Raw genomic sequence first — 144,179 nt, 5'->3', positions numbered from 1 at the left:
TGGGGTAAAAGCAGGCATTTTCCGAGATGCAGAGGTCTGGTAGGGACCCAGGTTCATTGCATAGGTTGGTGACAGACCAGGCAACTCACCTGGCCTCTAACACCCTGAGCTGTAAATCTCTCTACCTCTCTGCAAACCCCCAACCCTTTGTTCACCCCCTATTTGCCCTTTGTCTGCAGATGGATGCTGGGGAGGGCTCGGGCCTGGAAGGGAGCCCCCACCATCCCAGCCACCTGTGAGAACACAAATGAGGAGGAGGAGCAAGGAGGGAGGTAGAGTTTCTCAAAGACTCTCCCTCCCCGAGCCTGGTAGCCAGAGCTTGGACAGAGACATTATTAACACAAAATTTGCAAACATGACTTCTAAAAATAGCTCCAGCTGGCAAGGCTCACCTGGCACTGGCTGCACCTTTGCGGCTGCTGGTCTGCTCCCCTCAGAGGGCCGCCTCAGTCTGTCAGCAAGTGTGTCACTCTGCGCTCCCCCTGACCATCGTGAGTGCAGCCACAGCCCTGGGTCCAACCCAGGGGAGAGACCCGTGAGAAGATGAGGTTTGCCCCAATCCGATGGTGAGGGGAAAAGGAGGTCCAGGGGGAGGGGGAGACACTGCTACTCATAAGGCGCTCCCCACATGGGTGGGGGGGAAAAAGCCTGTATTTACAAAAAGACCAAGACAGTTTTTAAACTTTTACAAATTAAAATAGCCCAATCAGAGTTAAAAAAAAAAAAAAAAAAACCAAGATGATAACGTGAACACAAATTAAGGAATGCAGGAAGGTAGGAGGGTGTTCCCACTGTCACACTGACCCAGATGGGGGTGGGCACACAGTCACCCTCCAGAAAAGCCTCGGGGCGACAGAGCCAGGAGGCAACCTGAGAGCTCATCTCATCCACTTCTTTCTTTGAACAAGTGAGAAACTGAGGCTTAGACTGAGGTGACTTGCCCCAGGTCCCTCAGCAAGCCAGTGATGGGGTCTCCAGGCCCAGCGCCCTCTCTGCTGGCTGACGGAATGGCCATCATTAATAGTGAGTCTCAAAGTGCTTCATACCCATTGTTGGTTTCTTTAGAAAGGATATACTAAATATCTATTGTGTGCCAGGCACTGGGTTGACAGGGGTAAACTAAACAGTCAGGTTCCTGATTTCTGGTAAGTTCCATGAGACTAATGGCTGGAACTGCTCAGATGTGCTTTCACCAGACAGAAAACATACTGTGTTTCCCAGGTTATCGTGGAAGAAACTGGGGCTTGGAGAAGTTAAGAACTTGTCTTAGGTCATCCAGTAAAACTGGGACTGGAATATCACTGTGTTGCCTCAGGGGGTCTTGGGTTCCTTGGAATTCAGTGCAGATATAGATTTGCCACTTCTGGAAGCCTCCTGTTTGGGATGGCCCCATGGATGAGAGCTAAGAGGCACTGGGGGCCCTATGATCAGTAACCCCAGAGTTCCCTGCATGGCCTTGCTTTGGGTTGGACTCAGTGACATCCCTGGACAAACTGTTAGTGTATGCAACCAAGGGGCACCCAGGGGTCCCCAAGCTTGCATGCTCTAGGGGGATCCAGCCATCCCTGTATACACAAGCAAAGGAGACTCTTAGCGTGAAAAGATCTGTAATAGCATTAATGTGCATAGAGATGAGAGCGTATTTTTACTAAAAGTTTCCCAATAAAGCACCCAAAATTACCCATCTCCTCGTGCGCAAATGCCCAGTCAAAAACGGTCACCTTGAAGCAGGGCTACTGAGGCCCAAAACCTTGCCACGGGTCTAAGGCACTTAGGCCAGGGAATCACAGGAAAGAGTTTCTGAAGCAGATCCCAGAAAGCTGGACAAAAGGAAATACCATATCAAGACAACAGCTGCCACTCCCATGCATCTCTCCAAGTGTCTTTTTTAAAGATTTTTTTATTTATGCATACAAGAGCTAGGGTACAGGCCAGAGGTGCAAGGGTGAGAGGATTTACCAGAGACAGCGTGGGGAGCTGAACAGGAGGATCTTACCGAAATACCCTGCTGAGGGGAGCAGCGGACGAGACAGGAGAGGTCTGCTGCGCCATGTGGGTCGCCTTCCTGGCTGGGGATTGAACTCATGCTGTAGTAGCTGCAGATTGCTTCATAGTGTTGATGTTTAACCATTTGCACCACCAGGGAGGCCCCTCTCCAGGTATCTTTCCGTGTCTGTCCTCCACATGTCTCCTTCCCAGCAGTATCACTGGCCCAGATGGGGGTGGAGGAACAAGAGTCAGGAACAAGGTGCTCCCTTTTCCCCAGAGCCCTCCTGCTTTACTTGTTATACAGCTTCACCTGCTCAACTCTGCCCTTAGTTCCCAGTAGCTGGTCCTAGGCGACTGCATCTAACCGGGGCCGGAAAAGTGGTGCTTCCCCCTTTATGGGGATGTCTCTGTAACAGTATTACATTGGCAGATCCCACCCTTCAGAGCTCGCGGGAAGCCTTGCTGCTCAGCGTCTACCCTGCTGGCCCTGGCTCTCCTGTGGATCCACCCAAGCAAATGCGAATGTCCTTTCTTGGAATAGGAAAGTAAAACCAGCACTGTAATCTTCTCACTGGCCTTCACACGGGCCCCACTCAGCTTCTAGAGAGGAAGGAGTAGAAGAGGTCAGTAGGTGTGAGGACATATGACCTCCCCAGAGGGGGGCCTGGCTGTTCTGGACCCCTCACAATAACCCCTGAGCATCACCCCCTGAAGTCTAAAGGTCCCAAGCTCACACTGGGGACCTGTGTGCCATTGCTTCCTCTTGAGGCCACAGTGAATGCTGCTCTGCAGTGGGCTCATTCTAGGTGAGCTTCTCTGGGGCCTATGCATTTATCCCAACCATTGCCCCTTACCTGTAGGGAATTGTCACCATGTCTGCAGCTCTCTATTGCTGCCTAGAACTCTCTAGACTCCATGATATAACGCTTGCCTTGAGTCTGCCCATCACTCACACATCTTGTGGTCTGAGAGGGATCTGATCTTAGGCCCACGGAGTCACTTGGCTTCTGCTCTGCTTGGACTCTGGAGACCTGAGTCTATCTGCAGAAGAGAGGCCTCGGAAAGACTGCTACCTCTACCTTCTGAAGGAAATGGCCATCCTAGATACATAAATGGCCAGTTTTGAGTTCTGTGCCCCTTCACCATAGGCATACCTAAGGCAAAGTCACCCCCATTTCTAGGCTGGACCTAAGAGAGACAACTTATGCTCTATGAGGTGTGAGGTGACCTGGCTCAGGAATACTGCCCCCTGTGGGCACTCCAGGGTAAGTAAAACCAATCAGGGCCCTGAGGATGTTGGAAGCCCTGACTTCCTTTTCGACATTGAACTCTGGAGAAACAGCTATGCCACCTCCTTCCAAGGAAACCATGCTGGACATATGTTTGCCCAGGGAAGGCGACTGAAGGACCAGAGGTGGAGAGGGCACCAGCTCAGAGGTTCCCTGCCCCCCTAGGTGGCCTCTGGGAAGAGCGGGTCTGTGAGGAGATGAGCTCACCAGTGGTGAAGAGTGCAGCCTGTCTGCACGCTCCCTCCAGGGCTCTGGGCTGAGGCCATCTGAGCAACTGGCAGGTGAGTGTGGAGGAGGAGGAGGATGGAGCATGTGGAGGGCCTTGGTGTCTGCGTCCTTCCAAGGTCTAGGTCAAGTGTCTCCCCCACCCCCAGAGAAGGATTCCCGAGATGACCTGAGACAGCCTGTGCTGCTTGCAACCAAAACGTGTGTCTAGATAATAGATTCTGTCTCTCAGGGGGGTTAAATGGGAGGTCCAGAGAGTGGGCAAAAAAGAGAAGCGGAGCCCCCAGGAGGTTGTCGCGGGGCCAGGAGCAGTTGAGATTGGAGCTGACGATGGGTTTCTGGAGGACACTGAGGAGCAGCTAGACCAGCACAGCTCACCTTGGCTACTGTATCAGGAAGGCTGCACTGCTGGGCAAGTCCTTCTGTGCTCGGTCCTCCTCCGCACCTGTCCCCGTAATATCCCTGTGGTCTCTGATCCATGCAAAACAGGCAACCCAAACTTACTGATAGATTCCTGCAGAAACATTTGGACTGGAAGCGAGAAGCCGCAGCCATGGCAGTAAGTGTGAGGTGACCCAGATAAATTACTCCGTCTCGCCTAAGCTCAATTTTCCCATCTGGAAATTGGGGAGACCAATCCCAGTTTCTCCATATCCTCCCACAAGACATGATATTGGCAGGGTGCGGGGGTTGTGAATAAAATGAGATCACAAATTGGAAAACACACGGACACTCAGCATCCAATTACACGTGATTCATCATGGATGACCTCACCCGCGTGAGAACACCACATGGCAAATCCTCGCCTTCCTCCCTCCCTCAGGTTAGCAGATTTTTCAGCCATTTGGTTCATGAATACAGAAAAAGCCCCACTTGGGTGCCTGGCACGATTTAGGTCTGGAGGTCACAAGAGAAAAAGACCCCAGTAGAGCCTGCCAAGGGCTAACTGTCTGGAAAGATGAGATTCACATGAAATATGATTATAATCATTTTTTGGAGTTCCCAGCCTGAGCCAGCACAGCGCGGTCAGTAGGCCCTTTGTGATGTCTTATTGAGTAGGGGAACCTTATCCGGTGGGTGGTGGCATCTTGTCTACAGGGGAGGAAACAGATTTAGGGGAGCTGCTGGGGGGGTGGGGGCTTGTTCACAGTTGGTGGCAATGAAGCTGGGCTGGAGGCCTGGAGGAGTGCCTCTGAGGTCTGGGGTCTTTGCAGCACCCCTGGCCGCCTGTGAATACTGTTGAGAGGGATGTGGATGGCCCGGGAGGCCTGCCTACTCCATGAAGACTGCTCCAACTTGACCCATCAGACCCCTCACCGGTGAGAACTGCAGCTCCTGTCTGAAGAGCTAGCTCCCAAGAAAGAATGTGAGCTCAATGTTTGACCAAGTAGAGAGAGTGAAACCCCTCACCTTTCACCCTCCAGAGGGTAAAACCCTCAGTGGGGGGCTTAGCAAGATCTAAAGATTGGGTGCAGTTCAGGGTCTTAGCAACAGCACCCGGTGTGAGCCCAGCAGGCTGCAGGGGTGGCGTGACTGCCGTATACCACGGCTCTTGCACCAGGCTCTGTGCGAGGTAGTCTCCCTGCATCATCTTATTTAATCTGCACAATAACTGGCATTGTCATCCAGCCTTCTAGATGAAAAGGTGGAGGCTCACAGAAGTTTAATGACTTGCCCAAGGTCACACCAGTATGGGGTGGTGTTGGACCATTTGCCAGTCTTTCTCCTGACATCTTACAGCAGCCTTTGGGAAAGATGACGTTCTTCAGCTAGCATTCAAGACGCTGCAGGATGACCTCAAAACCATCAGTGGGACCGTTCTCCCTCCTCTCTGTCCTCCCGTACCCGAAAGGTTTGCCCTTTGCACCAGTACCTGTTCTCACCCTTGGTCACCTGGCGCTCCCTCCCCATTGCTCCACATCCCCAGGAACTCTAGCACAGAGAGAACTGGGCTGGGGTGGGTGGGGACCAGAAGGAGGGGGTGAGGCAGGGAAGAGGAGGAGTGAGAGATCTCAGAAACAAGGGAGGTCACAGGAAAATAGGAACAGAGACCAGCGTTTCTCGGGTCCGTGGGTTTCTTTCTCCCCCACTGCACCCTGAGTCTGTGGACTGAAGCCACAGACTGTGCTGCCCCCAGGTGGGGCACAGTCCTCTAACTCTGGCTTCCATACTCCTGGAGGGAGTGAGCTTTGGATGATCTCTGAGACTTCCCAGCTCTCATGCTTGTCCCCTGAACAAACACAGCTGCTAGCCCTTTGCCCACCTGCTGACACCCTAACTGCAGGTCCTCCCTACTCCAGAAGGGACGGGGACAGTGCCCATCATCCACCCGCCCAACACAGGACACACTAGTCTCTAGAAGCAAGATTCAGGGTGGGTGGCTCAGCCCTCCTGGGCACTACCCAGCAGAAGGGGTCTCACTTGAATGCAAGAGCCATCGGTTCTACTTGGCCACCCACTCTGCCCAGGGACGTCAAACAGACTAGTTCTCTCTCAGCCTATTTTCCCAGCTGGAAAGTTGGGAGGACATGGGGGGCATGCTTCCAGTTGTGATAATCAAGAAGCTAGCTCCTAAGTGAAATAGGGGAATTCCAGATCAGTGGGGAAGGTGAGGGTGGGGGGAACTTTAGAAGCTGGGGCAGCAGGGCTTTGGCAGGAAGTAGGGCCGTTCTCTCCACCCAGGGCAGCTGCATGATGTAACTGAGGCCTCTCCAGGGCCAGGGGCCGGCGCTTAGGTGAAGGCAGGGCAGGAGAGAGGAGGTTGGGTCGACAAGGAAGGGGTTGCTGGGAGAGGGCCATGAGGCTGAGGAGGGAGAACAGGGAGAAGGTGATCCAGAGAGGGAGGAGGGAGAGGCCAGAGGTTGGGAGGCTCAGCTGGGAACCAAGTCTGTAGCTCACGTCTCATGCTGGAACCTTGGGGGAGAGACATCCCGGACCACCTACAGCCTGATGTGTGAAGGCGGAGTCAGTCCAAAGCTGCTTTCTCTTTTTCAAAAGAAAAATTTGGAACTGACTATGGAGAATTAGAGGCCCTCTGAAGTCTCTTCTGAACTCTTTGGGTACAAAATTGTAAAATTACTGTGACATCAACTAAGCAAAAGCAACATGTACAGAGAACAGCCTAAAAGGACCTCTTGTCAGGGAGGGAGGGAAGGCAGAGGAAACAGGTACACCAGACCTCAATTCTGTGTGTCACAGCTCATTTCTTCAGCTGGAGAGTGAGTCCACGGGTGTTGATACTCTTTATACTTTGTTGAAAATTATTTTTTAAAAATCCGTGTAATTTGCCAAAACTGCGGTTCTTTGGGAGTACAGAATTATCGTCACTGTTCTTTTTTTTTTTTTTTTTTAGTTTCTGTATTTTTCAAATGGCTACATTGGACAGATATGGAAAAAATAACCTTCAGAAATAAATAAACTCCTGCTGGGACCATAACTTAAATTTTCAGTGGAAATTCAACGCAATTATTTGAACCTTGTCATCTTCACACCATTTTTTTTTTCGTGGATTTAGTCTCTCACTAGTCCCTGGCATTACTGCCCAACTCTACCCTAAAGGGGATGCTTCTCCAAAGCTTCCAGTCCTCTTAGTGCCCTGAGCCAGTCACCCTCTCAGACATTAGGCTTATAAGAAGAAGGATATGGGTTTGAGACTTAGCTTTAGTACCTACTGGTTGGTCACTTAACCGCTCTAAATCTCAGTTTCCCTATTTGTAAAATGACCCTGGATAATTTAGCATTAATTAACAGTGCCCCAACATAGGAAGTATTTGGTAAATCCTCACCCATTATCACCTTCCTCATCCTCATTATCATCATCACGGATCACTGTTACCACTTCCACCAGGAAGCCTTCTCCACTTGATGGAAGACATAGTTCGGTCTGAATTGGGCACTGCAGGGTAAGGAAAAATGTCAGGCTTTTCTGCCCTCCCACCATCAGGATAGATGATGGATCCTTGCGGTCCTGAATGCATGCCTGATGGTGGGCACCTGGCATAGGGTGTGGGCAGAGGTAGATGGGATTCACCTGGGTTGAGACTGGGCTTTTAAGGGCAGCGTCACAGGGACGCCAGCAGAAGCCGAAAGAGAAGCAAGAAAGGGCCTCTCTGCTGGTGCAGGGGGTTGAGCACCACACTGTGAGGCGGTCCGCAGCCTCTGCAGGCGAGTTCGATCCCCGGCCGGCCAGGAAGAAACCCATATGGCGTAGCGGACCTTTCCTGTCTCGCCCGCTGCTCCCTTCAGCAGTGTATGTCATCTGTCTGCCTGTTCTGTTCCCCACTCTGTCTCTGGTGGGTCCTCTCACCCCCCACATCTCTGGCCTATACCCCAGCTCTTATATGCATAAATAAATCTTTAAAAAAAAAAAAAGAGAGAGAAGCCAAGTGTAGGGTAAAGAAAATATCAGGCTTTTCTGCCCTTCCGCCATCAGGATAGATGATGGATCCTTGTCCTGAATGCATGCCTGATGGCGGGCACCTGGAATAGGGTGTGGGCATAGGTAGATGGGATTCAGCTGAGTTAAGACTGTGCTTTTAAGGGCGGCGTCACGGGGACGCCAGCAGTAGCAGCAGCAGCAGCAGCAGCAGCAGCAGCAGCAGCAGCAGCAGCAGCAGCAGCAGCAGCAGCAGCAGCAGCAGCAGAAGCCGAAGCAGAAGCAGAAGCCGAAAGAGAAGCTGAGAAGCAGCAGAACGAACGCTAGAGAGCCCAGATAGAGTGAAGACTTGCTGGGGGCTGGGAGGCCTGCCAGCCTCCCAGCCCCCCAGCCAGCACCCCTGCCTGCCATATGCCTGGTGAACCCCAAATAAAAAACCTGCAAAACTACTGAGGACTCTGACTCCTCCTTTACCCGGTCTGCATGGGATCAGAGAACCTGCACTATGGCCAGTCCGGCCCTTACACCAAGAAAGAAGCCAAAAGAGAAGCACAAGCTGAGAGAAGGCCGGAGAGCCCACAGTGAAGACCTGCTGGGGGTTAGGAGGCTAGCAGGCCTCTCAGCCCCCCAGCACCCCTGCCTGCCATGTACCTGGTAAATGTAAATAAAAAGACCTGCAAAAAGCCACTGAGGACTCTGACTCCTCCTTTACCCAGTCTGCTAGGTCAGAGAAAACCTGCTCAGTGGCCATTCCTGCTGCTACAGGCACCAAATTGGCTTTCTCCTCCTGGCAAAAGATCTGGATTCTAGTCTCAAGTCTGTCATCAGTTGTGTCCTATTGGGCAAGTTCCTAGCCCTCTTCGTGTCTCAGTTTTCTCATCTGAAAAATGGAAGGCATGGTTTCCTGCGCTACTAGTTGGTGAGAGACTAACTATACAATTTATCCTTCAAACCAGAATGTTTGTGAGAGTGGAAGAAAGTACTCTCAAGGATTACCTTAGGATGGTAGTAAGTTTAAACCAGAAAGATTTTGGACATAGTAGGAAGTCTGGTCACCTCACCTTCAACAGATCCATTACCTCTTGTCCACCAGTGGGGAAAGGAGAAGTCTCCCCCTACCCACATGAAAAAAAAAAAAAATGGCTATGGCCTAATCCCTGAAATGTAAGGATATGTTTGATCACATTGCTAAGGAAATGAAGATTTCAGATCAGCTGACCTTGAGATGGGGAGAGTAGCCTGCACTATCCAGGTGTGCTCAATGTAATCACAAGAATTCCAATAATTTAAAAAAGGAAGCAGAGCAGGGAATATCACCATGAGGCTCTGCAAGGAAGACTCCATTACTGCTGGCTTTGAAGATGGAAGGAGCCATGAGCTGGCAGCCTCTAAAGCCTGGAAAAAGTAAGAAGATGGGTCCTTCCCTAATGCTTCCAGAAAGGAATGTAGACCTGTTGCTGCCTTGGTTTTAGCCCAGCGAGAGCCATTTTGAACTTCTGATCTCCAGGAATGTAAAATAAGAAATGTATTGCTTTAAGTCACTAAATTTGTGGGGATTTGTTGTAGCAGCCATTAGAAACTAATATGCTGAGGATAGTTAGTGGTTCATTTGGTCTGGTTACTCCAGGAATGCTGTCCTTGGAGCATAAGAAAACTAGTGTAAGCTCCAGGAGAGTGGATTCTAGTCTGTGCTCTGATGCGAACACACTATGGGACCTTGAACAATTTGGACCTCAATTTTCTTTGTGTAAAATGGGGGATGACAGTCCCTGCTTCATTTATCTTGATGGGAGGTGGAGAGGTGAGGTTGTCCAACATTCAAAGACTCATTTGATGCTCAGCTCTGCTGGAGCTGAGACACAAGGTAAACCAGACCTAGTCCCAACCCCAGCTCTGCCCATAAGAAATTCCCATTTGGAATAGGGAAACAGACTGATATGTAAGTAGGTAATTCAAATACAATGTGATAAGCACAAAGATGGATTATTATGAGCATTCGGGGAGAAATATTTAGGTCCACGTGCTGCGGAGATGATCTGAGAAAGTTTCCTGGAAAAGGTGATATAAAAGGATAATTAGGACTTAGGCAGGCAAAGCAGACAAGAAGGGTAGAGAAGGAAGGAAAACAATCCAGAGAAGACAGCAGAAGCAACACCCCAGAGATATGACTCAGGAGACGGACAGAACAAGCAGCTCGGTGGTGTTGACCTGGAAAACCTAGTGTAAAGGGGGTGCCATGGGGATTAAGTGGGATGATGGGCAAAGACATGACGTAAGCATCAGTTGCGCAGCAGTCTGTGTCCCCAGAACAGTGCTGGATCAGGAGATGGCTCATAACGTAAAATTCCTCTTGACCTCCTTTGATGTGATCGCTTTGGTTGTCTCATTCTCGCATTCCCCCAGACATGTGCCAGAGGTGGAGCAGCTTCCCCAGCCCTCTGGTGGGGGACAGGCCATGTGAAATTATAGCCACTGCAAAGAGGCCAGCGTGACCTCGGGAGCTGGGTTTCATCATTCTGAACTCATGCCCCTGGTCTTAGAGCCAGGGAGGTGGGGAGGAGGGGGTGAGAAAGCAGAGTGGGTGGCAACAGATTTGGGCAAGGTGCCAGGGTTGAAGGAGAAAGCAGCTGGGATGCACCGAGGCTGAGACTCAGTTTAAATGCCATCCACCATGCTGTGTGACCTCGGACCAGGTGCTTACCCATTCTGGATCTCTCTAGGCAGCAAAGTCTTTGATGCTATTCCTAAGACCTGTTCTCAGTGAAGCCTCCTTGTGGATGGCAAGAACCTCAGGCTCTTCTGATCATCCTTGTGGATGTGGCTTTTTGCATTTGAATAGGAGCCTGCGACAGGCTCATCAGGGCTGAGGGCAGGGCTGAGGGCAGGGCTCCAGTAGCGGGCAGTTCAGCAGCACCCACCTTCTGGTGCAGGCATGCCTTCGTGAGCCATGTGCTGCTAACTGGCTTCTGCCAGGGTCAGACCTACAGAGATGTGGCTAAGCTCAGGGTTGCCTAGCTCACACTACTCAGAAGGCCTCCCAGTGCATTCTGCATCCTCAGCCAGGTTATTTTAAGAACTAGTTTTTGGGTGAAGCTGGATGTATTAGTTTGTTAGGGTTTCCATTACTAAGTACCACAAACTAGGTGACTTAAATAACAGGATTGCATTTTCTCACAATTCTGGAGGCTAGAAGTTCAAGATCAAGGTGTTGACAAGGTGTTGAATAAGAGCCTGTGCCAGACTTGTCAGGGCTGAGGGCAGGCCTCCAGTAGCATCTCTCTTGGGCTACCTTCTCTTCGTGTCTTCACATGGTCTTTCTCTGCCTGTGTCCTAGTCACCTCTTCTTATAAGGACACCAGTCCTATCGGATTACCTACCTGAGGAGTTCATCTACTTAATTACTTAGTGAAAGACCCTATGTCCAAATACAGCCACAGTCTAAAGTAAAGAGGGGAAAGTTTTCAACTTAGGGATTTTGAGGGAACACTATTCAGCCTACAACACTGGGCTTTGGAATCACCAGTGGAACTTTTCTAAATACAGATGTCTGAACCCCTTTCCAGAGAGTCTGAGTGTGAGCTCCATGAGGGCCGGGGCTCTGCATGTGACACGTCCATCACGTGACATGTGCTCAGTAAACATTTGTGGCATGAAGGACTGATATAATAAACTTGGGGTGGACTCCATGTGCTTGTCATTTGGAAAATTCCATGACTGACTTCGATTTGTATAGGGTTGAAATCCCCCCAAGATGTGATTAGATTTCATCCTTCCTGCCTTGTGGGAAGCCTAAGGCCCAGTAAGCTCCAGCACTCCACAAAAAAAAGTGGGCTCATTGGACCTGCCTCAGAACTTCTCCAGGAGACCCAGAATATAAGGATACTTCCAGACTCCTCAATCTCGGGCTGCTGACCTTCGGCTTTTCCCTATAAACTAGAAAGGTGTTTCTAGAATGTATATTTGATCCTTCTCAAAATTCTTCAGTGGTTTTCCCATCACTAAAAGGGTCAAGTCTAAGCAAACCCCTGCTGTGATGGTGTGATTTATAATACTAAATATATATATAGTCTTTGTCCCCTTTTCTGGCATAGAGCTCCCGAAATCAGTGATGAAGCTGACTTTTGTTATTCTTAACAAGTCGCTTCAAACTGCACCTGAGGTTATTGCCGGAACTTTCAGTCCCATCCATGACCTGTGCGGGGTGGGGGTTGGGGGGCTGCAGGTTTAATCAATCCTGCCCACATCATGAAGCTTCCATAAAAACCCCTGTACTATGCAGTTTAGAGAACTTCTGGGTCAGTGAATGGAATGTATCCACGTGCGGAGTGGGCAAAGCACCCCAGTTCCATGGAGGCAAAGGGAATAGTGCTAAAGATGCTTCTGGATCCTGCTCTTTCTAACTTTTTATTCTGGCTGTTCATCTGTATCCTTTATAATAGACTGGTAAACATAAATATTTTGCTAAGTTCCGTGAGCCATTCTAGCAAATTAATTGAACCTGAGCTCACTTTATAGACCATCAATGAGAAGCACAGGTGGAGGCAATCTTACAGGATTGTGCCCTTAGCTGTGGGATGTGCTGCTGTCTCCAGACAGTCAAGTGGAGCTCCCGGCCTTCTCTGACGCTAGGCTGGGGACACCCTCTGGGCCTCTAGAGCCCCCAGCATTTCCATGCTGACCATACTCCAATGTCTCCTCCACCAGACTGAGAGCCCCTGAAGGCACGGCTAAGCTGGTAAGTGGTATCTGTGCACAGGGCGTGACATGCAAGCATGGTTCTGGGGAATGACAAATGAATGCTGAGGGGAGAACACATGCTTGGGGGTGAGAGGTAGTGTAAGGAGGGAAAGGAGGAACTCCACCACAGAGTCTCAATGGCCAGGAAGATTTGAGAAGAGTGTGGCTACTTTAGAGGTACTGTTTGAAAGGACTGTGTTCAGGCTGGCGCACAATTACAGGGGCCCTCATCAAGCCAGGCAGTGGTGGGGGACATGTCTCTGGGTCTGGAAAGAACTGGAAGCAGTTTCTCCAAGCTTCTTGTGCTGGACCTTGTCCTGCTGTTCTGGCAGGTCCAGTGTGGCCTTCAACTCTAATGAGGCTGGCCACCTGGGGAGCCATAGAAACCTAGCTTGGCCGATTTCATGGTATGGGCATGAACACTCTGCTGCCTAACCCTGAGGTGAGACTCCTGAACATGGCCGGGGGGCTGGGCAGCACCCTTCATGGGCCGCCTGGGACTCTAAGGAGTACATCTGGCTGGGCAGGGCCTCAAGGATGCTCCAAGCTGCAGAGCCCCAGGGACCAGGTCTCTGGCCATGTGGACAACCTCTCTGTTGGCCCTGCACTCCCTGGTCCTGGCCGGCCAGGGCAGGGCCTGCTGTCCTGGGCCTGTGCCTGCTGCTATTCCCTGGGCTGTGATTTCAGATTCAATTGGTAAAGACAGGCCTCCTGGGATGAGCCAGTTGGCCCCACTCTGTTATTTGCTTCTCAAAGTTGGAAAAACTATGCTGTGCACCTGGCAGTACTCGATGCTGCTTTTTTTTCCTCCCTTTTTTTTTTTTTAAAGAAACAGAAAGTAACCCCTGTGCTTACTGCAACCAAATCCATTTTATTGGCCTTCTGCATCTCCCACTGCAATAATAATAACCCCGTACATTTGATGAGTCTCTTATGGTTTACAAAGCATTTTCTCATGCCTTCTCCCTTTGGGTTCATGCTACAGTGTCGGGAGGGGGAGGGGCGGGCATTACTGACCCTGATGGCAGGTGAGGAAGCGGAGCCTCAGTAGGTTGAGCTGCTCAAGATCACACAGCTGGAAGGGGGGGTAACAACTGAGAAACTGGGGTCCTCTGGCTCGAATCATCGGTTCCTTCCCCAGCACCATACCCCCCAGGCCCCTTGAATGCTCAGGGTCTCAGGCACGAAGTTACCAAAACCAAGAACAGACAGAAGGCTCTGCTGTCTACCTTCTGTTTTTTCTGTTTCTGAATTTTTCCCTTCGTAAAATGAACCGTCACCTCAACTTGACTGTCACCACCAGCCAACGACTCTTCTTCATAGCTGTGCTGCCCCGTGGGAGCTGAAACCTTCACATCCTACCCAGCCCCTCCAACTGCTGGCTGGGCATTTCCACTTTGTGCTCCCACGGGTCTGGTGAATGGGACTGAAAGTTTGCCTAGTGGTTTAAAAACAACATGAAAACAAAAAGCCAACCTATGCTCTTCGACCCCCCACTGACTCCAAGCCCCGTTCTCCCTCTGCTGTTCCCACCTGTCCCTTCCCCACTCAGCTTAAAAAGCTCAGCGTTACCATAGTCTCAACTCTCTTTTACCTTCAAAATTCAACTGGCCAGGTCCTGGGCCAGTTATTTAACATTTATTTAACAATCAGCAAGTGCTGATTGTAAGCCTCCTGTTACATAATAAGTAGTCTTGTGTGCTTCTAAGATTCATGCAGGTGGTAGCATGCAGCAGTACTTCATCTTTTTTATGGTTGAATAATAGTCCACTGTATGGATATACCACTGATTACTCATCAGTTGATGGACATTTGAGTTATTGATACTTTTTGGCTATTTTGAGTAATGCTGCTATGAACACTTGGGTACAAGTTTTTGTGTGGACATGTTTTCTTTCTTTGGGAGAATTTTTTGCCATATGGTACTTACATATTCAACATGAAAAACTGCCAGTTTTCTAAAACGCCACCTTTTACATCCCCATCAGCAAGGTATGAGGGTGCCAACCAATCTATAGCCCCACTAATACTTGTTATTGTCTGTCTGTTTTATGACTATGGATGTAAAATGGTTTTTCATTGGAATTTTGATTTGTATTTTCTTGATGACTAATGATGTTGAACGTTTTTTCATGTGCTATTGGCCATTTGTATGTATTTGAAATATATGCAAATATATTCTTTGTTCTGATCCTCTGCCCATTTTTCAGTTGTCTTTATAATTGAGTTGTAATAGTTCTTTATATATTTCAGATAGAATTCCCTTATCAGGGAATTCCCTTATCAGATAAATAATTTGCAAAAATTACCTAATTTTGTGGAGTCTTCTCATTTTTCTGAGAGGACCCTATGAAGTCTAATTTAGCTTTCTTTTTTCACTTAGAATTTTAGAGTTTATGATGACTTTGTCTAATGTAAGGTCATAAAGAATTACCCCTGTTCTTTTCCTATGAGTTTTATTCTTCTAGTTCTTACATTTAGGTCTGTGACCCATACAAGCTAAGTAATTTTATTTTTGAAATTTTAAATTGTGATAAAATATCTACAGCTAAATGCACTATCTTAATTCCTTAAAGCATACTGTTGAGTAGTGTCAACTACATTTATATGTCAGGCAACCAATTTCTAGACCATCTCATCTTGCAGAACTAAAACTTTATACTCATTAAACTCACCATTCTCCCTTCCTGTGGAACCATGAATGTGTATAATGTAAGAAAAGGGCTCTACTTTATTCCTTTGCATGTGGATATTCCATTGTTCCAGTACCACTGTCAGTTCTGTTAGCGAATCCACACAGCTACTGTTATGCCCGTGTCGGACCATCCTGATTACTGTATCTTTTCTTATTTCAGTGCTCAAAATTTTATTTTAATAAAATATATTTAATCAAAATTTTATTTTAATAAAATATAGAAATATATTTTCTATATTTAGGAATGAACCCAAGTTTCTGAAAAAGTCTTTGAAAGTAGATGTCTAAAAAACTTTAAAAGATGGAAAAACAATTATTGTATCTTTGCAATAAGTTTTGAAATCAAGACATGAGTTCTCCAGCTCTGTTCTTCCTTCTCAAGAATTTATTTTGACAATTTTTGGCCCCTTGCTTTTCTCTACGAATTTCAGGATGAACTTGTCAATTTTGGCAAAAGAAAAATCAGTTGAGGTTTTGATAGAACTTGTGTTGAATATGCAGATCAATTTAGGGAGTATTATCGTAATAATATTTCAGTTCATGAATATGGGAAGTCTTTCCATTTATTAGGTTTTCTTTAATTTCTTTCAACAATATTTTATGGGTTTCAGAATATAAGTTTTGTATTTTGTTAAATTCATTCCCGAGTATTTCTGTTCTTTTTTATATAATCGTAAATGGAATTGTTGGCTTTCAGATTGTTCACTGCAAGTTTGCAGAAATATAATTGGCTTTTATAAATTGATTTTATATCCTGAAATCTTACTGAACTTGTTTATTAGGTCTAATAGTTTTTTATCGAATTCCTTAGGATTGTTTACATAAAAGATTATGTCATCTGAATCAAGATTGTTTTGGTTATTCAGGGTCTCTTTTGTGGTGTTTTATACATGTATATTTTTAAAATTTATTTGTATTTGCCTAGAAGAACTGGCATGTAGGCTAGAGGTGCGGGGGGTAAAGGGTTCACTGGAGACAGAGTGGGGAGCAGACCAGATGGATTTACTGAAATACACTGCTAAGGGGAGCAGCAGGCAAGACAGGAGAGGTCTGCTGTGCCTTATGTGGGTTAGCTTCCTGGCCAGGGATCAAACTCAAGCAGTAGTGATGATAGTGCTGAAATTTAACCCCTAGGCTGCCAGGGAGGCCCTATTTTTGTTTTTGAAAAGGCAGATTTATTGAAGCACACTACTAAGAGAAGCAGTGGGTGAGATAGGAGAGGACTGCTACTCCGTGGTTCCATACATTTTTATAATTGTTTTATTTCCTTGAAAAATTGGGGTGATGATAGGTGTTGTGTTCTGTAAATTGTTTTAGGTAATATGGCTCTTTTCAAAATGTTTATTCCAATTTGTGAACATGGGATAACTTCCCACTTCTTTGTATCTTTTTTATTTCCTTTGATAGTGTTTCATTTTATTATATATATATTTTAAGATTTATTTATGCATACAAGAGCTGGGGTACAGGCCAGAGATGCAAGGGGTGAGGATTCACCAGAGACAGAGTGGGAGACAGAACAGGCAGACTGACTGAAAAACACTGCTGAGGGGAGCAGCAAGTGAGACAGGAGAGGGCTGCTGCACCATGTGGGTTGCTCCCTGGCCGACTGGGGATCGAACTCTTGCTGCAGAGGCTGCGGATTGCTTCATAGTGTGGTACTTAACCCCTTGCACCACCAGGAAGGCCCCCTTTGATAGTGTTTTATAATTTTCACTGTTATAGGTCCTTTGCCTCCTTTAAGTTTACTCCTTTTTGGTGTGATTGTAAATGGGATTTTTTTTAAATTTTCTTTCTAATTCTTTGTTTGCATAGAGAAATGCAACAGATTTTCATGTATTTTTGTATCCTGCCATTTTTATTCATTTATTATTTCTCATAGTTTTTTTGTTAGAGTTTTGGATTTTCTATGTATACTAGCATGTCACCTGCAAATAGTGATAGTTTCCTGTCTTCTGTTCCAATTTATCAATAGATTCCTTTCATGTCTTTTCATTTCTAAAGCTCTGTTGCTATAATAGCTCAAAACTATGTTGAACAGTAGGGTGTAAATTGGCATCTTTGTCTTGTTCCTGATCTTAGGGAAAATACGCTCAGCTTTCCACCATTAAGTATGATGTGACCTGTGGTTTGTCATAAATGACCTTTATTATGTACAGATATGTTCTTTTATTCCCATTTTATTAAGTTCATTATAAATGGGTGTTGAATCAAATGCCTTTTTGGAATCTATTGAAATGAACACGTGATTTTTATCTTTATTTTTGTCGTGGTAGTAAACGACATTGATTTGCATATGTTGAACCAATCTTGCACCACTGGAATGACCCCCTCTTGGTCATGGAGGATGATTTCCTTAATATTTTGCTGGATTTGATTTCCCAAGATTTTGTTGAGGATTTTTTGCATCTATGTTCATCAAAGATATCTATCTTTGATAGTTTGAAAAGGATAGGAATTAGATTTTCAGAATTCACTAGCAAAACCATCTGGTACTAGGCTTTTAATCCTAAGAGACTTTTGATTACTCTTGATTTCTGTGTTTGTGATTGGTTTATTCAGGTGTCTATTTCATCCTGTTTTAGTCTCGAAGGTTGTATGATTCTAAAAATTTATCCATTTCTTCTAGGTTGTCCAGTTTCTTTGCATATAGATATTTATAGTAGTCTCTTAGAATCCTCTGTATTTCTGTGGCATTTGTTGTAATTTTGTCTCTTTCATTTCTGATTCTTTTTATTCAGATTTTCTCTCTTGGGAGCCTAGCTCCGGTTTTATCAATTTTGTTTATCCTTTCAAAGATTAACTCTTGCCTTTGTTGATTTTTTTTATCATCTTTTCCATTTCTATTTTGTTTACTTCTACTCTAATTTTTATTATTTCCTTCCTTTTACTGCTTTTTGGTTTCCCTTGTCCTCTTTCTAGTTCCTTCAGTGGTGAAGCTAGATTGTTCATTTGAGATTTTTCTTATGTATTGGTGTGTGTCTGCATTGCTATCTGCTTCACCTTTATGATGAACAGGCAGTATGATGTTTGTCATAAATAACCTTTATTATGTTGAGCTGTTCCTTTTATTCCCACTTTATTGAATTTATCATGAGTGGGTTTATGGCGAATATCACACTTTAGCACCACTTCTAGTGCATCTTACAGCATCTGGTAACTTCTGTCTGCATAATTTTGGTCTCCAATAATTTTTTATTTCTCCTTTGATTTCTCCAGCAGTCCCAGCACCCATGTGCATGTAAGTCTGCATACTCCCTGAATTGGAAAGATTCCCCACATGTTCCATGTGTTTGTACCACCTATGCCCCGCTGCCAGTTTGTTTGGTCAAATGATCTGGTCACCAGCCTGGCCCCAACTCTTTTCTCCCTATTCCATCCCACAATGAACCACCAGTCTCAGAGCAAGATATCCTTGGGTCAGTCCTCATTGCCAGTGATTACCTGGTGAATTTTCCTGTGAGCAAAATTTAGTTTTTTGGTTGTTTTTTTTTTAAGATTTATTTATTTATTTATACAAGCACTGGGTACAGTCAGAAGTGCAGGAGAGTGAGAGAATTCACCAGAGCCAGACTGGGGAACAGAACAGGCAGACCGAGGGGAGCAGAGGGCTCGGCATGAGAGGTCTGTGCACCATGTGGGACCCTTGCCTGGGGCCAGCAATCCAACAGGCGCTGCAGAGGCTGCGGGCAGATTCACAGCCCAGCGCTCAACCGCTGCACCACCAGGGGAGCCCCCCAAATTTAGTTTTCTTAGCTCTACTTAGGGGAGAGTTTTCTTAGACCTTCCCTACTCCACCATGTTATAGTTTTTCTTTTCGTGTTTTTTGCTTCGGTTGTTTTTTTTCTTTAAATCTTGCTTTATATTTAAGCATAGTGTTAGCAATTCTAAATAGTCAGCCAGTGAATAGTCAGAGGTTGTGCTTATATTGTCAGAAATATTTCCACCATCTTCAGTGACTCTGGGATGAATCTAATATATTGGTTAATGTATTCAAATGTGGGCAGTTTATAAGTCTTCCCAAGCTTTAGCTTCCTATTGGGCACTCATGTTCCTGCTACCATGTTTGTTGTCCCTCAAGTTCTACCAGAAATATGTGACTAGCGAGGGCACTCGTTGGTCTCTTGTATAACTGTGCTTTGCCAGAGATTTGTGGGAGGTTTTCAAGGTCCTTGATGGCTGTCTATGTCCCTCCATATCCCTGTTAAATTTCTGGTCCCTTGCTTGCTCTGGCCAGATGCTCAGTCTCAGGCTAACTGATTTGCTAGCTGTTTTTCCTCACCAGAGATTGCTACTGTTTCTTTCAATGCTCCTGGGTGTGGGTTTTCCAAGTGACGCTTCCCAAAGCAAAGCTGCAGGTTTTTCACAAGGACTTACTTCTCTCTGCAGAACAATTACCATGATGACTGGCCTAGGGGTGGTGGTGGAAGAAAAAGGGTCAGGAGCAGCCCAGGTTCAAATGCCAGACAGTCACTTATTATTCCAGGTTCAGTAGTTTTCCCAAAAAAACACATCTCGTTTCGTTGTAAGCCTCTGATCACTTTTGGACTAGAATAAGTAGATCAGAAAATAAATGAATGAATATCAATTGTTTAGTATTAGAAGTGTTTTGGGTCTTTACTTGCAAGTTTCTGTGACAAGAAATATAATGCAGGAACTTAGTTCTTATTTATATCAATTAACCTATGATAAAAATTGTTATCTATGCTTCATTTCACTAAAAGTTGCAGTTTCCAAGATCCTATTGATGACATTGAGAACTTACTGCATATATAGGTATATACACACATATGTATGTATATATCCCAATCTCCCTCTCCTCCCCGTCTGCAATTCCTACTTCAGCTTGTCCCAGTGGACACTGAGGCTTTGCCATTTTTTAGACTTTTTTTCTTGATTATGTCCATTTCTATGTCTTCAAATTCACCAGTATTTTATTTAACAGTATCTGATCTGCTATTAATTATACCAAGTAAAATTTTAAGTCCTTCATTTTTTTAGAGCAGTCTTGGGGTGACAGCAAAGTTGGTTCAGGAATTTCCCATATACTCCAGCCTCCACATCACAAGGATCCTCCACTATCAAAATCTCAGACCAGAAGGAAATTTGTTATTGTCAGCGAGCCTACATTGACACATCAACATCACCCAAGGTCATAATTTACATTAAGATTCATCACTGGCGGTGTACATTCTGTTGCTTTTGAGAAAAATATTATGACATATATTCACCATTTATAGTTACTCTGCCTGACCAGAAGCAGCTCTCTCTGATGCTTTAACTGTGTGATATTGGGCAAGTCACTTAACCTCTCTTCGCCTCATTTGTTTCATGTCAAGATTTAGACTAATACTAACACTTCAAAATATTATTAGGATGAAAAGAGAATATATACATGTGTATATTCCTGATAGTACTTGGAGCATTTGCAGAAGCTCCACAACTGACTGTAGCTTATTGCTGTGATTGTTACACTGTGTTGAAATCTATATCGAGCAGATGTCACTGAAGAGGCTAACAGAGGATGAATAGTCAGGTGAAGAATCATATCTGCGGTCAAACTCTCCTGTCTCGCACGACAAAAATTCAGCAGTAACAGCACCACCTATATGCTTTGGGTTATCCTAACCACTTGCTGGCACGCCTGGCTAAAGAGGGGGTTCTTATAGCCGAGGATCAGGTAAAGGCCATTGTCCATTGCAAGAAGTTAAAAAAGAGCATGAAGCGCAATGGAGGCAGTGGAAAATATTGGAAAGAATACACAAGTTTTGGAGTCAGACAAGCCTGGATGTCAAGCCTAGTTGTGTTACTTAATGTTAGGTAAACCACTTAATCTCATGTATAAAATAGGGGATAACATATGCTTCCTAAAAAAATAACAGAGGTTATATGTAAAGTCTCTGGCATATAACTGACACTCAAAAACCACTATTACTATCCTTGTCATTTGAATATATTGCTTCCTTGCTTAATAACTTCCCTTGGTTTCTTGCATTGCTAAAGATAAAAATCCAAACTCATTCTGTTTTCTAAACCCTCCATAATCTGGCCTCTCTTTACCTGTTCAGCCTTGAATCTTGCCACATTGAGCTTTCTTCACACTGAACTATTTTCTTAATCTATCCAGGACTTTTTACTGTCTTTCTCTCTATATGGAACATTATTCCTACCCACTTGGTTTACAAGTTTAGACACCACTTTAGGCATTCCTTTGTTCATTTACTCTTCAAGTACTTATGGAGGACTGTCATGTACACAGCAGTGAAGGAGGCATATACAGTCTGTCCTCACAGGATTTGATGCTGCTGCCTTACCATGCCTGCCCAGCCTGGACTAGGGTGCTTCTGATAGCCCTTCTCTGTGTTATAATTGCTTATTTACCTATTGCTGAACCTCACTAGATCATAAAATCTGTGGGGGCATCGGCCATATTCATGTTCTAATCCTTTACTGCCAGGCACATTAAATCTTTCTTGAATTACCAGCAAATTACAGCAAACTCAGCTCAGTTCTGAAACATACCCAGAGCCACCACTCTGTGCAGAGCATCAGAAAGATATGTCCATCACCTATCTTTGGGGGACAAGCCAAGATCTCTGGAGGGAAATGCAACCAGTAGGACCTCTGACATGTGGGCCTGTGTCCCCACTTGTTCAGCTAAGAAACCCACAAGGACACTGTCGACTCTGCTGGCAGTGATAACTCACGGCTCTGCTCCCCACCAACTCAGCTTCTGCTGGACATGAGTTTTCTTCCTTCTCAGTACTTTTAAGATCTCCATCATCCTTGCCTATGTCTCCAGGAATAGCACCAAGTCTGAGCGGCAACAGTTGCAGCCACATGAGTACACTTTGTCATAAGCAGCACATCAAAACCCAAGTGTGCCAAAGTGAGGACTGAGCACTAATAGGCCTGATGTTCAGTGAGTTTCCTTGTGAGTCTGCTCAGCTGTCCAGCTGGTGACCCACTCCTCTCAATAGCTGACACCCCACACTAGGTTTGTGCCTTTTGGTTTCCTCCTAGGCCTCTGGGGGTGGAGGCACTGCCTCTTTTGGGCATGATCTCTAAATTTGTCTCCTTTCCTCAAAGTCTGATTGTATCTCCTGACTCTAAATGAACAAAATATGTATGAATAGAAACTCTTGGCTTTATTCATCTCTGCTTGAGTTAGGATAGCCTGTTACTTGAAGCTGTAAAGTCAGAGAAAGTCATTCTCATGTGCTGACGATGAGCATTAAATTTGGTACAACCTTGGTGGGGGGCAATTTAGTAACAGGTACCAAGAGTTTCTTAAAAATCTACATCCTTGACACATTCATTCTATTCCTAGGAATCTATTCTAAGGATGATTGAAAATCCATGAAAGATTTGGTTGTAGTTACCCCAAATGCAAGCATAACATTCAGGAGGAATTTGCTTCTATCAGACTAGTTTAAAAGTTACTTATTTTCAGATGAGTTATTACAAGATATTTATGTCCCAAATTTAGCCACTTGGAGGATTTGGAGAGGGAAAAAACCTCTCAACTCTGTAATGTGATAGAGCATGCAAGCGGCAAACTACAATTTCACAGATTAAGCTCCATCACTGACGAGGGTGGTGGGCTGAGTAATTCCCTAACCTCCTTGGGCCTGTTTCATCATCTACAAAAGGGGGTAACATCTGCCCTACCTACTGTAGACAGACATGAAAGGAGGGCCCAGTTTCTCCCCCTTTGTAGTAATGAATTCTATGTACGAGGCTTCCCTTTGCCTGCAGATGATAAAATGCTTTCCACAGCCATGGATTTCCAATGGTCTGGCCCAGTCTCTCTGCCTTAGTTTGGGCACAACCTCCTTGTTGGTCCCACCCTCCCTCTTGGGCCTGTGCTCTGGCCACACTTCCACCACATCCTTCACATATGTTCTTTTGCCTGAGATCCTGTACCCCTTTTGCCTGACCACACCCTACTTATCTGAAAAGTCTGAGCTTCAATGTCTCTTTCACCAGGATATCTTCCTGGACAACCTCAACGACCCTAACCTACAACCCTTCATAGTGTCATCTACAGAGATTTGTAATTGTCTTATCACAGTGGTCATTCAATACCCATGTCTGCTATTATTCGGTTGCCTCTTCTTTCAAAACTCCTCTTCCTTTCAAAATTCCATGAGGGCAGTTTCTGTTTCTAACTTGTTCATGTACTTTTGGGATAAGCACAGTCCCAGACAGAGACACAAAGTGATGTGCTAAATGAATGAATTCTTATCACCTTAGAACATCAAGGATAGGAGACCTACAGTCTTCATCTTACAGGTGGCAAAACTGAGGCCTAGAGGAGGTGAATAATTTTCCCAAGACACATGGACAGTGAGTAGGAAAGGCAGTTTTAGAATTCATCCATTTATTCAACATTTTCTAAGAACTTAGGATGTTCCAGGTACTATCTTAGAAGGTGGAGATAGAATGACGTCCAAGAGAGCCCCTGAGCTCCCGGATCTTAGTGATGAAGGAGAAAGTCAGTACGCAGATGAGCAGGCAGATGCGCTAATACCTGAGATAGTGGTCAGTGCTGTGATAGAGGCCCTCTAACGACAGAGTCACATAACCAGTGAGAACTCAAATCCCTGTTTTCTGCCTCCAAGTGCCCGACTCTTTTCCACTACACCACACTGCCTGCCCTAAGTAAACAAACAAAACCATAATTTATGAGGCTCCCTCAGCTGCCCATGTGCACGCTTGGTGGGGTGAAACCCTCATGCTGTCCATGAAAAAGGGCCAACATCATCAGAAGCAGCAGCTGACTGGCTTGCCGGCTAAAGCAGGTGTCACAGAGTTAGCCAGTCTGGCTTCCTCTGCCTTGAAACTTTGCATCTGGCGCCCAGAGAGAGAGAGGGAGTGTGTTTAAATAAGACAGCTATTGTCCAAGGGGATTGAGGAGGATTGCGTTGGCTGGTCTCTGGGAATGATGCAAACCACAAGGGGACAGTACTCGGGAGGTGAACAGAGAAAACAGATGGGCTCCAAATGCAGGCGTGACTGCTGCCTGAACACCCCAAACATGATTGGGGGAAGCCATGTTGCTGCAGGAGATCTGTTGTTTATGTTTTCATTTATCAAGTTGCCCTCTGATGTCCATCCCTGGGGAAACAGAATGTATACTCAGAACACTGGCTTTTCCTCGAAACTGTGTCAAGTAGAAATGTGGTTGAAACAGGAATACAGACACACACAGGATGACACGGCATTCTGAAAGGCAGGGGTGCTGGTGGATCAGAGGTGAGTCTAGGACAGGACAAGAGGGTGGAATTCCAAGGATGCCCCTGAGACACTTTGGCATAACATCAGTTTTGACAGCACAGTGTGTTATCCGTAACAGAGTGGACACTCTGATAAAGGTTAATTGGAGAAAATTAGACAAAGGAGGGCAACTTGTGTTTCTCACATGGCAGCTCAAAGCATTGATCTGAAAGAAAGAGTTATCATATACTGACCATCCATTGGGAACTGGGCACTTTCTACTTATTATCTCGAATCTTCACAATAATCTTGAGGTAGACATTATCTTCATTAACAGATGAGCAAACTGTGGTTCAGAGAAATTAAGTGGCTTTCTAGAGGTTACACGGGTAGTAAATGGGCACCAAGCCACTAACGTCCAAGTATTTTCTACAAAACCAAGAAGTGGCACTGACTCATCTGACAGCAGAAAGTGAGTCTCTAGTTGTTCTGCTGCTTCTGATGTGTTACAGGCCAGGCTGCCACATACATGGTGTGAAATCTGCACAATCCTCAGTCAGCTAGGGGCTTCACATAGGAGCTTCAGGGTGGTTCATATTTTAGGGCAAACATTGGGGTTTGTAGGAAAAAAGGAGAAATTTATCGCTGTACAGACCAAGCATAATGGCTATTCAGCGATGCCTGATAGGACCCCTAGTCACAATCTGGGGGATTTCACTGCACTCCACTGGAAAAGAGCTTGTGTGAAGAATAGATGCTCGGTCTGCCCCTCAAACTTCAGTATTGCCATGACTTCCTGGGGAGCTTCTCCATTGTTCGATTTCCAAATTCACAATGCTGGGCTGTGCCTCATAAAAACGTTAGGATTAAGTGACACAAGGTATAAGAAAGCACTTGGCATGGACTAGGTATATAATAAATATGACTTAGGATGAATTTAGTGGACCACTCTGGGTCTATGGGTCATTCTGGCCTAAAGAATTCCAGGGAGATGCAGTCAGTTCCAGGCCTAAATCAGAGTAAGCTCGTGCGTCAGAGAACGTCCTACATGGATCCTTGGTGGAGCCGTGGAACCAATCCCATCTCCATGGTTTAACTAGCCCATGGCTTAGGCAAGAGCCAGAGGATTTCCGAGCATGAGATGACCCATCGAAAGGCTAATCCTGTCCTCTAATCCTCTCCCGTCCTGAGTTTCCAAGGCAATCAAAGGAGTATTTGCCTGCAATTGAACTAAACCCAACTTCAAGTTATTTCCCTCTGCTTGTTCTAGCTCAAGAGGCAGGTACAGATTGGTTCTTACTTATGATCTACTCTGTGGATGACTCTTCAAGCTTCAAAGGGTGATTTTCCTGATGGGCAAATCTGACATGGTAAATTCTTCAGTGAGTTCCTACTACCCAGAGCGTGAAGGCTATACTCCGTAGCAAAATCTTCTGTGATCTGGCCCTGCCTACTTATTTGGCTTCTTAACCCACTATTCTGCCTCCCGTTAAACTACTACAAGTCTCTAAGCACACCATGCTTTCTCTTGTGTTTGATTCTTCTAACCCAGTCCTATTCCTTTTGCTTGGAATGCCCGTCACTTTTCCTTTTGGCAAACTCCCATTCCCAAGGTCTCAGTTTAAGTGCTTCTCCTTTGTGAATACTTACGCCCCAAGGCAGTCACAGACAACCATCCCTGGGCCCACAGCGACTTGTGGGCCTATTCCTCTTTTACAGAGGAGGCAGGACTTGGGATAGCAGAAAAATACAGGCTTCAAGTCAGAAAACCAGAGTTTAAGTTCTGGCCCCCTCTCCAGCCCAGCTGGAACATCCATCGGTGGTGAGAAAGCTTTAGTCTCTAGCCTAATGTATAATCCAGTGGTGTGGCTTTCCTTAAACAAAGATGGATTCAAATGATTGTAGCCAAAAGATTTAGTGGCCTGAATCATTGGTGAGCTCACTCCTATTGGGGATCCATGACTTAAAAGTTATCACCATTTTCTTCCTTTTGTTCCAACTTTCACTTCATCACACGCCCATCCGACAGGGAGTCTGCTTGCTCTACAGGCTTCCTAGTCAGAACCGTTCAAGTATTGCGTTTGTCCAATTATTCTTTATAAATTTATTATTAAAAATAAATACCTCTCACCTTTGTCTCTCATTTACCAGGGAAATTAGTTAAACTCTGAGCTTCCCTATCTTCATTTGTAAGGAAAAGTGTCATGAGGATTAAAGAATGTGTATTTAAACATCTAGTGCAAATTTTGACCCCTGGTGCATACTCTTAGAGATGTAACAACACATAATTATTTGTCTATGTCTCCTTCCACTAAAAAGTAAATTCCTCAAGATCAGGAAATTCATCTTTGCATTTCCAGCACCGAGCACAGCAATGCTGGGCACACAGCGAATCTTTTTTAAAAAAAGTCTGAAATGCACCAATATGTGTTTTGCCTTTGCAATGGCTGTCAGTCTGGAAGGACAGAAGACCTGTCGTGGCTGCTCTTGTAGGTCACAGCAGCAAATCAGTAAGCATCCTTCCGAGGCACAAGGGATGGACCAACACCTTCTTGCCAGGGGCTGCACTACATGTAATGGAAAAGTCACACCATGTGAAGTCTGAAGTCCGAGGTTCTGGCCCTGGTTCGCTCCTGAGATGTTGGGCTTATTAGTTTTAGACAACCTGGGCTTGTTTCCTGCAAAATGAAGGAGAGGAAACTCTTATGGGTTATCACAAGGATGAAATAAGACAATGTAAGGTACCTTAGAAATGCAGACTCTACGCAAGAAGGACAAGGGAAACATACCAGTGTTTATGGTTTGCAGGAAAATGATTTTGCTTCCTGCACCTCCAGGAGAGACTAGAAAAGCAGACTGTGATTGTTCTGTGTTCACGTCATCTTAACACAGGTTTTAGCAAAATTTGGTTTTGATATTTGAAATGGAGAATGCGGCCTTGGCCTAACGCAGGGCAATCACTGGGCAACATATGCATGGGGCCACTTTTCTGCTTGTGAACCTGCGCATGGCTTAAACAGGGCAAAATACGCCAACTTTCCTCTTGATTTTCTTACAAAGGTTAGAGGCAAAGCCAAGAACTGGATAATCTTTTTTTAAGGAAAAACTGTTCTTAGTTTAAACTGAAACCAATTAAATGGATTGTTTAGGGAAATATGCTGTACTTAGAAGTTTCCTGGTGACCTAAAAATTAGGAAACTTAAAATTTTATTCTAGCCTCTTTAAATTCTTCTTAACATTAGTCTGCTTATCTAACTTTGTAATTTAGTAAGAATGGTATCCTGAATGTGAATCTTTGTTTATAGATGTAAGATCTCTTGGCAGGGACGCTACAGAGAGTTCACCAGATGGGTCAATGAGTTAGATAAGCATTAAGATCGCTTTCCTATATGACAATCTGTAATCTGAAATACTAGCTGTACTTCACTTATAAAAACAATCATTATCAGGCAGTAGGGAAGTGTGAACTAACAACACAGACACGAGCAGGACAGTAAGTAAGATTACAGTAGTAAAATTGCAGACGCTGAAGCCAAATTGTGAGATTTACATCCTGGTTCTGCCATTTGCTAACTGTGACCTTGAACAAGTTGCTTTTCTACCTTAATTCTCTCATATGTAAAATGGAAATAAAAGTAACTATCACATAGGGATGCTGTGAGAATTAAGAACCAGTACAGCTGGACCTTCAATAAAGGTGGGAGTGAGGGCTGCCACGACCCTGCAGTCAAAAACCCATGTACTTTTGACTCCCTAAAACTAAGCCTGCTGTTGACCAGACGCCTTACAGATAGGATAGAAGATTAATAGATTTTGTATGTTACATATATTCTACATAGTATATTCTTATGATAAAGTTAGAGGAAAAATCACAAAATACATTTGTAGTACTGTAATGAAAATGTTGGCAAATAAGTGGGCCAGTGTAGTTCACAGCTGTCTTATTCAAGGGTCAACTATACACCTAACATACTTGGCACAGTGCCTAGCACATAGTAGGTGCTCAAAAAAAATCTGAGTTATTCTGCTTTGTATTAGCATATGTAAAGACACTGGGGGCTGCCCAGGCAGTATTTCCTTAAAACCTTAAAACAATCCTTTACAGTAGGTAGTAGCTCTCTGTAAACTGAATGAGGAAAGAGACATTCTCAGAGGATAAGGACATTCCTAGGGCCAGTGCCTTTCTTACAGCTATTGAAACCAGAACACTCTGCTGTTCCTGTCACAGCACCCAGCTTGCACATTATTGAGTTGAATCTGTGCTGACCCAATATTTATCCTATAAGCAACTTTTTAAAATCCCTTGTGGTACCTGCTTGCTTTCCTGACAATATTCTTAAGGGAAGGTAGGACATTCTTAAGGGAAGGTAAGACAGAAGTAACTATTAAGGGCTCACTTAATCATGGTTTATTTACACTATGATTGTATACATCATAAAGTTCAGTTAAATAAAACCCACTAAAATGATGACCCTTTGCCTGTTTCTTGTCTTAAATCCTTTGTTGTCCTGTTCTTTGTACAATTTTGCCCATTAGGATCATCCCAGTTCTTTTCTGAATTAAGTCACTTGTTACCACTATTTTAAGTATTGTCCCAACTGCTATATAATGTGAAGACTTAGCATCTGTGACCTGCCACTCCAAAACGGTAACCTCCGAGCTTGTGCAAGCCCTAGGTGCTAGGACTAAAGTAACTAGCACCCATCAACTTCTTGATGCTTTGCATTTGAATGATCCAAAGCAGATACTAAACAGTGTGATTTTTCCATTCTTCAACAGCAGTCTGGTAAAAGAGATGACATAAGAACCTTGAGAAAGCAAGCCTGACTACCCAAAGAAAGAAGTTAAAGAAGTCTTAGCCATGACGAACTTACAACATTAAAAAAAAAAAAAAAAAAAAAGAGGAGGTGAAGCCAAAGGGAAAGCTTCGAGAAACAAGGAATCTGGCAAGAACAAAGAGGTGAGTGAGTGGGAGCCAGACAATATTTAGAGTTTAAAATAGGAGAATTCTAGAGTTAAGGTGGGTTTGGATCAGAAGCCTTACCAAGTTTGTCTGGCTAAAGTGCCTGGGTGGCAATCTGTGGGTGGCCCACACTAAAGAACACACAAAAAAACTGGACACAGATACAAGTGGTGGGAAGTGTCATGTGGCAGGGAGTGGCGAGCGTCAGTCCTAAATGCAGTCATTTGGGTACAATGTGCCCTTCAGTGAGGGCATGGTGACAGCATGGGCTAATTTACAGAGCCGCCAGAGCAATAACTCAGAAAGCAATACTGCCTTCTCACAACAAAACGAGGCAGCCCCAGAGTGTTTCATGGTGGTAAAAAGCTGCATTACAGCATGCTGAGATCCCGGAACCAATGAAAGAAGACAAGTTTACCAAAACGAGTCTTGACACAGAGTGCGTTTCTGGCAAATACATTATTATGCACTTATTCTACTCATGTCCTGGACAAACTATTTAGTTTCCTTATATGGATCTTCTCTTCAGCGCTCTCCTGTGTAATGAGAAACAAAGATAGAAAAGGAATAGAACTGTTCCTCTTGTTCCCCCACCCCCTCGGCTTTGCTTCAGGAGGTGGCTAGAGGCTCCTATCACTTGGGTGTCAGAGAACTATCAGCTTTTGAAATCATTTTTAAAAACTGAAATCATGTCTGCTGGAGAAATCTGAGTAGATGGGGGAAGACAAGGGGAATACTGCAATTGTCTCCGAGGACTGCCAGAATTAAGCACCCTTGTTTAAACCATGACATTTTTCTTTAATGCCATTAGAGCTCGAGCTGACTGCACCAGAACTGAGAGACAGAAGTGTGCACATGGGCAGAAATACTGTGGCGTACAAAACCAAAGACTGCCAGCTGTCATTCCTGAATTTAGAATTTACTCCTTAAAATTCTCCAACTGACCCTTAGTCTTCAAAGAAAATCAGGACCCCAAGTTCTTTTCTCATTATCTTCCTCCCTAGCCTCCAATTCTACACTCATTTCCTGGCCAAAGCGCGCTCCTGCCTGGAAAATCTCTCCCTTCTTGCTTGGTGAAATCTTACTCATCCCCAAGCTGGTCGGTTTCCTTTCCTCCAAGTTTTCCTCCTCTCTTCCCACCCTCCTTATTTGCTGCTATACTCAGATGATGTTAGAATTTCATTTTAGTGGCTTGTCTCTTTCACCAGACCCTCAGGACAACCTCTAGGATTCTACTGGATCCTCTAGCACCCAGGTCAGAGGTCTGACATGCAGTAGCTACATGACAAAGGTTTTAATGACTAAAAAATTGAGCCTTCCATGGGGAATATCTACTTTCTCCAAACCCCCTCATAAAACAGGACAGTCCTCCCCTCTGGATCACTACAGCCAGGACCATGACTTTGAAAGACATGCGGGTCATGTCCTTAACCTTTCAGGAAGCTGGTAGCTGACTGTATCATGTGACCTCAGGAAGGAAGCCATTTGTGGGACACCCCCCATATGCTGTTGTCACACTGAATCTCCACTGCCATAGCACTTCAGTCGTGACAACCATCGTAACTTGTTTTAGCTGTTTTGATAAAGAACCTAAGGCTTAGGAATCTGCCCCAGGTCACCTGGCTGGCAAGAGATGAAGTCAAACTAATACAATGTGTAAGATCAGGACTAGCACCGCTAAATGAACAGAAAAGGTGAGGTTGGCGAGAACTGAGAACCCGTGAGGAAGCGAAGGGAGCAGATGACGTGTTTTCTCAGCCCAAGGGTGTACAGTCTGAATGGTGTGAACGGAAAGCCAGCCCTGTTCCCGTCCGGAGTTTAGATGACTGTACACACTGCTGCCGGCCTGTCAAATAACAGACTCATCAAGCGTTCAGCTGGAAGCACTGTTTTAAAACAATGTCTCAGATTTATTGAGCTCATGTGGAGAACATGGTGGAGTTTTATATAAAATTTAGTCCTGCAGACAGCTCGGAGTAGACGCAGCGTATTGGGCAAACTGATCACAGGATTTGTATTATCCTTTCAAAGATGAAAATACAACCAACACCACATTTTCCCAATTCAAAATTTGGTTTTATTACAGATTCCAGCATCATAATTTAAAAAAGACTGGACTGCTGTTTCTCTTTAATTTAGGAAAATGACTAGAGGCAATGAAAAAATAACCATTTAACAGAGATCCCACTCCAGGAGTTTTTGGTAAAGGTTAACGTCCAGGATTTCCATCCTCCTACATTCTGCAAAGAAAGGGGTTTGGAGTATGTCAGCCTTGACTGAGCTTGCTGCACAAAGTCTCCGTCTTCTCAAGACCTAGATGTGATGCCAGGACTCATCTCCCAAACCTCAGGGCACCTGGCTGAAGAGCCCCGGGGGATGGCTGCTAAAACACCTCCCGCTCAAGGTCAGGCACGGTCCTAACCCATGGCAGGCAGGGCCGCCGGCTGTGTCACTGGCGACACACACTGGGCTCAGGAGGAAGGCACGAGCCAGACATCCCGGGCTGTCAGCCGTGAGTCACCAGCAGTGGAGCCTGTGTTCCCGTCCCCGGAGCTCGCTGTGCAGCTTAAGGAAGACACGTAAAAGTCATCACTGGAATAGACGATTTTCCACAAGTAAACGAAAATGTTTTATTTGTGGTTAAATCTCCCAACCACTCAGTCTCTCCATCTCTTCTGGGGAGCAAATGCAAGAGTTAACACCACAGAGGAGCAGCATCTGGGTGCTTTCTCTTTCCTTATTACCTTCCCGGAAAACTTGTTTCTTGACATTCGGCTTTCCTGAGGAGAGACTTTACCTCCCCGCCGTGCGCTGTGTGTAGGAAGGGATTTCTCTTTGTAGCCTTTATTTCATTGTATGGGTTTTTCTCTCTACGTACTGAGAGCGGGGAGGAGCCCAAAGTCACCACGGGGAGCACAAAGCACCCCTGTGTCGGCGACGCAAGTCCTCTAACATCATCAGTGCCGACTCGAAGTAATTCTGGGGGGCTTGAATACATCATTGCATTTCTATGTGTGCTCCGCCTGAGGCTTTTCCCTAACCACTAATTGTGAGTGAAGGTCTACAGAGCTTTTGTGAAAGTGGCAGAACGCAAATAATACGCTGGTCTGTGGCCAGGTGTCCGTGCACTTTCTAACGGAGGAAAGAGGATTACAGGGAGATTTGTGTTTCGGCCGCTAGTCCAACCAAGACTTAGAAGACTTACAGAGAACCGCTTCACACAGAAGCGGGAAGGGTAGCGTCAGGAAGGGATCACAGGGGAGTGGTGAACACCACCTGTAAAATTCAGGGACGAGAGGATACCCACACACGTCTGCAGAATACCAGGGAACAAGGAGAAATGCTTTCTGAGCCGTGAGTGGTGGTGTGAGGTGCTGTGGATTAGCCACTAAACCACTTCAGTGATAATTTGGAAACCTGTTCCAATTAATTTCTGGAGTAAATTCCTCTCCTGGACAGGTCAAAGATTGTGCTTAAAAATGTCATCAGACGGTAACAACTTTTAAACATTCTTCTGGTTAAAAGCCAGAAGCAGTATAAACCTTACAAGATGGAAGAACAGGCTTTTGATACAGGCGAGGTGAGGCGCTGGATGAACTTACACAGTAAGTGAGAGTCAGTATTTCTTGGTCTTCTCCCTTGACCACTCCACACTCTGACCTAACAGTTCACTTCTTCTGGAAGAAGCCAGTAATGGATGCTTGTCTGTTGGCTTTGCTCAGAGCAGCAGTGCCTTTTCTGGCACCTTTTCGTTCCTCTTTGGATTCTTTTTTCAGAGTAACGGCGGGGGGTCTGTGTGTGGAGGAAGTCTTCATCTTAAGTTCTTCTTCACTATCTGTGCAGGATTCACTCTCATAGACTTTTTCAGTTACTGGTAGAATAAGGAAAAAACAGGACACAGGTGGGTTGTGGCATTTAGAACACTATTCCATTTAGAACACAAGGCCTCTTGTTCACCCCACTTCCTTCCGACTGATGAAAAGAGGCGTGCTTGCCTCCTCCTGAAGCACTCCTCCGCTGGGAGGTCAGACCCAGCACTAGGGAGTGTGTATTTTGAGCCTTAAGATAGAGCTCAGGATCAACACTCACCTTACCCCGTCACTGCTGTGCCCCACACCTCTAAAAGGGCCCTGGGTATTCGAGGGCCTGAGCCCCGCACTGCACTAGCTTCCCAAAGCTCTTTATCAGAGACGTTTGATCTCAGACATCTCAACCTCTCTGCTTTGACCTCTTCAGTCTTACCTCCCTGACCTACAGTACCTGCCTATTTCCACTGTGGTTTTCCTGGTCTTGATCTCTGCTCTACTTACATCCCCATCCTGCTGGGCCAGGCTCGCTGCCTTGAATCCTCCCGGCTAGCTCTACCCTGATGTTACCCACTCCCTGTGAGACCCAAGGACACAGAATTGGGTTAGTTTCTCATTTGCTCAGTTCAGAATTCCTACTTAGCCCAAGCATTAGTAGTCATGCACATCGTGAAGGGAACTATCCCAAACAAATTCTATCAGGCGACCAACTTGATTGTTCCTTGACTTATCACTGCCATTCCTCAAAACTAAGTCACCGCTCTCTCCTATCAACCCAAGGTGCAGCTGGCCTCTTCTCCTGCTAACTGAACCCTCCCCAGTGGAAACTGTGAAAAGAGTTATACCAGTGAGCAGTCAAAAGGAAGTACCAAAAGGCAATGTTACAGAACTGATGAGAATCCATTCACTAGTACAACAATCACCAACCACAACAGCATAATGCCACCTTCCTGTGACTTTGGAGAGCTGCAGTAGCTGAATGACCAATGTCATCTAAATTCTTTCTCACCTTCCTAATTGCAATGGAGACAGTAAAGGAAAACATCTTTTCTTTGTTAACAGAGTAACCAAATAGGCACAGTAATGCTAAAATAACTAAAGTGAAAGGTATTTTTTCCATTAAACAACAACAATTATTGATCATTTCTAATAAAACATTAGTCTGATTGTTCTAGAGATATAGACTTTGTAATCACATATATCCATATCCTAATAGCTAGCTTGCTACTAATAAAATCTTACTTTCCAGTGGAATCCTGGGAATATTGCTGGGCTCTATTCCCAGAGTTTCAGAGTCATATTTTTCTAACATTCCCCAGGCAATGTGCTGATGCTGCTCGTCTGGAGACCACACCTTGAGGATCATTCTTTTCCCCTCCCCTGGAAAATGGGGATAACAATGCTTGATGTAATGTATGGACGCACCTGATAACATTTGCCAAGTACCTGCAATACTATCTTTCCGCTCACAATGATCCAAGCTGGAGGTCAACTGGCTATTGCCAGAGGAATATTCCTTCACCTTATCCATCTAATCCCATTAAAGCTGAATGATTAACAGGGCCCTCCCTAAGTTCCTAGTTTCTCCCATTACTTTCAAGACTCTAAGATTTACTTTGCTTACTCCTGACATTCAGAGGCTAACAAAAATTGAAAAACTATAAATATATATATTAGGTGCTCTGTTCCCCGCTCTGTCAGACTGACTGAAATACACTGCTGAGGGGAGCAGCAGGTATGACAGGAGAGGTCTGCTGTGCCATGTGGGCATCTCCCTGGCCGGCCGGGAATCAAACCTGCACTGCAGAGGCTGTGGACAGACTCACGGCGCAGCACTCAACCACCTGCGCCACCGGGGAGGCCCGGAGTTCTTTTCCATTCAACTGTTTCGCTCTTAGAAATTCACCTTGTCTAGAAGTCCACTCAAAACTTCTCATAGGCCCAACTCCCCAGCCCTTACAGTAAACTCACACGTTAGCTTTTTAAGCTGACAGACCAACTCCGACCCAGTATGGGCCAGGGCACGCACGCGTGCTGGCACACTGGGAACAGGCTGAGCTGAAAGAGGAACGCAGAGCTCTTTGTTGGTAATAGGAGCCAAGATGCATTAGGCTGAATTTGGACTGAAAACCTTAAAAAAGTACTGTGAGAGCAGTTTGCATTGTTGTGTCCAAGGCTCTTAATAGTCCTGTCTGGAGACACGAGTACAGAAATGTCCACATCCCACACCTGGCCAAGACTTGAAAACTGTATTGTGAACAAAGTACAGGTAATTAGCCAAAAATTTCCAATGAACTCTCACAAAGATATAGTTGACATTATTCTTTTGGGACAGAAGGAAGAAAAAAAACTGGCACTCATATTTTTGTCATCTTAAATTTAAAAGTAAGAAATTCAACAGCAAATGCATATATTACCACTAACAGTCAAACCGAGAGACCTGAAACGCATTATTAGAAAACTCAAAACAAGGAAGACCACTCAAAGCCCAGAATTCACATTTATAAGAAAATTGGCACTCAGAAGACAGAATTTCCCTATTAAGGAATTTTATTCCCCAATCATATGCTACCATTAAAAAGGGAGAGCCCATTTTAGAGGCCTGGGAAGTGGAGAATGATGGAATGGGGCACACAGCGATGAGATGCCTTCACTAGTTTTAACCACCCCATTGCCAAGGAAAGGCTGATTCTTTAGAGTCACTTTTTAAGACATAGAAAATCAAGAAAGGGAAATGATACTCTAGGAGAGTTGAGCTGTGGCAAGTGCCACAGGGATGGAAAAATGATGATTCTGAGCTATCCAACCAATATGAAGCTTAAGAGCTTAAACCTGCAACTCTGCAAACACCAAAACACAATACCAGGATCTGAGCATCCTATTGGGCCCCAAGTGCGAAATCCTAAAAGCCTCACAAAACTCTGGTTCAATTATGCAAAGGGTAGAACAAGTTAAATCGTGACTAAAGAATCAACAACGCAAGGTTTGAATTCTAATTTCCCTCTAGATTCCCATAAACAGCACCTGTTTTTTACCTAACATGGCTTACAAGTAGGAAACCTAAGTCTTCTGGAGAAGACACACCCCTCTGAAGAAAAAATGGGACAAATGACAAAGCAGACTCCTGACCTCTCCTCAGAGCCTAATCATAGAAGCTTCTTTTCCATTGTTTAGTTGAATCTTCGCATACGGGCAAAATGAACATTACTCCATTCCACTGACCCAGAAATCCCCTACTAAAGGTGACATGATTTTTACCCAAGATCTCAAAGTTTATTCTTACAGTGCATGGCTCAAACAAGAACCGAGGTATTCTGACTTTAGCCTCCACTCACAGAGTGTGGGTCACAGACGAGCAGCATGGTGTCACCCGTGGTGAATGGCGCACAGTAATGTCTGGGGCACACTGATTTATGGGGGTTACGGTACCTCTATACACCATCCCTAACTCTGAATTTAGAGCCAAACTTTTCTTACCCATGCAGCCTTCATCATCCGTAAAGGTTTTGGATTTCAGCACGCGCTTTCGTCTTCTTTTGTTTGCCCCACTTGAGCTCTAAAAGATCAGAGGATGTAACGTTAAGCTGACCAGTGTTGCTATAGAGAAAAGTAGCAGAAGCTGTTTAATCTGCAACCACTACTCTCCAAGATTCCATAGTAACAAGCTGAACAAGGAACTCTATACATGTCCTAGGGATCTGATCCCACTACACAGACAAGCTATGCTCATATGTGCGTATTTCACTGTGTATAAAAAGCAACATGTTGAGCAAAGAACTGTGTTCAGTCACACATTTTTGTTGGGTGTTACAGGCCATGGTTTAAAAGACAAATAGCGTAAGGACCTTAGTGGAGGGGAGAGACAAGGAAAACAGACCATCATGGTCCACTGCAGTAAGGGCTTTAAAAGGAAGGGCCAAGCAGGTATTAGGGGAGCACTCAGGGAAGGTGCCTACACCAGACTGGAAGTTGCGATGGCACACGTCCTGCTGTAGATACTTGCTATTTTAGCCTCAATTCTTCCACATTACAACCATTTAGTGTCAAATAGTATTATAATGAATACCAATTTTCATTTTATCTCTAATGAGAAAATTAGTGGAAAATTTAAAGGAAAATCTTAAGGGGAAAAAAAGTTGGTCAGCTTCTTAATTCTTCATTATCTATGCTAATAGAAGTAAAAAAGATGTAGTTGGCGATTGCTGGAAACTACATTTTCCCATTTGTTGCTAATCTTTCACAGGTAGCCCTTTCTTTTCCAGAACAGCTCTGAAGAGCGACAATCATGCAAATTGCTCATTCTACCCGACTATCACACTTTGCTCTGATGCAGGTAGAACCTTATTCTACACAATTCCAAGACTGACCTCTCCAACCTTTCTGAGACTTGCCCTGAAGCAAAATCTCATTTCCAGTAAGGGAGGAAATGTTCATTCTGTACTACCCACAGGAGAGCAGAATGAGACAAGAGCCATCTACTGGCCCTGGTGAAGTATACAGCAAGCGTTCAAACTGATTTAGCACAGCAGTTTTAGGTCCATGGGCAATAAAGGATGCATGGAGGGTGACCATGGCATAAAGCTGTACCTTGACTGAAGGAGCCTCTGGCTCAGTCTTCGGCACTGGTTCAGGAGGTGGAGAAGCAGGAGGTGGGGATGGTGACTCAGCTTCACAAGCCCCAGGAGAGTCTGGTATGACTGAAATAATGAAGCAAGCTTAGATAAGAGAACTACAGAACTCTATCTGGTACAACACCTTCTCCACTGGCTCTCTAAACATCCATGCCCAGCAAGACACTTTGCAATTATTAATTCATGACAAATAACACCACAGTTGTATCTGTACATAGTTACATATACATACATATATACACACCTGCGCGTATATATCTTTAAAATAAGTATTTTATTAACTTACACAGAAAATCAGAGTCAAGAACCATTAGATTTGCGATGTACCTTAGAGATCATCTTATTTTACAGATAAATGGGGCAACGAAGTTGTAATATAAAGTGTCTACCTACCAACTGCCTCGTGTGGTATATTCTGCTTACACTGCTTCACTTTATCCTCACAACAACTGTGAGAGACATATTATTATTCATCCTTTAGAACTGAGAAAAAGGAGGCTCAGACAGGTTAACTGACTTGGCAAGGTCACAGAATTTGCTGTTGAGGCAGGAGGTTTTAAACCCAAGTCAGCCTGATTCCTCAGCCTTACTATCTCAACTGCCCGGTGCTGCTTATTACTCAGGACCACAAATTTTCTCTTAAGACCAAGTGAAGTAGAGATAATCCTCAAATTACAACAAATGTTCTATGCCAGTCTTTGTGACTATGATCTGATTATCTGCAATCACCTGAGATATTGGTTAGACTGGAATATTCTAGCTGCATACATTTTGGGGGGAAATCACCTTTGAAATGGTAACAACTATAGCTTTAAGACTTGCTTAACACATTGCCTGGGAACTATTTTTTTATGACTGCCCCATTGACAAGCCTATTTTGCTACACTGAGATTTGCAGAAAAGAACACTTTTAGGAAAGATCTATTACGATGGAAGTGGTTATCATCTGAGAGCACCACCAGACAGATCCCATCATTTCTGAAGAGTTCCAGGAATAGTGATCTTAGTGTAAAGCCCATGAGAAGGGAAGTGAAAATCCTCAACTGACCTATTGCCTAATCCTCACAAGGAAAATGCTGGACAAGGGACTGAGTACTGCTTAGCCTCACCTGCTCCCTGAATCTCCTGGCTGTATTCAAATTCTTAGCACACGTCTTGGATCTGAAATTCTCCCAACTGATTAGGTCAGTGTTAAAAATTATGACAGTGGAGGGTTCAGGGCCAAATGACCTAAAGAGGTGAAGCAGAACAAGAGCCAGAAGGAACACAATAAAGCAATAAATTAAATTAGACACTTCAAGAATGAAATGGGCCCCCGAACTTTATAAGTTTGGGAAACAAGAGACAGAAACATAAAAAGAAAGTGGTCCAGCTATTAGCCCAGCTCTGGGAGGCTAAAACATGATGGAGTGTAAGCAAGAGAAAAGTCAAACCACAGAACCAAGCACCCATTTTTCTCAAGGTTTGGCTAGTAAGAAAGCTGTGTCACGATGTGGTACAGTGGTAGGAGGAAAGTTTATGCAGTGAAGAAGCCAAAGAAAAGGACTTTTGAGTACTCCCAGCAATAAATTTAGGAGTTCTTATTCTATTTCCAGTTCTGTAACCACTTGACTTAACCAAGGAAAACACTTCATCCCAGGGGAACCTTCTGAGACCCCTTTTACCCCACTATATGGGACAGTTTGTTTACCTTGATTCTCCCTCCTGACTTTGAGCGCCACAGAAGCAGAGGCACCACAATTTCCCTTGTACTGAACACACAGTATTTTTTGGAAATAAAGGAAAATAATCACTTTCTAAACTAAATTTGGGGTCAAGGACGATTCAGCATATCTATCTATCCACCCCCCCCCCCAAAAGAAACATAAGGAGTGAAATGCTGTAGCCCCCAAACCCCCGTAAAAAGAAGAGAACAGAACAGGAGCCAAAAGCTTTTGATGAATAAGTAACTTCAACAAATCCCTGGAAGAGGGAAGGTAGACGGGAGCAAGCTGATGAGAGAAACATCAGTCAGATGAGTCACATATAAGTTATTACTATAAAATTTCTATTTTATCTGGTTTTGGAAACTGTGTAGATGTATTAGTTTGCTTAAAACTTGTTATTTTAAGAAAGAATTGGAAAGAAAATTCAAATTCTGGGCTTTATAAACAATCACTCATTCTTATAATAACCCCATAAAATCACTATTACTATATTTTATACAACTGAGGTTCAAGTAGCCTTAAAATAAAAAAGTTGCCCACATACATATGCAAGAATCTATGTCTGTCTTAGTGTTTATTACTAAGCCAAGCACACCCCCTCCATTTAGCTTAATGATATAAGCACAAGAAATGTTGGCTACGTTGGTACATTTTAAATATATTTGTAATGAATTTGCAGTTCTTCAGATGAAAGGTACTTTAGTGGTGAAACATCAATTATCCCAGGAAAGCAACCTTTATTGGGGCAGAATAAGAACTGTGTAAAATTAATTTAGGGATCCAACAATATAACCACTGTTTATCAGAGACTTTTCTGGCAGAGATGAGTAATCTGAATTCCTGGAAATCATTCACAGCTTCCTAAGAAATTTTTTTTAAAAACTAATATACAATTTACAAGAACTGAAAATGTTAGCAGAGCCTTCCACGTATTGGTTAAAATTACTTCTTCCTCACAATGGAGATCTTACTTACTGTTATTTCTGGGTCTGGCCTTTTCTTGACTTACAAAGTACAGTACACAGACTGCTAAAGGTGCTGGTGACATAGCCAGGGAGAAAGAAAGGAACAGACCTCTCAGTAGAGTTAAAGACATGAAGTTGAAGGGATTTTCTGAGAGAAAGTACTTGCAAATAAGTGCACTTACTACACACTTATCGAATACCGCAATAGGAAAATTGGGGTGAATAAGAAAACCTATGTATCGGGCACTGCCCTGGCACTTTTGACACATCTTATTTGAGGTTATTAAAAGCCTCCAGTTTGTGATTACACCCCCATTTTAGAGCTGAGGAAACAAGGAATTAAAGAAGTAATTAGCTAAAATCACACACAGTGAGAGGTAGAGGTAAGACTGAAACTCAGGTCTGGCTTGTTTCCAAAGCCCCTGCCATTTCCTCCACTCCTGCTGCTCATCTGCAGACTTCTGGCTAAGAACACTGTACAAACAGCACATATTCAGCGTAACAGAAATAAAACAATAATAGGTTAGAGACTATGTGAAGGTTTAAAATAAAATTCCACTGGCTTTGAGACAAAGAAGAAATTTAGGAATAAAATGGCAAAGGTTTATAAATTTCGTCAGATGCCAAAATTTATCTTTGCCAGAGGAAAAACATCTGAGCGCTTCTGCTCTATGTCATCTGTTATTATAGGCTGTCCACCTCTATCATATATCTTCTCGTTTCCAAACGAAATAATCCCTATTTCTAATCATCCATGAGTATTAATTTTGTGGGTTAAGGATCAGACTACAGAGAAGATTTCAAAAGCAAGCAATGAGCACTCAATCAAGCACAGTAATTCCTCAACTTAGATTCTCTACTCAGTGAAGGATGCAGCTCTTTAACACATTAGGCAGATGGCTTCAAAGAGCTTTCCAGAATCTTCCCCAAGTTGGAAGTATGGGAGATTATTCCTATTAGCACATATTCCTATTATTTCCTAATTTTCCCATGTGTCTGAATGTTCCTTGATGGTTCTTGTCTCATACATACAGTTGGGTATCTTTCTTTTGGCAGCCCTGGTCAAAGCATTTTGGCAACTGATTTACAGCAAATGCCTCTCAGGGATGCTCACAATACCATGCTCCTACCCTAGGAGACTCTTCTAAAAAGTTATTAAAAACTACAGCTCTGATGGGCTATATACCTTTCATAGGAAAGCACAGGTGACAAACTTTTACACATGAACGTGACTCTAGGTAGAATGGAAACCCATAGAGTCAAAGATGCACCTCTGTCATATAACTTCCTTACACAATTTCTTAGGTCTGTTCATTTCTTTTGCATTACGGTCATCCGTGTATACAATTTGTTTTGCACTCACTGGTACAGCTGAACCAATACTCCTTTTTTGGAGAACCTGTTACCGTGCTCAGTTATTCTTAGAGCAATTGCTTTAAGAGTCTAACAAGCTTAGTCATGTCCTTCATTTTTTGTTTTTGTTTTTGTCTTTGTATCTTTATGTGATGAATTCCTCTGGACTAGTCTCTCCCCCATCCCATTACCTAAGGTTTTATATTCATTATGGCATGAATTCGTGGAGAACTGATTGCAGCAATTCAAGTTATTTACCACTGGTACTCAAAACAGGCTCTCCAGGGAAAAGTCATCTGGCATCAATCTAACCCAGGTGGTCTTACTCTTTTCTTTCTATATATGCTCACTTAAGAAGTTTGGGAAGAGATATTGGCTCTTAGAATATTTGTTATTCTTTTGAAAGGTACATTCTTCCCAGGTAAGATTCTTCCCCTTATTTGATTTGCTTATCTTACATCAGCACCCCAAACCTAAAACCAGATGAGTCCCTGGTGTCATTCCCTTTCAATAATGATACTTTAGAGTTTACAATTCAGCACAGCTTCATTTGTATGGTATGGAAGACCACCAACACTCGATGCCTACAATATTACCCATTTTAAAAGACTCACATGAAAGTAGTGAAAGGAATTTTAATTTTTTACAAAACAAAACGTCTTTGCTAATACACAGTTGACCCAAGGACAACACAGGTTTGAACAAAATGGGTCCACTTCTATGTGGATTTTCCTATAAACAAGATATTGATAAATACAGTATAGTAATATCAACCAATCAATAAATATAGTACTGTAAAAGTATTTTCTCAATAAAAATTTTTTCTTTACCTCACTTTATTGTAAGACTACAAGATATGTAACATACAAAACGTGTTAATCAATTACTTGTGTTATTCATAAAGTTAGATCAACAATAGTCTATTAGCAGGTAAGTTTTGGGGGAATCAAAAGTGCAAATTTTTGACTATGTGGGCAATTGGTACCCCCATCCCTGCATTGTTCAAGGATCAACTGTATATAATAAAAATATTTAATTCTCTTTCCCTTCGTGTTCATTATTTTGGCAAATGGTTCTGGTTAAAGGCTAAAGCAGATTTTAAGCAGAAATAGGTGCTATATGTTTCTCAATGCTAGGAAGATTTGTGTTGTTGTGACCCATAATAATAACATTTTTAGCTTCTTGAGTATCCTAATAAAAATGCAACCCTGCTGTGCATCAAATGTTTGGACTCCCTCAAAATCATACATTGAAGTCCTGATGTGGATGGTATTTGGAGGTGGGGTCTTTGGGAGGTATAATTAAGTCACGAGCATTGAACACTCATGAATGAGATTAGTGCCATTGTAAGAGACAGGAGAGAAATGATTCTTGTTGCCATAAAGACTGTATCCTTCTTTAAAGGAAGAGAACTGAATCAGATGATGGCTTGATTTTGGATTTCTCACCTTCAGAATTGTGAAAAATACATCCCTATTGTTCAATCCACCCAGTCCGCAGTATTTTTGTTAGAGCAGCCCAAACTGACTAAGATAATCACATCAAAATGAATAGCAACGCCCACCTTCATCTTCACTGCTATCAGACTCAGGAAATTTGATTCTTCTTCTCTTTTTCTTCATATTTTCAGTTTCTTTTGTCTCATCATCAGATAGCTCCACTCGCTTCCCCCTGTTGCCAATCAGGAATCATTTCAGCATGTTATACAAAATAAAAAATATAAATATTCAGATGCTACTATGGGCTTTGCTACTCATGGTCTTAATTACAGAGGATAGAAAAGATGTCTATCAATCAACAAGGATATTTTCCCAAGGACAGTCTGCTAATTGACCACCACTAGGTCACTTGAAAGGGAATAAAAAATTTCTTACACTCTCTGTAGTCTACTGGAAGATACTACCATTTTATCAAGAATTTTTTCTAAATTCCTGCTTACTTTCCCACACCGGCCTTTCAACCAATCAACTACCATTAAATAAACAACTACTATCTACACACAAGACTCTCTGCCAAACACTGAGGGATGATCAAGATCAAGAAAAGATCAAAATCAAGAAAATACTGTTCTCAAGAAACTCTGGCAGGAAAAAATAGATATAAACACCCCTAGACAAAAAATAAAAAGTTATGGAACATGAATCTTACTTGAAACTTTAAAAGCTAAGTAGACATTCATCAGACACATTTTAAAGAGAAAGAACAATATGAGCAAAGGCAAAGACACAAGATCTTAAGGTGATTCTAACAACATAATAAAAACTTGGGACCCCACACCTTGACATTACCTAGCTCTTCTGGATATTCCATCACTACTCATTCAATCAACAAATAACTGAACAAGACACAAATACGTAGAAGACATTTTATCCTCAAGTATCTTATTTCTTACATAGACTTAAATATCAACTTATTTTTCTACCTTAAGCTAGAAAAAGATAAACCCAAAATAAGTAGAAGAAAATAATAAAGAACAGAAATCAGTGAAATATAAAAAGAAAATTATCAAAGCTAAAAGTTGTTATTTTTTGGAAGATTAGTAAAATTAATAAACTCATTATGGGCCTCCCCAGTGGCGCAGTGGTAGAGTGCTGGGCTGCGAAGCTGCCCACAGCCTCTGCAGCGCCAGTTCGATCCCCGGCCACCGGCAAGGGCCCCACATGGCGCGCAGACCTCTCCTACAGCCCACTGCTCCCCTCAGCAGTGTTCTTCGTCAGTCTGTCTGTTCTGCTCCCCACTCTGCTCTGGTGAATTCTCTCACCCTCCCGTGCTTCGGACTGTACACAGTGCTTGTATAAATAAATCAATCTTTGGGGAAAAAAAATAAACTCATTTTAAGACCAATTAAAAAGCAAGACAAAAGAATGTATTGACCAATAAAAGGAATGAAGGAATCTACACTGACAACAGATTCTACAGATACAAAAAGAATAAGGCTACATTATGAAGAACTTTATGCCAATAAACTCAACAAGTAAGATGAAATACATTTAAAAACAAAAAACAAAAATGGCCCCAAAAGTACAAGAAAATGTGCATGCCTCTATTTAAAGAAATCAAATTCATAATAAAGAGGAAATCTTCCCAGAAAGGGAACTCTGGGTCTAGAGTCACTAGTGAATTTTATCAAACTTTTAAGAAACAAATACATTACAAAAACAATTTTAAAATCATCAAAAAAGTGACAGAAAAACAATTCTTACACAAACTCAGAAAACAAAAGGAAATTAATTTTAAGAAGTTAGCACAATTTTAATACTGAAACCTGATGAAGAAAATAACTGATCTATAGCCCTCATAAATGCAGAAGCAAAAATTCTTTATAATATTAACAAATAGAATCCATCAACATATAAAAAAAGTAATACATCACAAGTGGGGTTTGTCCCAAACATGTAAGATTAGTTTAACATTTGAAAACCAATCAGCATAATTCACCACAATTACAGAAAGACTATGATCATCATCTCAATAAATGCGGCAAAAGCAACTGCCAAAATTCAACACCCATTTCTAATAAAACCTCTTAGTAAACTACAAATAGAAAAGAACTGCATCTGGTAAAGGGCCTCTACTAAAAACATACTTCGTGGTGAAATACTGAATGTTCTCTTGGCAATCAGCATCAACAATGAATGCTATACTTATGGCTCAGGACTTTTTAAAGAATCCATTTTACAGGTTCCTAGGAGGTGAAGTCCACTGGACAGTCTTGACCTTTCAAAACTTCAATATTTTGTTGATGTTTTCTACTAGAGTAGCCCAAGCTTGCCACAAAAGTCAAGTATTTCTGGGCCTATCAGTGCTGACAGTGTCCTTTAGAATTTCTTTCAACAGAGTAATTCCTACCAACTATGAGGTAGTGTCTCAAATTCCTGGATCCATTTTTAACAGCTTGTGTGCTTTTTATTTTCTTTTCTAATTACATTTTACCACTTGAAAAATAAACTCATTGATATAAAAAGAAAACAAAGAACTTTTTCTCCTAAATTTGACTGGAAACAGTAACCTCTCATTTGGCGATCTGAAGTGGAAAATAGACACATGATTAGGCACACTATATCATGTCCACAAATTTAAAATGAAGTAAAGGAAAAAAGACAATCAATTTAGATGATTAGGGCCCAAAAAGGGGACTTTGAGCTCTAAGTCATCTAACCTGGCTGATTCCACAGTTCTGCTTCACTAGCTAAGTTTGTGAGCGTCTGTCTTCATTTTGGTTACACAGTTATATCCCAAAGGCATTAAGTAGGATTTAGTACTCAGCTGAAAACCGCTGTCAATAAGCCCAAACAGACCTTCTCAACCCCAGCAGAGACACTCTTCCCCAACAAACGACAAAATTTTCCTACCTTTTTTTTTCCTTCTGCTGTGTCTTAACAGGCTCTGATTTTTTGCTGGATTTCTTTAGGCCTGCAGGGGCTGCCAGCTTTGGTTCAGTAACAGACACTGGAGGTAGCTCCACTAGTTTTTCTTCTTTCACTGCTTGTTCTGAATCCAAATTGACTTTAAGTTTATCTACAAATAAAGTATAGCACGCAATATTAATCTATCACCACGCAATATTAATCTATCATTCCTTTGACAGTCTACTAAGTGCCAGGTAACATGTTAGGAACAAGGGCTAAAAGATAAAACAGTCCCTGTCCTAACAGAGGACTAGTCAGAGAATATTTCTTCTTTCTAAATATCAGCTGTAACTGTTTTCATGTCTGCCTCCTGGTAATTCTTCATGTTATCATAGCCCCCAAGCTGAATGATAGTAAAACAGAACTTAGAAAAAAGTGAACACAACTTTATGAGGTATCCTCCTCTTGTGAGCTGAAGAAATTAAGAGTCACAGGGATTAAAAGGCATTTCTCAAGAATACACAATTTACAAATGGTTATGACAGAAATTTATACCAAGACCTTAATTTCTTTTTATTATAGCCTATCTTTTAAGCCATATGGATACTCTTATTATCTCCCTTAATGAGATAATTAAAAGAAAAAGACTATTTATTATAGAATCAGAAAAGTTTGGTTCAAATCCAGCTTCACTCTGGGCAAGTTATTTTATCTAAAAGTCTTCTTTGTAAAAACTGGAATAATTTTTTTCAAGATTCTTGTAAGGATTAAAAGAGATGACCATGTGCAGTTAAGTGACTTGCCCACGGTTAACACTGACAGAAAAGGTAAGTCAGGATGTGAAAACCTGTCAGTTTAACTCCTCAAAGCCTTTGCCCCACACCAATCTGAAAAACAAAAGCAACCGCTATATAGAAGAGAGGACTAAGAAATGCAAGCAGGATGGATGTAGCATCTGCAAAACCACAGCATAGCCGTCATACTCTGCTCAATGACAGTTTTTATTTTCAAGAAAAAAATACTCAGAGAGAGCTATAAATGGCATCAGGTTTTTTTTTTTTTTAATGTAAGGGTTCTATTATATGTCATGAAATAGCTTAAACTATCTACAGTGTAGAAAAAAGGCTGATATCTTAATTTTGGCTGTTACACAGTTTCAGTATAATAATTTATGAAGTATATTATTTGAAAGAATAGATGATGATGAAAATGTAACAATCTGTTCATACTTTATTCCTGAAGACTCAAATAAGAACTCTGACCCCACAGCAGCCTTCTCTTTCCCATTTTAAATACTGTTGTTGTCAAATACCAGTACTTCCCAAATTTGTCCATCAAACTGTATGGAAGAGTAAACATGGATCTCCAGGGGGACAAAAGGTCAGTGAAAACCACCCCCAAAAAACCAATTCTCTGAAATTACATGTGTATCTTTTAAAGTTTATGCAAATTTTGCATTCTATTAGTTTATGATTTTGATAGCAAAATTACATCAGTATGAGAAAAACCTCCAAATATTCTCTAACTGCCTCATAGAGTAGGGAAAGAGTAACTATTGAATCAACTCTACCAATCTCAGAAAATTGATCTAAATTAAAATACCATTGACAGAACAGATTCAGCATGCAGATGTTTTTACAGTATTTTGGGAACTCCACCTTGACCATGTTTGTGGCCACATTCAGCCAATTAGCTAGTAAAAAAAAAAAAGTTCATTGAAACACTTTTGGGCAACTGTTAAAGAAAATTTAATCATACTTTCTGGTTATCTGAATGATGAAGTCATTGTATCATCTGATAATTTAAAAAAAATCTTTTTATAATCAAGAAAATATAAAACCTTTCCAAGTCAAAAAATGTTAAAATTTTGTCATCAATGATGTAATTTATATATATATATAAAGCACTAAGGTTTTCATTACTAAGATATAATTCACATACCACAAAATTACCCCTTAAAGTATACAATTCAGTGATTTTTAATCATGCAATCATCACCACTATCCAATTTTAGAATATTTTCATCAGTCCAAAAAGAAACCCTGTGCCCATCAGTGGTCACTCATCAATCCCCACCAAGCCTTTGACAACCACTACTCTACTTTTTGTTTTTATAGATTTGCCTAGACTGAACACTTTGCATAAACGAAATCAGACAATCTGTGATCTTTTGTGTCTGACTTCTTCCACTTCACATGTTTCAAGGTGCAGCTATGTTGGGTTATGTATCATCAGTGCTTCCTTCTTTTTCATGGCTGAATAATCTTCCAATGAATGACTATATCACATTTTGCTTATCCATCAGATGATGGAATTCTGGGTTGTTTCCACTTTTTGGATATTATGAATAATGCTGCTATGAGCATTTGTATACAAGATTTTGTATGGACATATAGTAGTTATTCACTTGAACAGATACCTGAGAGTGGAAATGCTGGGTAACTATGTTTAACTTTTTGAAGAACTGTCATACTGTTTTTCAAAATGAGCACATCATTTTACATTCTCTCTCCTAATCTATGAAAGTTCAGTTTCTCCACATCCTTGGCAACATGTGTTACTGTGCAGCATTAGGTTTTAATAGTTCAAGTCCTCACAGTCAATCTCTTCATCCAATTCTCAAACTTCATTTTTATTGCAATGATCTTATCATGTGACAAATACAATAAAAATATTCATATTTTACTCTAAACATTCAGCCCTGAAAAAAATCTGTTAAATAATATCAACTCTGTAAGCTTTTCTTTGTATAGGTAAATATTTATTTGGGTATTCTCCCCTCTATTATATTTTATCATAACACCCTGTTATTCTCTGCCTAGCAACTACAATCATTAATATCTTATTTGTTTATGTATTTGTGTCTCCCAGTAGAATATAAGGAACCTTGGGGGAAAGAACCTCATTGTCTGCATTTTCTCTTTTGTATCACCAGTGCAAAATAGTTCCAACTACATAATAGGTGCTCAATAAATATTTGCCAAACGAACACACAAATACATATAATTTTTTACACTTGGCAAATGTTTACATCTTCTATATTTTAATTAGAAAATGTATTTTTTAAAGAAGGTTAAAAATGCATACATAAGAACAAAAAATAAGCGTGTGGACCTCTTCAAAACTGCCAAGAAACCACATAAGCTGGGTGCAGTGAACTAGTATCAACCACACAAGGCCACTAATATTAGTGTGATTCCCTGTGCAGTGTGCCTGCAATAATACAATCATGCTTCCCAATAACTTGAAAGTATCCAATTTTCCATATACTTTCAGAATATAAAAATGTCTGATTACTTTTATGGCAAATAAAAAGTATCACCCCTACCCCTTCCCCCAATTTGACCATTACAGAAAAGCAGAATTCTGTCTAGTTTTGCTTGCGTAGGCATGTAACAAGATGCCTACCCACAACATTTTGTAAAAACTAATGCTCCAAGAAAGTGTGTCATAATTATCCTGCGGCTCCTGCATTCTTTCTTGTATTCCACCACATACCCTAAGGGGATATGCACTTGATAGGAGATGCAGGAAAATATGTGACCATTCTTTCCACATGAAAGAATTCTTATTTAGATTTTTTTTAAATATAGGAGATTTTGCTTTCTCAGAAAGTAAATAATTTTAAATGGCCATCACTACCTGGACCTTTCTAATTCAGTCTAGGGTCTAATTCATTACTATGAATAATCTGTAAAAGTAACTAAGGAAAGACAAAAGATTCATTTTGCAGAGACAGGGTAATAATGATCACAACAGGCAAACTCATACCAGCATCCATGATATTAACCTCAATACTACCATTTAACAAGGCAGTCTCCCTTCTATTTCAATGACCCATTTTCAAGAGCCCTATGAGACAAATATTTCATTCTTTTTTCAAAGCAGGGCATAAAACTGGAATAGTATACTATCCTCCCCAACAGATCTGAATTAAGCCCAGCTCACCCATAAAATCCATAGCTGATCAACAGATTACAAATTTATGTTGGGATATACAAAAGCCACATGGTATTGTCACAGATGGTCAAAACTGGACAAGGTGTCTTTTGCCTCAGATATATGTGATTATATTAACATCCATGTATTTAGTCAAAGGAAGATAAGAACATGCTTACTCATAGCAGCTTTTCCAAAAAAATTGTTTGTCATATTCATTTTCCCTGGTGCCTTACTGCCTGCCAAAGATGCCTAAAAACACAGGAAAGAAAATATACATGATTTTTGGTAGTGGTTAAGCTGCTCTTCAAGTTGCAGTCTCAAAAAATCTCAATAGCAAAGCACACTGTAGTGATGGTAGTTTTTATATAATCATGCCAAAACATACACACATTAGGTACAAGAACAAATTCAGACCAGACAGTATCTGATGTTAATCTCCAAAACTTAGTTTCTCACAGTTCTTATAGAATTATTATACATGAACATAACTAGACTTTTCTTGAGACTATTTAAAAACTACTTAGTTTGATGGAATTAAAATAGATCAGAGGCAATATAGTACACAACATAGAAGAAACTTCCAAGACATTACATTTATAATAATCAGGTATAGATCTGAATAGATCCTATCACTTAATAGCAATATGGCAGCAGCAATATGGGAAACAGCAAAATGGGAAATTATTTAACAAGTTCAAGCTTTGATTTTACCACATACAAAATGGAGATGACAACATCTCCCTCACGGAGTTGATAAAAGAATTGAAATAAAGATCAAACTATTGGCACACAGCAGAAGTTGAATAAATGGGAGTTGTTTTTCCTCCATCCTCTTCTCCTTTGCCAATGGGAAGTCTTTAAATTGACCATAATGGTAATAATAACAGTAACTACACCTCTCTGGATCATGTGTTAGTAGTATTTTAACGATACGTTTCTTAAGTCAATGCACTTAAGTTAGTTCAGATGAGTGAATAAAAAACTAAGAGAAATGAGGAGGGAAAATAAGAAAAATTCATAAACTAGAGAATGTTAAATACAGTAGGAAAGAAGGAACACATGGCAAAGCCCAAATATAAGATGACATATTGCTAATACACAATTAAGCAAAATGACATATTGCTAATACACAATTCTCTGCACTTTACAGGAGAATCCAAGACTTAGTGAGAAGCATTATTAAAAGAAAAGAACTATTTCAGGGGCCCCCTGGTGGTGCAGGGATTAAAGTCTCAGCACTATCAAGTTACTACCACCACTGCGGCATGAGTTCGATCCCTGGCCAGGGAGCTGGCCCACATGGCTTAGCAGACCTCTCCTGTCTCACCCGCTGCTCCCCACAGCAGTACTTCAGTAGATCTGCCTCTTTTGCTCCCCATTCTGTCTCTGGTGAATCCTCTCCCCACCCTCCATCCCCACACCTCTGGCCTACACCCCTTTTCTTGTATGCATAAATAAATCCTTAAAAAAGGACTATATCAAGAATTAAAGGATCCAAACTAAAGTACAAAAATGAGAACTTAATATAAAAACCTTATATAATGAAACTATTACCATTGGACCTATTCATGTTTTTCTAGTCACCCATTCTGACCTATAAGGGCATATCTTTTTAAAAGAGACTTACATTTGTCACCTCTTTAGCATCTGTTTTGGCTTCCTTGTTGGTATCTTGGGTTTTAGAAGCAGCTTTAGAAACAAACATTCCCATAATTCCTTTGGACTGCTGGGAAACCTGTTTGGAGGTAGGTGGGCCATGACCATTGGTGGCCAACTCATTACTGACTTGTGTCTCACTTGATACCTGATGATCTGACTGTTCACACTTTTCAGAAGATGACGAGTCAGCAGGAGCTCTAGGGACTGCAGCTGCACACTGTATGGCACTAAACCTGAGGACAGAAATATTACATTAAATTCTCATCAAAAACAAACCTTATTTACAAACTCTTGTTTCTTCCATACAATACTTTACAGAACCCTAACACTATAAAATTACAGAACTTTAGAATTAGAATGGACTTCGAAATTATTTTGTGCAGAACTCTCATTAAGATGCATGGGAAAAAGTATTGGAACAAGTACTGGAGAGTAGTGACTTAGATTATACATAGAGTTGGTAATAGAACTAGGATTGAAATCAGGTGTCTCCCACCTATCATACTAAATATTCTTGTTTTTAAAAAAGCATCCCAATTCAAAAGAGTAAGAATATACAAAACTAGTAATTTCATCATCCTTGGGAAAATAAATGGTTCTCTCTTGTTTCTAAAGACTATATAGGGCTTAATATGCACTAAGTATCGACTGAATCAAGAGTTTTAAATATTAACAAACTATCTGGCAACTTTCCTGGCCAGAGCAGATCATGCTGAAGGGCATGGAAGAAGCTGGCAACAGCCACCACTGGCATCTATAATCTCTGGTCCTTCACAGTCATTTATTAATAATTTCAAATAATACCAACTAACAGAACAGACAAGTATGCCCAAAGCAAAGTGAGGAAATTTGGAAGTTTGTATGGCATATTAAAGGAAACATTCATCTCTTCTCTAATCATTACAGACGTTCCTCTTTCACACAAATCCATAAGGTTATATTCCACACTATAAATGGGTAACTGATCCAGCCTTCTCAAAAGGATAGACTTAGAGCAAACTTCCCAAACTTTCCCAACAAAGAACACTTTTATTTATCACCAGTCTTTTGCTTTTGGTGGGGAGGGGAGATAGATGAGAGCTCCTTAAAGGTAGGGAAGTGTATTATTCATCATTTGTATTTCAAGTACACCCCATACAAGACCTGGAACATAGCAAGTGTTGAAAGAACAATAACTTAAATCACTGAAAATAGTCTTCTGGCTTCTCTCCCTCCTTTAGTATATCATTTCAACTTGGGGTGTGAGAAGATGGAGGTTAAGAAATTATGTGGTAATAGCAATCATTTTAGAAATCAACCAGACACAACTTTTAAGATTAACTGCTAAAATAACGGACTGAGAAATCCCAAAACTAGGGTCTACAGTGCCAAATCTTCCATTGTTTTATTACTATCCCACATCAGAAAGCCTGCATTCACAGAAATATTTTGTACCTCAGTGTTAAGAACACACAGAAATCATTTACTTTCACCCACCTCTCTTCCTCTCTGGCCCTGCAATGCTCCCATGTACAATGAAAAGAGTAATGTTTTATTTCATTGTCAACATCTAAAGTTGGCCCCAAAACAACTCTTTCTCCATTTAGTCGACATTCCACACCTTAGGGTCAGGACCAAGAGTTGGCAATGAGAAAGAGTCCAAGTTAGACTGGGAACATAACTGTAGAGACAAGATTCTGCTCAAGCTTAAAATTTCAGCTTTCTTCCTGTCACAGCATTTCTTAAAACACACGAAACAATGAGTCAGATCTCAGTTGGTCTATAATTCTCAGGACCAAATACAAACTTCTTTATTGGAGATAAATTCTTCCCATTTTTACTGAGGATACTTTAAGTATTCAAGTAAGTTTCTCTAAGGTACATTCTATTACTTTATTTCTACTTATCATGGTCATTTTAGCAGTCCCTGCGCAAATTTCATTTTGAACTTTTGGCTCACTTATTTTTGTTTACTTGCTAGATACAACAGAACTGATTTTTAGAGCTTTAATACTGATTACTTTTTAAATATAAGGTTATAGTTTACATAAATTTATCAAGGTATGAATGTTTTCTTATAATTCTTCCCAAAAAGACACCAAACTTGCAAATGATTACTATTTGGCAAAATAATCATATTTAATAAATACTTTTATACTTAACTACACTCAAGGTTTTGAGTTAAAAAATAAAATAACTGGGCCTCCTTGGTGGCACAGGGGTTAAGTCTCAGAGCTATCAAGCTATCACCAGCCACTGTGGCATGAGGTGGAGGTGTATCCCTGGCCAGGGAGCTAACCCACATGGCACAGCAGACCTCCCTGTCTCGCATGCAGCTCCCCTCAGCAGTGTATTTTAGTAGATCCGCCTATTTTGCGGCCCACTCTGTCTCTGGTGTATCCTCTCACCCCTTGCACCTCTGGCCTGCACCCCCGTTCTTATATGCATAAGTAAATCTTTAAAAAAAAGAAAATAACTAATGCCTATCCATTAATTCACTTTATTGTTTACTGAGTGCTCACCATGCCAGGCACTACTTGTTAACAAAACAGCTGTGATCTGTGTTCTCATGGAACTTACAGAAACTATGTTTGGCAATCTATACCTAATTCTCCCCAATGACCCAGCTCTAATCAGTTATTAATCCATCTCCTCCCCATATCGTTAACTATTTCCTCTTTTATAGTTCTTTCCTAATGACAGACTTTAAAATGTATTCTCAATTTTAATAATGTACACATCCTCCCTTAGTCTCAACTCCTTTTCAGTTAACTCTCTTTTCCCTCAGTTTCACAGTCAATTTCCTGGAAAGAGTTGTCCATATTTGCTATCTCACATCTTCAGCTGAGCAGAATCTGGTCATGCCACTGATATAGCCCTTATCAAGGCCATCACTGAATCCAATGATACTTCAATTTCTTTTTCACTTAGCTTCTCAGCCAAGTTTGATACTATCAGTTCCTCCTTGAAACTCTCCTTAGCTTTTGGAACCTTCTTATCTCTGGTTGCTTCCTCTTTGGCCCCTCCGTTTCTGCCCACCTCTTGAAAAATGACTATCACTCAAATAGTATTTACTATGTGCTAAGGCCTGTTCTGGGTGCTTTACAGATGTTAATTCATTTAATTCTCTATATACTTGTAGGATTGGTACGATGGTTAGTTCCACTTTATTGAAAAGGAAACTAAAGCACAGAGAGGTTAAATAATTTGCTCCAGATTTACAAAGTTAGAAAGTACAGCCTAGAGTTTTACCCTCTGCCATTTTTGTATCCTATACTTTCTCTCTGCAATACTGTATCTACTTTGTGGTCCAACTACTTACCTATTTTCTGACTTCAAAATCTCTACCAGATTTCTCTCCTTAGCTTTAGACTCATAGGCTTCCTCAAATTCAACATGTTCAAACCCAATTCATCTTTTTCCCTTTCTCCTAAAGCCATTTCCTCCTCTTACATTCATGTTCTTAGTGATAGCACCATCATCCATCCAGCTGCCCATGCCAGAAACATGGCCATCATCCTCAACAGCATGAACACTAATTGCTGCTCCCTCTCCCCCCAAAACCTGGTCCCCAACCGCTACCACAATGTCCAGACTTTGATAGCTGTTATTATTACTCTTTAACCTTCACTCCTTTCCATCCCCACAGCCACTGTACTTTATCAACTGTCATCTCCACTCTGGATCACTGTAACATTTTTCCTCCCCGATGGCCTTGCCTCTAAACTAGTCCCTCCAGATCTATCTTCACATCACAACCAGAGAGATCATTCTACAATGTAATTCTGATCATTTCATTCATCTGAAAAAACTTCAGTGGCTCCCACTGCCCTCAGAAGAAAGCCTTAACTCCTTATTACAGTAGCCAAAGTATGGAATCTCTCTCCTATTCCAGTCTTATATCTAATTATTTCCTACCTCTCCTTCTAACTTCCAGCCACAGAAAACTAGTATGGTTCTGTACAAGCAGCATGTTTTCTCTCAGCTCTGTCCTTACTCTCCCACTTCTCCTTTGACAGCTACTTCTACTGGACCTTGAGACTCTAACTTAGAAGTCATATCCCTCAAAAAGCTTCCTTTCCTGCCTCCTCACTCAACCCCACCCAAAAGTAGTGGATGAGTGCCTCCCCAACATATTCGCACACTATGCTTCCAGTATAGCATTCCTATCACACTTTAGTGTAACTGCTTGTCAAAGTAAATGCTCATTATATGTCTAGGGAACTGACCCGAACCCTCAATACAACCCCACAAAGTAGGCATTACTATATCCAATTCAAAGATGAAGACATAGCTCAGACAATTTAAGTAACTGTCTAAAGATACGAGGCTACTAAGCAACAAAACCATGTCTCAAGTCCATGACTATCAATTTCCAAAGTCCATGTGCTGTGTACATTCCATCCCCTCCCTGTGCTATGAAGAATACAAAAGATGAACAAGATCTGATTTTGACCAAGGAAGATCAAGAAAAAGTTGGTTTTGAATGGAAGGTAGAGGGATATCAAATTAGGAATAACAGGAATAGTTTCTTGAAGGACATCTGAACTGGTTCTTTAAGGATGGGTAGGAATTTAAACAAGACTGGGGTAAAGGGGTACAACAAACATTTCTGGTGGCAGTGACAGGATAAATATATGAGAAATAGATTTATGGGGAGTCCACTGGGGTTTTCAATATGGGTTGTGGCTGCTATTTTTCACCTTATGATGTACTAATAAAACCAGGCATGTGTCTTACTGCAAGATAAATGGGGTTTTACTAGACTTGGCACTCACTCTTAAGAGGCAGCCACTGTGTAAACATCTTACAAAATCAATTCGTAAAGAAGCCCACAAGGAACATTAAGGAGCTCACTTGCTGCAGTTCTGCAAGTTGCTTTTAAGGATGTCATAGTCGGTATTGAACAGAGGCCCACTGTCCTTTAACATGGCTTTCTGGATGCTGTACACATGGATGCTGGCAGTCACAGCTAGCTTGGACTTCACTGCTACAAGTCAACAGGAAAAGCAGTCTGTTAATACACAAATTTCATAGCATGTGGGGACTTTAACAAGAAACCCTTCTGCATTAAAACCATTTGCAATCTGTGGTGGTCCAAAAATTTCTCAAAGGTCAAATAGCCACGCATACAGTATAACATCAAGTCTTCTGTCTGCAGTAGGACATTATGACAAGGTAGGTGGTGGTGAGTCAGTTCTAAGTACAGCACCTGTGTGGGTATCACTCATCCACTGGACATTCAGTAAATACTAATTAATGATTAATGATGACTATGATTTTTTTTTCAGTCAGGAAAGAATCTTACCCTCTAACATTTAATTAATAGGAATAAGTAATTTCTATCTGAGAGGATTATGTAATTCAATTTTAGTTTAGAGAAAGCAACTCTGTAACAAAAATACCACTAACTAGATTTAGTTTACAGAGCAGAAACACAAAAGAACACCACAAGGACAAATTTAAGTTCCCTGAAGGAAGAGACCACTTAACTTGTCCTGCATCCCCAGTGCCTAGAAGAGCTTATCACAAAGCAGGATACTCACCTATGTAACCTATTGAATAAATTTTGCCTTGCCTAGCACTGTGGGAATTGAAAAAGAAAAACATGTACATCTTGACCCCTTGAATATCTCAAAGTTAACTTGTAAGAAAATGACTCCACTGGCAGAAATCTTTACATACAAATTACAAGAATGCACATTTTGTTGAGACAAGATCACAAAGACCCTGTTATTAAATTCTTTTGAATTGAGTTTTTAGACAATGGAAAGGTGGCATTAACAGTCCTGAAATGAGTGGACAAATTTAATTTAGAAGTTATATTAAGTCTTCTGACAGGGGCCTCCCTAGTGATGGAGGGGTTAAGTCTCAGCGCTATTACCACAATAGCCTGAGTTAATCCCTACATATGGCACAGCAAACCTCTCCTGTCTTGCCTGCTGCTACCCTTAGCAGTATATTTCAGTAAAATCTGCCTGTTCTGCTCCCTAAACTGTCTCTGGTGAATCTTACACCCCAGTTTTTCTATGCAAAAAAAAAAAAAATTTTTAAGTCGTCTGATATTAGAAAGGCATCCCTTAAATTTTCTCCCTAAAAATATTGTTATGGAACACAATATTTAGAGACTGTTGCCTTTACAATGATGAGGTGTTCCATCTGATATTTATGATAGCTTTTTGCATTTGTCATAAATTTTGAAATTCTGTTATAAAAGTGTTCTATAAATATCAGTAGCTACTGGACTTAAAAAATTGGAAATTATGGAGATGTAATATCACATTTTAACATGTTTCAGAAACTACTAGTCAAAGGTATACATGACTCTTCAGGTAAACAGCTAAATACATTGTATGCATATGTGAGGGGCAGATTTTTTTATCATACCTACATTGATGGCAAAAGAGGAAAAACTTGCTAAAACACTTACCTTCCAATTTATCTTCTCTCACTACTGCAACCTTGTGGCACTGTAAGGAAATAACATTTCATTATTATTTAAAGCAGTACAAGGTGGAATTTTAATGTTTTCTTGCCAGTAATTCAGTTGCACATGGATGTGAAATTAGGAACATTAGTACCCTTAAAATATATACATATAGTTGTGTACATCTGTTATCTATATGTGATAAATTATTAAAGTCAGGCTCATTTTTAACTTGCTTACTTTAAAACTTCTCAATCAGGTAAAGGAAAGTGATGAGTATAGTACCAACAAAATAAAAAAAACCGCTAAGCATTCTAATCAGTGTAAGAGGACCTTTTAGACAGCGAAACAATAAGAATTAATGTATGACCATATGGAACCAGCTAAAAATTGGATTTGTCTTCTACACTATAAAACAGAATAAATTCTAAATGAATCAGATAGAAATGTAAAGAATGAAAACATACATACATGCATTAGAAGAAAACATGAGTGAATTCTTCTATAAACTGATAACCTGAGAATAAGGAAAAATTTCCCAACTATCATTCAAAATCCAGAAATAATTCAAATAATCTATAAAGTTACTTTTGAGTGATAAAAATAAAAACTGTATATAAAGTACAAAGGCAAATGATAAAGTGGGGAAAAAATCTGCCAGTTATATCTATCTAAAATAGATAGAACAGTAATAATCCTTGGAAAAGGTGGCAAGAAGTATGAATAGACAGTTCACAAAAAAGGGGCAAATAACCCTGAAACATTTATAACACTTCCATACATTGCCAGCGGGAATGAAAAATGGAAAGGCATTTGAAATAGCCAACAAAGGTACAGACAGAGCCTACTTCTAGGAACACAACCCTGAAACACACGGCAGAAGTACACAAAATACATATATTGTTTGCACCCCCTTATTTTGATTGGGGTCAAAATAAGGGGGTGCAATTGTATGGGGAATATAAAAATTTTTAAAAAAAAGCACCAAGAATTTAAAAAAAAAAAGAGCTATTCACATAATAGCCAAAGGCTACATATTCTAAGTAACTATCAATAAGAGACTGCTGAATAAGCTAAACGAAATCTATCAATATAGGAGTACGCAGATGTAATAAGGAATGAGCGCTGTTTCTATGACTGCTATGCTCATGATCTACTGTTAAAAAGAAAAGTACAGAATATGGGGTAGTATATGAAAACTTTCATATAAAAAGGGGAATAAGAATATGTTCATATTCAAAACACACAATATCAAAAACACTGGAAGAACATACAAAAAATAGATACTGGTTTTGCTTTTCTAAATATATATTGGGCAAAAGCATATGTATATTTATACTGTTAGGACTCATCAAAATTTAGAACATAAAGAGCAATATAAAATCAAGTAAATTTTTAAAAAATGCAAATGCAAATTTGCATTTACAAGAGGGAATATTCGTAATGTGCTTTTTCTTAAAAAAAGCAAAACAGGCATTCCTAAAAATGTCATGTTCTGCAAAACAGTACAATAAAGACTAGAGAGCTCATATGAAAAAGCATTAGGAACTATCTACTCAAGCTATAAAGCTTTATAAGAAGAACTAAAAAATAAGAATCGGTACAATCAGAAGAAAATGTGGACAGCCCATCGTGGCTAAATGCCACCTCAGTGGGTACTGAAAATGCATAAAACACCACAGTGGAAATGCCAGCTTGCAGGTGCTAAACAAAGAAAACCAATATAGACTTCTGATTTGGACTTAAGATGGACAGAGGAATAACTTCAGCATCCACAAACCCAGGGCATGGCTTGGGGTAAGCCTTCTGAGCTTTTCAACAGTTAAGGTAAAAGAAAAAATATGACTAGGTGATGAGAAAAAGATTTTCTTTACAGAAAAATTCCAGCCAATAAAATTCCAGAAGGAATGACAGATTTAGAACCATCACCATTTTGTAACTCCTAGTGAATTCTAAGGACTAGACAATGATAAAAATCAACCTCAGCTATCATCATTAGATGAAAACTAGTGAGGAGCTTCATGATGGATAGATCTGGGTGACCACCTCTAATATTACAAAGAGACTGACCCAGGCATTACCTAGACATTTTCAAATAATTCCCTCTGGGAAGATTCTTGGGAAATATCCACACTTGGTCAGTAATTCTTCAGGGTTCCACAGGGCTGTGCCATGGGACTATGAGGAAGGTGAGTCCAAGGCTCCAAAATCCTCTTCAACCACAGCAACTCTCCCCTTTACATATCTTATATATTTGAATTCTGATTAAGATTTCATCTGAGAAAGTATTTCATTGCTTTAAAAATGGGCAGAATTTAAATGGCTTCTTAAATTTAGAAATAGGTCTTCTATAAGCAAGACAACACAGAAAAATTTAACCAGTTACAGGTTATACATCATTTGAAAAATGGTGTAAAAAAAAAAATGCACTGAGGCACACTATTTGAATACACTTTGAGGTATTCATCCAAGAATTCCCTAAACCCTGAAAATCAACCCTGGAGACCATCCAAGGATCCCAAACTAAGAACTGCTTTCATCTCAGTTACAACAAAAATCTACAACTTTATCTTAAAACATAAATTCTTAACCTTGGACCCTGTTCCAGGTGATCTGTAAACACTGAAAATTTTATGAATATGTATTTTTCTTTCAGATTCTAAAAAGGAATCAGTGACCTAAAAAACACACTGCTTTAGAGAAACAAAAGGATACGTAGGTAGAGAAGTTACTACAACTAGATTGAAAGTATTAGCTAAAATAAAGAGACCAAAAGGAGCTGGGGAACCCTGGAAACAAAATGTAAGCCAATATTCGAAAACAAACTTTGGCAGCAGCCATTCAAGAGCCTTACAGGGAGAAGATTCTCAATGCAGGTTTATTTGTGGGAGTAAATGAATTGGTTCTGATTAATTCTGTCTACAGAATTACATCTATATATCTATATTATATACACATGTATGTGTATTTACATGCATCTGATCCTTGTGAATATCTTATCATCTGGCTTGTCAAATAGCTTACTAACAAGAAAAGAATATGCTGACCAAAGAATACAAGGATCTCATCTACTAACTGTTTTGATTCTCCTTATAAATTATCAAATCTTACAAACTTGTGAATCTACTGCTCTAAGGCAAATCTAGGCAGTATTTTGATAAATCAGGCTTGTGAACTTACAAGTCTGAGGGGAAATCAATTGAAGATGAAATTATTTATTAACAGATCTCTGAGAAGGATTCCTGATCCCTGACTAAGTTCTATGGGGCTGCTAGTTTTAGTAATGGCAGTGAAAGATTTTTCAGAAAGGGTATAGGATAGTGAGAACATAGGGCATGCACCTTACTTTTGACAGGAAGCCAGAGTGCAGGAATTATCAAAGTTCCCAAGGCACAGTCTGGTGCAGGAGGTGGAACTAGTTATCTCAGCTGAGCTTCTGACACTCACAAAGGCACAGGGGAGTGACAGAATAATCCCTATGTCCCTGGAGGACATGGAAGCAGCTAAGAGAAAGCCAGCAGACCTGAGAAAGCTTTATGGTTGGGAGGATGAAAACGAAACCAGTGATTTGTGTTAATGGATGACCAGATACTGGATGGAATTGTAAAAAGATACATGAGAATAACCGTATTTCCAGCCCATGCCACTGCACTTCATCAGCTCAGCCCCCTGCCAACACCTCCATCCTTTAGACACTTACACATAAGCCTACCAAAAGGAACACTAAAGTCAAAATCAAGTTCAGTTAAAAGTACTTTTTCAACACCTGAGTTTGTACCTTGATATCTGAACAGGTTGAAAGTTAACCACCACTGACCCTAATATACCTTCAAGAACAAAAAAGGAATAACCTAAGGTCTAGTTGCCTGGGAAAATTGCATAATAATGATATAGTCTCAGCATCATAGGAAACGTACTACCCAAACCTCTCAAAATTTTAGGTTCAGTTAAAAGCCCAAAATAACCATCACCTTCAAGTAGCTTTTATAAACTTCTTAATACTAAATTTTGTTTTCCCCTGTTATGTTATATAATACTGTTTATAGCTCAAACACATTTAAACTCTTTATGAGAGTCTAAGAACTTACGGAGTGTCCATTCTGAACGAGACTGCCAGACACTAAGTAAGTGACATGCAGCTGGGCTCCAGAATTTTCCTTTCGTTTCCTTTCAACATAATCATACAGCATCCTGTTCCAAACAAAAGGCACAAGTCGCATTAGTAAGTTTTTATTTTTATATCATCAACCAGCTCTTAATTTGTGACTTAAAAAGTTGGACATTTACATTCTGACAGTCCATCCAACTTCCTACAGAATTTTAAGAATTGTGAAATAAGTCAGAAGAAAGGCAAATACTGGAAGATTGTACTCACGTGGTATTAAAAAAACAAAAAAACCCAAAAAACAGAGGAACAAACAAAACAAACCCTAAATCTAACTGTAGATTTGAGGCTGCTAGAGGGGGAGGATGTAGGGTAGAGAATAAAGGGTGGGGGGCAGTAGACAATGGTGGAGAATTATGGATGTCTTAGTAATGGATATGGCGTGGTGTGGTAACATATCTGTAGAGGTATGAGCCTATACTCCTAATTCTACACAGCTTTGTAAACTGTTACTGCAATAAAAAATACCAAAAAATAAAACAAACCCAAAACTTGTACTGAGTTGGCATAGTGACCAAGCAATTGAAAGAAATCTAATAATAGGCTATGAAAGACTGGACCTGCACTACACCAGTGGCAATGACTTACAATGGCTAGAACACTGAATCAAGTTCAGTAACTATATAGCTATGTGATCTTTGGTAAGTTAATTTTTCTAGACCTCATAATGGCCCAAGGTATAGACAGATGATCAGTGAGTCTCGTAACCTGAGATTCCTGTGGCCACTTATAATCCTCCACCCCCAAAACAATAAGCAAAATGTACAAGTGTTTTTTGCAGGGGAGACGGTTCAGGGATTTCAACAGATTCTGAAAAGGACTCATTACATCAAAACATTAGGAACCGGGCCTCCCTGGTGGCGCAGCGGTTGAGCGCTGGGTTGCGAAGCTGACCGCCGCCTCTGCAGCGCCGGTTCGATTCCCGGCTGCTCCCGGCCACCAGAGGAGGATCCCACATGGCGCACAGACCTCTCCTGCCGCCCGCTGCTCCCCTCAGCAGTGTACTTCGGTCCTTCTGCCTGCTCTGCTCCCTGCTCTGGCTCTGGTGAATTCTCTCACCCTCCCGCGCTTCTGACTGTACCCAGTGCATGTATAAACAAAACAAAACGAACAAACAAATAAATAAATAAATAAAACATGCCTCTATTAAAAAAATAAAAAAATAAAAAAAAAAAAACATTAGGAACCACTATGCAAATGATCACAAATGTCCACCTCTGAAATTCTATGATTACTCAGATTCTATGCTGTTTCACAACTGCAGAATGCAGTATTTACTCATACTGCCCAGATTCAGAGTAGTCGTTTCCCCGAGACTGCCCAACACTCAAAGCAGAAATAATGATCCTTTTGGTAACATCCTAAATTCATTTTCATCCTTATGATCCAGCAAGTATGAGAAGCTGGGCCTCCTTAACAATCTATAGTTTAACAAAAACAAGAGATGTATAATGTGTCTTCTCTTTCAAGAAATATTTACTGAGTCTCTATAACATGTCATACCTCTACCAAAGATAGCTAGAAACTAAAAAATTAACCATTTTCTTTTTGAAATGCCTGTTCTCTAAACTTCCACATCTCCATGACCCACTGAGTCTCCTGCTACCCTCGCTAACTGCCTTGGCTCCATTTCCGACACAGACTTGCCTATCTCCAGCTTTTCTCTACCTGGTTGAGGTTCTGTCTTTAGTTACCTTTTCACTCTATATTTGAGTAACCAACCATCCAGGTTTGCCTGGATGTGAGGGATTTCCTGAGAGATGGACTTTTAGTGCTAAAACTGACAGTCCTGGGCACCCCAGGAAATGTGTCACGCTACTACATACTCTCCTTGGTCTACTTCATTCATCTCATGGCTCCATTTATTCCTGACAACAACATCATCTGCTCAAGTGACACAAGCCAGAAATCTGGGAGTCATTACCCTTCACTTCTCCCTCTCCAGTGAGTTGCCAAATCTTGTCAGTTCTCCCTCCCAAGCATTTCTTGACTTCATGCCCTCCAAATCTCTTGACTATACTATTTCAAGTCCAAGTGTCAACAATGCTCCCTCCTATTCACAAGGCTGCCAAGAGAAAAGTTTTAAAAATGGAAATCAAGCCATTCAATCAACAAAACTTTGCTAAGAGGCTACTTCATGTTCTATGCCTTTGGGATAGAGCAGTGAACAAAGTCAAAGTTACTGCTCTTTTAGACATTGTAGAAAAGAGAGAAACAATAAAGTAAATATATGCCAGATGGTAGTAAATCAATGGGGAGGGGCAGGGGGTGGTAGGAAGGAAGGACAAGGAGAACAGAGTGCTGGAGATGAGGTCATTTTACATAAGGTAATTAGGACAGGTGTCAGGAACAAAACCCTGCAGGAAGTGAGGGAGCCAACTATGTGACTATCTTGGGGAAGAATGTTCCAGTAGAGAGAGCAGCAAATGCAAGGGTTCTAAAGCAAAACGTAAGCAATGTCTAAGGTACAGAAGAGAGGCAAGTGTGCTGAAGCCAAAGAAGGCAGAAGAGTGACAGGAGACAGTGCCAGACATGGAGGGCTTTATGGCCCTACACAGGACTTTAAGTAAGGAATCATTAGGAGATTTAGAGTAGAAATAACACCATCTCCCCTTTCAGAATTCCTGACTACTGTGTGAAGATTTGCTGATGGACTGATTGCAGTCAAGGATGACTGGATCAAGCAACTCAAAAGAATGAACTGTGTCATTTACCGAGGTGGGAGAAAGCAGAAGCAGGGGATGGGAAAGAAATCTGCAGTTAGGTTTTGGGGCATGTTACATCCGAAATTCCTAGCAGTCAAAAAGTGATGTTGAAAAGGTGGTTGAATATTCTTGTCTGAAGTATTATTCCTTAATCAAAAGCCCCATTCCCTAAGGATCAACTTTCAATTCCCTAGAATGATGTGTAAGATCCTTCTTGTTCTGGCGCTGTTACTCACCATTCTCTCATACCCACATTATTTCAGCCTTATGAAACATCCTGCAGCTACCCTGCTCCTTGGTATGCACCCGGCCCCCTTCCGCCAAGATGCTCTCCTCAAACAAAATCCATCTAATTTCTCACCTACACAGTAGCTCAGTAACCTTCCTAGGTAAAGCCTTTCCCAATATGCTTGGCAGGGCACCTCTGCCTTTTAAGTTATAACAGAATTTATCTGGTATTTGTTACTGCAGCACTTGGACACTGTATTCTAACTAGTTAAAATATCTGCCAACCCCACTGGGCTTATAAGCTCCCTGAGGGCAAAATGTGCCCTATTCAGCATTTTTGCTGATTCCACTTCTTCTCTTTAGTGTTTCCTTTCATGAAGCAATTACATTAGAAAAGATGAAGTCACCAAGTTCACAAACATTTTGGATTATTTATACCAACTAGGACTGTGCTAGTGAAAGAAATGAAAAGGAGGTGCCATGCCTAAGATGCTCTCAAGCTTGCTGGCTAAATGCACTGTCTTGTCTATATCTCATAGTTTTGTCTATACCACCTCAGCCATTGTCCTCTGTTCTTGTCTCCCTAAATCAACCCCTTGTTATATTAACAAGGTCAAAACCACACAAAATTTCTTTTTTTTTTTTTTAAAATGGTTTCTGGACACCTTTGCATATCTCTGACATGTTTATCTAATTTGATTATTCACTTTATTTACATAAATATATGCAAAATGCTCTTAAATACGAATGATTTATAGACGACTTTTTACAAGAAGCACTTCCTACACAAATGATTAACTATATCTTCCTATTTTAATTCATTAATTTTCCCAGCTGATCAGTTCCATCCATAATTCTCCCCAGGACTAATACAGTGTATAATCTATACTGTCTTCCCTAGCCTATTTTAATTTTTGCCCTGCATTATCACAAACTGAAACTGTTCAGTCAATGAAGGGAAGCACCTTGTATATCAGTTTTTATAATAGCACCTAAAATAATGCTAAAAATAAAGTAAGAATGAAAGAAATAGACTCCTTTTTAAGTGCAAGCAAATCAATAACAACCATGGCATCACCATCCTCGGTACTAATAATGATACTTAAATATTTCCACCAGAGGTGAAAGGTAACAGAATACTGTTAAGTCTCTATTTTCTCATCTGTTAGAAGTTGATAACACCCATCACATTTGACTGTTAAAAGATTATGAGATAAATATTTGCGTTGAAAATAATCTACCACAGTGATTAGTATTTATTCAATAGATACTTATTGGCACTTATTATTAGGCACTGAAGATATAATTGTGGTACAGCGTGCTTTCAAAAATGGCTGCAACATCTCCCATCCTGTATGCCCTTCTATACCCTCCCAGAAAGATGTAGAGTCTACCCTCTCTCCTAGGATCTGTGATTCTAGGCCTAGTGATTCATTTTAACTAAAAGTATGCAGCAGACATGACACTGCTTGATTTCTGACACTAGTCAGGAAAGGCAATCAACTTCTGCTTTGTGCTGCAACAGCAGCTTCTGGAGCCCTGAGCTGCTGTGTAAGAAGTATGACAACCAGGAGTCATCACGCTTTGAGGAAGTCAGGACATACAGACAGACCACATGCAATGTCCGGCTAATAACCTTAGTTGATGATCAGCATTAATGGCCAGACATGCATAAAGATGCCTACAGAGGACAGGGCTCCAGCTGCGAGCTTCCCAATGGAGGCACCAGACATCATGGAGAAGCAAACCATTCTCCCTATGCACTGCCTAGATTCCAGACCAAAAGGTTCTATGAACATAACAAAATGGTTATTTAAGTAACTGGAACAATGATAAACATGACAGACGTGTTCCTTGCTTCCACAGAATTTATATCCCGGGGGGAAGAGCACATACAATAAAATGTCAGCCAGTAATAAGAAGTATGAAATGCTAGGTCAACTGGATATTCACGTGCAAAAGAATGTAGTTGAACTCTTTCCTTGTACCACATATAAAACTGTTTGTAGAAGAAACAGTAACTATTAACCCATTTTTTAGTGCTTCATTTAAAATTAACCTGAACTGAAAACTAATTGCATGCTATTATGACGACTGAAGGATTTTTAGTATGTTAGCAAACACATAATACATAGAAACCTTAAATATAGTGATAATTATTAATGTAATAGCTAAAACTATGAAAGTCTTAGAAGAAAACACAGAAGAAATCTTCATAGCCCTGGGTTAGGGAAAGCTTTCTTAGATACTATATAACAAGCACACATAACAAAAACAAAAAAAAGTAAATTGGATCATCAACAATAAAAAAATAACTTCAGTGCTTCAAAGGACACTATCAATAAATTGCCAGAAGGCAAGGTAAGATTTTTCTCTAAGGGTTTCAGAGGGAGGATGGTCTTGCCAACACCTTAAATTTGCCTTCAGAACTGTGAGACATTAATTTTTAAAAGTCACCCAGAATGCAATACTTTGTTAGGACAGTCCTAAGAAAATGAAAAAACCATATAATGGAATATAACCCAGTCATAAAAAAGAATGAAGTACTGATATACACTACAATATGGACAAATCTTGAAAACATTAAGTCAAAGAAATCAGATATACAAGATAACATGATATGATTCCATTTATATGACATGTCCAGAATAAGCAAATCTATGGACAGAATTTATTAGTGGTTACCTAGGGTTGAGGAAAAAGGGGGAGAAATGGTGACTGCTAACGGATACACGGGTTTCTTTTTGGAGTGACAAAATTTTTTTTAAATTGTAGCGCTGGCATACAACTCTGAATATATTAAAACCTATTAAATTGTACATTTTAAATGGGCGAATAATACGGTATCTAAATTATAGCTCAATGATGCAAAAAAAAATTATGAAGAAAATTAACAAGGGGACATGACAAGGTGATATGGAGATCCCTGAATCAGAGCGCTAGGGAAAAGCTGTTATAAGTAATGTGTGAAGTTTGAGCTGAAATCTGAAGGATGAGGACAGCTAGGAAAAGAGTATGCTGGCAGAGAGAATAATGCAAATGTCCTAGGGTAAAATGGGCTTGGCATATTGAAAGAACAGAAAAGTAAATATAGGTAGAATATAAGTGGGGAAAGAGTAACATGGGATGAAGCTAGATAGTATAAAAATTCTAGGCAATAAGGGTAGCCACGATACAACTGCCCGCAACTTTATTTCCAGTTCTCAAAAAAAAAAAAAAAAAAAAAATTGCATCTTTAAACCCCACCAGGCTTACATAGTATTAGCTACCTCATTTCATATTTAAACATCCTAAATCACAACAAATTATTCTTAAGAGGTGCAGTTCCAAAGTTACACGAACATCATGTGGGTTTAAGCCAGGACTGGTAATACTTGTAGCCACTTCCCATTGCTATTATGAGCTGAAGTGTTAAAAATTAAAACACCATACTGATGCTAATCATGCCATGAGATGCCAATCAAGATGTAAGTAGTTCCTCTCTTCAGTATATTCTAACGCCTGCACTGTTCAAAGGTCAACTGTGTCTTCAGCCTCCTCACCAATTCCCCCTTTTGACATAGACAGCACCTGTACAGGCGTAGGTCAAGAAATTTTCAAGTTCATTACGTTTTGGCCTCAAGCTGGAGCACAATTTTCAGCTAGGAAAAGATGATATGACAAAATTCAAGAAAGGCAATGCTCCATGCCATCCTAAATACTTCCTGTTTAGTTTCATTCAGTAAGCTTTCCTCTATCTTATACTATTATAGCTCTGATACCAAATACTTGTTGACCTCATTAGGGAGTACCCAGAGATAGGCCTACGGAACACCTGTGAAAATGAAATGAAGGTGTAAGATAATAGACACGTTAATGGAGATGTAAACAGAATTAGCCAGTACATTTAATAAACTTAAAACAACGAAAGTGTTGGTAACCAGAGACAAGGCTGCAGCTAAAGCTAGTAAATGTATCACCACGCATTTGTACGCAAGTCCACCTAGCTCCTAAAATAAACAAAAATGGTAAAAGGTAGTAAAGATAGTATTCTTTTCCATTCTCCTTCCCCTCAAAATTAGTTCTAACCTATAGGTTACCTATAAAGCTAAAAACAAAGCAAAAAAAAAAAAACTCCATTGTAATTAAAATTAGTAGTAAATTGGACTTACTGTTTGGCCTGGTTAACATGAACCCCTAGTGTATAGCTCAGCCACTTATACGTCACCTGCAAGAAGAAATTTTTTTAATGTTTTATTAGATGACACCAGAGTGCAGATCAATCCCAATAATCCTAAACAGTCCTACTGTCAGATGACACTTTCTAAATTAACCATAGATGCCACTCTCTTTTGTCAAGAACCATTGTTCTTGGCAGGTAGGACTGAGATAATCTATCTCACAAACACTAAGGAATTTGTTCCTGTAGGGTAAGGAAAAAATGTCAGGCTTTTCTGCCCTCCCGCCATCAGGATAGATGATGGATCCTTGCGGTCCTGAATGCATGCCTGATGGAGGGCACCTGGAGTAGGGTGTGGGCATAGGTCGATGGGATTCACCTGGGCTAAGACTGGGCTTTTAAGGGCGGCGTCACAGGGATGCCAGCAGAAGCGGAGAAAGAAGCAGAGAAGGCTGCAGAGCCCAGATAGAGTGAAGACTTGCTGGGGGCTGGGAGGACTGCCTGCTGTGTAGCGGGTAAATCCCAATAAAAGACCTGCAAAAACCACTGAGGACTCTGATTCCTCCTTTACCGGGTCCGCTGGATCATAGAAAGCCTGCTCAGTGGCCTTCCTGCCCCTACAGTTCCACAGACCAATTACCACAAATGAGTCTAAAAGACTGAATATACTAAGACCAAGAGTTCTCATTTTCTTCACACTCCTTACTTTACTAAGGCCCTTTCTTCACATTCTGTCCTTTTTTTTTGGGGGGGGGAGGCACCACCAAAAACTATCCTAAACTCCCCACACACACACACAGGCTAGATTACTTTGAAGAGTAGGTCTAAGGAAAGTTGCAGTCAAACATTAAAAAGGCAGGTGGTGCAGGGGTCAGGAAACGAATGAGGATGAATGCTTTCTCAGAGGCTAGGCTGGAAACACCTGGTGTCACGTAGCACTCTCTCACCCTTCCTTGAACTCTGTCACCTGTCACTTCCTTTAATGCCTGTCACGCTCCTTTCAAAGTCTTCCTAACCTAAATGCTAACTTCTGCTCATTAATAGACTTACATAGGTTAGGCGAACGCAGCATTAGCAGAACAGACCTAGGGTGGAAAGCTGTCTATCCTTTACTAACCACAAATAAAGTCATTTGGCCCTTCTGTTCCAACTGCCTCTTCTAGAAATACTTCCACCCACCTCTGGATGGTTCACTGTAAAGATTAAATGCAAAAAATCTGTGTATCAAACTGCCCAGGCTCACAGCGGCCAATCACCACCGTTTGCAAAGTGCATTCCCATCCATCGCTTCGCTTCGATTTTTACGCCAATCCTGTAAGGCAGCTCAACACTGTAGCAACACCTAAATTTCCAAGAAGAAACTGACTGTCGGAAGATTACACAACTTGCCACCTAAGCGGGTTACGACACAATTTCCTCAACTGTAAAGCTGCGACTTTAAACGCCCCCCACCTGCTGAGGTGTGGAGACCCCTTGATCAACGACAGCCCCCGCGCTTAGCCCCGCGGCCCCCGCTCCACGCAGAACCCCCACGGGCCGCGGCTTCGCCAGTGCCAGGGGTCGTCCTCGGGGAGTCCCTCCCGCCCGGGACGGGGGGCGTGGGGGTCGCCGCCCCTCGGGCCGGCCCCACGAGGCCGCGCGCAAAGGGGTCAAGGCCTCGGCCGCCCCCGCCGGGCCCAGGACCCCAGCCGCGCGCGCGCGTCCCCCAGTCTTCGTCACTCACGATCTTGTTCTGGTCCGTGACGAACTCGTCTATATTCTCCAGATAAAGCTGGTCCGCCATGGTGCCGCAGCGCCGGGCCGGGCCGCCTCGGAGCCCCGCTCGCCGCCACAACCGCAGCTCCCGCCGGCGGGAAACGTCGTTTTCCGCCTCTTCCCAGTCCCGGGTCGTTCCCACGGCAACGGGGGCGACGCACTACGGCGGCCGTCAGGGGGTCAAACTAGTCTCGGATCGGGCGCGCGTTGAGGTAGGTGGGGCTGGTCGGCGCGAGCGGAAGTGAAGCGCAAGGAGGGCGGGGGGCGATTTGGAGGGGCTGACTTTGGACCTGTGGTTTCCATACTCACCTTAGCAACTTAATGACTGACCCTAGGGCCAAAAGGAGTCTTTTCACCTCTACAGTGATAAAATAAGCCTTACCCTTTCATAGCTTTATTCAACAAGTATTTATTAAGTACCGATTCTATTTCCAGGCACTGGAACAGCAAACAATAAAGACAGAAACAAGTAATTTTAGTGCAGTAGGGCTAGCTGGGATAAAGTACTGCCTGTTACAGTCCCTCAAAATTGAGAAATGGGCTTTTTAAAGCAGATGGGGGGAAGGGGGTGTTTCTGATAGCGGAAGGAGCATTTGCTGGAAAAGGAAGTGTTGGAAGGTTGGTAGAAAAAGTCAACAACGAGAAATGAGAATTTGGAGAAGTCAGATCTGGCTGCATCTACCAAGCCTTGAGAAGGGGGGCCATGAACTTTATTCTCAGGAAAACTTGCAGAAAAGTGTTCAGGTGAGGGAATTTCAACTAAAATGTCTCCTAACATCAGCTTAAAAACTTTGCAATTGACTTCAGCACAAGCCAGTATAGTTCAACTTGAAGGCATAGTGGACAATCTAAAGTTAGACCCTGGATTTAAATCCTGATTTTGATATTTGTTGTGTGACAGTTATTTGACCACTGCAAGTCTGTTTCCTTACCTAGAAAATGGAAATAATAATAGTGGTGGAGGACAAGAATAGAAAGACTAGAAAGGAGGTGCCCCAAGACCAGAACCTGACTCACAGGGAGGTGGGGGTCGAGGGAAATAACATGACCATTAACCCAGCTGTAGAGGTCGTGACCCTCAGGCACCTGTGCCTTATCACAAGGCATGAGACCCAAGCAGGATCAGACTGCTATAGGGAGTGGAGCACAGGCCTGAGGGTAAAGATATGGAGATTGGGCCCACCCTGGAATCTCTGATCCCCTCCTGGTTTTGCCTAGTTATCCCAAATCGGCAACAAACAGGCCATTCCAGGGAGGAGTGACCCCTCCCAAACAGAAGGGGACTATATCAATGCAGTCTCTGCACAGGCGCGGGGCAGAACTTGGTCCTCCCACCTGTGACTATGCAGGCGCTTCCTTTCACCAACTCTCCCTCTGCAGGGCAGCAGCCTCCTGCCTGCCCATGACCTGTACCATGCTGGGACTTCTCTCCTCAAGGCTGCCTGCCTGCAACCATGCAGTCCTCTCTTAGCAAAATCTGCCCCTTTCCCTTTCCCTAGTAAACCTGTTCTTTAAATATAACTAACGTCTCTGTCTCATGGAGAAACTCGCCTGGGGAACTCGCCATATGTCGCCGAAACGGGAGATCTGATGAAACCTTTCCCAGAGTGAACCCAAGGACCCCACACTCTACAAAACCCCATCGATAGCACCCATTTCAAAGTTTTGTTGCAATGTGTATTCATTCAAGACAGTTACCAAATGCCTAGAAGAGCAAGGCCCTATTCTGGGTCCCAGCATGGTGGGGGTACAGCTGTAATCAATAATGCAAGAAGCCTGTTTACATGTAGCCTAATTCTCATGGAAATAGTTAAGTGTGGAATGGTGCTGGCTTGAATATGGTGGCAATTGAAAATTGAGAGAACTGAATGAGTAGCTTTTCTTATAAAGTCAGCAAAATATGCTGATGAATTAGATGAGTGGAAAGCAGAAAAGACAAATGAAGAAAATGCCTAGATTTGGAACCTAAATCTTTAGGTATATGTGATGCCTTTGACTACTGAGATGTAAGAGAAAGAACAGATAATCAGAGAATTCTATTTGGCTAAACTTATAAACAAGCTAAAATGCATAAAACTCTCATACCATGCCTGCACACAATAAAATAAGTAACAGTGGTTATTACTATGTATCAGTGTAGGGTAAATGAAGATTGCTCAGGCTTTTGAGCCACTGGCTTTGAGGCTATCATCTGCAGCCTTGCATGCAGGAGGCACTTGGGAATGTGGGCTCAGGGTACGCATGCCTGATGGTAGACACCTAGAGTATGGTGTGGGCATGTGTAAGTGCTCACACCTGAGCCTGGAGGCTGGTGCTAGAAGGACACCACCACACAGAGGATGGTGTGGGGGTAAGGTGCAGCCCATGAGAGAACTCCAGAGAGCCCAGAGAGAGTAAAGGTTCGCCAGGAGCTGGGAGGCCTGCTAGCCGCCTGGCCCCTTGGCACCCTGCCCCCCCTGGCCCCCTGCACCTTGTTGCCTCACTAAAAATGGTGTAGAAAGATCATTGAAAGCCTGAAAAAGCCACTGAGAACTCCAGGACTCTCCTTTACCTATCTCCTGCATTGATAAAGAACGTGCCCCATGTGTTGCTCACATTGCAATCAGGCACATTGTACCAGGTGCTTAGAGAGTGAAATTTCATTTAATCCTCAAAACAACCCTGTAATTGGATTGTGTTTGTACATATTTTGTAGACTAGATTGCCAAGATTCAAGTGGGGAGAGGTGGATTTTCCAGGTCCAGGGCTAAGTGGTAGTGTTGTAGAGCAATCCCGATACAAAACGGGGTGCCTGACTGTGGGTCCTTTCCCCCTAACAGTAGCACCTGGATTGAAATTCAGCTTTCTTTCATTCTTCCACAGGAGTGGGAAATAAGCCAAGATAATTGACCAGAGAAGAGGCACGCTACCCTCCACCAAAAGGAACAAATGATAATATTGTATAGAGTACCTGGCACAACATGGTTCTGGGTTTACAGTGTTAAAAGAGTTGCATAAGTTTCTGAAGCAAGATTAGTGGTTATGTAACAGGGTGGTTGTAAGGGCAGGACATGGACACAGTGCAGGTTTTCTGATCCCATGCAGGCAGGGGTGCTGGCTGGGGGGCTGGGAGGCTGGTAGGCCTCCCAGCCCCCAGCAAGTCTTCACTCTATCTGAGCTCTCTGGAGTTCGTTCTGCTGCTTCTCGGCTTCTGCTGCTGCTACTGGTGCTGCTGCTGGCGTCCCCCCGTGACGCCGCCCTTAAAAGCGCAGTCTTAACTCAGCTGAATCCCATCTACCTATGCCCACACCCTATTGCAGGTGCCCGCCATCAGGCATGCATTCAGGACAAGGATCCATCATCTATCCTGATGGCGGAAGGGCAGAAAAGCCTGACATTTTCTTTACCCTACAGTGGTCCCCAGGAAAGGGGGAGGTTCCCTGCCCTACCCAAGGGAGGGTGGAGCTGAGCAGGGAGAGAAGAAGCTGCAGAAGAGAAGGAGGAAGGAGCAGGATGGAGCCAGAAGGAGACCTGGAGGAGGCGCATGGAGCCTAGAGACACGTAAAGAAACTGTGCTTGTCTTTTGGTCGTGGACTGGGTGACACAGATGTGGGTGAGACCCGTGGGGAGGTGACAATGGCAGCTTTTATCTTGATGTTGATTTTGCTCTTTTCCTTCCGGGCTTGTCCGGTTGTTTGTGACCCTTTTCTGTGGGTCCCCACTGGAAGATGCTTTAGACTTGTAGCAGGCTTTGGGGCCTTGTTCTGGGCCAATCCCATATGGATGGAGTTTTACCCACGAGGGGACGGGTAACTTTGGGTGCTTCATTTAGAAACTAGACTCTTTGCCTTACCTGTATTGTTTCCTAGTTTTATTAAAGTTCCTTCCCATTAAAGTCTCATGTGTTTTGTGTTGATGCGGCGGATGGCAGAACCCATTTAGAATAGGCAGGTTTGCGGGGTTTGGGCTGCCCCTCTCCCTGTCCTATAACAGTTACCCTTAGGAGGATATAAACTGGAGACAAGTATGAGGAGGATTCTGAGAAAAAGGTAATGTTCTGTTCTGAATCCAGGTGCTGGCTGCATGGGTGTGTTGCCTTTGAAAATGACCTGGGGGAGGGGCCTCCCGGGTAGCGCAAGGATTTAAGACACAACCTGTGAAGCTCTCCACAGCCACTGCAGCATGAGTTGGATTCCCCCGCCAGGCAGTCACCCACATGGCGCAGCAGACCTCTCCTGACTTGCCCACTGCTCCCCTTAGCAGTATATTTCAGTCAGTCTGCCTGTTCTGTTCCCCACTCTGTCTCTGGTGAGTCCTCTCACCCCAACACACCTCTGGCCTATACCCCAGTTCTTGTGCATAAATAAATCCTACAAAAAAGAAAATGACCTGGGGGAGTGGGTAAATCAGGTAAAAAGGGATCAATTGTATTGTGAACGATAGGCTTGGACTTTTAGTGGTGTACTTAATGTAGTACGTACATACATTGATTATAGTGATACACATTAGGTAGTGCAATGTGACTTCAATTAAAAAAAAGGAGTTAAATAAATTAACACTCATAGACTAAATTACTACTTGGTCACTAAAATAGTATGAAAAAAAATAGTTTGAGTGATATTATTGGTAAAATACCTAAAATAAAATGTTAATCTGAAAGAGCATAATAAATATTACAAATAAGTGTTTTTAAAATAGTAAAACTAGTTTTATATTTTATATCAAAGTATTTTATATAGAATATAGTAAAACTAGTTGTATATTTTATAGAATTATTATAATTTCAAATGCTCATTTTGTTATGCCTATTTTTCAAATTGCCTAGCACAGATCCATTATTTTTGTAATTTAAAATATTTATCAAAATAAAACTCAGGTATAAATGTGTTGCTTAGCAATTCCTAGAATGAAAAAAAAAGGTTTGAATGGTATACTTCTGATATGTGTAGTTTTCTATATGTATGTTTATATCAATAAAAAGTTTAAGAAAAGTCATTTTTCAAGGCAACTTAACTATTGTGCCAAGCCCTCTCAAATCAGAAAATAGAAAATATGTACAGAGGTAGGAAAGAATGGGCTTAAATTAAACCTTGAACAAAAGAGATCCTGAGAAGAAGGAATCATGGACAAAAATGAACCCCTTGCAAGACATGTGGGATGATCAAATTTATATAAGTAGTCCAAGGCATCTCCAAGTCTGACTGGAGTGATGGGACTAGAAAGGAACAGCCACCACTATGCCCAACAGTGAGTAGGCTGGGAGTGGGCTTGTACATTGAGGGCAGGGAGGAGGAGGAAAGGGAAGGAATACCTTTTTTTGCTTGTCTGAGACACCTACCCAGCTTGAACACTTCTACCATAAGGGAGCTAAAAAGAAAGCATGTGTATTTTGAAATATATATATTTTTTCTTTTAAAAAGCAAACAAATAGACAAATACCTGGGCTTTACCACTTCCTAGTTGTGTGACTTTAGGGATATGAATTAACCTCTCTAGTCCTCACTTTTATCAACTTTATTTTTTTTAAAGATTTATTTATTTATACAAGAACCAGGGTATAAGCCAGATGCACGTGAGGGTGAGAGGATTCACCAGAGACAGAGCGGGGAACAGAACAGGCAGACTGACGAAATACACTGCTGAGGGGAGCAGCGGGCATGACAGGAGAGGTCTGCTGTGCTGCTTTTATCACCTTCAAAGAAAGAACAATACTATGCAGTTGTGTGCTTATAAATGTTTAACAACTAACTTTTCAAATGAAAAAAATAGCCCTGATTTGTAGAGGTGGTCAACTTCTGTGATGTAAATACTCCTACTACAGCAGATTTCAAACTATGGATATTGATGTCATAGAATTCAGAGTTAGAAAGAGATGCACAATATCACACAATTATTTCCACCATAAAGATACAATAAGCAAATAACCTCAAGAGCATAGATACTGTAGTAAAATAATTAAGAAGTGATGAGACTTGATGTTATTGTCATTGTATTCAATATATTTTATTTAATCACACATTTATATAATTTAATTTTAGTAATGGTTTTAATAACTGACTTGCAAACTTTCTGGAACTTTATAACTTAGCTCTCAAGTAGAAGCCAGCTCTAGCACATTACTGTCAATAATTTACCTGTCATGATTAAAGGGATTGAAAGTAACATCTGTGCCTGGCAGATAGCCAACTGCTCTATAAATGGTGATTATTATTATATAACTAACACGTACATACCACTAGCCTTATGCCAGGCTCTGTTCCAAGTACCTTATAAATATTAACCTATGGAATCTCCAAAAGAACCCTAAAAGTAAGATGTGTTATTATCCACTTTTCCAGATAAGTAAACATTGGCACAGAGGGGGTCAGTAACTTGCCCAAGATCACAGAGTAATTGGTAACACCAGAATTACAACCCAGGTAGTCTGGTTCCAGTACCCACAATCTTAAAACATTTTGTTTAGCTGTCTCATTACTAGTTTACAAATGTATATAGAAACAACAATAAGTTTAGTGAACTCTAACATATTTTATTGCAGAACTTTGGAATCCCATGTCAGTTAGATGAGAATTGCTTTCAGTCAAAGCAAAACAACAAATGGTACATGTTGAATATCTAAAGAATGTGGGAATATAGAGTACAGGCAAGCAGAGTTATTTTTGAATTTTTGGGGGGGCAGTTGTGGGGAACACAAGAAGAAGGAAAGTTAGAGGAGATGGATCTTTAATTTGGTTTAGGGGAGAACCACAACTAGGAAAGCTAGCAAAGGAGCCTACAACTATGTCCAGATTAGTGTCTTCTCTAGATAATATCTGAAAGCTTAATTCTAGGGTCAAAAGTGAGCCAGAAAAGAGGATTCCTCTGCACTTTCACGCCCATAAATCATAGGGTGAACATCATTTGGCTCAAGTGCACTGCCGGGATGGTAACAACTCTAATTTACTGAGCACCTACCATGTTGTGAGTGCCTTACACAGAATGCCTCAGTCAATGCTCAAACAATCCTATTAAATCCTATTATCCCTTCGCCCAAAAAAAGGACCCAAATTTGAAATCAATTTTATATTGGTAATATGAAGAGTAAATAGGAAATGATTCCATATAGGTTCCAAGACAAGATTTGTGTAAGGTAACAACGAAACAGAATTTTAGAATTGACCTCGTTCTAAGACCACCACCACTAGCATCCAATAGTTTCTCAGTAAATGCTAACTGACTTACGTTCAGTTATTGCTGAAGGTAATGAGCTACAAGGGGGGAAAACACCAGACTGAGAAAGAAGGAGAACTGAGATAGTGTTCACTCTCATTCATTGAGTGTATTAAGTGTACAAATGCCATATGAGGACTTTTACTTGAATATTTTCACTTAAATTTCAAAAAAATTCTATAAAATAGGCAAATGTTATTTACCTATCTACTATGATCCCTACTTGACAGATGAAGAATGGAGTTCAAGGAGGTTAAGTAATTTACCCCAGTCTTATGGGGGGGGGGGTAAAAGTGTTGTAGAGCAACCCCGATACAAAACGGGGTGCCTGACTGTGGGTCCTCACCCACGCGCTTAAAAGGACTTATCAATGCTCTACTGCAGGCACACGCGAAAGGTTAATAAAAGGTTTATTTACAAGGGAAGGGGAAATGAGGAAATGTACAGCTCAGGGAGAAAAGTGGGAGACAAAGTTTTAAATGAGTTCTCCGATCAGGAATCCCAAAATGGCACCTTGAGAGCTGGCCATGAGCCAGTAGCCGTGAAGCAGGGAGGTGAGTGATCAAGAGCCCCCCAAGGCCCACGTGTTTGTTTTTTATACCCAACCTGGCTGTTTAACTCCACCCTCATGTCCCAGCCACCCTCCCTTTGGTGGTGATGGGATTTGTCTTTCCCAATGTCCTGATGGCTTTAGTCTGAAGTGGGGGTGGGGTCCACAAAGCCTGTATGGGATTAGCTCAGGACATCCTTTCCCCCTAACAAAAGGAGGTGTATTTCTGCCCAGGTGTGCCCCAAGGCCATGTACAGACTCTGTGATTGTCTTTACGGGAAAACATTTGACTGTTTTTTATTCCTTATTTTTTTTTCTTATACGTTTGAATTTTTATGAGTCCATACCATTTTTATCATAAGAAAAAAAGAACATGTTCTCATTTTGATAAAAGATGGGGGTATTTAGCAATATAAAATTAACTCATCTTGTTTTTCCAGGCATCTGTCATATTTTCCCTTTTTGAAACATTAAAGGCAAATCTCCAAAATGAATTTGTACCACCATTCCCACAGATATTTAAATGTTACTTCTTTAAAAAAAAAAAAAAAGGCAACTCACTCCCTATTCCTTAAAGATAAGGCTTAATACCAATGTTTAGAACAAGAGCAGTTCTCCAGAAACCAGAACAACCAATCAACTAAAGTATTTGCAAATCAAAGGAGAACCAGAAGAAACTGTGGGGATGACTGTGTCAGCTTATCAAGACTATTCTGCCTCCAGGTCTCAAAACAGAATTTCAAGTTTTTGCCCCAGAAATAGAAATCTGGGGGCCTCCCTGGTGGGTCAAGGGGTTAAGCACAGCACTGTGAAGATATCCAGCCAGGGAGCTACCCGTGTTGCACAGCAGACCTCTCCTGTATTGCCTGCTGCTCCCCTCAGCAGTGTATTTCAGTCAGTCTGCCTGTTCTGTTCCCCACTCTGTCTCTGGTGAATCCTCTCACTCCCTGCACCTATGGCCTATACCCCAGTTCTTGTATGCATAAATCAATCTTAAAACAAAAAGAAATAGAAACCTGACCCTCCTTTCCTAGGAAAGTATTATCCCTACTTTATCCCATAAATGATTGGCATCAGAGAATATTCTGACAGGGATGGGTTGGAAAATCTAGGCAGGACGAATATTGCAGTGGGGGTGAGGAGCAGTCAACATATCTGCAGCAAAAGCCACGGAGTCCAAGTAGGGGCAGTGGACCTGCAGTAGCACCTCCACCAGCTAGCTGGGGTTTCTGAGAGATACCATTCCAAGCAGGGTAACAAATCAGAGCCAAGGAACATAAGACTAAGGATTCTGACTTGGGGCCACATCCCTGCCCAAGGGTCATTTCAGAGTTGGAGGATCCCAGGAATGATTAACAATAAGGTATTTAATATTCAATTGTTCATATATTCATTCATCAAACATTACTAAAAGCCTCCTATCTACCAGGCCTGGTGTGACTAATGGGAGCACAATATGACCTTCATCCATGGGAGTTTAGTTGGAAATACAGGGTATCACGAAAACCTGGAGGATGCATCTAACTTCTCAGAATTTGTATCAGTCCATATCATATTTGGGTTTGTATGAGTCCATATCATTTTTATCATCAGAAGATATGAACATATACACATTTTGAAATAATATGGGGCATTTTTGAAAAAAAAAAAAAAGTGGGGGAAACTGGACTTGGGTATCCAGGACTAGATACCATATTGTTAGGGGGAAATGATGTCCTGAGTTAATCCCATACAGGCTTTGTGGACTCCACCCCCACTTTAGACACCCCGTTTTGTATCGGGGTTGCTCTACAACAATATGATCCCTCTTTTCTCTTTCAACAAAATATATAAGTATAACAGGGTGGTCCCCAGGAAAGGGGGAGGTTCCAGGTTCCCTGCCCCACCCAAAAAGGAGGGTGGAGCTGAGCAGGGTGAGAAGAAGCTGCAGAGGAGACTGAGGAAGGAAGCAGGATGGAACCACGAGACCTGGAGGAGGCGCATGGAGCCGAGAGACACGTAAAGAAACTGCGCTTGGCTTTTGGTTGTGGACTGGGTGACACAGATGTGGGTGAGACCCGTGGGGAGGTAACAATGGGGTTTTTTGCCTTGCTTTTGATTTTGTTCTTTTCCCTCCAGACTTGTCTGGTTGTTTCTGATCCTTTTCTGTGGGTCCCCACTGGAAGATGCTTTAGACTTGTGGCAGGCTTTGGGGCCTTGCTCTGGGCCAATTCCATTTGGATGGAGTTTTACCCACGAGGGGATGGGTAACTTTGGGTGCTTGATTTAGAAACTAGATTCTTTGCCTTTCCTGTATTGTTTCCTAATTGTATTAAAGTTCCTTCCCATTAAAGTCTCATATGTTTTGTGTTGATGCAGCGGACGGCAGAACCCATTTAGAGTCGGCAGGTTTGCGGGGTCTGTGGTGTCCTGTAACATAAGCAGTGAAATCAGTGTGCTGTTCTTGCTCTAGCTTTTAACAACAGGCCTGTATTTCCACTTTAAAAAAAAGTTGTTTCAAGAGAACACATGTACCTAGTGTAGACTGTCTTGTGAAATTAGTCACCAAAGCCAGGATCCATCAACCTTCCTGACAGCAGGCAGGGGTCCAAGAGAGGATGAGATAAGCCCAGAGGTGCTGTTCTGAAACACCTTATCAGTTTTATAAAAGTCAATGTAAAACCCCTCAGTTAGCAAAACAAAGCAGGTCAGCCAAGAGGCACACAGATACAGGCACCTTTGTTTCAGCCGCTGCCACACCATCACAGCCCAGCACACATGCACACCTTACCTGTTTATTCCTCAGAGAGGGTCACCAGAGGTGCACATGACAGCCTCTCTTGCCCTGGATGTTCAGAAAAGAGCAGGAGGATTCCCCTCCCCTCCATCTTACACTTGTTTTGTGTATTGCTTTCCTTTTCCATTTCCTTGGTTTGGGGGCTGGAAATGTGCTTTGGAGTAGTGAATGTGAAGATAATTGGAAACTGGTTATGAGAAGTTTTGTCTTAAGCACATCATTTCTGAATTATTAAATGGGGCTGGGGTTGACATTCCAGGCTAGAAAAAAGCATATGATCTTTTTCTCTGAGGCCATTGCTCTCTGGTTCCCAAACACCACTGGTAGGAAAGATTTCCTGGGGAAATGTCACGTGGCTTCAGCTTTAGTAACTTTAGTAAAGAAGCGGGAAAGTTTGTTCCAAACACAGCCTCTCAATAGAGTGGACTGTTCTCTTTACATCATTGTTTCTCTCCTGGCATCATCGCTTCTCTCTCTATGACTATTCTGTTTTCTCTTTTGGCTACCCATAGCTCCTACTTCCTCATAATTTTAGTTTAAGCAGAGCCATAGATTGCTATGGCTCATGTCTACCATTACCTCCAACTTTTGCCCCATCACTACAAATTTTCTCAACAATTCCCCATTTTATGATTTCTAAGTGGTAGAACTTCATTTGTTCAACTTATCTCAGTTTTGTTTTGTTTTGTTTTTTGAAATCTCAGATTACTAAGTGGGCAGAAGAGCTAAATAAATACTTCTCCAAAGAAGACACGCAGATGGCCAACAGGCACATGAAAAAAATGTTCAGCATCACTTGTCACCATGGAAATGCAAATCAAAACCACAGTGAGATACCACCTCACTCCCATGAGAATGGCTCAGACTAAAAAAAGCCACCAGCAACAAATGCTGGAGAGGGTGTGGAGAAAAAGGAGCCTTCATATACTGTTGTTGGGAAGGTAGACTGGATCCAGCCCCTATGGAAAATAGTATGGAGGTTTCTCAAAATATTAAGAATAGGTCTACCATATGATCCAGTTATTCCACCTGTAGGTATCTACTGGAAGAAAGAAAAATAAATACTAATTTGGAGGGATATATGCACTCATGTATATTACGCAGTACTATTTACAATAGCCAAGTTATGGAAACAACCTAAGTGCCCAACAACAGATGAGTGGATTAAAAAGATGTGGTATGGACACAAGATGGAATACTACTCAGCAATAAAAAAAAAAGATCTCTTGGGCCTCCCCGGTGGCGCAGCGGTTGAGCGCTGGGTTGCGAAGCTGCCCGCGGCCTCTGGGGCGCCGGTTCGATCCCCGGCTGCTCCCCGGCCACCGGAGGAGGGTCCCACATGGCGCGCAGACCTCTCCTGCCGCCCGCTGCTCCCCTCAGCAGTGTACTTCGGTCCTTCTGCCTGCTCTGCTCCCCGCTCTGGCTCTGGTGAATTCTCTCACCCTCCCGCGCTTCTGACTGTACCCAGTGCATGTATAAACAAAACAAACAAACAAATAAATAAATAAATAAACATGCCTCTATTAAAAAAAAAATGATCTCTTGCCATTTGCAACAACATGGATGGAACTGGAGGAGATAATGCTAAGTAAAATAAGTAAGGAGAAAGACAAATACCAGATGATTTTACTCATATGTGGAATATAGAGAAATAAGACAAAGAAACTGACAAAACTAAACCAAAACAAAGCCTAGAAATATGACTGAGAATAGAGGTTACTGGAGGGAGAGGAAGGGTAGATTGCAGAAGAAAGTGGGGAGAGAGCCCAGTGGTCTATAATAAAAGGCTATGGATGGTTTGGTGGTGGGTGTGGCGATGTACATATAAACAGGTATGAACCTATTCCCCTAAATCATATATAGTATTTTAAACTACTGTTATCTCAATTTATTTATTTATTTATTTATTTTTTAAAGATTTATTTATTTATATAATCACTGGGTACAGTCAGAAGCGCGGGAGGGTGAGAGAATTCACCAGAGCCAGAGTGGGGAGCAGAGCAGGCAGAAGGACCGAAGTACACTGCTGAGGGGAGCAGCGGGCGGCAGGAGAGGTCTGCACGCCATGTGGGACCCTCCTCTGGTGGCCGGGGAGCAGCCGGGGATCGAACCGGCGCCACCCAGGCTGCGGGCAGCTTGGCAACCCAATGCTCAACCGCCGCGCCACCGGGGAGGCCCTGTTATTGTTGTAGAGCAACCCCGATACAAAACGGGGTGCCTGACTGTGGGTCCTCACCCGCGCGCTTAAAAGGACTTATCAATGCTCTACCGCAGGCGCACGTGAAAGGTTAATAAAAGGTTTATTTACAAGGGAAGGGGAAATGAGGAAATGTACAGCTCTGGGAGAAAAGCGGGAGACAAAGTTTTAAATGAGTCCTACCCGATCCGCCGATCAGGAATCCCAAAATGGCGCACTCAGAGTTGGCCGCCAGCCAGGAGCGGTGAAGCCAGGAGGCGAGCGATCGCGAGCCAGAGAGAGCCCAAGGCCCACGTGTTTGGTTTTTATATCCAACCTGGCTGCCCAACTCCACCCTCAGGTCCCAGCCACCCTCCCTTGGTGGTGATGGGATTTGTCTTTCCCAGAGTCTTGATGGCTTTAGTCTGGAGTGGGGCTGGGGTCCCCAAAGCCTGTATGGGATTAGCTCAGGACATCACTTCCCCCTAACATTATCTCAATTTAAAAATAAAATTTCAGGTTATCAATTTTATCTATTTTAGGACACTGCGTGGCCAGTGGACAGGTTCCTCTGGGATGAGTGCACCTTCATTTATTCTTCAATTGTTGACTGAGTTCCTTCTCTGAGCGCATTATAATTTTGAAATACATAGGGTATAGGAAACATATGGCCCTGATTAGAAACAAAAGTCATAGGCAGTTACAAGACCATTTTATAAGAGAAGAAATGAACAGTGCATACCCTTGGAGATATATCTGTGGGATATATCTGTGCTCGATGCAGAGTTAGATCAGGGATCCACAACAAAGATGAGAAGTGGGGGGGGGGGGCAGCTGAATCAGGGACAGAACTTAGGTGGAACTTCAGAGAACATCAACAGTTAAAGGACATTCAAAGAAGGGAAACCCTATAAAGGGAACTGAGCTGGGGAAGGAGTTCTGGGAGGATTCAGTGTAGAAACAAAAGGAGAAGTGAGTTTGAAAGAAAGTTACTGACTGTAAAATGCTTCCCCAAAATGGTATTGGGTAGAGATTTCATTAGATTTAGGAATGCATTGAATTTAGCCATTAGGAGACCAGAGGAATAAGAGGGCCCAAAGCTAGATTGTAGTGAGTTTAGGAGTGAGGGAGAGTGAGAAGAGGAAGTGAACAGAAAGCAACAACTCTAGCAAGCTTACTTTTTGGAAATGGAGAGGTGGGAGGGTTTAGGGTGGGCGTAAACTTCACAACATGTCTTACTAAGCAAGAGGGTGTGAGGTGTTATTGGGTACTGGTCTTGGAAAACAGTATCTCGAATGTCCTCAGTCAGTGGGCTTTGCCTCGGAAACTGCAGGCCTGGATTTGCAGGAGGAGGGCATGTGGCAGATACCCAGTTCCCACACAATGGGAATTCTTCAAAGATCTTTTCACCCCTGGATTCCCAGCACCTACCATGGCCACAATTACCATAGGGTAGGTCCTTAGCAAATATTTGTTGGCTAATAACTGAATGGCCAAATGAATAGATGGATGAATGAATAGATGAAATTGAATTAAATGTTGTTCTGCTCTATAATCCCTTTTGTAGATCTACAGAACACTGTTTGTGGAAGGTGTTGTCTACTGTTTCTTATGCTACCGAAATTGTTGTACAGTCTGTTATCAGGCTGAGCATTACTGATAAACTGGGAAATACTGCTTGCTTCAAAGATCCTAGTGATTAAAAACAGGGCAGGGAGAAGGGTAAACTTTTATGGACAAAAGCTAGGATAAAGCCAAGATGCTAAACAGGCTTGAGAACAGTAAGAGCATTGTGCTGAAGCCCCTAAGGGAGACTTCATATGTTCCTATGTGTATAGCCTTGATAGTATTTTGTCTAATAAACATGCTGTACTTTTCAGGCTAACTAATTCGAAGTATCTTACCTTTCAATATTTTCTTCCAATGCTCTAGAGTAAATGACAAAATCAAATTGTAGACTGGGCCTCCCCGGTGGCGGTAGAGCGCTGTGCTGCGAAGCTGCCTTCAGCCTTTGCAGTGCTGGTTCAATCCCCGGCTGCTCCCCGGCCACCGGAGGAGGGTCCCACATGGCATGCAGACCTCTCCTGCTGCCTGCTGCTCCCTTCAGCAGTGTACTTTGGTCCTTCTGCCTCCTCTGCTCCCCGCTCTGGCTCTGGTGAATTCTCTCACCCTCCCGCGCTTCTGACTGTACCCAGTGCTTGTATAAATAAATAAATAAATCTTAAAAAAAAATCAAATTGTCTACTTCCCCCAGATAAACCCCCATCATTTCTGCATCCGTGTCCCACAATGCCTCTATCATACCTCTAATGTACCAGTTCCTGCCCTATTTCAGACCATCTTCATCATCAGTCTTTCTATTTCAATTAGGGTTCTTTTTTTACTGTTTACAAAAGGAATTCATCTTCATCTCCCCTAGCCTCATCTCTGTTCCAGTCTGCCCTCCTCTCTGGTCTATTTAATTTTATAGCAATAAAATTGGATTTCATTAAAGCAAAAAGAAACCCTACTGAATGGGAGAAAACATTTGCATATCATTCATTGACAAAGGGCTGATTATATCCAAGAACTATAAAGAACTCATACAACTCAACAAAAAGAAAATAACCCAATCAAAAAAGTGGGCAGAAGAGTTAAATAGACACTTCTCAAAAAAGATATGCAGATGGTCAACTGGCAAATGGAAAAAAAAAAAAGTTCATCGTCACTTATTATTAGGACAATGCAAATTGAAACTACAATGAGATCCAACATATACCTGTGAGAATGGCCCATATCAAAAAAAGTCCAGAAACAACAAGTGTTGGCAATAGTGTACCCACATACACTATTGGTGGGAATATAGACTGGTATAGCCCTTACAGAAAACAGTATGGTGGTTTCTCAAAAAACTGAAAATAGATCTGCCATATGATCCAGTAATTCCACTCTTAAGTATCTGCTGGAAGAAAGGGCAAACACTAACTTGGAGGGATATGTGCATTCCAATGTTCATTGCCACTCTATTTACGGTATCCATATTATGGAAACAACACAAATGCCATGGACAGATGAGTGGATTAAGAAGATGTAGTATAGGGGCCTCCCTGGTGGTGCAAGGGGTTGGGCACCACACTATGAAGTAATCTGCAGCCTCTGCAGCACGAGTTTGATCCCCGGCCAGCCAGGGAGCAACCCACATGGCGCAGCAGACCTCTCCTGTCTCGCCCGCTGCTCCCCTCAGCAGTGCATTTCAGTTGGTCTGCCTGTTCTGTTCCCCGCTCGGTCTCTGGTGAATCCTCTCAACCTACCCCCCACTGACCCTTCACATCTCTGGCCTGCACCCCAGCTCTTGTCTCTTGTATGCATGGATGGATAAATCTTTAAAAAAAAAATAAGAAGATGTAGTACATATACACAGTGGAATACTACTCAGAAAAAAATAAGTTACTATTTGCAGCGGGGGTGGGGGGGGGATAATGTTAAGCAAAATAAGTCAGAAGGAAAAAGATAAATATCACATGGTTATACTTACATGGAGTATAAAGAAATGAAAAAAAGGGTCTGTCCAAGCCAATAATAAAACCAGTAAAACCAAGCCAATAATAAAGTCTGGAAATCTGTCCATAGAATTAAGGCTACCAGAGAATGAGGGGGAAAGGTGCAGAGCAACATTTGGATGGGGATCAATGGACGATGGTGGAGGACACTGCTGTCAATGTAGTGTTAGTGACACACATCTGAAGAGGAGATCTTATACCTCTGAATCACATTCAGTATTGAAACCAGTTCTATTTCAATAAAATTTAAATTAAAAAAGAAATAACATGGTTTATGACACCCAGTATCTCAAAATGTAATTGTATTTGGAAAAAGGGTCCTTAAAGCAGTAATTGAATTAAAATTAGATCATAGTGGAGCCTCCCTGGTTGCACAGGTGTTAAAGTCTCAGTGTTATTAAGCTATTGCCAGCTGTTCCATCCCAGGCCAGGGAGCTAACTCACATGGCGCAACAAACCTCTCCTGTCTCTCCCACAGCAGTGTATTTCAGTAGATCCACCTGTCCTGCTCCCTACTCTGTCTCTGGTGAATCCTCTCACCTCTCACCTGCACCTCTGGTCTATACCCTGGTTCTTGTATGCATAAATAAATAAAAACAAGAGGGGGGCGGAGCAACATGGCGGCGAGGAGACGCTGCGAGTAAGATCTCCCATTAAAAAAAGTTAATAGGGAGGAAAAGCGGCAGGTCCCAGTGAGAACTGGGACACGGAAGATAAACGGACGACTCCAGCAAACTGCCCAAAGAAGAAAGTTGCCATAAAAGAGGACGAGAAGGGAGGGAAGCACAGAACCCTGCTCCCCTCCCCCGCCCACAGAGGCGGCACTCTCCGACCCGCAGAGAGGAGGGAAACAACAAACCAAAACGCCCAACAAGAAAAACGGACGCAGCAAGTGGGACTGTGAGTGGAAAGGAACTATTGCAGCCACCACACCCCGTGAACGGGAGCTGAGGCGAACCCTGCAGGATCCGCCGCGGAAGTGAGCTCCAGACGCCATTAAAGAGAGCCCCGCCCCCCCGGAGGAGACCAGCACCAGCACACAGCCCCGGCCGCCCGGTAAGCTTGCGCGAAAGCGGCGCTCGGATTGCAGCTGCCCAGGTCCCCGCGCCTGCGACCTAGGCTTGCGGGGAGACGGCGGAGGCCCTCCCTGAGTGAGCAGGAACAAGGTGCCCAGGCAGGGGAGCGGGATTCAAAAGGCGCCATTCCCGGGCGCCACTGATCTGGGCTACAGCCCGTGTCCTGGAACTGAGGGCTTTGGAACTGAGACCCGGGCGGAGGCCCTCCCTGAGTGAGCAGGAACAAGGCGCCCAGGCAGGGGAGCGGGATTCAAAAGGCGCCATTCCCGCGCCACTGATCTGGGCTACAGCCCGCGTCCTGGAACTGAGGGCTTTGGAACTGAGACCCGGGGCACGAAATTAGGGGCGTGGGTTCCCCACGACTGTGGGGCACAAGGCAGACACAGCACCCCAAAGCCGTTGAGGTGTACCCTACCATCCCCGCTCTGCTCCCTGTCCCACGGGGTGGAAAATCAGCTCCCCAAGGGCTCTAGGAGAGATCTCTGGCGCCACCTAGCGACTTGACCCCAGCACAGGCTACTGAAGGAGCTAGTGGCCAGCTGGGGAGTTAGCCCACACCGGGCCCCTTCCGAACAAGTAGTCTGAGCCCACAGGGAGAGCGAGCACCCACAGCCGGGGCAGACCAGGCGCGCAGAAGAGTGTGCCTGAGACCAGAAGTGCAGGGAGTGTGTCCCACATCACCATTTTAGAACAGGGACATTTCTTCAGTAAAGACTACCTGCAGAAGGCTTCCTCAGGAGCCAGAGGTGAGCGGGGGAAGTTCGCCCACGCCAGACCCCCTCTGGCCTGCAGTCCAAGCCCAGAGGGGAGCAGGAACCCACCGCCGGGGCAGACCAGGCGCACAGGGGAGTGTGTCCCCACATCGGCATTTTAGAACAGGGACCTTTCTCCAGTAAAGGCTGCTTGAAACTGACAGATGACTCCTGGAAGAACCAGAGGGGAACAGAGAAGCCCACCCAAGATGCCGGCCAGTCCCAACAACACAGTGTCCCAACGCATACGGCAAATTAGAAAACAGACAGTAGGGAGGAGAAGAACCACACGCAACCTAGCAACTCTCCAGAGAAAAAGCACACCACAAAAAGAAAGCCAGCCCCCAGATTGCAACGACAATAACTTGGAAGAATTTCTGAGCCTTCCAGAAAGAGAATTTAAAATTGCCGTGATTAAAAAACTGACAGAAGTCATAAAGGAAAACAATGATAAGGGAAAAATAATCAACGATCAGAAGAATGCAACTGAGTCCCTAGAGAGGGAAAACAATGGTCAGAAGAAAGAAATTGAGTCCCTAAAGAGGGAAGTAAAAGAAATGCAGGAGATCAAAGAATTAATGGAAGAACTAAAGAATTCTGGGAAAAGCAATGAAAGCAGAATAGATGAAATGGAAGAACGAATAAGTAATCTTGAAGACACAGAAATAAAAAGAACCAAAACAGAAAAGGAAAGAGAAGTACGAAGGAAAAAGAACGAAGAAAGACTTCGGGAACTATCTGACTCCATGAGGAAAGGAAATATAAGAGTTATAGGAATACCAGAAGGAGAGGAGAGAGATGTAGGAACAGAGAAAATATTCAAAGAGATAATTGAAGAGAACTTCCCAAATGTGAAGAAGGAGCTGAAAATTGATATACAAGAAGCAAGAAGAACACCAAACTTCCACGACGAAAGGAAAAATACAGCAAGACACATAATAGTAAAGCTCCCAAGAATCCAGGACAAGGAAAAAATAATGAAGCTGGCAAGAGGGAAGAAACAGATAACATTCAAAGGAAAGCCAATCAGGCTGACATCAGACTTCTCTGAAGAAACACTACGGGCAAGGAGAGAGTGGAGGGACATAGTCAACAGACTCCAAGAAAACAGATGCCAACCAAGAATACTCTATCCCGCAAAGCTCTCCTTCCTCTTTGAAGAAAGAATATGGACCTTCCCAGACAAACAGAAACTCCGGAATTTCATTGCAACTAAACCCCCACTCCAAAAAATACTACAAGGAGTCCTAAAGCCAGAACCTCAGAGGGACGAATAACAATGAAAGAAGGCCAAAAAAAAAAAAAAAGTTATTAAAAGAATAAATAAATAAAATCAAAGGAAAGACAAACACAATGGCAAATACAGATGTTAACATATCAATATTAACTCTAAATGTAAATGGACTAAACTCTTCAATAAAAAGACACAGAGTTGCAGCCTGGATTAAGAAACAAAACCCAACCTTTTGCTGTCTCCAGGAAACACATTTAGCTACAAAAGATAAAAATAGGCTCAAAGTTAAAGGATGGAAAACAATCCTACAAGCAAATGGACCAAAAAAGAAAGCAGGAACAGCTATACTTATATCAGATAAAACAGATTTCAAACTCAAAAAGATAAAAAGAGACCCCAATGGTCACTACATTATGATCAAGGGGACAATACTTCAAGAAGAAATAACACTCATTAACATATACGCACCAAACGAAGGAGCACCAAAATATATCAGACAACTGTTGTCCTCTCTGAAAACAGACATCAGAGAAAACACATACGTAGTGGGAGACTTCAACACACCACTATCAACAATGGATAGATCAACAAGACAAAAAATAAGTAAAGAAACCAAAGCTCTAAATAAAGACCTAGAGCAATTGGGCTTAACAGACATCTATAGAACACTAAACCCCAAAAAAACGGAGTACACATTTTTCTCAAGCGCACACGGATCATTCTCCAGGATCGATCACATACTGGGGCACAAGACAAACATCAACAGATACACCAAGATTGAAATCATATCAACCATCTTTTCTGACCATGAAGGCATCAAACTAGAAATAAACCATAAAAAGAAGGCAAGGAACTTTCCTACCTCATGGAGATTAAAAACCACACTACTGGAAGACCATTGGACTAATGAGGAGATCAAAGAAGAAATTAAAAAATTTTTTGAATTGAATGACAAGGAGGACACCAATATCCTAAATGTATGGGATGCAGCAAAAGCAGTAATAAGAGGAAAATATATAGCAATAGAAGCTCACATCAAGAAACAAGAAAGAACGCAAAGAAACAACCTCATCTCGAAGCTCAAAGATCTAGAAAAAGAACAACAAAAAAACCCCAAAACCAGTAGAAGAAAAGAAATAATAAAAACCAAAGCAGAAATAAATGAAATTGAAACTAAAAAAACAATCCAAAAGATCAATGAAACCAAGAGCTGGTTCTTTGAAAAAATCAATAAAATAGACAAACCCCTAGCCAGGCTCACAAAGGAAAAAAGGGAGAAAGCACAAATAAACAGGATCATCAATGAAAGAGGAGAAATCACAACGGACACAGCAGAAATCAAAAGAATAATCAGTAACTACTATGAACAGTTATATGGAAACAAGTTTAACAATCTAGAGGAGATGGACAAATTCCTACAACTCTACAATCACCCAAAGCTAGATAAAGAAGAAATAGAACACCTAAACAGACCAATTACAATTAGCGAAATTGAAATGGTAATCAAAAACCTCCCCAAAAACAAAAGCCCAGGACCTGATGGATTTACAAATGAATTCTACCAAACATTCAGAGACGAATTAGTGCCTATCCTTCACAAACTCTTCCAAAAAATTGAGAAGGAAGGGACAATACCAAACACGTTCTATGAAGCCAACATTACACTAATACCAAAACCGAACAAGGACAACACAAAAAAGGAAAACTACAGGCCAATCTCCCTAATGAACACTGATGCAAAAATCCTCAATAAAATTTTAGCTATCAGAATCCAACAATGTATCCATAAGATAATTCACCACGACCAAGTTGGATTCATTCCAGGGGCACAAGGATGGTTTAACATCCGAAAATCAATCAACGTTATCCAACACATCAACAAAAAGAAATATAAAAACCATATGATAATATCAATAGATGCTGAGAAAGCTTTCGACAAAGTGCAACACCCATTCATGATAAAAGCCCTTGAAATTCTTGGGATACAAGGAACATACCTCAACATCATAAAGGCCATCTATGACAAGCCAACAGCCAGTATCATTCTCAATGGTGAAAAGCTGAAAGCAATTCCATTAAGATCTGGAACAAGACAAGGATGTCCACTCTCACCATTGCTTTTCAATATAATACTGGAAGTCCTAGCCAGGGCAATAAGACAAGAGAAAGACATCCAAGGAATCCAAATAGGAAAAGAAGAAGTCAAACTATCACTATTTGCAGACGATATGATATTATACATAGAGAACCCCAAAAACTCCACAGAAAAGCTAATTCAACTCATCAATCAGTTCAGTAAAGTGGCAGGATACAAAATCAACACGCAAAAGTCAGTAGCCTTCCTATACACAAACAATAAATCTGAAGAAGAAGAAATCAAAAAGACCATCCCTTTTGTTATTGAAACAAAAAAAATCAAATATTTGGGAATAAATCTAACAAAAGAGGTAAAGGACCTATACAAAGAAAACTATAAAACACTGTTAAAAGAAATAGAAGAAGACACAAAGAAATGGAGAGACATCCCCTGCTCATGGATTGGAAGAATAAACATTATTAAAATGGCCATCCTTCCAAAAGCAATATACAGATTCAATGCTATTCCAATCAAAATTTCAATGTCATTCTTCAAAGAAATAGAACAATTATTGATGAAATTCATATGGAATCACAAAAAACCCCGAATAGCCAAAGCTCTCCTGAAAAAAAAAGAAGGGAATGGAGGCATTACACTCCCAGACTTCAAACTATACTACAAAGCCATAATCATCAAAACTGCATGGTATTGGAACAAGAACAGACATACAGACCAATGGAATCGAATAGAAAATCCAGAAATAAACCCACAGATTTATGGTCAACTAATCTTTGACAAAGGAGCAAAGAATATGCATTGGAGCAAAGAAAGTTTGTTCAATAAATGGTGCTGGGAAAACTGGGTCGCTACATGCAAAAGAATGAAGCTTGACCACCACCTCACACCATACACAAAAATCAACTCAAAATGGATTAAAGAACTAGACATAAGACCTGAAACCATAAAATATATAGAAGGAAATATAGGCAAAACACTACGTGATTTGCACATCAAAGACATCTTTACAGACACATCACCCAAAGCAGTGATAGTGAAGGCAAAGATAAACAGCTGGGACTACATCAAATTAAAGAGCTTTTGCACAGCAAAAGAGACAATAACAAAAACAAAGAGAAACCCCACCAACTGGGAGAACATTTTTGCACCCAACACTAATGATAAAGGACTGATCACAAAAATCTGCAAAGAGCTGATGAGACTCAACAACAACAAAGAAAATAATCCAGTCAAAAAATGGGCAGAAGAGCTTAAAAGAAACTTCTCTGAAGAGGAAATGCAAATGGCCAACAGGCATATGAAAAAATGTTCAACATCACTTGTCATCAGGGAAATGCAAATCAAAACTACCATGAGATACCATCTTACACCAGTGAGAATGGCACATATTAAAAAAACTAGCAACAACAAATGTTGGCGAGGGTGTGGAGAAAAAGGAACTCTTCTGCACTGTTGGTGGGAGTGCAAACTGGTCCAACCACTGTGGAAAGCTGTGTGGAGATTTCTGGACCTACTAAACATAGAGCTTCCATATGATCCAGCAATTCCACTCCTAGGTATTTACCCAAAGGACACAGAAACATCAATTCCAAAGAACACCTGCACCCCTATGTTTATAGCAGCACTGTTTACAATAGCTAAGCTTTGGAAACAACCCAAATGCCCAAAAATAGATGACTGGATCAAGAAGATGTGGTACATATATACCATGGAATATTACTCAGCATTCAAAAAAGATAAACACATGCAATTTGCTGCAACATGGATGGCGCTGGAAGGGATCATGCTCAGCGAAATAAGCCAAAAAGAAAAAGAAAAATACCGGATGGTCTCACTCATAGCAGGAATCTAGAAAACTTAAATAAGGGACCAGGAAAATGAATAACTATAAGAAAGTGAAAATCAAAATCAACAAAAAACTATGAACCAGAGACACTTTTAGGGGGGCGGGGGCGGGAGGGGAGGGATTGGGGTCAGAACGGGGGGCTGCAATTGTATGGGGAATATAACAATAAAATTTATAAAAAAAAAAAAAATAAATACATAAAAAAAAAATAAAAATAAATAAAAACAAATCTTTAAAAAAAATTAGATCTTTAGTGTGGGCACTTTTCCAGTACTATGGTTGTCCATATATGAAGAAGAAATTAAGACACACATTCAGAGGGGCCTTTGTGAAGACACAGATAGCCATCTATAAGCCAAGGAGAGAGACTTCAAAAGAAAATCAATTCTAGGTTGCCTCTTACTAGCTCCATGGTCTTTTTCACTCCATCTTTTTGGAGTTGCTCCATCTTTTTGAACTTTAGTGTCCTCATATGAATAATGAGGGTAATGGCAATGTCCATTTCCCAGGGTTGTGAGGGCTCAAAAAGATGACAGACGTCAGACATCGGCCTCTATGCTGCTTGGCCCAGCATAACTGTCTCACTGTGGCAGCCATTGTTCCGATGAATAAAGATGAAAGAGCAAAATTCCCAGATCTTCAGTCTATGCAGCCAGAAAATGGCTGCACTTGGGAGTTATACTAGGGCTTCTTGGTCCCCACTCAATCTATGATTCTTGATAGACTAATGGGGGGCGATTGGCTGGGGTGGGGGACATCCAGTGTCCACTTGGTGATAGATTGCCTTGCGTCTGTCTGATCTCAGTATCAAGCCAAAACAGACTGGAGTTAATGATCAAACTAAAGTTTTATAAAGATTAATTGGGTAGTACAAAGCACGGCTCATTGTAGGCATTGGCAGTAGCATCCCTTCATTCTCCGGATCTCATATTTCCTAAGTCTGTTTCCCATCTGTACTGTGTCTCAAATCCAGTCTTTCCATTTCTTACCTCAGCCTTGTCCCTTTCCTGGAACACTGCAATGGCCTCTAATTTCATTTGGGATCTCCTTCTCCCATCTTTTTTCTTGACCATCTTCTTCAGTCACACTGGGTTCTGTGCCAGCACGTCTTTGGTGCTCACCAAAGGGGAGATCCTGCTGATGGGAGCTGGTAGATGGCTGCTGGGTATTGTGATGAAAGACTTCCATGTGCTTCACACACCTTGTCCATGAAACAAGGCCTTCCGGAGCTGACCCTTTCTGAGGGTGGCACCCAAACCCTAATAAAGGACTGGCAGGTACATACCACCAGTGAGCAGCAGATGGCAGAGTCACCTCTCTTGTTTTTCTTCTCCCATCAGGAGCTGTTGGTGCTCCTTCTCACAGGAAGAATACCAATGAAAACAGGATTGCAACAACCAAGAGAAAATGACCTGTGGGGCAAATGTTTATTGGACTAATTGTGTGAATTTAAAGGATAGGAGGCTTCACTTAAAATCAAATTTCAATCTTCATTTATTAATCCAAATAACTGGCTGCTATGAAAACAAATAAAGAAAACCTCATTCAAAATAAAGACGAGGAGTGGAGGCTAGCTCTGTCCTGCAGGACAGCTCAGAGTCAGTTACAGACGCCAGTGGGAAGAATCCTCAATTACAGGCACCAAGAGGAAGAGAAATCTGTGCTACAAAAGATTTCTTCTTTCCCAAAAACTCAGCCAACGAGAGACTGTTACCACTCTGAACTTTCTCTTTCTGTCAATGGACTTCCATTCAAAACAACCCCTCCCAACTTCCTCCTTTTCCCCTGTAAAATAGCATTCCTCTCCTCTATTTACTGAACGTGCCTATGGCTTTTCCTATAGTTTGCTTCTTTCAAATTGGAATTTCTCAGCTATGCTTGGATAAACCCATTTTTCTGGTAAAATAACTGGTTGTTTTGTTTTTTAGGTCAATAATGCCATCTTTTGTCAAGGCATGTGCTCTACCGGGGTCACAGCTCTTGTCACTCCCTATTAACACTTAAGACCAAGTGTCTGTTGGCACTGAGCAAAGTGCTGATACTGTTGTTGTTGATTTAAAAACAAACCAAAAAATCCCTCCTTTTCTAATAAGTGAAATATTTTTCACGATGTCTTCAACAAAAGGAAGAAAATAAGAACTAGATTAAAAGGATCACAGGTTTGGGGGAAAAAAGGCAGGAGGGAACCCATTTCTTCATGAAAATGAAGTAAGCACAGGATGTCTGTGTGGAAATTATACAACCTAAGATGCCATTGTGCAAATAAAGCACAAAGAGAATGAAGGCCGATCTGGAAAAGATATGAGATGACAAAGCAACAATGGGAGAAAGCACTAAAATGTCAACTGAATTTATTCTTTTGAATATAAATATATGTGCCATAAGCTAATTAAAAGGATAGAATTTTTTTAAGATTTATTTATTCATTTATTAAAAGATTTATTTATCTATTTATACAAGCACTGGGTACAGTCAGAAGCGCGGGAGGGTGAGAGAATTCACCAGAGCCAGAGCGGGGAGCAGAACAGGCAGACTGACGAAGTACACTGCTGAGGGGAGCAGCGGGTGGCAGGAGAGGTCTGCGCGCCATGTGGGACCCTCGCCGGTGGCCAGGGATCGAACTAACTGGCTCTGTAGAGGCTGCGGGCAGCTTCACAGCCCAGCGCTCTACCACTGCGTCACTAGGGGAGGCCCAAGAGGATATAATTTATAAGTGATAAAATGATAACTGAATAAATGAAACAATAACACCCTCTGGAAGCTGGGACATTTGGGACTGCACTCTATAATTTCATGGGTTAGAAAGCTGAGGCCGAAGGTGTTAGATGACTTGACCAAGGTCACAAAGCTAGGGAAAGGCAAAACTAGGACTAGAAGTCATGTCTTTGGAGTCTATATCTTCCACTTCTTCCATGCTATTGCCACAGGGCTTGACAAACATCTGTAGAGTTGATGAAAGGAAGCATAGTAAAAGGGAAAGAATATTAAGTAGGGGTGGAGAGGCCTAGATTCTCATCCAAGCTATAACACACATTGACTCTGAAGCTTGGACAAATCCCTTTCTTTCTCTGGGCCTCATTCTCCACATCAAAATATGAAGAAAACTAAACTCAAGACTTTGAAGGTTAATTGGGAACTATTTCATATTAGCCAATTCTAGCCCTTTCGTTCTGGGGCTAAGAACTTGAGTTCTTAAATTCAAGTAAAGGAGTAAAGAGCTCATGGTTATAAAGAACAAAAATCAACTCTGGCTGATTTGAAGAAGTAAATTTGTTAAGGTGATCTTCTGTAGCTGATGGAGGCACCAGAAAGCCTGGAGTATTAGGTTCGAAAATGGACAGAAAATGAAAACATAAATCCATAGACACTTCATATGTGAATATTTGTACCAGTGTTATTCATAATAGAGAAATGTGGAAAAGATCCAAATGTCCATCAATGGACAAATGTATAAACAAAACCTTGGCAGACAATAGGATAGTGTTGTGATAAAGAATAAAATACCAGCCTATGCTACAACATAGACAAGCCTTGAAAACTTTATGCTAAGTGAAATAGACCAGTCACAAGTGACTGCAAACGCCACGATTCCATTCATGCAAGAGTCCAGAATAGCGATACCTAGAGATAGAAAGCAGAATAGTGGTTGCTCAGGGGTGGGGAGGGATGGGGTTGAAGGGCCTAGGGGAGTGGTAGTTAAAGGGTATAAGGTTTCTTTCTGAGTAGATAAAAATATTCTAAAATTAACTGAGGTGATTATTGCACACATCTATGAATATACGGAAAAGTTAATTATATACTTTCAATAGGTGAATGATGTGGTATGTGACTTATATCTTACATTTATTTTAAGTTTGACAAAAACAAAGGAGCCAAGGGAGGTAGAAGCTCAGCCCAAACCATGCTACAGAATCAATTCATAAGGTCACCACTGTGACACGCACCCCTGCCTCAGAGGCCACCATTTGCTGTGCTGGCATTGCTCCCCTTAACCTACTTGTTACTGCCACTGCCCCCAACACTGCAAAAGTGACAATTCCCTGTCTGCTTCTTTGCAACATAACGTCTTATTTTAAGTTCCAGAAGACTGTACCTGATTGATTGGGTGTAGACCATATGTGCACATCCTAGCTGAAAGGGGGGCAGGGAAACCAAATATGTATTCTGTTTGGTCTCTAAGGCTCAAGTGGCAGAGAATTCTCCAGATATGAGAGAAAGGTTTAGATGCTGAGCAACTGGGCAATTGAACAGAGGAACGAACCAACAAGCAGGCAATGAAAACCTGGTCTTTATACATATATGTAACTCCAGTTAAAATTAATTTCAGATCAACCTGTACTCAAACATTCATTCAAATATGCCTTCAGTCACTTTAAGCATTTATTAAGTATCTCACACTTGTTTCTGGCCCTGTGCAAAGCCCCATGGAATCAGAAACAAACAAAACACATAGACCTTACCCTCAAGGAGCCCAGTGAGCAGGAAGAAAAAAGTGGAGCATTGCAGGTCCCAAGCTAAAGCATAAGGCATAAAATGGGGGCCAGGGGCACACAAAGAAGGAGTTAGTCAATTATCTATGTGTTCACTGGGCCAGAGGTGAATATGGGAGTTGATCCTGGGGTGAGAGTTCCAAGACTTGCTCTCTGACCTCCAGAAGCTTCTGTGAGCTCCTAATATCCTTTAAAAAATTCCTTTTCTGCTTATATCACCCAGAATCTGTTTCCTACTTGCAGCAAGGAATCCTGTTCAATAAAGGTGGGAAGGAGCTATCAAAAACTTAAGGTGGAGACTGGCAGTAAGAAAGAGAATGTGATAAGATATGAACGTTCTTAAAGCTCTGGAGCCAAGGGAACTACATTGCTATGTAGTTCACCTGTGTCTTAACTCAGGCTGCTATAACCAAATACTTTAGCTGGGTGCCTTAATCAACCATCACTTTTTTCTTACAGTCCTGGAAGCTATATGGGTGGGGGAGTAGGGAAAACCAGTATTCAGTCCCTAGCAACCTATTAGCTGAGTGACCTCATTATTCTTTCTCAGTTCCAGTTCTCCAACCTATAAATGGGAATATTAAGCTTACCTTTGTCATGGGGCTATTGTAAAGATGAAGTAAGATAGTATGCATGGACGTGCTTTCTAAACTAGAAAGTAAGGTCTACAAAGATTTGTAATTTATCTTAGCAGTATCTATCCCAACATGTGGCAGAGGTGTTCTTTAAGTGTTTGATGTAAGAAGGACAGATAATAATAATTACTATCAGAGCAATTACTATATGCCACCCACTATGATAAATGCCTTACCAACATTATCCTCCTGATAGCCTAAGTTAATCAACTTCCCTGGTTTGTTAGGGACTCTCCCTGTTTTAACACTGTAAGTCCCACATTTCAATACATACGTTTGAGTCTCATGTCCATTTTATAGATGAGGAAACTGAGGCTTAGAGAGATTATGCAACATCCCCAAAATCACTTAGTGCAGAGTCAAAATTTGAATTCAGATCCAATAAGGAGGAAACGTGGTGGGAGAAGATCCTTAAAATGAAAGCTGGAAAGTAGAAACTCCCTTCTCCATTTGTCACATGACTCCACATCAAATCCAGTTTGGTCTCAGGGACTGGACTGGGAGTTTGTCCAAAGAAGGCCAAAAGCTGGGACCAGTGCCAGGTCACCTGCTTCTCCAGGACAGTGCCTGGCAGATGGTGGTATTTTGTTTTGTTTTTACTTCACAGAAACTCTCCTGTTTCTATGGGGGTAATTAAACCCTCATGCCTCATCCTGTTTATATTTTGCCTTTGTGTTTTGTTTTGCTTATGAATGAAAGAACAATTCGACTTTCCTAATCCAAACACTTGGACCCCTTAAAGCAGGTGTTTTGGGTCTTGAGCAACAGCATTACTATGAATACTTATAGAGGGTAGGCGATTCTGTGTCCAAGCAACATCAGAAGCAAAGCATTTCTCATGCGCAGGGTGTAACTTTTGGTTGGGGGGCAGAGCAAAGGTGGCCAAGGGAGAAAGAAAAGTCTGACTAACCTCAGCATGGTGCTTCCTTTCTGCTCAGACATGCCTGCAGTTGCCCCATCCAGTTTCCCATCAACTCATCTGCGTGCTATACTGCAGAGTTGAGAACCAAAGGTTGGCATGTGGCACCAGTTCTGCCAGTAGAAAAGTGTAGGACCTAGGCAAATCTCTTCCTCCTCTGAGCCTCAGTTTCTTCATCTGTCAAAAAAGGAATCAGATTATCAGAGTAGGTGCTGCCCCAGGGGTCTTTGTGATGCTGACTCTCCAGGACGCCATATGATGCACATGCACATGCTTCTGAAGGCAGACTCTGGGCTATGTAGTGCCTGTGAGTAAGTGTGAACATTTGTGAGTGTGTGTACATGAGTGTTTGAGAGTGAGTCTATGTGACTCTGTGTGAATGTGTATGTAGGTCACAGGGGAGACTGGAAATTCCATCTCTGGTGAAAGCTCTTTACCACTCCTACCTGCCTCATCTGGGTTACTTTTCCAGACTCAGCTCTCTCAGAAAGTGGGAAACACAGGCAATAAGCCCTCACTTAATAGCACCAATAGATTCTTAGAAACCGCAACTTTAAGTGAAAAGATATATAACAAAATGATTTTAGCACAGATGAATTGATATAAACAAAAGTTCCCACAACATATATCGGGACAAAAAACATCACCAAACTTCTCAATAGAGACCCAACTATATCTAATATTAAGCAATCTGAGTTTCTGGCTCAGCATGATTAGGGGCAGGAATGAGATGAGTATGTCAAGGATCTGGCTTTAATCCTAACAGATTGGACACTCTAAATCAGGACCAGCGTTATCATTTGCAGAACTAAGTGCAAAATGAAAATGTGGGCTTCTTGATCAGATATTACCCATTGCTTCAAGATGGCAATAGCAGAGCATTAGACCAAGCATGAGGCCCTTCTAAGTCTCTGAGCATCTACATAGGTCCTAAGCTCTCCATGTCAATTTCCTTCCCTTCCTAGGATTGGCTTCTTTGTTTTCATTTTTTTTTTAAAGATTTATTTATTTATTTATACAAGCATTGGGTACAGTCAGAAGTGCGGGAGGGTGAGAGAATTCACCAGAGCCAGAGCGGGGAGCAGAGCAGGCAGAAGGACCGAAGCACACTGCTGAGGGGAGCAGCGGGCGGCAGGAGAGGTCTGCGCACCATGTGGGACCCTCCTCCAGTGGCCGGGGAGCAGCCGGGGATCGAACCGGTGCCGCAGAGGCCGCGGGCAGCTTCGCAACCCAGCGCTCAACCGCTGCGCCACTGGGGAGGCCCTCTTTGTTTTCATTTTAACAAGGGATTTTTTTGTTTGTTTGTTTTTGGATGGGAGAGAATAAAGTTTTAAGTTTTATTATTTTTTAAACATCTTTTTTTTTTAAAAAAAAAATAAGATTTATTTATTTATGCGTACAAGTGCTGGAGCACAGGCCAGAGATGAGGGGGGTGACAGGACTCACCAGAGACAGAGTAGAGAACAGAACAGGTAGACTAATGGAAACACATGGCTGATGGGAGCAGCTAGCGAGACAGGACAGGTCTGCTGCACCATATGGGTTGCTCCCTGGCCAGGGATCGAACTCATGCTGCAGAGACCATGGACTGCCCCATAATGCAGTGCTCAACCCCTTGTGCCACTAGGGAGGCCCTTTCAGGTTTTATTTTTATAGTAAGCTGCTTTGCCTCAGTGTTTACAAAGTCGGGGTAGAAGATGGAATGAGAAAAAGAATATCCTGAGACAGTCTCTTACTCACAAGCTTTATAAAGAACAGGAGAACACATTTGTCCACACTGTACTCTGTCCAGCAGAGTATCTGATCAGCATTGAAGTTGTTCAGAGATGTGATTCTCTTGGCCAAATGTGCAGCGGGCCCAGAGTTCTGGCTGCGCATCTGAGCACTGGTGGATTGGAATGGGTAGGTCCACATAGCATTTCTCAATGAAGTCCCTCATGCCTTGGCTGCTAGGTGAACGCTGACACAAGTAAATGTGAATCTCACCCTGGGCCCAGACCCCTCGACTTCCTGCAGCCACAGCCATCTCTGCTGGGCTCTAAGCCCCACCCTCCCTCACCTTTCTAGCAAGGGATTCTTAGAGAACAGAGAAGCTTCAAGATCCAAAGAGATGACGTAGTGCTGGGAGGCTGAGCTAGACTATGCAGGGTTAGGGATGTCGCAATGGAGTGGGAAGAAACTGCCAGGGATGTCCTCCAGTCAAATTCCTTTGTGCCTGGGAGTCAATTGCTTTTCCTGGGCTAACAGAGGAGGAGGGACAAGGGGCCATTCAACCTAGAGAAAAGCAACTGTCTTCCTGTCACAGAAGGATGGCCTTGTGACATCGAAGGCAGAGTTGTCACTCATGGGAGCTGTTGTCAAGAAAGGGGTTTTTTTTGGAAGTCCTAAATTCCTCATCCCTGGGAGTCTGCAAGGAAGGGCTGGATGGCCAGTTGTCATAAACGTCTCTTGTAATTGAGATTTGATCAGATTTTTTAGGTCCCTTCACTCTAAGATAAGAGTTATCAGGAAAGGTGATGCTCGGGGAGATCGAGGTGAGGATTCAGGAAGCTGTTGGCAGTTTCTATTGGGCAGAATCTGAGAAACTCAAATAGTCAGCCAAACATTTACCTTGCCACCTCAGTTCCAGGTCTTGTATTGGGTACTGAGGACCCAAAGATGAATTGGGCACAATTTCTTTTCTCAACAGGCTCATAGTCTGGCAAAGGAGATAAACATGGAGGCAAATCACGACCATACTCTGGTCAAGACTATGATTAAGAAGAGCATAGAGGTCATCTGCAGAAGACCAAGGAAAAGGGCGACAGAAAGGAAAACAAAGAGGAGTATAAATCCATCCCAGGAAGGAGGGGCAACACAAAGGGCGTAAGTCTGAAAGAGCGTGGTGTGACCGGAAGAACAGCAGGCTGTCTCCCACGTGAATAAAGCCTTGGCGAAAGTGGGATGAGGCAAGAGGTAGAGCTGAACAGGTCAACAGCTGCCGCTACATTAGACGAGCCCTAACTGCTGTGCAAAGGAGTTTAGACTTAATCCTGTAGACCACAGGGATCCAGGAAGTGACGTGGTTACATCTAAATGCTGTAAAGATTGCTCTGAAACCATAGTAAGATACCACTTACCCATCAGAATAGTCAACATTAAAAATATAAGTAATAACGCATATTGACAAGGATATGTAGTGACTGAAACTTTCTTATATCATTGGTGGAAGTGTCAATTGATACAACCACTGTAGGAAACAGTTTGGCAGTATTTACTAAAGTTGAATGCCATGTGCCTAATTATCTAGCAATTTCTTTCCTATTACTCCCCCCAAAACATAGCTACAAGAATCTAAAACAGCATTCTTTGTAATAGCCCCAAGCTGGATACAACCCAAAGGTCCACCCAGAGTGGACAGGATAAATGCACTGATACATCTAAGCACCAGTATATTAGACTGCAGGAACCATGTTACTTGCGACAACTGGGATGAATCTTACAACGTGTGAGTGAAAGATGTCGGACACAAAAGAAGACATACCATATAACATGTGAACCTGGAAGTCAGAATATGGATTACCTTTGCTGGTGAAGTGACTGGATGGGGAATGGGCATGTGGCCATGGTAACGGGGGAGTGGCAATGTTCACTTTCTCCCTCTGGGTGTTGCTTACATGGATGTGAATTTTATGAAAATTCATTGAGCTATGACTTATGATTTGTGTACTTTTCTATGAATGTGATACTTCAATTTTAAAAGGTTAATTTTGAAAATGCACGCCAGCTATCATGTGAATTGGAGGGATCATTAGGCAGAAAACCCAGGGAAAAGCAGCTGGAATAGCTGAGGCATCCCATGCTTTTACTACTCAGAATGCCGCAGGTATTTTGGTGACCGCTTCTTCCAGGCAGGTTAGCTAAGCTGTAGGGAGAAGAGTGATGGATGGAGGATGAATGGGGTGTCATGGGCAATGGTGTCCAATAAGTCAGGGTGTCCAATAAGAAGGCAAAAAATGAGACTTGGAAACCTCTCCTCCCCGCCCCTCCCTGAAACCACACTGGCTATGGGAAGGCACAGATGAAGGTCAGAGTGGGTGAGTCACTAGCTTCCTTAACCACTGAGAATATTTTTCCCACCCTGTGAATTCAGCCTCTCTCCCACCCAGGCAGAGACTTAGCTTAGGACAAGACATCATGCATCGCTCCCCAGAGAGTAAATCTTCATTTCTTCTGCATCTTTTACGTCACCTAAGACCTTCTGGATCCCCTGGAAAGGAACTGAATGCCTGGGGCCCAATGACGAAGAAAGGAGTTGCTGAGAGAGGTCACTGTCCATTGGGCAGAAGGGATGCTCCGGATCAGGGTATTGCTGAACATTTGGAAGCTGGGAAGACAGCCAGTGTTTCATCTTTTGTTTTTTCCTCCTGGGTCTTCCTGTCCCAGCGGTGGATGGAAAGGGGTCATGGGGGACTTCCTGGCCTCTACAAATAAACCTTTCCGTTGTTGTTGACCAGGCAGTATTTCCAGGCCAGGCGGATCAGGTTGATGGGTAGGAATAGGGTGGACAGCAATGTTGCCTGCAGAGGAAGCTCACCATTGGTTCCATCACAAGTCCTAGCAAGAGGAGGCTATGCACTGGTCAGGTAGGAAAGGTAGTTATGCAAGAGGCCTGGGCTGACTGCCCATTATGGGAGAAGGGTAGGGTGAATGGGAGCTGGGGGGTTGGGGAGGAGCATCAGAGAATGACAGTACAAAAGGATTCTTAGATGTCCTCTAGTTTGTTCTCTGCTGATTCCCACTGTCCAGACAGTTCTTGGGAAATAATAGGAGGTCAATAAACATGTATTGAATAAATGAATCTAGTCCAATGCTTTCATTTAACTGACTTAGGGAAGCAAGGCCCAAAATAGAAAAAAAAAAAAAGTTTACCAAGGATACACAGTGAGTTAATTCAGAACCCAGACTAGACTTGAGGGTTTCTGTATCCCACACCAACATTCTTTCTACTGAGTACTATCAGTCCAGAGGAAAAAGGGTATTCTCTTTCTGAAGCCAAGAAAGAAAGGGGACTTCCAGAAAACCACTCAGAAACCTTGACATCTGGGGGTCATAAAGCAGAGTTTGACACCTGCTTGAGGAATGTAAATAGGAGAGATTGATGGAACTTGTATGACAAGGAAAGGGATGGTTATACTGAAAACAAACTATTCTCTCACTGGTCATAGGGTAGTTATTTATGTCCTAGGCACTGATGTGGACCCAGAAGAAGGAGCTGACCCAGATCTTCTTAAAAATGACCTGCCCTCAGGGACCTGCGCACAGGTCCATGCAGAGATGGTGCCGTGATCACACCAAGATGATGGGCTGCTGGAAGTTCAGGAGATAGCCTCATGGAGAGGATCTACTTTGTCAAGCAAAATGCAGGGAAAGACTCCAGAAGAGGGTCTCCAAAGGACATGCTAAAGCCTTTCAAAGAGAAAGAATTGGTTTTGGACATCTGACCCACCCTGAGTAGTGTCCAAGATGGATGTACCTAGAAACAAATGAAGGCTTGTATTTCAGGTCCCCTTGCTTGCATGGGCCCCTTTAGATCCATAAATTTCACACCTATAATTTCTATTCATTCTCGTAAATACTGAGTTAGTTTCCTATTGATATGTAACAAATTACTGTAAGCTTAGTAATTTCTAACAACAAAAATTCATTATCTCAGTACCTGTGTGTTGGAATGTCATGACTCGATCCTCTGTCCAGTGTCTTACCAGGCTGAATTCTAGGTGTTACGGCTGAGGCTTAGGGGTTTCTCTCAAGGTCAGTGGGCACTGGTACAGTTCAGCTCTGTATGTTTGTAGGACTAAGGTTCCTGTCATCCTGCTGGCTATAGCTGGGGACTACTCTTGGTCTCTATATGCCGAGCGGCCCCTAGTTATGGACTGAATGTGCGTGTCCCCTCCCTGACCAAATTCATATGTTGACACCCTATCCTCCCAATGTAGATGGTACCAAGAAATGGGGTTTTTGGGAGAGTGGTTGAAAAAAAGATTGAGATATGATAAGAGTGGGACCTTGTCCTAACAGGATTAGTGTCCTTATAAGAAGAGACAACAGAATGAGCGCTCTTTTTTTCCCCATATATGCACATCAAGGAAAGGCCCTGTGAGCACACAGAGAGAAAATGGCCTTTTGCAAGTGAGAACTCTCACCAGAAATTAAGCATGTTGACCCCCTGACCTTGAATTTCCAGACGCCAAATCTGTGAGAAAATAAATTTTTGTTGTTTAAGTCACTCTGTCTGTGGTATTTTGTTATGGCAGCCGAAGTTCTGTGTACCCCATCTCTGTAATTTATAACATAGATGTTTGCTTTCTGCTAGGCAAGAGAACATTTTTCTGACTCTGTCTTCTTTACAATACTTAAAGGGAATTCCAGAAGTTTCATTACTGGAGAGCAGAAAACAACAACAACAAAACCAAAAACCCTTTGAGATCTGCCCAATATTTAATCTAGTGGCAAGGGAAAATTTATTCTGTAATGTGAATTTTAGAGAAACCAGCAGGAAAAAGTAAGGTTTCCTGTTCACAACAGTATGAATTGAGCATGTTCAACGAATTGTTTACACACACAGCAAAGGAGACATAAAAACAATAAAACGAATAGATAGTTGTAAAGCACTGGATGGCATGCTATGTCATTACTTTTGCAATGAGCGTGAGGAACTGCTGTGGGGGAGCCCTTTCTGTTGCGGTCTGCCTTGTGGGAAGCATGCAACACATCGATGGACCTGGCCATGGCACAGGAGCAAGACATCATCCTGAGTGAGAATGTGGAAATAGTGGCCAAGTTGTTCTCATTTGGCATGAAATACTAAGAAATCTACACCCAGACATATTAATGGAGAACATGCTCAAAGACAAAAACAAAGAGATAAAATTGAAAGCAGCAAGAGCAAACAACAATCATATACAAGAGAATCCCAGCAACATTAACATTTGACTCCTTGTAGGAAATAATGTAAGTCAGAAGGCAATGGCATGACATTCAAAGTGCTGAAAGTCAAAAACTGTCAACCAGGAACTTACATCCGGCAAAACTATCTTTCAAAAATGAAGGTAAAATAAAGACATTCCTAGATAAACAGCTACTGAGAGGATTTTTTGCTATTAGACCCACTTTGCAAGAAATGTTAGAAGTTCTTCAGCTTGAAAGCAAGTCATCCCAGATGGTAAATCAAATCTACATGAAAAAGCAAAGAGCACAGGTAAAGGTAATTAAAAAGATGATACAAATGCATGTTTCTTTTCCTTTGTTACTTTAACATCTCTTTGTCTAAAACAATATGTAAATTTCTTAAATGTCATGAAAAGCTAAAGCAACAAGAGAAAAGTAGATACCCCAGACCTAACCAAAATCAAAACTTCTGTGCCTCAAAGGACATCATCAAGAAAATAAAAACACAGCAAACAGAATAGAGGCATCAAATAGTCCCTTCTATTCATATTCTCTAAGTAGTATTCTTACTAATGTTTGTTTTTACATTTCCTTATATACTTCTGATGTGTCTTGACACCCCTCAAGGGCAGCAACCGTGTCTTAGTCGTTTTAGCATACTTTTATATGCTTTGTACTTTGATAAATAATTGTTGATAGTAAAGACAATCTAAACAAACCACTGCAGGGGAAAAAAAATTTGAATAGGGTTTGGTTATACATGGACTTGGTAGAGTACTTGGGAAAGTTTGCCAAACCCTATTATAATCAACTCTGGGAGCCAGAAGAAAGGTACACCAGAGCCAGCTATGACTCCAATGTTAATGGACTATAAACACACACACACACAATCAAACACATTCATCTTTTTCCTGATAGCAATCTGTCTAGTCTACTTCCTGGTAAAATACTCTGCAAAGTCCAGATAGCAACAAGGGCACAGGCACTAGACTTGTGGGATTATTTGACAGCAGGTGCCTTGGCCTTTTGGTGTTACAGCCCCAGTACCCAGCACAATATGGCACTATGTTGGTAGATTTGTGAAGTGAGTTAATGAATGAATCTTTAAGAGAAAAAGAAGTCATGGCTAAAAACCGAATCTGTAAGAAAAATTTTTATAACAGAAATACTTCATGAGAGAACATTAGGAAAAAATATTACAGTTAGCTGTAGGTCTCAATAGCCTGGGGCCAGTGGTGCTGGTAAATGTTTATTCAATGCAGGAAAAAATAAAAACAACAAATCTTTGCACTTTGAACCCCATGATCTCTTCAGCCTTCAGTCTTTACTAGTACTTAACTTCCCATAACTATTAAGACTCAGTTCAGGAATCACCTGTTTTGAAAGAAGCCATGTTATGACTATTGCAACTGTATTAGATGCCCCCTTTGCATTTTTCACAATCCCTTGCTGTTCCTTTTGTCACAGCATTTATCATGCCTGTATTGTTTTGCTTGCTTACCTCCTTTTCCTGCCTCCTCCTTCCCACCCATCATGTAGTCCTGGTGGAAGACCAGAATATATAAAGAACTCTTAAATTTAATAATGAGAAAAGAATGACCTCAATTTTTTAAAATAGGCAAAAATTTTGAACATACACTTCACCAGAGGAAATATATAGATGGTGTTTTATTCTGTTCTGGATGCCATAACAAAATACCACAGACTGGTTGTCTTTTATGTAAGCCAATTCCCTATAATATAGAATATATATATATATATATATGTGTGTGTGTGTGTGTGTGTGTATACATATATGTATTCTAGCAGAATATATATATGGATATATATATATATATGAGTGTACAAACACACACACACACATTGAATTTGGTTCTGTTTCTCTGGAGAACTCTAAGTACTATAGATAGCAAAAAAAAAAAAGCAAGATATTCAATATAAGTCATTAGTGAAATATAAAGTAAGCCCTTAATGAGATAGATACCATTTGATACCTATTAGAATCATTAAAATTAAAAGATTGAACATACCAAATATTGGAGGAGATGTGGAATACCTGCAATTCTCATACATAGCGGGTAGGAATATAATAATGAACAATGAATTTGGAAAACATTCTAGCATTTTCTTAATAATTTAAACATATATTTACACATGATCCAACCATCCTTCATCCAAAAGAAATAAAATCTTAAAAAAAAAGAAGGAAAAGTATATGCCCATACATACTTGTATACAAATATACAAATATTCACAGAAGTTTTATTTGTAATAGTCTGAAACAGAAAAGAACACAATCTATCAATAGGTAATGTATAAACAGTGATATATATATATATATATATCCATACAATGGAATATTACACAGCAATGAAAAGGAATGACTTATTGGTGCAGGCTACAACATGGATGGATCTCATAAAAATACACCATACAAAAATCATACATACTATATGAATCCATCTTTATACAATTACTGAAAATTCAAACTAATCTACAGTGACAGAAAGCAAATTAATTATTGCCAGGATATGGATGAAAGCATCAGAAGAAAAGCTTACAAAAGGGCATACAGAAACTTTTGGGGGTGCTGGAAATGTTCATTATTATGTTTGTTATGATGGTTTTAAACACATACATGTCATATGGCTAAACTTATCAAATTAAAAACTAAGTTTGTGTCTTGATTTGTAGGTCAATTATTCCTTAGTAAATGTTAAAGAATAAAAAGTAAAATGAGTCAATTTTTCATGCCATATACTGTGGAAATTCAGAGCCCTCCACAATATCTCTAAGGGTTTGGTTGGGAGTTTTCCCTTCCTGTCAGGTTGCATAGTATTGTTGCATCAGCTCAGTTGTGTCCAGCTTCTAACCATTGCCTTTGGCCCTTGCTGGACTCGGTGTGTGGCCATCTTTGCACCATATGGACACCCCCAACCCACCCCAGTCCTTCTTTCCGTGATAGTGGCAGGAATACAAGGTAATTACTGAAGAGGTATGGCAAGTAAGACAAGAAAGAAATTGAATGTCAAATGCTACTTCCCTAAATATTTATTGGCCATCCCCATTATTAGGATCTTCCCATTGGCTATATCTTTTTGTAGCCTCTTGCTCCCTCTTATAAGTTCATATATTTCTCCTCCCTCTGTCCTTAGTTTCTTACCTTCTTGTCTCTCAAGCTATCCATGAACAATTTCTAAACTCATTCGCTATGCAGGGCAACTTGTCCTTTCTCTTTGTTTTGTTGTGCCCTTCCATATCATACCCTATTCAGGTGTGGGGAAGAAAGACTCACCTTTCATATACAAAAAAGCTGATCATGGCATCTTTCCAGACAAATAAAATTTTGTCTCTACTGAAGAATGTGGCATTCTCTGGAAGACAAACATGACTATGGTAAAAAAAAACTGTTTTTTAATTAATTCTCTTATATTGTTGTTAATTTTTTGGACATTATTTGATTTCTCCCCTCAGATGTGATCCCAGTAGTTCTCCAAACACCATTGCATCCTTTATGCTCGTCCATCCTGTTTTGACACCTCACACTCTCCCTCCCCTAATGTATGTTTCAGATATATGGTCAGCTTGTGAGTTTTGTCTTTTTCCTAACCCTTTGTTCAGTTTCTCTATGTTCCACATATAAATGAAACCATCTGAAAACCCCCTCATTAAGATCTGGAGCAAGACAGATCTGCCTGATGACCATCTACTTGTTCTTTGAGTGGATTCTTTCTCTGGAAGCCTTTCCTGGGCTCTGCAAGCTGAGCAAATCTTTCCCACTCTGTACCCTGAGATCCTACACATTCAGCCCCCCAAGCCCACAACCCCTGGTGGCATAATCATTCATTTAAGCTCTTGCCTCACCCCTAGACCATCCCTTCCATCCCATAGACTTCAAGTTCTGTGAGGGCAGGAACTGAATCTGATCCATTTCTGGTCTTCACTTACATAGGACCAGGAGAAGGGTATTTGCTAAGGTGTTTGCTAAAGTAACACTTAATGGCTCCATGAGTGAGCGAATGGATGACCAAGCAGATCTGTCTTCTGACTCAGGGATATTTGGTGCTGCCGTCTAGTGAAGCATCTTCTTTCCTCTGTCAATTCTCATGGTGGCTCTTTTCAAGGACTTGAAAAACTTATATCCTAGACACATAGAATGTGAGGGATAGAATTGTTTAATGAGATGAAACCAACGTGCAGAGGGAAAATGATTTGCCCTAAGATGTCCAGTTAGGCCACGGAAGCACCAGACCATTTCAATGTTTCTTCCTGGACATTATTTATCATTTGTTCATTTATTTATTTTTGGTCAGGGCTGCCTTGGGGAAAAGCAAGGTTCCTTTGTGACCTCACCTCCCCATGGCAGTGTTTTGGGAACAAATTGGATTCTCACGGTTCTCCCAATGGTGGCAGGGTGCCCAGGTCAGGCAAGGTATTTTTCAAAATGAAAAAGAAACAAAGATAGCATCAGACCTCATTTGTAATTTCCCTCTAACAGCCTGATTTTAAAATCTCTTTGTTCCCCTTCTCTGCTTATTGTGCTGCCCTCGCCTGGGTAAAATGGAGTAAGAACATGGATTTGGAATCTTGAAAAAATATGTACCTATTTATTTACGTATGCACTTACTTCCAGAAGCATTTATTTTTGCAACATAAGCCAATGTGGATATCCTGCAACTCCTATTCACCTTCTCTCCTTAATTTAGATAGCTCACTTCTCTCCTATGGCCAAAAATACTAGTGTCATCTTTGGCCCCGGACATCCTTCTTCCTTCCAGGCAGGGAGGCAGCCACCTACTCATGCCCGGCCTTTCAGTGGGCCATCCTGATTTTGACCCCATCACCATCAGAGCCTTGTTCAATGTATAATCACTTCCTCTCTTGAGACTGTCCTGCTCTCTCTTATCCTGCCTCTTGGGCATGGCCCTGGAACTCAGGTGAAGAGAAACCCAGAAGGAAGGAAGAAGGAAATTCAGACATATGGATCCTCCATGGTGTACCTGCCGCTTATTTTTGTGGGGAATGGAGTCAGTTTCATTCACACAGGATATTTATTTGAGTTATTGTGCAGAAAAATACACAACCAAATGTAAGTTTGTTAAATTTAAGTTCCAGCTCAGTAGCATTAAGCACATTTACATTCTTGTGCAATCATTGCCCTAGCCATTTGCAAAACCCTTACATCCCAAACTGAACCTTTGTACCCGTAACAGTGACTTCCCATTTCCCCTCTAAGCCCTTGGGAACCACTGAACATTTTTATGTACATGATTTAATGCAATCCTCACATCCACTCTACGTGGTAGGTACTGTTAACCCCATTCCTGCACCTGAGAAATCTGAGGCTCAGGAAGATTATGTAACTTCCCCAAGGATACTAAGCTTGTAGGATTCTAGACTGAGATTCAATTCCATCTCCCCAGGCTCCTCCATTATTTTTATTTGTGTGCTTTCTCTCCAGCTGTGGGAGAATAGGGATATGGAAGGAATGGTCTTTGCTCCTAAAGAGTCTGTTCTTTCGAGAATATCCAATCTAGCTTGTCTAAATGTGTGGCTCAGCATGATGAAAAGGAAATAGGTTAATCTGCAGTAAATCTAGTCAGGACTCTATAACCATCAATTCCTCAGGACTTACTAGATTTGGGACCTTGTTCTGCTAGGGCCAGAGAGCTGCCAGACCCTATCCTGACATGGAGGAGCTGACTGCCTTGTTAAGAAGTGGGGATCTAAGCAGAAGCATACAGGCAGGGTGGACTTCTCCGAGAAGAGGTCCCTGGAAGACAGAGCATGAAGCAGGAGGCCTCAGGAGGAGGAGACATTTGAGCTGAGCTCTGAGAAATGAGAAAGAGGGGGAGAAGACAGTGTAGGTCATTCCAGCAGTGGGAACAGCTTATAACACAAAGTGAACAGGAGGCAGCAAAAGGCAGGGCCACTGGCAGAGAGGTGGCAGGAGGTGGAACTGGGTAAAGACAGGTGGGGGCTGGATGAGACAGGCCTGCGCTGCCAACCTAAAAGAGTTTGGATTCCAGCCTGTCGACAATAGGGAGCCAACAATGGGGAGGCCAGACCTCTCCTCTAAATGTGTATCCATATTTCCACTTGGAGAGCTTATAATCATCTCTAACATTACATTTCCCAACATGAACCCTGACTTACATGCTTCTTTGCCTAATTTAGGGCACAGTGGCCAGCAGGTCTGCAGGGCGTGGGGCCAGCATTCCAAGGTCCATCCCAGCATTAACCTTTTAGTTGCTAGAGAATGGGAGGATCTGCGGGTGCCAGGGGATAGGACACCCTCCCAGACAGCTGGAAGGGTAAGGGGATTCAGAGCAGCATCAGTTTTCCCAACAGACACAACCAGTACTGCAGTCCTGACATGCACCAGCTACAGTTCAGTCCTGCCTCCACCAAATCTAGTCTTCCTGTGCTTTCCCCATTTCAATAATGGCACCACCATCTGCCCAAGAACTTCTGCTGGAAAGTGAGGCAATATGCCTGGGACAGTAACTAGTCATTGGCAAGATGGGTAGATGGATGGACAAATAGATGAGTGGCTGAGGGGGTGGGTGGGAGGGTGGATGAGTAGAACAATTCTAACCCTTTCTGTTGAGTGAAGGCTGGGGCTCAACAGGAAGATGGATACTCAGCGGGACTGCATGACCTTCTGATACCCAGGTTCACAGTTATTTAGTCACCAACATTTTTACTGAGCATCTACTATGTGCCACACTATGAGATATGGGACTCAGTGGGACTGCATGACCTTCTGATACCCAGGTTCACAGTTATTTATTCATCAACATTTTTACTATGGGTCACACTATGAGATGTGGGCTATGGGGAATTTAAAGAAGAAAAAGATAGAATCCTGGTTAAGTGCAAGGATTCTGGAGCCTAACTGCCCAGCTTTGAATCCTGTCCCAGCCACTTACTAGTAGCCTAGTGACAAGTAAACACTCACTCTGTGTTTCAATTTCTTCATCTGTAAAATGAGGAAAATAATTGTCCCTGCTTCCTTGGTGGCTTCAATATTAAATGCACTGGTGATGGTAAAGCTTTTAGAATGGTCAGCACGTGGTAAGTACAAAACAAGTGTTAGCTTAAATCTGTATTCTTGGATCACATATCAAATGGAAGGTGGAGGGCAATTAACCTAATTCACAACAACCACAATGTATCAGGCATGATGCATGTAATAGGCCACATGTTAAGAAAAGGAGCCCCAGAGTCACTGAGGAGGAAGAGGGCTTTGAGCTGAGCTTTGTGGATTGGGTTAAGATTTAATTCAGCAAGTAACTGAGTAACTGCTGTAGGTATCTAGCTATAAAATGGAGGCAAAAATAATGTCTACCATGGAATAAAAAAATTTAGTCTTTGTCCCTGATTCCTGGGAAGGTGATGTTAAACCCTTGGAAATTCCCAAGGAATAGGAGCGTCATTATTATCATGAGCAATTTGGATCATAAATCTGAGTTTCTGCTAAGAAATGAGATGACTCAGGATGTAGGCTGGTTATCAGAAACACCAACCATGTAATTAGAAGGCTAGAACTTTGAGCAACGCTGCTCTCCAGGGAGAGAAGGGAGATTGGAAAATGAATGCAGTCACATGGCTAACGATTCAATCAATAATGCCTATGTAATGCAGGCACAATAAAAACTTTAGACACCAAAATTCAGAAGAGTTTCCTGGTTGGTGAATACATTAATGTGCCTGGAAGGTTGTATGTCTTGATTCCCTGAGGAGAAGTCATGACATCTTTGCCTTATGAAGCTTCCCGGAGCCCACCCTGTGTGTCTCTAACTGGTCTGGGTTTATGCCCTTTATAATAAAACAATAATTGTAAGTATACTGTTTTCCTGAATTCTGTGAGTTGTTGAACCTGAGGTGTTTGTAGGAACTCCAGAATACGCAGGCAGTTGGTCGGAAATGTAGGTGGTGGGGGGATACCTTCAGTGCAGTTGGCATCTGTAGTGAAGGCAGTCATATAGAAGAGGACAGACACTTCCAAATTCAGTTCATGAAGCTAGTAAATCTTCTGATATGAAAACCAGTGAAAAAAAGAAAACAATAGACACCAAAAAGAAAACTATAAGCCAGTATCTCTCATAAACATAGATGCAACAAAATATTAGCAACCAAATGCAACTATGCGTAAAAAGAATTCTATATAATGACTAGGTGGAATTTATTCTACCTATGCAACAGTCGAAAAGCAATCAATATAATCCACCACATTAATAAAGAAGAAAAATCACACAATCATATCAATCATTGTTTAAAAAAAAGTCTTTGACATGATTTAACACACTTTATGATGAAAATCTCTCACAAAAAAAAAACAGTAATACAGAGGAATTTCCTCAACTTCATAAACAGCATCTACAAAAAGCCTACAACTCATATTGCAAAATATATAAATGCTGAATCATTATTCTGTACATCTGTAGAATATAATGTTTAAATGTCAAACCTCTATTTCAAAAAACTTTAAAAAGTAAGTTTATCTTTTTAAAAAGCAGAAAACAACAATAGCAGTTATAGTTTAATATAGATATGATGCTCTACACATCTCTAAGAGGGAGGCACTTATATTAGGAATGGGACATTTGGGAGGGGAGATTAGGTCCTGAGGATGGAGCACCATGAATGAGATTAGTGTGTATTAGATTAGAGACTTCAGCAAGATCCACAGCTACTGTTCACCTTTTGAGGTTACAGCAAAGAGACAAGTCTGTAAACCAGAAAGCCGTTCTCACCAGACATTAATCTGCTGGCCCCTAATCTTAGACTTCTCCAACTGCGAGAAATTAACTTCTGTTGTTTACAAGGCAACAAAACAAAACAAAAAAAACCTACACCCAATGTACAATAAAATGTCAGGCTGACCTGTTAATGAACTGAAGTTATGTTGAGACAAAGCCTAAATGTAGACTGAAAGTTCCAGGGAGTAACTGATAAACGTTCTGAAGGCCGACATGCCTGACTTGCGTACCCCAGACAACCGCTTAGGAATCTCCTAATTCTCTACTCACTGCCTGCTTTATTTATTTTTTTTTAAGATTTATTTATTTATTCATTCATACAAGCACTGGGTACAGTCAGAAGCGCGGGAGGGTGAGAGAATTCACCAGAGTCAGAGCAGGATGCAGAACAGCCGAAGTACACTGCTGAGGGGAGCAGCAGGCGGCAGGAGAGATCTGCGCGCCATGTGGGACCCTCCTCTGGTGGCCGGGGAGCAGCAGGGGATCGAACCGACACTGAAGAGGCTGCAACCGCTCAACAGCTGCGCCACCGGGGAAGCCCACTCACTGCCTGCTTTAAAGGTGCAAATGTACCCCTGCTAAGGCAATAAATACCCTGTTACCTAACTGATTGGGCTCAGACTTTGGAGAGATCTCTGTGCCGGCTGTCGCAGAGAACTTCCTTTCTCCTGAGTGCAGCCTGGTTCTCTAAGGGAATTCTGCCATAACACTAACATAATTTTTATGACGATATTTATGAAATGTCTTTTAGATACCTATTGGAATGATCAAGATTGCTAGCTTCTAAAATCAAAAAAAGACCTGAACAAAATTAATAAAATATTAAAATCTGACAAAGTGGGATGGTGGGTAAACAGTAAGTTGTTACATTATTCCCTCTACCTTTCTGCTTTTTTTCCTTTTGTTCTTTCAATAGAGCAATCCTTGGCTGTAGCATGGAAGACAGATTCAGCAGACAAAAGAATACATAAAAACTACGTTCTGTGTGCTATTCAGGAATACGGGGTGGGATAATCCTGTGTTTCCTTTTTCTAGTGATGGGTCTAACACGTGGTTGGTACTCAGTAAACGTTTAAATGAATTTCTTTGAATGACGCTCCAATTCAACACGGCCCAGATCCCCTCTCAGGACCTAGCCAGTCTCATACTTCCAGCTTCTGCGAGCTGGATTTTCATGGCTCATCATTCCGCTCTGGAAATTGCCCTCCACCCAAAGAAGCCGCCTTGTTAACAGTCACAATGCCTCTCTATAACTGGTTAACGCGAAGTTATAAATACCTAGCTCCTTTCTTTACTTTGGAATAACTGAAAGGTCATCCCAGGCTGAAGGCATTCTTTGGGTTCTGGTGGAAGCCTTTGCTGCGATTGTTTCGCAGTTCATTTTCTCCCTGTCTAATCCTGCTTCCACCTTTCTCCTGCAGGTGCTGTAGCTTCCCCAGTCTCTACGCGCCCTCATCAACCCACAGCCTTCAGCAGTGCGTCCATCTACCTCTGTCTCTTCCTCGTGTTTGTCCTTTCATAGCAATTATCAGTAGGTGAAATAGTCTTAATGAGTTAACACTCGTCTACTCAGGAACAGACTTCCCAGGACAGAGCTTTCCCCCACACCCTGTGCACCGCTGTCAAGCCCCTGGGGCAGCCACAACACTGGCTGGCACAAGTTTTAGTTGTTGAAATGAAGGACTAGGAAAGACACACCCCGACCTGGACCTCGGGGTCACGGTGGACCACGAGCCAGTAACCGATCACTTGGGTCCAGCGACTCCGGACGTGCCGCCGAGTCCCCGCCCTCCCCGGCACGCCCCGGGCGCAGGCAGCGGGCGGGGCCGCGGACGGCGGGGCGGGCGCCATGCGGCAGCCCGCGGTCCGGCTGGTGCTGCTGGGCCGGGTGCGGTACGCCGGGCTGCTGGCGCTGCAGGAGCGCTGGCTGCGGCGGCTGCAGGCCGCGCCCGGCCCCGACGCCCGTGCTGGGACCGAGGCGGGCGCGCTCCTGGTGTGCGAGCCCGCGGGGCCCGTGTACACGTCCGGCCTGCGCGGCGGCCTCACGCCCGAGGAGGCGGCGCGGCTGCGCGGCCTGGGCGCCGAGGTGCACACCACGGGCCGCGGCGGGCTGGCCACCTTCCACGGCCCCGGCCAGCTGCTCTGCCACCCGGTGCTCGACCTGCGGCGCCTCGGCCTGCGCCTGCGCACCCACGTGGCCGCGCTGGAGGCGTGCGCCGTGCGCCTGTGCGAGCTTCAGGGCCTGCGGGGCGCCCGCGCGCGGCCGCCGCCCTACACCGGGGTCTGGCTGGGCGAGCGTAAGATCTGCGCGATCGGTGAGCGCCGCGAGAGGGGCGGGGCCGGGGCCCGAGGGCTGGGGCCGGGGCCGGAGGGGCGGGGGGCGGGGCCGGAGGGGCGGGGCCGGGGCCGGAGGGGCGGGGCCGGGGCCGGAGGGGCGGGGCCGGGGCCGGAGGGGCGGGGCCGGGGCCGGAGGGGCGGGGCCGGACCAATAGTGGTGTATCCAGCGAGGTCTTTGAATCAGAACTACCTGCTCATGTAAGAGTTTTTAAGCCTTTTCACCGTATGTTATTCAGAGCAAGAAGGACCCTTAAAGGTCATCTGCTACACTTATCTAAAGACATGGAGAGACACAAGAAGTGAATCGCCTAGTTACTCCCCATGAGTTAGGCCATTAAGGGTGCTTAGTAGTTTTCAAACTTTTATTTATTTTATTTATTTAAAAATTTTATTTTATACACAATGGAATATTATTCAGCAATCAAAAAAGATAAACTCATGCCATTTGCAGCAACATGGATGGAGATGGAAGGAATCATGCTCAGTGAAATAAGCCAGAAAAAAAAGAAAAATACCGGATGGTCTCACGCATAGCAGGAATTTAGAAAACCTAAATAAGGGACCAGGAAAAAGACTACTTACAATAAAGTAAATATCAAAATCAACAAGCAACTATAAACCAAACTTTTCTTTGAAAGCAACAGAATTGTTGAGTTACACGACCATTTTGGGAATCTCCATGTAACTGCAGTTAATGTGGAGCCACACATACCTTCCCTTAACTTGTCTTCCTTCCTTGGTCTGTGCAGAACTCCTAGGATGCTCCAGAAGCAAAGTAGGATCTAGTTCAGTTCTCCTCACTGAGGAGACTCATGAAACCTCGGGAGGGAGGGTATCTAATCTAAGGCCCTTTGGCTTGCCTTACAGGAGTCCGCTGTGGAAGACACATTACATCCCATGGCCTGGCTCTGAACTGTTCGACGGACCTCACATGGTTTGAGCACATTGTGCCCTGCGGGCTGGTTGGAACTGGCGTCACTTCCCTGAGTAAAGAGCTCCTGAGGCACACCACTGTGGATGAAGTACTACCACCTTTCCTCGAGGCCTTTAAGGAGACCTACAAGTGCACCTTGTTCTCAGAGGACAGCCCCAACTGAAGGGCGTTCATATTATCACAGCAGGAAGGTCCTACCTTGGAAGCACCAAGTTTGATTTGGTGTCACTATAACTCAGACTTTAGATCTGGCCTTGTCATTTACTCACCACCGACGATGGGCAAATCTTGAACTCTGAACCATTGTTAACATATACATCCTGCTTTATTTATATCTTTTAGATATAGATCTGAAAACATTATGAAAAGCAGCACCTGCTAAATAGACTGCATTAGTGCTGCTATTGACCACATTTCAACAGTTAATAGAAATCCAGATGTCATTTCTCAATTATTTATTACTTCCTCAATAATGTGTTTAATAGGACAATTCAGGGCTCCAGTTCCTTTGATTTCATAGGAGTCTGGGAGTCCAGGTGAAGGTGATGTGATGTGGTGCTTTTTCATTCTCAAGAGACCTGGGTGCTTTCTACAATAAAAAGAAAGACTTCTTAAACAATAAAATGGGATCCTGTCTTCCTGGGTTGGATTACCCAAGGGTAATATCTGTTTTTACTTAGGTAACCTGAGATAGGCCCAAGACCCAGAAAGAGAATAATTATTTCTTATGCTGTACAAATGCTAGAGATAGAACTTTTTTTTGTATGAAATCTAAGTTTATAAGGCTGTGTACTAGTTATCTATTGCTGTATAGTATCACTCTAAAACTCAATGACTTAAAACCAAGCATTTATTATTTATATTCTGTAGGTCAGGAATTTAAGAGACTTAGCGGGGTGGTTCTGGGTCAAGGTCTCTCCTGAGGTATAGTCAAGATGTTGACTGGGGCAGCTGTCATCTGAAGGCTTGACTGGGTATGGAAGATCAGCTTCAAGATGGCTCACTCACATGACTGACTGGTACTGGTGGCTGACAGGAGGCCCCACTGAGTGTGTCACTCCACATAGCTGCTTGAATGTTCTCATGACCCAGCAGCTGGCTTCCCCCAGAATAAGTGATGATAGAGAAGGTAGATACCACATGTCTTTTATCACCCAGACTTGAAAATCACACCGTTATTTCTGCAGTCTCCTAGTAGGTACGCCTTACTCAGTGTAGAAGGGACTATACAAAGGTAATAGAGGTGAGGATCTTAGGGGCTATCTTGGAGGCTGGCTACAACAGGCAGTTAGGGTTTGGAAAGAGCCTTGAATGAAAAGTCTGTGACCTTGGTTCCAGTGCCAACTGTGGACAAGTACCTTACCCTCCTTGGGCTTCAGTTTCCCGTTCACCAGCACTGTCCAATAGAAACATAATGTGGCCAACATTGTACTTTTACATTTCTAGTAGTCATATTAAAAAACATAAGGGAAAGCTAACATTAATTTTAATAACATTTTATTTAACACAAGAGGAGCAAATCATTAAATGAAAATATTTTACATTCTTTTTTTTCCTACACTAAATTCAAATAGTCAATGTGCATTTTATATTTATAGCCCACCTAATTTTGGACTGAATTTCAAAAGTTCAGTAGCAGCATGTGGCCAGTAGCTACCATATTAGAAGTATAGCTTTAGACAATATTGTATCTAAAGTCCTTTTTGAGGTTTTAGTGTTCTTTGGCTCACAGGCTTCTAGGAAGAAAAATGATTCCTCACAAATCTGAGGTCTGAGTTTTTATTCTATGTGTAATTTTTTTTCACTTATTCAAGCTGAGAGGGCTTTATAGATATATTCCCCTCCCACCCCCCATTGTATAGAGAGAAAACAAAGTCTAGAAGAAACTTGCTCAAAGCCACACATGAATGACAAAGCCAGGACTAGCTCGCAGATATAAGCCCCTTTCTCACGTGCTTTTCCTTCTGTGCACACTGACTTAGAGCTCAGGACAATATACTTTACATGTCATGGACATTCGGTCAATATTAGTTGATCGGTGGTTTGTCCACTCATAATTTACCATATCTTTTCTAGTTTTAGTTCCCACCCATGGAGCCAACAGTACTATTGCTAGGGATGAAGAGTAGTTGATATTTACCTTGCAGTGTTATTGCCAAAAAAGGAAAGTAATTATTCCAGGAGAAAAGAAGCTAGACTCTCAGGGTAGGAAGATGGTACTACCTAACTGGTACTTGGCTACTTTCTCAATCTACCCTAAGAAGTGACCCTATAGACTGTTCTTGAATGCCTCCACAGACTCAAGAGGGTGAAAACATTGACTCAGCACTTATTTTTAGTATCAGGTACGGAGTTCACCCTCTTAAGTCCATTCTCTCCTTAAGCCACCTATTCCATCATTCTAGACCACAGAATCATTTTTGCATAATGTAGTGACTGAGTTACCTGACCTTTCTGAACCTCAGCTACATTAGACTCAGGCTTTGGCACAGAACTGGCAGCAGGAAATACATGATAGTTATCAATGTTCACCAAATATTTCTCATTCTCTCTCTTCTGAGCCCATGTCAGGGTCATACTTTGGAGTCCCCTATGGTTGGGGGTTGGGAGGGCCAGGTGACTTGTTCTGGTCGATGAGTTATGAATGGAGGTAACACATCACTTCTGAGCCTGAGCATTTGAGTTGCTGGTGTTAGACCCCTCAGGGTCTCTCTTTCCCCCAGAACAGTGACCACCAACTTTAAAGGTAGTGGATGCTTCCTGAAGGACTACTATGAGCAGAGTTCCTGGCAGCTACTGGACATGTGGTGAAATTAAGATACCAAAATGTGGTGGTTGTTCATTACTACAACATAATCCAGCCTGCTCCGACAATAAAATATGTTTACATTAATAAGGAGTCTTGTGTTTGCAAGTGTAGAAACCCAACTCAGACTAACTTAAGCAGCAACAACAAGAAAATGGAAGGGTTATTGTGAAAAGTGCTAGGTTCTCATAAAATTCAAGGGTGGGGCTGCAGCTTGGCTCAAGAATAGAAACAATGTGTAGCCGTTTAGGAGCACAGAGAGCCTTTTCTGCCTTGTTCTCTGCCTTGCATCTTGGTGGATTTGCTTCATTCTCTCTTGTTTAAGTCCAGCTTTCTGCTCCCCATACCACATGAAGATGGCTGCTGCTGTTATTGGGAAATGTTGGAGTGGAAATCAAGGCAAATCCCTGGTTTCTGGCCTGAGCTACTACGTAGATGCTAGAGGTATTACTAGGATGGAGAATGCAGTATGAAGACTAAGTCTGAAAAGGAAGATGATGAGATCAGTTTTAGATAAATCAAAGTTGAGATATTTGGGGGAGATGTGAGACAAGTGGAAGAGCCAGTTGGATATGTGAATCTGAAATGTGGGTGCAATAAGTGACAGTTTAGGTCCTGGAGCCCAAAGAAGTGAGAAGAGAAGGGCAGAGCACTGATCAATGTGAGGCACAGGCCAGGGAGCAGCAGGCCATGAAAACTGAGAAGCAGTAGGCAGTGAAGTAGTAAGAGGCCCAGAATAAGACATGACACTCTCATTCACTCCTCTGGCAGCATGGCAAGATGGGTGGGGGTATTTTATGAATGAGAAAACTGACACCCAAGGAAGCTAAGTGATTTGTATGCAGTCAGGTGGTTAGAGATTAGCAGAGGCAATCCCGGATTCCTGGTCTGGGCTCTTTTCACTCTTCCAGAGCTGCCTCTGAAGAGACTGGGCAGGCATCCTGAGACAAGCCTCTGACTACAGGTAGACTGTGGGTCAGCAGAGCTGGGAAGTTTGGTGAGCAGAAGGCCAGAGTTCAGCCTGTAGAATGGGGTCAGGCCATGGCTGCAGGTTCCTGGCGCCCCTTCCTGCCTGATGGAGCCCACCTTGTGTCCCACTGGGGCCGTTCTTTCAGGAAAGAAGCTGAATGTATGAAGGAGGATATTTTATACCCTGGTTTTCCCACCTCCAGAAAGTCTTTTCTTGTTTGTACAGAATCTTTCCCCCATAAATAAGCAGATCACTCAGAGTCCAGCAAACAAGTTCTGAGCGTAAGGACATGACCAACTGCACTAACTGGCTGAGTATCTTGTTCCTCCGGTGAGAGTGGCAGGAAACCAAATAGAACCACTTCAGGCAATGTGACCAGATGCATCTTGCATCGCGGGAAAAGCCTCTGTGAAAACCCACAAGGAGGTCAGATTTTTGAAATCTAAATTTGATTTTTTTTTTAACCCAACGGTAATTTACCATACATGTTCCCATACTATAATACCTATAAAATTTAAAAACAATACTTGCACTCCCACCTAATAACACATCCTTTTCATTTGTATGTTTCCGGTACTAGATCTTCAACAGACATATTTTACGTATTTTTAATTATGTAGATAAAATTTTGTATATATCTTTAAACCAAACATAATATTATAAGCTTTCCCATGTCTTTAGAATTATATTCTTGAGTGTCTTAATTTTGTTTTTATTTCTTTTAACTAGACATAGGTCCACTTTAAAAATATAGGTGATACGTACACATGCGCTAATATTTAAGAAGTAAAAATGCTAGCATTGATATTTAAGTCTTGGTCCTATCCCTCTCTCCTGTAAACCCAGTTCCTTTCTGGAGGGCTAAATGATGGCAGATATCTTACTCATATACTCTGAAGAAATTTTATATGCACATATAAGCAGACATGATTATTACATCTTTTAAATAACATACTGTACACACAGCTGAGCATTTTGGAGATTGTTTCAGATCAGTATATAAAGAGCATATAAAAGGTTGCTCATTTTAAAATACATCTTTGTAATTTCCATTCAGTGGGTTTACCATGACTTACTTAGCTAGTACCCTATTGAGGACATTTAGTTTATTACTGATTTTTTGCTTTTACAAAAAGTACTGCAGTGAGAACCCACATATATTGTGTATGTGTGTCTGTCTGTCTACATGTCTATGAATTTATTACACATGGTGAGTAGAGAGAGTGCATTTCTCAAAGTGATTTTATGAGTCAAAGGATATGTGCATTTTTATTTTAGTAGAAATTATATTGCCTTCCATAAAAGTCACATCAATTTATAGTCATATCAGCAAGATATAAGGGAGATGAATTTTAAATGTTCTAGCATCTTAACATTTTTTCCATTTTAAAAGTTTTCTATTATAAAATCTTTTAAACATCCCATAATGTACTTGCCATGCAGTTAACACTATCATCACATGGTCAGTCATAGTTTTACCCGTGTCCTGTCTCTTCCCTCAATCATTGTAAAGCAAATCACAGATTATATAATTTCATTCATAAATATTTTAGTATGTATTCCCAAAAGATAAGGACTCTAAGAAAAACATAACCGTGATATTATCACACATAAAAAAATACTCCAATATCTGAACAAATATTTAGATTCTCCAATTTTTTTTTCAGCTGGTTTTTTCAAATCAAAATTCAAACTTTGAATTTGGTTCATGATGTTACATAAATGTTGTTTAAGTTCCCTATCACACATAGGATCCTTCCTCCATTTTTTTAAAACATCTTTTTTCTGGGGCCTCCCCAGTGGCAGCGAGTTGAGCGCAGCGCTGTGAAGCTGTCCACAGCCTTTGCAGCGTGGGTTCGATTCCTGACCGGCCAGGGAGAATCCCACATGGCAAGGCAGACCTCTCCTCTCTCCCCTGCTGTACCCCTCCATAGTGCTTTTGGTCCATCTGACTGTTCTGCTCCCTGCTCGGTCTCTGGTGAATCCTCTCCCCTTCCCATGCCTCTGGCCTATATACCCCAGCTCTTGTACAAATAAAATAAAGATTTATTTATTTATTTTTTTTTGTTTTGTTTTATTTTTTTTTTTTTATAAATTTTATTGTTATATTCCCCATACAATTGCAGCCCCCCATTCTGACCCCAATCCCTCCCCTCCCGCCCCCGCCCCCCTAAAAGTGTCTCTGGTTCATAGTTTTTTGTTGATTTTGATTTTCACTTTCTTATAGTTATTCATTTTCCTGGTCCCTTATTTAAGTTTTCTAGATTCCTGCTATGAGTGAGACCATCCGGTATTTTTCTTTTTCTTTTTGGCTTATTTCGCTGAGCATGATCCCTTCCAGCGCCATCCATGTTGCAGCAAATTGCATGTGTTTATCTTTTTTGAATGCTGAGTAATATTCCATGGTATATATGTACCACATCTTCTTGATCCAGTCATCTATTTTTGGGCATTTGGGTTGTTTCCAAAGCTTAGCTATTGTAAACAGTGCTGCTATAAACATAGGGGTGCAGGTGTTCTTTGAAATTGATGTTTCTGTGTCCTTTGGGTAAATACCTAGGAGTGGAATCGCTGGGTCATATGGAAGCTCTATGTTTAGTAGGTCCAGAAATCTCCACACAGCTTTCCACAGTGGTTGGACCAGTTTGCACTCCCACCAACAGTGCAGAAGAGTTCCTTTTTCTCCACACCCTCGCCAACATTTGTTGTTGCTAGTTTTTTTAATATGTGCCATTCTCACTGGTGTAAGATGGTATCTCATGGTAGTTTTGATTTGCATTTCCCTGATGACAAGTGATGTTGAACATTTTTTCATATGCCTGTTGGCCATTTGCATTTCCTCTTCAGAGAAGTTTCTTTTAAGCTCTTCTGCCCATTTTTTGACTGGATTATTTTCTTTGTTGTTGTTGAGACTCATCAGCTCTTTGCAGATTTTTGTGATCAGTCCTTTATCATTAGTGTTGGGTGCAAAAATGTTCTCCCAGTTGGTGGGGTTTCTCTTTGTTTTTGTTATTGTCTCTTTTGCTGTGCAAAAGCTCTTTAATTTGATATAGTCCCAGCTGTTTATCTTTGCCTTCACTATCACTGCTTTGGGTGATGTGTCTGTAAAGATGTCTTTGATGTGCAAATCACGTAGTGTTTCGCCTATATTTCCTTCTATATATTTTATGGTTTCAGGTCTTATGTCTAGTTCTTTAATCCATTTTGAGTTGATTTTTGTGTATGGTGTGAGGTGGTGGTCAAGCTTCATTCTTTTGCATGTAGCGACCCAGTTTTCCCAGCACCATTTATTGAACAAACTTTCTTTGCTCCAATGCATAGTCTTTGCTCCTTTGTCAAAGATTAGTTGACCATAAACCTGTGGGTTTATTTCTGGATTTTCTATTCGATTCCATTGGTCTGTATGTCTGTTCTTGTTCCAATACCATGCGGTTTTGATGATTATGGCTTTGTAGTATAGTTTGAAGTCTGGGAGTCTGATGCCTCCATTCCCTTCTTTTTTTTTCAGGAGAGCTTTGGCTATTCGGGGTTTTTTGTGATTCCATATGAATTTCATCAATAATTGTTCTATTTCTTTGAAGAATGACATTGAAATTTTGATTGGAATAGCATTGAATCTGTATATTGCTTTTGGAAGGATGGCCATTTTAATAATGTTTATTCTTCCAATCCATGAGCAGGGGATGTCTCTCCATTTCTTTGTGTCTTCTTCTATTTCTTTTAACAGTGTTTTATAGTTTTCTTTGTATAGGTCCTTTACCTCTTTTGTTAGATTTATTCCCAAATATTTGATTTTTTTTGTTTCAATAACAAAAGGGATGGTCTTTTTGATTTCTTCTTCTTCAGATTTATTGTTTGTGTATAGGAAGGCTACTGACTTTTGCGTGTTGATTTTGTATCCTGCCACTTTACTGAACTGATTGATGAGTTGAATTAGCTTTTCTGTGGAGTTTTTGGGGTTCTCTATGTATAATATCATATCGTCTGCAAATAGTGATAGTTTGACTTCTTCTTTTCCTATTTGGATTCCTTGGATGTCTTTCTCTTGTCTTATTGCCCTGGCTAGGACTTCCAGTATTATATTGAAAAGCAATGGTGAGAGTGGACATCCTTGTCTTGTTCCAGATCTTAATGGAATTGCTTTCAGCTTTTCACCATTGAGAATGATACTGGCTGTTGGCTTGTCATAGATGGCCTTTATGATGTTGAGGTATGTTCCTTGTATCCCAAGAATTTCAAGGGCTTTTATCATGAATGGGTGTTGCACTTTGTCGAAAGCTTTCTCAGCATCTATTGATATTATCATATGGTTTTTATATTTCTTTTTGTTGATGTGTTGGATAACGTTGATTGATTTTCGGATGTTAAACCATCCTTGTGCCCCTGGAATGAATCCAACTTGGTCGTGGTGAATTATCTTATGGATACATTGTTGGATTCTGATAGCTAAAATTTTATTGAGGATTTTTGCATCAGTGTTCATTAGGGAGATTGGCCTGTAGTTTTCCTTTTTTGTGTTGTCCTTGTTCGGTTTTGGTATTAGTGTAATGTTGGCTTCATAGAACGTGTTTGGTATTGTCCCTTCCTTCTCAATTTTTTGGAAGAGTTTGTGAAGGATAGGCACTAATTCGTCTCTGAATGTTTGGTAGAATTCATTTGTAAATCCATCAGGTCCTGGGCTTTTGTTTTTGGGGAGGTTTTTGATTACCATTTCAATTTCGCTAATTGTAATTGGTCTGTTTAGGTGTTCTATTTCTTCTTTATCTAGCTTTGGGTGATTGTAGAGTTGTAGGAATTTGTCCATCTCCTCTAGATTGTTAAACTTGTTTCCATATAACTGTTCATAGTAGTTACTGATTATTCTTTTGATTTCTGCTGTGTCCGTTGTGATTTCTCCTCTTTCATTGATGATCCTGTTTATTTGTGCTTTCTCCCTTTTTTCCTTTGTGAGCCTGGCTAGGGGTTTGTCTATTTTATTGATTTTTTCAAAGAACCAGCTCTTGGTTTCATTGATCTTTTGGATTGTTTTTTTAGTTTCAATTTCATTTATTTCTGCTTTGGTTTTTATTATTTCTTTTCTTCTACTGGTTTTGGGGTTTTTTTGTTGTTCTTTTTCTAGGTCTTTGAGCTTCGAGATTAGGTTGTTTCTTTGCGTTCTTTCTTGTTTCTTGATGTGAGCTTCTATTGCTATATATTTTCCTCTTATTACTGCTTTTGCTGCATCCCATACATTTAGGATATTGGAGTCCTCCTTGTCGTTCAATTCAAAAAATTTTTTAATTTCTTCTTTGATCTCCTCATTAGTCCAATGGTCTTCCAGTAGTGTGGTTTTTAATCTCCATGAGGTAGGAAAGTTCCTTGCCTTCTTTTTATGGTTTATTTCTAGTTTGATGCCTTCATGGTCAGAAAAGATGGTTGATATGATTTCAATCTTGGTGTATCTGTTGATGTTTGTCTTGTGCCCCAGTATGTGATCGATCCTGGAGAATGATCCGTGTGTGCTTGAGAAAAATGTGTACTCCATTTTTTTGGGGTTTAGTGTTCTATAGATGTCTGTTAAGCCCAATTGCTCTAGGTCTTTATTTAGAGCTTTGGTTTCTTTACTTATTTTTTGTCTTGTTGATCTATCCATTGTTGATAGTGGTGTGTTGAAGTCTCCCACTACGTATGTGTTTTCTCTGATGTCTGTTTTCAGAGAGGACAACAGTTGTCTGATATATTTTGGTGCTCCTTCGTTTGGTGAGTATATGTTAATGAGTGTTATTTCTTCTTGAAGTATTGTCCCCTTGATCATAATGTAGTGACCATTGGGGTCTCTTTTTATCTTTTTGAGTTTGAAATCTGTTTTATCTGATATAAGTATAGCTGTTCCTGCTTTCTTTTTTGGTCCATTTGCTTGTAGGATTGTTTTCCATCCTTTAACTTTGAGCCTATTTTTATCTTTTGTAGCTAAATGTGTTTCCTGGAGACAGCAAAAGGTTGGGTTTTGTTTCTTAATCCAGGCTGCAACTCTGTGTCTTTTTATTGAAGAGTTTAGTCCATTTACATTTAGAGTTAATATTGATATGTTAACATCTGTATTTGCCATTGTGTTTGTCTTTCCTTTGATTTTATTTATTTATTCTTTTAATAACTTTTTTTTTTTTTTGGCCTTCTTTCATTGTTATTCGTCGCTCTGAGGTTCTGGCTTTAGGACTCCTTGTAGTATTTTTTGGAGTGGGGGTTTAGTTGCAATGAAATTCCGGAGTTTCTGTTTGTCTGGGAAGGTCCATATTCTTTCTTCAAAGAGGAAGGAGAGCTTTGCGGGATAGAGTATTCTTGGTTGGCATCTGTTTTCTTGGAGTCTGTTGACTATGTCCCTCCACTCTCTCCTTGCCCGTAGTGTTTCTTCGGAGAAGTCTGATGTCAGCCTGATTGGTTTTCCTTTGAATGTTATCTGTTTCTTCCCTCTTGCCAGCTTCATTATTTTTTCCTTGTCCTGGATTCTTGGGAGCTTTACTATTATGTGTCTTGCTGTATTTTTCCTTTCGTCGTGGAAGTTTGGTGTTCTTCTTGCTTCTTGTATATCAATTTTCAGCTCCTTCTTCACATTTGGGAAGTTCTCTTCAATTATCTCTTTGAATATTTTCTCTGTTCCTACATCTCTCTCCTCTCCTTCTGGTATTCCTATAACTCTTATATTTCCTTTCCTCATGGAGTCAGATAGTTCCCGAAGTCTTTCTTCGTTCTTTTTCCTTCGTACTTCTCTTTCCTTTTCTGTTTTGGTTCTTTTTATTTCTGTGTCTTCAAGAGAACTTATTCGTTCTTCCATTTCATCTATTCTGCTTTCATTGCTTTTCCCAGAATTCTTTAGTTCTTCCATTAATTCTTTGATCTCCTGCATTTCTTTTACTTCCCTCTTTAGGGACTCAATTTCTTTCTTCTGACCATTGTTTTCCCTCTCTAGGGACTCAATTGCATTCTTCTGATCGTTGATTATTTTTCCCTTATCATTGTTTTCCTTTATGACTTCTGTCAGTTTTTTAATCACGGCAATTTTAAATTCTCTTTCTGGAAGGCTCAGAAATTCTTCCAAGTTATTGTCGTTGCAATCTGGGGGCTGGCTTTCTTTTTGTGGTGTGCTTTTTCTCTGGAGAGTTGCTAGGTTGCGTGTGGTTCTTCTCCTCCCTACTGTCTGTTTTCTAATTTGCCGTATGCGTTGGGACACTGTGTTGTTGGGACTTGCCGGCATCTTGGGTGGGCTTCTCTGTTCCCCTCTGGTTCTTCCAGGAGTCATCTGTCAGCTTCAATCAGCCGGGCGGCCGGGGCTGTGTGCTGGTGCTGGTCTCCTCCTGGGGGGCGGGGCTCTCTTTAATGGCGCGTGGAGCTCACCTCCGCGGTGGATCCTGCAGGGTTCGCCTCAGCTCCCGTTCACGGGGTGTGGTGGCTGAAATAGTTCCTTTCTACTCACAGTCCTGCTTGCTGCATCCGTTTTTCTTGTTGGGCGTTTTGGTTTGTTGTTTCCCTCGTCTCTGCCGGTCGGAGAGTGCCGCCTCTGTGGGCGGGGGAGGGGAGCAGGGTTCTGCGCTTCCCTCCCTTCTCGTCCTCTTTTATGGCAACTTTCTTCTTCGGGCAGTTTGCTGGAGTCGTCCGTTTATCTTCCGTGTCCCAGTTCTCACTGGGACCTGCCGCTTTTCCTCCCTATTAACTTTTTTTTTTTTTAATGGGAGATCTTACTCGCAGCGTCTCCTCGCCGCCATGTTGCTCCGCCCCCCAACACATATACTTTCAATAAGACAGGGACGTGGGGTGTGGTGGCCACAGGAGGATGGTTGGGTCTGAGGGAAGCGTGAGTGTCTAAATAAAGCTTTATTTTTTAAAAAGATTTATTTATTTTCACAAGCACTGGGGTACAGGTCAGAGGTGCGGGGAGGCCCTAAAATAAATCTTAAAAAAAAAAAAAAAACTTTTTTCTCCTGTATTGTTCTGAAGATTGAAAGGGAGATCCTGACACTGGTTTGATTCAGGGTTTGTTTTTTTGTTTTTAAAGATTTATTTTTTATTTATTTATACAAGCACTGGGTACAGTCAGAAGCGCCGGAGGGTGAGAGAATTCACCAGAGCAGGGAGCAGAGCAGGCAGAAGGACCGAAGTACACTGCTGAGGGGAGCAGCGGGCAGCAGGAGAGGTCTGCGCACCATGTGGGACCCTCCTCCGGTGGCCAGGGAGCAGCCAGGGATCGAACCTGCACTGCAGAGGCTGCAGGCAGCTTCGGAACCCAGCGCTCAACCGCTGCGCCACCGAGGAGGCCCAGGGTTTGTTTTTTTTTTTTTTTTTTTTTTTGGTAAGCCTACTGTGTAGGTCGTGGTGTATTCTTACATGCAGAGGCACATACTATCTGTTTTTTCTCTTTTTGTGTGATGACCATTATTTTATTAGGGGTAGCAAAATGTGATACTCTGAGCTACCGATCCTGCTTCACTTACTTGCTGGACTACTTCTCAAGAACTAGCAGATTGAAAACAAACAAACAAACAAACAAACAAACAAAAAAGAACTAGCAGATTGAGTGCAAAAGAACTAAGCAAGATTAGTAGCATACTTATTGTTACTATCATTGATTAGATTTTTTTTGTTCATATTCAATAGCTTTGTATTGATTAAAAATTGTCTATATGAAAGATTTGCTTTTGCAGTTGCATTGGAGTTTATATGGAGTTTAAATTTGAACAGATTTAGATTAAGTCAACACCGAGTGCCCCAATAATTATTCCCTTTAAAAGGAATACATATGGGCCTCCCCGGTGGCGCAGCGGTTGAGCGCTGGGTTACGAAGCTGCCCGCGGCCTCTGCGGCGCCGGTTCGATCCCCGGCTGCTCCCCGGCTACCAGAGGAGGGTCCCACATGGCGCGCAGACCTCTCCTGCCGCCCGCTGCTCCCCTCAGCAGTGTACTTCGGTCCTTCTGCCTGCTCTGCTCCCCGCTCTGGCTCTGGTGAATTCTCTCACCCTCCCGCGCTTCTGACTGTACCCAGTGCATGTATAAACAAAACAAACAAACAAATAAATAAATAAAACATGCCTCTATTAAAAAAATAAAAAAATTAAAAAAAAAAAAGACAGAGGAGTCTTTAAAAAAAAAAAAGGAATACATATGTTTTTCAAAGTTAAGAGACATTGGTGTAAGACCACAGTGTTACATTTTTTAGAATTTACCCACACCATGAGCTTTATTAAGCCAGATAATTTTTTTTGTCTTTGTATTGCAGTTCCAGCACATAGAAAGAAGCAGTGGTTTAATGACTGTTATTATGAGGAATTCCCTATAGTGTTCACATTGGTTCTTTTGTGGACAGATAACATCTAGTCTCTGAAGTGATCACCCTGGCCCTGTGTATACACCCCTGCAGAGTGCTTCCTACCTCCTTTCATTCTTGTACAATTCTGATCATTGGAAAATTATTCCTCATCCTAAACTGAAATCTGCCCCCAACATTGTCATAATTCTGCTCTCCTCTGAGAGGCCTTCCCTGGCCTGGCCTATACCACTCAGGGGGCAGTGGCCTCCCTGTATTATCATTACTTGTTTTCATGTCTGACACCATCCAGAGCTTCCAGGCAGGGACTTCACACCCAATCCAGGGCCTGACATGGAGCAGGTACCCAGAGATGGACTACTGAGTCAGCAAATGATTCTGTCCTAAGAGTGGTCTCTTCTTCAAGTTTAACTGTCTTGATTCTTAGGTTCTTCACAGAACATGACTTGTAGATTCTGTACCACTGCACTCAGCTCAACAGGTTCTGACTAGCAAATATGCCCTTACTCTGTGTTGTTCCGAATTGAAAGTATCAGCATTTCTGGTGTGATCTGACAGTGTGAGATATATCCGCCTGTGCTGGGGACACAGAGATGGATCAAACTCAGCCCATGTCTTCAAGGAACTCAAAGCTTTGTGGATGAGACATTCTATAAAGAACTTCTACAATAAATTCATACAAGCACCATGCACAAGGTACTGGGGAAACATAAAAGAAGTGACGTAACTTAAAAAACTTAAAAAAAAAAGACCACAAAAAAGGGTGTACAAAAAACTCAAAATGATTTTTAATTTGAATTCTAGGTTAAAGAAAACTCAGCTCAAAATCATAGCTAAATAGTCTGGGAACAGACCTCAGGGACAGATCCAGGAGGAGGTAGTGTCCAGGACGAATTAGGCAACCCCAGGAGGTGGAAGAGTATATTCCAGGCAGAGAACATAGGCAATGATGATATTGGGGTAATAAAAGAGCATATGGGTATTTGAGAACTACAGACTGTCCTACCCCTTTCCAGAGTGAACAGCTTGGGCTCACGTTCCTCACTTCTCCTCCTCCTCTCCCATACCGCTTGGCCAGAGCAGTTTGAAAAGGATTAGAGGAGGATCCCAGCATCTGACTACTGCCACTGCATGTACTCCACCCTCCTGCTTACCCCTCATGTGCTCACCACTCTTCTCTACACACCTTGGGCCTCCTCCCTCTAGAGTGTCCATGTGGGTTAGGGCAAAGGGAGGCAATGGTAGAAGACCACGGGGTGGGAAAAAATGGAGGAGAGAGAGGTTGTCTGCTGGGGCAACCTGGGTTGGTTGCAGTATCTACCAAAGGCCACACAGATCCAGCCTGGCTGGCCTCACCATTTTCCAATAATCCCTTCCACCCCACAGCCTAGCTGTGGTTCCTTCTCTACCATTGCTAGGTATAATGCGCCATTCCTTGTTGGCATCCTAAACCCTCCTTCACACTCTCTTCAAATTACCCAGCTTCAGGATGCCATCTCTTTTCATCCAAGACCCTTAGTGATGACAACCTTAATCTTGTAGTCAGAGGCTGGACTGGGGGTGTGCTATGCTCTGTGAAATGCTGGGTGCCTGAGTTGATTGTTACTCAGTTCTCCACACTCACCCAGGAGGATCCAGGACTGTCCAAAGCACTTTCAAAACACAAGTCTGAAATACTAATCATGTTTTCAGAAAATGAAACTGGTTCAGTTGAAGATTTGCCAAAGTTCACAATTAGTTAGAGGAAGGTCCATGGTTTGAACTCAAATCTAGACACAAAGGCTCTGTGCATTAAACAGCACTCCACAAAGAATACACACACACACACACACACACACACACTCAAGTCTACTACTCTGCTTTCCTCACAGGTCAGGAGGAAGGACCAAATGAGACAGCAAGTGTGATGACGCTTTTGAGACCCCGAGGAACCAACACATCTGGTTGGACTGAGAACCTTCGTGTGTCCTGTTCCCCCACCCTGGGAAAGCAGGTTGAATGGGTGGGTCCATAGCACTGGTAATGGTATCCAAATTTTTCCTATCCTCTACCAGCTTTATGTGGCTTGATGTCCCTGTCAGCCTCTTCCCCGGGCTTCTGTAACTGGTGCAGAGATGAATACTAGGCCTATTTCAGGAAAATAAGAGTCCGTACCAGGAGGTCTATCAAGAGGGTTACATCCTTTCCACTGGTGTAACTGACAGGGCACTCTATGCATGGCAATGCAGGCAGGCATTACGTTACCACAAAGTGCATCCTGCTTGAGAATGGAGGGACAAGGAGAAAAGCAGAGCCCAAAGATGCAGAGAAACAGTTTTCTAAGGACAGAATCTGAACTCCTAGATCCAGTCATGACTGCAATCAATAAATTCCCTTTTCTACTTAAGTTAGTTTAAGTTGCATTTTAGGTCTGTTGCAACTAAGATTCCTGTCTGACATGCCCACCTCTTCTGCAAACCTTATTCCTCACCGATTCCACTTTCTTCTGCATTCCCATAGTCCTTATTATTTAAATAAACCACAATATTTAAAAGTTCATATTTTCACAACTATGAACACACTTGCTCTCATTAATTTACATAGAACGCTTTACATATAGGCAAAACACTTTACATATAGTATCTTACTGCAACGCACACAACCATAAAAGGTAGATATTTTTGTACCCATTCTCCAGATTGTATGTCTCCCTGGGTAGACAAACAACCCATGTTACAAATATTATTAATGTCAGATGAACGGAGAATGGCTTTGGGAAAGGCTAGTGAAGAGGCTCGTATTCTCCACCAGGAGGATCCAGAAACCCCAGAACCAGAAAAAGCTGTTTCAATGGCAGACCCTAACTGGGACCCCAAGGATGGGGGAATGAAAAGGCTAGAACACTTTAAGAGATGCTAGTTAATAGGTCAGAGGCAGGAAATTCCTAAGAGTTTTGGTAAGATACAAGAACTTTAACAAAAAGCCGAAGAGGATGCCTGTGAGTTTCTTGAAAGAATTATCCAAACTTAGAATATTTACACAGATGTGAATCCAGATGCTCGAGAAAATACTCAAATGATTAATATGACATTCACAGGGCACAGCACTCTGGATATAAGATGGAAATTTACCAAGAAGGAAGGTACTGTGAAGATGAGTTCTCCCGGTTGGTAGATACAGCTTTCAGTTTACAATGCCAGAGAGGACAGAAGAACCAAGGCTGCAATGATTTTCACAGAGAGGGAAGTCAGGAAAGGGTTTAGGAAGATCAGAGAAAGGATGAAGAAAGGAAGTATGAGAAACGAACCCTTCAGGAAGAATCAGTGAGTGTGCTTATTGTAAAGAAGAGAGACATTGGAAGAACAGGTGTTCCAGGTTGGAAGCAAGAAAGGGAAGAAGGAATGAGAAGGTGGGGGGAGGGGAGAACGGAAACAAATGACAGCACAGAGTGAGGATGCAGACAAGGGCTTCAGAAGGCAATCTAGGCAGAGTAAAAGTCATGAATGAAGAGGGAAGAAAGGAGACAAATGGTAGTCCAGGATGGGAAATCAGATAAAGAATAGATGGGTCCAGGTGCTCCACTCAATCTGAAAAAGCCTGTTACAATAACCCCTGGGTACCTCTCACTGTAGTGGACAATTTAACTAATTTTTTTGGTAGACACTGGAGCAACCTATTCAGCTTTGAATTCTAAATTAGCTCAGTCCAGTAAGAAGAGTTAGGGCAAGACCACAAAAGAAAGCCTTTCTATAACCTCTAGAATGTCAATTTGGTGATATAAGCCTCCAACTAGCTTCCTATATATGGAAGTGTGCCAAATCCCCCTCCTTGGCCGTGATCTATTAAGTAAACTTAATGCACAGATTGTTTTCTTACCCCAAGATCAGAGAATGCACCTATGAGCACCCCCAGAACATGCCTTGTATTTTCAGATGGTACTCATGCAGGATACTCCACTGAAAGATGGAAATCTATAAAATCTATGAAAGGATAAGTAAAGTGGTTTAGGCTGATGGAATTCCAGGATGTGCCAAAAATGCAGACCCTATAACGATAGAAGTAGTGGAAGGGAGCAGAGCCCCCAAGGAGAAAGCAATATTCTCTAATAAGAAGAGGCTTTGCAGAAAATTCAGCCAGTATTACAAAAACTTCTCTAATCTGGTCTCATTTGGCCCTGCCATTCCCCCTACAACGCTCAAATTTTGCCAATAAAGAAACCCCAAACAAATGAAACCCCAAACAAATCCTTTTTGTTTAGGATTTGAGGGCCATTAATGAGATTGTTCAGGAAATAGATCAACTGTACCAAATCGTTACACCCTGCTGACTTCCAAACCTGGGGATTTCAGCTGATTCTCAGTACTGGACTTGAAGGATGCCTTTTTCTGCCTCCAATTAGATATATAAGATATGCTACCTTTTGCTTTTGAATGACAGGACCCTGAATCCAAAAGTACTCTGCAATAATGCTGGACTATGCTTCCATAAGAGTTTAAGAAGTCCCCAACACTTGCGGGGAAATTCTGATCAGGGATCTCAGAAATTTCCAACTGAAATAGGAAAGCCAATTAAAATAAGTTCCTACAATATGAATGATTTACTAATTGCCAGCCTTGGCAGAATGTGGCTACAAATTGTCACCTCAGAAAGTCCAAATATGCAAATAAAAGATGGGATCTGAGATTAAGAAAGGCAAATGCAAATCAAAACTACCATGAGATACCATCTTACACCAGTGAGAATGGCACATATTAAAAAAACTAGCAACAACAAATGTTGGCGAGGGTGTGGAGAAAAAGGAACTCTTCTGCACTGTTGGTGGGAGTGCAAACTGGTCCAACCACTGTGGAGAGCTGTGTGGAGATTTCTGAACCTACTAAACATAGAGCTTCCATATGATCCAGCAATTCCACTCCTAGGTATTTACCCAAAGGACACAGAAACATCAATTCCAAAGAGCACCTGCACCCCTATGTTTATAGCAGCACTGTTTACAATAGCTAAGCTTTGGAAACAACCCAAATGCCCAAAAATAGATGACTGGATCAAGAAGATGTGGTACATATATACCATGGAATATTACTCAGCATTCAAAAAAGATAAACACATGCAATTTGCAGTAACATGGATGGCGCTGGAAGGGATCATGCTCAGCGAAATAAGCCAAAAAGAAAAAGAAAAATACCGGATGGTCTCACTCATAGCAGGAATCTAGAAAACTTAAATAAGGGACCAGGAAAATGAATAACTATAAGAAAGTGAAAATCAAAATCAACAAAAAACTATGAGCCAGAGACACTTTTAGGGGGGCGGGGGCAGGAGGGGAGGGATTGGGGTCAGAATGCGGGGGGCTGCAATTGTATGGGGAATATAAAAATAAAATTTATTATTTAAAAAAAAAAAAAGAAAGGCAAATGAAGCCTCACGGCAGGTGATTTCAATTCTTAAATTGCCCAGCAATCCAAGACAATTACATGGACTTTGGGGAATGACTGGGTTTTGCAAAATTTGGATCCTCAACTTTGGCCTTATAGCAAAACTCCTATACGAAGCCCCCAAAGAATCCAAATATTTGTTTTGGATTTCTGAATCTCAATAAGCCATTGATAAAATTCAGGGAAAGCTGATATCAGCACCAGTTTTAGGGCTGTCACATCCCAGAAAGCCTTTCTGAATTTTTTTGCATGAGAGACAAAGAGTCAGCCTGGGAGCGTTAGACTTCGCTGATTGAAGCAAAGACACTGACCTGAGGTTGTCACACAGCAGTCAGCCAAAGTCCACCCTTCTGTTTTCGCAATGTCAAGAGCTGGTGTGGCAAATATACAATCATTGCAAAAACAGAAGGGTGGACTTTGTGTGAATGGGAAAGTATCAGGCAGCTCTACTAGCCAACAATAATGTGTAGTTGCTAGTTACTAGCTTTTGCTCCCAATCAGTGCAGAGAGCCTTGAGGATGACATCTTCATCCATAACTGTCTAGAAAGTATTGAAATGGTATGCTAGCTGACCAGATTTGTCTGACAACCCCCGGCCCTATCCAGAGTGAGTTGTTTACAATGGGAACAGTTTTATGGAACAGGGCTGCTGGTGCACAGGATATGCAGTGGTGATGCTTCAGGACACTATAGGAGCCAATGCCTTCCTAGCAGGAATGTCAGCACTGAAGGCAGAAGTGATAGCCCTGACCCAAGCCCTTAACTCTCTCAGAGTAATAGGGTACTGTATACATAATAGGGTAATGTATACACTGATTTGAAGTATTCCTTCATGATTTTACATATGGCACCAAATGGAAGGAAAAGGGCCTCCTTACACCCAGCAACAAAGCAGCAATTAGAGTTCTTGGACTTTCTGAAAGCAGCAGATTTGCCATCAGCTGTAGCAATGATTCATTGCCCTAGTCAGCAAAGGGATAGAGCTGAAATTGCAAAAGGCAATAAGGTTGCTGCTTACGATGCTCTTCAGGGGACACTTCTCCCTCACATGGACTTATCTCAATTTCTTCCCAGATATAGTGACCAGGATGAGTAATGGGCCAATGAACAGAGATTTACTAACTTCAACTCCAGTTTCTCTTGAGGAATAAATTCACATGGATGATAGAGGCCCTAATCTACCCAGTGTTGAAACATATACATGAGGGACCTCACTACAGGAAGGATGCTTTGCTAAAGTTTATATACCCATATTTATTTTTCTTTTTTAAAAAATTTTATATTTTTTACATCATTTTTCATTTTTGTACACTGTATGCATTTTCATCTTTGTTATAGTCCCCGTAAAATTCCCACCACCCTTGTTTTGATCTTACTCCCTTCTCCCCCTCTGTAGTGTGTCTCTGGTTTATATTGCCTGTTGATTTTGATTTTTACTTTATTATAATTGCCTTTTTCCTGGTCCCTTATTTAGGTTTTCTAAATTTCTGCTATGAGTGAGACTATCTGGTATTTTTCTTTTTCTTTCTGGCTTATTTCACTGAGCATGATCCCTTCCAGCTCCATCCATGTTGCTGCAAATGGCATGAGTTTATCTTTTTTGATTGCTGAGTAATATTCCACTGTATACACCCATATATTAAGGGGCTCTTATTTGTACAAAGTGGCTCAGTGGGATCACCCAAGGTTGAATTCATGCACCAAAAATAATCCCAAGAATGACTCACTAAAGCTATTGGGGTTTAATATCAGGGTTTAATTTTACGGGGACTAGAACCAAGATGAAAATGCATACAGTTTACTATTTTGAGGACTAGGAAGTGGACTTTACCCAAATGCCCAGGATCACTGGCAATTATAAATATCTTTTGGTATTTGTGGATACATTCTCAGGCTGGGTGGAAGCATTGTCAAGCAGGACAGAAAAACAATTCAGAGGTTGTCAAACAACTGTTGAAGGAAATAAACTCTGCCTTGTATTGCCCAACTCTATTCAGAGTGACAGTGTGCCTGTGTTTGTTTCAGAAAGAAATGCCTTACAGTTTCCTTGGAAGCTACATGCTGCCTAGAGACCATATTCTCGAGTACAAACACATAAAATGAATCACATTCTAAAGAAGACCTTGGCAAAACTATGCCAAGAAACACATCTGCATTGGGATTAGGTATTGTCCATCACTTTTCTTTAGGCAACAAAGGCTCCTAGAAGTGGACTATGTTTAAGCCCCTTTGAAATACCTTTGGAAGACTACTCCAAGGTTCAATCTTGAACACTGCACTAGACATTGAGCAAGAATGTAGGATCAAACAGTAAATAAAACATATTAAGGAAGTTTTAGCTATAACTTTGCACTCTTTAAGATCTTGATGTCTCCAGATGAACTATTATATCCTTTCAAATCTGGCAATCAAGTCTTACTCAAGTTCTAGCATAGTGGAGATGCCCAAGTGCAATTGTCAGAAAAATGGTCTGTTCCTTATGTTGTTTTTCTGACCACTCATGCTTCACTATAATCTGCAGGCATAAAATGCTGGGAGCATTACTTCAAAATGAAAGTTCTGGAAGGTGAAGACTCGGAGACCAAAACCAACTGGTCTTATGAGCCTGCTGAAGGCCTGAGATATTTAAAAAAAAAGACAAAAATTAAATATTTTTTCTTCCAGTTACTATTACAGGATACCCCTGTAACCTACTACAGGTTTAACTTCCTGAAGAACACTAGAAACCCTGAGATGATAAATAAGACTATAACCCTTCCTTGACAACATCTTTAAACTTTTTTTCCTCCTTTCAGAGATGAAGGTATGTAGAATGGCATTTGAAATCATGTGAAACCTGCTGTCATCAATCCCCAGCTATGACTTCATGGAAAAAAAAATTTATTTTGACTTTTAATTTTTGATTTTCACAATTTGGATTTTTGTGAAGATCTTTTATATATGGACCTGTTTGATTTTCTTGTTTTGTCTCTTTGTAAACTATTTTTTGCAGGTACATGTACAATTTAGGTGAACAGTTACTTCAATGTATATAGGACTGCCTTCCTATCAAGAAGTGATAAAAAGAATCTAGTCTCATAAGGAAATAGAGAAAGTTCTATGGCTTTGCAGAGATGAGTAAAACTGCAGTTACACAAGATATTCTAAGTGGGTAAAATGAATAAAATGAATAAAATGTATGCATGTCTTCCTTTTTGTGTCTAATATCTTATGTAACATCTATATGTATATGCATATGCATCCATATAATGAGAACTGGTACAAGTGCTTTCCAGGAAGCATGGTCTGAGACAGTCTGTGGTTAATGAAAACTAATGTGGAATTTAATAATTTGGTTTGAAGCATGTATATTTTGTGCTATGAAGTATAAATTTTATTTTTTGCCTTTTAACCTGTGTCATTTATGTTGAGCACATCTGCACAGAAGAAGGAACCTGGGGTGAAAAGCTTAAGTCATTAAATGTTGGATAAAATTGCAGTTGGGAAATTAAAAGTTTTTGAACATTAAAAAATCCAATTGTGGGTTTTTTGGTGGGAAAATGGTTACTTTTGGAATGAGATAAGAAGATGGGAAGGATTTAATTCTGTTAGCATTGTGCTAGTTGTGTGTAGTTAGAGCTTTGATATCTTAAATTGTCACTGTTAGGTAATTGAATGCTCTTTTCCCTAATACTGATGATAAAATTTCCCAGGAATCTATGATTTTTAAAAATGGTAGTCTTTGTTTGATTGATCAGAGGAAATTTTATGACCTCTCAGTAGAGGTACTGAGACACTGCACCAAATTTCTCCCTTTCATTATGGCAAAGACATAAGATGAATTTGACCTATTTGATATTTACTGGGTAAATAAGAACTTAATGGGAAGCATTGTTGCTTGAGAGAAATGTTTCACCTTAGCACATACATGAATCTTAATATTGGTATTCTAAAAATTATTATGTGAAACTTCTTAAGTGTCTCGTAAGTTCTGCAACACTTGTCAATTCTGATTATTTCTGGAACATTATAAGTTATAATGTTGAACAAATTTCCTTGTCAACTATGTTATCATCAGATCTTTAATTTTGGTTATTTCAGAGTTCTAATGTTAGCAGAAATTGTTTCTGGAAAAATTAACAGGAGGAAGACCACAACAACATTTCAAGCCCCAAGCTAATTAATGGAACTCAAGACAGAACATTTTCTACATAGAACTGAATTAACTTAATATGTTTTTGTTTGGAATATTACCGGGTTTTGTTTGTTTGGTTGGTTAGTTTTCTGGTTTTTTTTCTTTTAATTGTGATTGCAGCAATGTTAAATTGCATTTGCAAGCAAAACTAAATTCTGTTTGTATTTTCTCTCTCTTCAACACCATTATAATATGGAAAAATGATAGTAATCATTCTTCTTATTTATGACAATGTGCCCATCCTTGCATAATTTTAATAAAGAATCTTACTTGTTTCCCTTTAAATGGAGAATTTTAAACATGGTCATATTAATCAGGCTTAGAATGGAATGTGCCAGTTGAGACCTTCTGGAAGTTGATGTTCAGCACAGCTAAGAGAAAAGAGTCTGCTACCTTGGCTATAGGATTCCAGTGACCACCTGGGAAAGTAGGGAAGCTTACCTCCCTCTAGTGGGGCCTAGAGATCCCAGAGGAAAAACCTTGGGAAACTCAAGCAGAGGAAATGTAGCCAAAGGTACAAATGTTACAAATGTGGAATCTGGTGAGACCATCCTGTGGCATGCCTCTCGAGGTCTGGACAGGCCATTTGTTGAGAGCGCAATCTAAGTTTACTTACAGAAAGTTCCAACAAAGCCAACAGAAATTCTACTTGATCATTCTGTCCTATGAGTTTCTGCAAAAATAAATCAGGTTGGAATTAGATTTAGTTTACAAAAACATTCTGCTATACTAGTTTATAGAATTGGGATGAAAATGAGAAAAAATCAATTAAATAGTAGCTTCTCAACCATTTTTGAGGCTGTTTTCTTTTCTTGGCTTGAAATTATTGACTGTTTTCTAAAAATGGAGGACTTATTCACACTGGCTACGTGTGGACAATCTCATGACTGGTAGCTATTTCCTTGGAATACACTGCAGTCCCAGAAAAAACTGTCTTCTGAAGCCATACCTCAGCATTCACACATCTGACTCTCACCACCATAGAAATAAATGGTGACAAGAATTAAAGATGGGTAAATTTTAAGAAAAAGAGTGAGGGGCAACCTCTGAACTAGTTGGCTCATAGCCAATTTGATGGTAGAATAGAAGGTGGAGCTTTTTAGATTCCACCTCCTCAGCAGGGAGTTGATGGGAAATAGGAGAGGGGCTGAGATTTTTGGCAGTTAAACTGCTGGGATTCCAACAGGTAACCTGCCAGTGAGGAGTGGTGTCTGTGAAGAAGCTTCATAACTTGCCACATAGCTTCGGTTTAGACCTCAGTCTCTGCTCAGCAAACACTATCTGGGGTAGGATAAATGGCATCTGGCCATATGCCAGGCCCACTACCCCCAGTCCCTTTTTCTCATTCCCTGTGTAAACAAATCTGATTATGGTTGTTTCACACTGTGTCTGCTTTTGGGTGGTATCTGCAGGACACCAGGATTTTCTCGGTTTCATTCCCTTACCCCTTTTGTCAACGACTCCACTCATCTGCCCTCCCTGTCCCAAGGTCAGGTCTTTGTCCTCAACTTCTTTGGATTGGAGTTCCTTGATGGTCCTTTTCAGACTATGGTCTCCCCAGGACAGGAATTCTGTTTCTGCCTGCTCTTTCTCCTCTAATAACAGAAGTTGCTATTTATTAAGCCCATGTTTCATATTAGGCTCAACTGTAAGCACATTATACCCAATAAGTCATCTAAGTTTCACAGTAAGCTTGCAAGTTACAAATGGGAAAATGAGGCAATTCAGTCTACTTTCCAGTGGCCTCTTGGCCAGCTACCTTCCCTAACAGGGTTCCTGCTGCATTTTTCCTCCAGAAAAGGGAAAGTGAGATACAGGCCTTAAGTTTCTGAACTGAAAAGGGAAATAAAAATTAAGCACATGCTTTGCTTCCCCAGTGGGCACAGGATCAAAAGATAGGTAGCAGGCAATTTTTGTCAAAATGTGAGAACATCTAACTACCAGAGACTCTATTACAT

The 144,179-nt window shown here is 41.8% G+C and overlaps 2 protein-coding genes across 2 annotated transcripts; one reads left to right on the top strand and one right to left on the bottom strand.

Annotated features, from left to right (window-relative positions):
• Window positions 1-32,973: 32,973 nt before the first annotated feature.
• Window positions 32,974-71,349, bottom strand: POLD3 (DNA polymerase delta 3, accessory subunit; the record flags this gene model as incomplete). The annotated part of the gene is made up of 12 exons (XM_084231830.1): window positions 32,974-33,363; window positions 36,776-36,854; window positions 37,886-37,995; window positions 43,518-43,624; window positions 46,306-46,471; window positions 50,421-50,493; window positions 51,872-52,136; window positions 56,740-56,872; window positions 58,313-58,352; window positions 62,398-62,500; window positions 69,559-69,614; window positions 71,290-71,349. The coding sequence occupies 12 exons, from the start codon at window positions 71,347-71,349 to the stop codon at window positions 33,161-33,163; spliced, it is 1,395 nt and encodes a 464-aa protein (XP_084087956.1). The 3' UTR covers window positions 32,974-33,160.
• Window positions 71,350-118,141: 46,792 nt separating this feature from the next.
• Window positions 118,142-119,726, top strand: LIPT2 (lipoyl(octanoyl) transferase 2; the record flags this gene model as incomplete). Its single annotated transcript, XM_084255915.1, has 2 exons — window positions 118,142-118,607; window positions 119,497-119,726. 2 exons carry the CDS (start codon window positions 118,142-118,144, stop codon window positions 119,724-119,726), a joined length of 696 nt encoding a protein of 231 aa, XP_084112041.1.
• Window positions 119,727-144,179: the final 24,453 nt, after the last annotated feature.

This window comes from Talpa europaea, assembly GCF_964194135.1.
Source record: "Talpa europaea genome assembly, chromosome: 1".
Taxonomy (NCBI): Eukaryota; Metazoa; Chordata; class Mammalia; order Eulipotyphla; family Talpidae; genus Talpa; species Talpa europaea.
The sequence above is the reverse complement of the archived record's forward strand: the minus strand, read 5'-3'. Positions and strand labels throughout refer to the sequence as shown.